Here is a 114,025-nt window from a genome sequence, read left to right as displayed (position 1 = left end):
CCTAGGGATGTGGACACACAGACAGACAGATACAGCAGATGAACCTGGACACACACACCTGATGACATGGACTTAAAATCAGTGACATGCCTGGACATAGACACAGCCAGACGCACTTGGACAGGTACCCACTGAGAACCACACAGAAATAAACAGGTGTCCGGAGTCACCCAGCTCCCAGACACACACAGACAACACACTGTCAGAGGTGGACACAAAATCAGATTGAGGCACCTAGGGACACACAAAGGTGCAGCTCCTGGGAGCGGGACACACACACAGACACAGCCTCATGTACAGACACACAGACACACCCACAAAGACAGACATACCACACCTGCCTCTGTAGCAAAACCCAGACATCCCTCGAGCTCATCTGTTCCTCTGTCCCATCCTCTAATCTAATCGCTCATCCACCCACTCATCCATCCATGATCCACTTACCCCTCCCCCTCTCACTTCCACTGATGATGCTCCTTGCAGGCCCACCCTGTGCCAGAAGGAGACAAAGCCAGTCTCCCAGGGGCTCAACCTCTGCCTTCTCACTCCTAGCATCTGGGGGCAGGAGGCATCACCCAGTCTTCTCCCTCTGATCTTCCACCTTTTGTGCTTCTTATCCTCCACGAGTCCTGAGCAGGAAGGGTCTCTGGGGAGACAGGGGCCTGTAAGCCTCCCCAACCCTTCTTCCTGAATGGAACTTCCTGAAAGCTCCATATCTATTGATGGATTGGGGCTTACAAAATTGGCCCCAGTTTCCATTCCTGTGTGACACAGCCCAGGGAATAAACCCGTGTTGTTTCAGCAGATATTTGAGTCAAATGGACCCTGCCTGGGATCTTAGTGAACAAACACAACGATTTTGGGTCCTGACGACCCATAAAATAGTCCCACGGGTGAACCTTGTAATTGCCCCATTTTATAGGTTGTTGTAGAAAGTGTCCCCTGCGGCTGACGAGAGCTCCAAGGAGGAAGAGGGGCAAGTGAATATCAGTCAAGAAGCCAGGGTCTGAGATACCACTATGGAGCCACGGGCAGGTATTTTGGGTCTCCAGGTATTTTAGGTTTCCTCCTTTGCAAAATGGGGGCAAGAATTCCTCCCTCTACGGCCTGGCATAAGACTCAACCAATATGACTAGGGTTGGGCACCTAGTACCTGGTGAGCATTAGATAAATGGGATGTCTGAGTTTTGGAGCAAAAATGCCATGTGTCCCAGAACCTGGCCAGAGGGACAGGAACCCCAAAGAGAGACAGGAGGCCTGGGGACAGTCAGACTCTACAGAAGGAAGGCTGTAGGTTAAATGTTTCTATAAGAGCCAGCCTTGCCCCAAAGAAATGGATGAACTTTGCCTTTGTTCATTCTTTTCCATTTGAAAATGACATGTTCTTCTCCATGTGGTACTCATCTTTCTTTATTGTCCCCACCTGGGAGCTCCATGGAGGGCAGGAATGCACTGGGATCTTATTAGGATGCCCATTATGTTGTTCCGGGGGCCTGGCTTAGGGCTTGGCACAGGCCCAGATCTGTTCCTAACTCAGACAGCCACCTCCTGTTCCTTCAGTTCAGTTCAGTTCAGTCGCTCAGTCGTGTCTGACTCTTTGCAACCCCATGAATCACAGTACGCCATGCGAGATGGACTGTGAAGAAAGCTGATCGCTGAAGAATTGATGCTTTTGAACTGTGGTGTTGGAGAAGACTCTTGAGAGTCCCTTGGACTGCGAGGGGATCCAACCAGTCCATTCTAAAGGAGATCAGTCCTGGGTGTTCATTGGAAGGACTGATGCTAAAGCTAAAACTCCAATACTTTGTCCACCTCATGCGACGAGTTGACTCACTGGAAAAGGCTCTGATGCTGGGAGGGATTGGGGGCGGGAGGAGAAGGGGAAGACAGAGAATAAGATGGCTGGATGACATCACCGACTCCTCTTCCTTCCTCTCCCCAATTCTGTAGAACTGTGACCACCTACGTGATGCAGGGCCTTGAGCAATCCCAGGACAGTTGGGGTCAGAACTGACTTCTGAGAAGTGGTAAATAAAGACCAGAACCCAGGCTGGGCCCAAAGACCTGAATTCCAGGCTTATTGACCAGGGGGCCTTTGCCTCACTCTGGGACTCCATTTTTGCATCTGTTCAGAAGGCCTGGGAAATGCTGCCTTGTCTTATCTCACTGGGCAAGTCAAAAATTCAAAAGCATTTTACTGAGGGGGAAACTAAGGTCCAGGGAGCATAGTTATGGGCTCAAGGTCCTGGACAGTGCAGGAAGGGGTCCTTAATCATCCCTTGCAGGGGAAGTGCAGGGCAGGGCACAGTTGAGGTCATCTTGACTGTATGATCCTGGGTAAATTACTTGAAATTATCTCCAAGCCTCAATTTCCTCATCTCTGAAATGGGTATAATAAGAGTCACCATTATTGGGAATTAAAGATAGCATCTGTGCAATGGGGGGGCACCTAAAACTTTTTTATGATGATGTCTTCAAGAGCCAGGACTCCAGGACTTCCCTGGTTGGTCCAGTGGTTAAGAATCTGCCTGCCAGTGCAGGGGACAGGGTTTTTATCTTCCCTGATCTGGGAAGATCCCACATGTTGAGGGGCAACTAAGCGGAGCCCACACATAGAGACCATGCTCTGCAACGAGAGAAGCCATTGCAGTAAGCCTGCACACCTCAGTGAAGAGCAGCCTCTGCTCCCCTTAACTAGAGAAAGCCCATGAGCAACGAGGACCCAGTGCAGCCAAAAATAAATAAAACAGAGAGTCAGGATTCCCCTTTCCCCACAGAAGGAAGATTCTGACGCGTGTAGGTGAAGCAGGTTGCAAACAACGTGGACTATCTGGTGAGGGTTACTTAGAAGAGCTTCCAGTTCCCAGGGTTACTGACTGAGGCCTGAACTCCCCCTTTCAAGGGATCAGTCCTTCATTCCATAACGATTTCCAGGTCTCAAGGTGGAGACAAAGGTGAATTTTCAGAACTTCAAAATAACCCATTATCGGCCAGATGTCTCATTTAAAGCTCACAATATGATTTTTGTCCTTTATTAAATGAGAAAACGGGGGCTCAGAAAGATGAAGTGACTTGCTTGAGATCCCAGTCAGTAAGTGGGGACGTGAAACCTGGGCTTGGTTCAAAAGCCTCTGCTGGCTTTTCCAGGGTTCAGAGGTCAGTCCCATCCCACCCTTCCACCCTCCACTCCCACCCACCTAGGAGTGGGGCCTCAGGGGCCTGGGTCATGTTTAGTCCTAAAGCTCTTGGCAAGTGAGACCTCTAAGGGCTGTGGTCCATGATTGTGACCCATGGTGTCTGGCATATTGTAGACGTTCAATAAATGTCTATGGCGTGGGGGTGGGAGTGGGGATGGGTGGTGTTGGGGATGAATCAAAGGAAGAAGGAAAGAAGGGAAGAAATTAAGGTTCAGAGAGGTTGGGGCAATTGCCTGAGGTCACACAGCTCAGTCAGGCTCCGAAGCCCTGGCTGAACTCAGCTCTTCCCTAAGGACCAGGGACCCCTAGACCAGAGATCCTCTTGGCTGGCTGAGTTGGGAGTGGAGGGAGGGCTGGGAAGTAGTGGGTGGGACCGCGATAGGACATGGTCTCAGCTTTTCTACCAGCCGGTGAGTAATGATGGATGAGCAGCGTCTAGCTTAAAGCCCAGAGCAGGCAGGGCCAGACTCCCCTGAGGTGGGAGGGGCTGAGGTAGGGACATCAGGACAGGGGCCTTGGGGAAAATGTCAAGGGGGCAGGCATGACCTTTTCAGCCCTTTGAGAGGGAGTGGGTTGGTGGCTCTCTAAGACAGAACTTGTGTGTCCCAGGCCATGGGGAACAGAGAGCAGGACACCCGACTGGGGAAGGCCCTCAATGTGTCCATTTCGCAGATGGAAAAACTGACCTGGCCATGGTATCCTCAGCTCCATCCTTACAACATGTCCCCCACTCCCCACGGTCCCTGGCCCCCAGCATAGGGTCTTGGCCCCAACTCTGCCACTTAAGTTCTGGAGACCGTGGACCCTTTAGTTCATTTCTCTGAAACTGCAGTTTCTGTGAAAGCAGGAATTACCATCAAGACCTCAGGGGGCTGATGGGAGGATGGGAGGAGGTGTGGAGCCAAGGGTAGCCTTCTGAGAAGTGATCTGAGTTTGTCCCACTCCTGCCGAAAAGTCGAGGCCCTGGAGGTCCGGCCCATCTTAGCCTCCAATTGCATCTCCCACATTTGCACCCTCCAGCCCCACCAGAACCCCCCCAAATGCACCCTGAAGTTATCTACCTCCAGGCCTGGACTCAAGTTGTGCCATCTGAGTTGCCATCCCTCTTCACCTATCAGCTTCACCAGGCTTTCCATGCTCCCGAGCAGGATTTCTTTCCTTCATGCCCAGCACTCACAGGACACAACTACAGTCTGCCTTGTATAAGGACCCATGTGTGTGTGTCTGTCTCCCACTGCCCACCAGACTCCTGGTGGCTGGTCAATAGATGTTTGTTGAATGAACAAGTGACCTGCCACAGAGAGAGACAGAAGGGGGTACAGGGGGGCCATTGTTCAAGCCTGAGGCAGTCTCTGACGGTTAGCTTAGAGCCTTGGTTGTCAGCACCTGTGGTGCTGGTTGCCTGGGGCAAGGACATGATTCTGGGGCATCTTTCAGTTTTTGTTGCCTCCACCAGAGACAAGAGGTCTGGGCCCAACTTACTCTCCAATATCTCCTACGATCCTAGGAGCAGACAGACCCACTGCTGAGCCTCAGAGAGTGCAGATAACTTTCTCAAGATCACACAGCAAGTTAGGGCAGAGTCAGGGTAGGGCCTCCAAACCCTATAGAACAAAAAGTCTTGGCCTGTACCTCTCCTCTCAATTTTGAAAAGGCAGAAAGTTGCTTTTATTTAACTTGGCAATTGAACATCAGTTGAAACCGAGAATGGGGTGAAACTTGAGACTTGCGTGATGGAATCAGGGTGAGTTGGTGTGGCAGGGGCTGACACAAGGTCCAAGAGTGCCAGGCTCCAGCCCTCTCTCCCTCCCTTTATTGGCTGTGTGACCTCAAGCATTAATCTCTTATAAAATGGGACAACCCCTCCCCTCCCCCGCCACAGCCTGCTGGACTCAGAGGAGGAGGCCCAAAGTAGTGACAGCCCCTCCCAAGGAGAGTAAACCGATCCTATTATTGTCACCATTATGTGGTTGCAGTTCTTAACTCTCCAGACACCCCAGGGAATGGAGGGTTTTAGGATTTTTGGAGAGTTGAGCCCTGTTCATTTCAGGCAGCAAGACTTGCTTTACTCATGGGAAAACCCACCTCAGACCCTTACTTACAACTAGTGATCACTTAACTGACATACAATCCTAACAAAGATGTAACACCCTTACTGTGCAGCAGCCCCTAAAGGTTAGACACTTAGACATTAGGACTGGGGAGAAGAAACACTAGAGGTGGGAAGTGCTGAGAGAGAGGGGACGTCAGAAAAGCTGTACAAGTAGACGAGAGAGCTCTGACGTTGGTAAGGTCTGGGGGCATCTGGAACTGGGTTAATAGTCCAGCCTCACGGGGCCATCATCATCATGACAGTGACCCAGAGGCGGCCTATGAGTAAAAGGAACTTTGTGATCTGCCCATGGAGCCCTTGAGACACTTTTCACTCCCTCCCTGCTTCTTTTCACAGCACTGACGTCCAGCTAGAAGGACACAGATGTATGTGAGAGCTCCACAGACCTGGGTTCAGAGCCAGCTCTGCCAGTTATTGGGTTGGCAAAAAAAAAAATTCGTTCAGGTTTTCTATAAGATGTTATGGGAAAACTCAAAGAAATTTTTGGGCAAACAAATACTTTCCTCTGTGATCTTGGCTAAGTCATAGCACTTCCAAGCCCTAGTTTCCTCATCTGTAAAATGGGTATGATAATAATCATGCCTACGTCTTCTCAGGCTTTCTGTGAGGATTAACACCATGCCTAGTAGAGAATAAACACTCAGAAATGGGTGACTGACTATTTGATAATGAAGAAAATGAGTGATGCGTCTACAACGTTGGTGAACTTCCAAACCGTCACACTCAGGGAAAGAAGCCAATCACAGACGTCTACAAAGAGTATGATTCCATTTATATGAGATGTACAGGACAGACAAGTCCTTAGAAAGGGAAGGTAGGAGAGTAGTTGTCGGGGACTGAAGGGAGGAGTGGGGATGGAACAGTGTATAATAATGGGTACAGGGTTCCTTGGGGGGGGTGGAGGAAATGTTCTAGAATTAGATTGTGGTGATGGTTGCACAAATATGTGACTATGCTAAAAACCGTTGGATTGAACATTATAAATGGATGAATTTTCTGGGGAGTAAATTATGTCTCAACAACATGGTTTTTTAATATGGCAGTAGAGTGACTTCCCTGGTGGTCTAGTGGCTAAGACTTCACATTCCCAATGCAGGGGGCCCAGGGTTTGATCCCTGGTTGGGGAACTAGATCTCACATGCTGCAATTATGATCTAGTGCAGCCAAATAAATAAATAAATAAAATGGCAGTGGATTTAAAAAAAAATAAAGTAAGAATAAAACTCTGGAAGCCTTTGCAAATATTGTCCCATTTTCAAATTAAACCTAACAGAAATACTTGCACTTGTGCCCAAAGGGCTTGTACAGGGAGGGTCTTTATAGCATTATTTGTTATGGTGAAAACTGGCCACAACCTAAGTGCCCAGCAAAAGGGGATGGATAAATATACAGTGGAAGTGAGAAATAGATTTAAGGGACTAGATCTGATAGATAGAGTGCCTGATGAACTCTGGATGGAGGTTTGTGACATTGTACAGGAGACAGGGACCAAGACCATCCCCATGGAAAAGAAATGCAAAAAAGCAAAATGGCTATTTGAGGAGGCCTTACAAATAGCTGTGAAAAGAAGAGAAGTGAAAAGCAAAGGAGAAAAGGAAAGATACAAGCATCTGAATGCAGAGTTCCAAAGAATAGCAAGGAGAGATAAGAAAGCCTTCCTCAGTGATCAATGCAAAGAAATAGAGGAAAACAACAGAATAGGAAAAACAAGAGATCTCTTCAAGAAAATTAGAGATTCCAAGGGAACATTTAAATAAAGGACAGAAATGGTATGGACCTAACAGAAGCAGAAGATATTAAGAAGAGGTGGCAAGAATACACAGACAAACTGTACAAAAAAGATCTTCACGACCAAGATAGTCACGATAACGTGATCACTGACCTAGAGCCAGACATCTTGGAATGTGAAGTCAAGTGGGCCTTAGAAAGCATCACTACGAACAAAGCTAGTGGAGGTGATGGAATTCCAGTTGAGCTATTTCAAATCTTGAAAGATGATGCTGTGAAAGTGCTGCACTCAATATGCCAGCAAATTTGGAAAACTCAGCAGCGGCCACAGGACTGGAAAAGATCAGTCTTCATTCCAATTCCAAAGTAAGGCAACGCTAAAGAATGCTCAAACTAGCGCACAATTGCACAAGTAAAGTCATGCTCAAAATTCTCCAAGCCAGGCTTCAGCAATATGTGAACCATGAACTCCCAGATGTTCAACCAGGTTTTAGAAAAGGCAGAGGCACCAGAGATCAAATTGCCAACATCTGCTGGATCATGGAGAAAGCAAGAGAGTTCCAGAAAAACATCTATTTCTGCTTCATTGACTATGCCAAAGCCTTTGACTGTGTGGATCACAATAAACTGTGGAACATTCTGAAAGAGATAGGAATACCAGACCACCTGACCTGCCTCTTGAGAGTATACAGGTCAGGAAGCAACAGTCAGAACTGTACATGGAACAACAGACTGGTTCCAAATAGGAAAAGGAGTACGTCAAGGCTGTATATTGTCACCCTGCTTATTTAACTTCTATGCAGAGTACATCATGAGGAACGCTGGGCTGGAAGAAGCACAAGCTGGAATCAAGATTTCTGGGAGAAATATCAATAACCTCAGATATGCAGATGATACCACCCTTATGGCAGAAAGTGAAGAGGAACTCAAAAGCCTCTTGATGAAAGTGAAAGAGGAGAGTGAAAAGGTTGGCTTGAAGCTCAACATTCAGAAAACAAAGACCATGGCATCTGGTCCCATCACTTCATGGGAAATAGATGGGGAAACAGTGGAGACAGTGTCAGACTTTATTTTTTTGGGCTCCAAAATCACTGCAGATGCTGATTGCAGCCATGCAATTAAAAGACGCTTACTCCTTGGAAGGAAAGTTATGATCAGCCTAGATAGCATATTAAAAAGCAGAGACATTACTTTGCCAACCAAGGTCCGTCTAGTCAAGGCTATGGTTTTTCCCATGGTCATGTATGGATGTGAGAGTTGGACTATGAAGAAGGCTGATCGCCGAAGAATTGATGCTTTTGAACTGTGGTGCTGGAGAAGACTCTTGAGAGTCCCTTGGACTGCAAGGAGATCCAACCAGTCCATTCTAAAGGAGATCAATCCTGGGTGTTCCTTGGAGGGACTGATGCTAAAGCTGAAACTGTAATACTTTGGCCACCTCATGCGACAAGTTGACTCACTGGAAAAGACTCTGATGCTGGGAAAGGTTGGGGGCGGGAGGAGAAGGGGACGACGGAGAATGAGATGGCTGGATGGCATCACCGACTCTGTGGACATGAGTTTGAGTGTACTCCGGGAGTTGGTGATGGACAGGGAGGCCTGGCGTGCTGTGATTCATGGGGTCGCAGAGAGTCGGACACGACTGAGCGACTGAACTGAACTGAACTGAAATAAGCCATGCTTAGGAATATTATACAACCAGAAGAGGTAGTCCTCTGTGTATGAACATGAAAACAATTCCAAGTCACAACGTTGAGCAAAGAAAGCAAATTGCAGGACATTACCTAGGGTGTGATTCCACAAGACTATTCATTTCCTATGAAAATAATAAGTAAATACATGTAAAATATGTAAACAGAAGTACACAGGAGAAGGTTTGGAAAATTTCTCTGTAAATTGCTGACGGTGATGGGAGGAGTATTAGGACCATAATTAAGGAGCGGTGAAGTGAAGTCGCTCAGTCATGTCCGACTCTTTGCGACCCCATGGACTGTAGCCCACCAGGCTCCTCCAACCATGGGATTCTCCAGGCAAGAGTACTAGGGTGGGTTGCCATTTCCTTCTCCAGGGGATCTTCCCAACCCAGGGATCGAACCTGGGTCTCCCGCATTGTAGGCAGACGCTTTACCATCTGAGCCACCAGGTAGTGGTGATTAAAGGCTTCCCAGGTGGCTCAGTGGCAAAGAATCTGCCTGCAGTGCAGGAGATGAGGGTTTGATCCCTGGGTCAGGAAGATCCCCTGGATAAGGAAATGGCAACCCGCTCTAGTATTCTTGCCTGGAAAATCCCATGGGCAGAAGAGCCTGGCAGGCTGCAGTCTAATTGATTCGCAAAAGAATCAAATACGATTTAGTGACTAAACAACAAGTGGTGATTAAAGGTGATTTCAGTATTCCCTGGAAGGTGATAAAATTTTTAAGTGGAGAAGTATTTTTATGTATCACTTTGGTAATTAAAGATTAACTTTTCAAGAGGAAAAGAATAACCTGTTTACATTTAGAATTGAGTTTTTATAAAAATGGGAATACTCCAAAAGAAATTCTAGTAGGTAGAAAAAAATATAGACTAAGAAAGAAAACAGAAACTTGAAAAAAAAAAAAATCCACAATCAGCCCATTAAAAAAACAACAACAACTTTTGTCAATATTGGCACAATCTTACAAAACCAAATCCATGAGCACAACATATGAGTAAAGAAGAAACACACAAATGTTCCCACATCTGAAATTCGGAATTTTGAAAAGGGTACACTGAGTTTCTGTTTACTTCCCAATCCTATTTATGTCTTTAAATGCTTCTGGAGCACTTAATCCCAGTGAAATCTAAGAAAGTGCTTGAAAAATCCTTTCCTGTGTTAAAAGGAGGGTCAGAGAGGTAAAGTGACTTGCCCAGCGTGACCCAGCTCAGAAGGGGCAGAGCAAGTGCTCCAAAGTGCGTACTTGGAATCCATATGGCTGGAACTTCATGCCAGGGGAGTTCAGCCTTGGTGTGGGAGCCTGGCTAAGCCACCATGGCCATCTGGGGCTGCAGAGGCCTGGGAGATGAACCACTGGATTCTGTAGCATTACCCTGCTTCACCCCACTTGGACTGAGTCATTGGATGTGTCTGCCTGACACACCCTGTTCAGTCAATAGGAGTCAAACACACTTTCTTTCATGGAAATAAATGACTCTCTAGGGCTGAGCTTGTCCGGCTAAATTGAACACTTGTGTGGCTTGAACTAACCACTTGTTTCTCCCGCCTACTTGATGAGCCACTCAAGTGATTGTCTGAACCCAGTGCTTGTAGGTCTGAAGCAGCCCTCAGCTTGACCCAGTCAGTCTGAAACCCAGCTTTCATATCTGAGGGGAGTCTGCCAGCACCATGTCCCATCGTCACGGAAGATGGAAGCTTTGGCCATGTTTCTACAAAGACAGAGCTCAGTGTCTAGGATAATAAATCCCTAGGCTATAGGCCTCTGCAGTTGGAGTCCTCTTGGTAGATACAGCTTGTTTGCTTGTGGGGAAACTCCCCTTTTCTATGGGCTTGATGGGGCTATCAATCAAATGGCCCTGCCCAGCTCTAGTTAAGTGCGGGCCTGGGACCCAAACTCAGCCAATCAGAAGCTCTTCTGGGACTTGGCATCTTCCAACTCTGATACAAGTTCTAAATGATGGTTAAAGTTCGCTGGTTCATTCCTAAAACTACTTCACGCTTTGTCTTTTCTGAAGCTCGTTTTTTTAGTTTTTGTTTGACTTTTTAAAGTCAGATTTATTGAGTTGCAATTTATACATGCATTCCATTTCACCTTTTTGAGTATACAGTTCAACGAGCTGACAAACATGTACTATCCTGTTACTTCATCACAACCGTGATTTAGAACGTCTCCAACAGCCTCCAAATTTCCCTCCTGCCCTTTTCCTGGCAATTCTCTCCCCACTTCCTCTGTGCCTGGCAACTGGTAACTGATTACTGGTCCTATTTTTTGTCTTTTCTGGATGTCATGTAAGTGAAATCAGACAACAGATACCCTTTTGAGTCTGGCTTCTCCCATTTAACACAGTGCATTTGGGGTTCATCCATCCAATTGTTGCAAGTGCCGGCCATCGGCCATTCCTCCCTTTGCGTTGCTGAGTAGTAAGTATTCCACTGAATGAACACATCACAGTTTATTTCTGTGTTAACCAGTTGAAGGACATTTGAGTTGCTCTGGGTGACTATGGATAGAGCTGCTATAAACACAGAGCTACAGTTCTTTGTGTGGACATATATTTTCACTTCTTTTGTGTAAATACCTGTAAGCCATCCCCATGTCCTTCCAATTGATTTTTTTTTTTTTTTGGTACACTGTAAAGCTGCCCTGAGTCTATGTCTATTCATATAACCAAAGACTGAAACGGACATTTCTCTTATTAAATTCTCCAAACAACTCTAAGGGATTTAGGGATTATTGTCCTCTTTTTACTGGGGAAATCGAGGCTCAGAGAGCCTAAATAACCTGCGTTGGACCACAGAGCAAGGATTTGAATCCAAATCGAAGTCCTAAAGGGAGTCATAGCTGCCTTTCTAAATCCCTGGTCACCTTGGTTGGAGAACAGCTTCATAATGAGGGTTCTAACTCATATTGATTGGCTGACAGTTGGTAGAATAAATGCTTCACCCCTTTACTCCGACCTCAGTTTGCCCACTGGAGAAATGACAAGATTGGACCAACAATGAATTTCTGATGCTCTAGATTCCCTGGTTTCAACACACTGTGACTATTAATAAGATAGAGCTGTCTGATAAACCATTCTTGGGAAATGGAGCTGGTGGGGGAGGGGAGCCCAGCACATCCCCCCCCCACACACACACACACAGCAGCCCCCATAGATGGCTTCCTGAACTTGCACCCTGCCTGGCTGACCCCCAGCAGAGCAATTTGTACTCTCTGCTTTCCTGGCCTGAGGAAAAAAAATACCCCTGTCACATTGGATTAGCATCACCCCTCTCGCTGAGAATCTTCTCCTGGGTGCAGCCCCCTCTCTTTGTCAATATTTTCAGAATGTTCAGGTTTCTAAACAAGACCTGACAGGTTGAGGTTTTTTTTTTTTTTTAAGGATAAAACGAATCACCTTGAACACAGTCTGAAGGCTCAAATTAGATTAACCCTGTCCTTTCCCAAGTGGCAGTTGGGCTTTTGACCTTGCTAGGGGATGGAGAGGTGAGAAGAGGGAAGAGGGTGATGCCTCGACCCATCTTCTTCCCAGATCCTCATCCTCCCTGGGTGGTACCCAGGCCTCTCTGGAAACCCAGAGGCAGAGTGATGGAGGGCTTCCAGGTGCAACAGCCACATGCTGTTAACTGGGAGCATGCCTGGTGAGCTAAAGGGGTGGCAGGGAGGCCAGCGTAGTGGGAGTGAAGTGAGCAGGAAGGGAACAAAAGCGGTGGATGGAAAGCACAGGTCCACACACAGGTCATGCACGTAACTTCGTGTTAATGTAACTTCGTGTTAATGTAACTTCATCTCAATTTTCTCACCCAAATAATGGAAGAGTGAGAGTTCCAGTCTTCCAGACTTGAGAATGAAGGCGCTATTGCATGGGACAGCGTAGGGCACAGCGGGAGCCACACAAACCTTGGCTGTTTTAATGACTCGTTATTTTTAGGGGCTTCAAGTGCCATCTGTTTCCGCAGGTCAGCTCTGGGGTGTGGGTGAGAGGGGGATGCTAGCATCTTGTGCACCCACTGTGTGCCGGCCCTGTAGGGAGAAGCCTTACGCATGTACTTGCTCTTCACTGGTTTGTTTGCAGCCCCATCTGGCCCTACAAAGACCCTAAGTTGTCCTTCTCTTCCATAATTCTCTGTCTGCATGATGAATGACTCCATCCCCCCAGTTGCCAGATGAGAAGAGTGAGGTTGTGAGAGGGCAGCAAGGTTCACTGAGCACCCACGGTCACTGGGTGGACATTCCGGAGCTGGGATGGACCCTGGAGCTGTTGGGTGGCTTCACACTTGATCTGCCCCTTCCCTGTGGATCCCAGCTCCATCTTCTGATGCATCCCTCCAGCTGAACATAGTGGACCACCTCCACATGGTGTGCCTTCTCAGCTGCCATCCAGCAGGCCTGGAAAAGGTGCATCTTTCTAGACCAGCAGCTCCAAGACCCACTGGGACTGCATTGCTGGAGCTTGGGCAGAGCATCTGCTGCGCTGCCCCAAGGAGGCAGAGGTCAGCAGGACTTTGGCCTTCATCAATCCTCCCTCCCAGGTTCCCAGGGAGCAGCAAACACTAGCTCAGCCACCTCCAACTAAAGCCACCTTTTATTAAAGCCTTTCAGAGCCACACAGCCCCCCTCCGCCTTTTACAGATGGGGAAACTGATGCATTTGCCCAGGACCAGGTCTGCCCAGCTCTAAAACCCATGCTTTTGGCAAATTATCTTTCCCCTGACAAAAGGGCCAATTCTCATGTGGGGAGCTCAGAGAAGAGGCTGGTGTCAGAGTCCAGGTGGGAGAGGATGGAAGCCCAGGCGAGGGGGGAGGTGGTGGGGCCCTGTTTGCTCCTCCGTGCCTTTGTCTTCTGTTCTTTGTGCTTGTCTATCCCTCACGTCTTCCTCCCAGGGCCGCACGTCCTGATGATGGCTGCTACTGATACATCAGCATGTGTGTGGCCATCATTTGCTCAGTGCTCACTGTGTGTGTGGACCTGTGCTTTCCATCCCCCGCTCCATTCCCTTCCTGCTCACTCAGCTCTCACCATGCTGGCCTCCCTGCCACCCCTTTAGCTCACCAGGCATGCTCCCAGCTAAGAGTTTTTGCACTGGCTGTTCCCTCTGCCTGACATGGTCTTCCCTGATGTGGTGACCTGGGCACAATGTGGGTGCCTAAGAAGGGTGTGCTACGTCTGAATGGTAGGCTTGTTGGAAACTCAGTGAAGGAAGGGGTAAAGGTTTGACCCCTACACATTGGTTGCTGTAAAAACTTGGAGCTTGCTTAACTCCCTTCTGTCTCAATTTCCTCCTTAGTTCCTAAGAGATGGACAGCGTCACTGGGGACTCTGATTCTTCACAGCTTTTGGGGAGAGAGGTCGCGTCCCAAGAAACAAACCACTTTAGCTTTGTCATTATATAATTCGGGATCCTGAGGTCAAGAGAGGGTCATGTTGTTTTGAGACCCATAAAGCATTAGAGACAAAGCTGTGGGTTTTTTTTTTTTTAAGAGATTTCCTATTGGATAATTTATTTATTGAACATTTATTGAGGGCCTACTATGGGGTGAATCATGAATAAGACACAGTTCCTGCCATCAAGGAACTCTCAGGTGAGTGGGAGAAATAGGCTACAAGACACTCACTATGTAAACATTACTTCCCATATACTGTGTTCAGGATTGTGGTGGAGGGCCTGAGAGAACCCAGATGGGAGAGAGACTCACTCCGTGTGATAGATCAGGGCAGGCTTGATGGAAGAGGTAACACAATCTGGGTTTTGCAGTATGAGTAGGAGGTTGTCGGGCAGATACCATGAAGAGGAGCATTTGGTGCATATAGGGGCAAAGTCATAGGGGTGAGAAAGAGTGTGGAGAATTCATGGGAATGGAATGTCAAATCGTGTGGCTGGAGTTTAGGGGTGCCTGGAGGGAATGTTAAGGCTGGAAAGCATGGTGGACCCCAGACCACAGCCAGCCTTCAATTCCAGGCTCAGCTTACCCCATAGGGAGTCATGGGAAAGCTTTTAAACCATGGAGTGGTGTGGTTAGGGCTGAGTTTGGGGAAGATAATGATGTAATCATTAACCATGGAATTTTAGAGCTTAAATTGAGGATTGCCATAATCTCTGGACCTTATTTTAAAGATGAACAAATTGAGGTCATAATATGTTGCCCATAGCTGGCCAGAGGGAGACGCGTTTCCCCCACCAGTCTGTGTAGTTGAGCTGACCCCGAGACTGGGGCACTGGGGTGTGTTTGCGTGTCCTGTGAGGTAAGCTGCTCCTGGTAGGACGAGGTTCCAGCCTTCTGTGACGTCTCTCTCTCCATTTCTCTTCTTTGGTCCTGCCCTTCCGAGTCTCCGGAGACAATGGTGCATGTGGGAGCCCCCTTCTTACAAGTTCCTTCTCTGCTTGTGTGACCCTAACCATGTCCCTTCCCCTTGGGAGCTTCAGTTTTTCCATCTTTTTTTTTTTAATTTATTTTTTTTTTATTTTACAATATTATATTGGTTGGTTTTGCCATACATTGACATGAATTCGCCCCAGGTGTACATGAGTTCCCCCTCCTGAACCCCCCTCTCACCTCCCTCCTCCCTTTATCCTCCCTCTGGGTCATCCCTGCACACCGGCCCCGAGTATCCTGTAACATGCATTGACCCTGAACTGCTGATTCGTTTCACATATGACAACATACATGTTTCAATGTCATTCTCTCAAATCATCCCACCCTCACCCTCTCCCACAAAGTCCCAAAGACTGTTCGATACAACTGTGTCTCTTTTGCTGTCTCGTATACAGGGTTATATTTCCATCTTTCTAAATTCCATATATATGTGTTAGTATACTGTATTGGTGCGTTTCTTTCTGTCTTACTTCACTCTCCATCTGGTTAATGGGTGTGATAAACTAAGAGATGGTGCTCACTTCGGCGGCACATACATGAAAATTAAAATGATATAGAGAAGAATATCATGGCTCCTGCACAAGGATGAAGCACAAATTTGTGATGCATTCCATATTTTTAGAAATAGAAAACAAGCTTACGATTACCAGCGGGGAATGGTGGGGGGGTGGTGGATAAACTGGGAGATTGGGATTGGCATATATACACGATTATATATAAAATAGATAACTAATAGGAACCTACTGTGTGGCACAGGGAACCTACTCAGTACTCTGTAATGACCTATATGGGAAAAAAATCTTAAAAAGAGTGGATTGATGTATTTCTGTAACTGATTCACTTTGCTATACAGCAGAAACTAACATAACATTGTAAATCAACTATACTCCAACAAAAATTAATTTTAAAAAATAAATGAAGCGATGGCTGGTGCTGACTATCAAACATTCTGGGACCTCCTCCAACCCTCACTTCCTAAGGAGGAAGGAGGCCAGTCATGACCAGGTTTCCTGACCATGGCAAAAAGTGTGAGGCAGAAAGCTGCTGTTAGTTGGAAAAACTAGGGAAAGCTGGGAAAAACAACTTCTTAAAATAATTTGCATGATTAGTCCAAATGTGGCTCTGGGTTACATAGAGCCAACTGGATTCTCAGTTTTCTCATTCGGGTCCCTAATACTTCTTTTTTGTTTTAATGAAAAAATTATTTATTTATTTACTTTTGGCTGCACTGGGTCTTTGTTGCTGTGCAAGGGCTTTCTCCAGTTGTGGCAAGCAGGGGCTACTCTCTAGTTGCAGTGTGAGAGCTTCTCATTGTGGTGTTTTCTCTTGTTGCAAAGCACAGGCTCTAGAACATGGGCTTAGTAGTTGTGGGGCATGGGCTTAGTTGCTTCACGGTATGTGGGATCTTCCTGGACCAGGGATCAAATCGGTGTTTCCTGCATTGCAATTGTTAAGAAGGATTCTTAACCACTGGACCACCAGGGAAGCCCTGGTAATTTTATTGTGATAAAAGTTACATAACATAAAACATACTATTTTAACCATATTTAACTGTACAGTTCAGAGGCACTGGTGCATTCACTTTATTCTGCTCCTCTTAATGTGAACTGAGACCTCAACAGCTGTGCAAGTGAAAGTGGTAAAAACAATCCACCGATGGACTTCTCATAATATTGAGGGACAGCCCTGGAGAAGTACAGAAGCCCCTCTTCTAGTTCCCTGAGACCTTACCTGGCTGAGTACAGCTGGTAGCAGGGATGTCAGGTCTGCTTGCTGGCTTGGCAAGTCAAAGCATTAATGGCTCCAGGACCTGTTGGGTGCATGGGAGGGGCAGGACTGAGTCATTGATCTAGTCCCTTAAGACCCTTGAACATGACCTCACTGGCACAGCCTCTGCAAAACTCAAGATTGGCACTTGGTGAGATGGGCACGTGGCCTTGGAACTCTGCCAGTTTTAGCTGGAAGAAGCATACTATGTTAGAGGCAGGATTATCTTAAAAGCTCAATTCTACCCTCTGGCTTCTTGAGAAAGACCCAGAAACCACTCAGGCAGAAAATAGAGGTGCAGTCATTTGGTCAACACACCTAGATTTGGGTCCACCTTTGTGTCAGACCCTGTGGGAGACAGAGAAATGAGGCAGGCTTATTTCCTTTCTGTGGTTTTAGCAGAACATCTGGATTCCCCCCCCCCTTGCTGCTGCTTGTTCACTCTCCAAAATTTGTAAAATACAGAAAAGCCAAAAGAAGAAAGTAAAAGTCATTTCAAACATTACCTCCAGAGAGAACTGGTAACATTTTGCTATATTTCTTTCAGGCTGGCTATACCATAATTAAGCATATGTGTATATATGTGTGTGCTCAGTCATTCAGTCATGTCTGACTCTTTGCAACTGCTTGAACTGTAGCCCACCAGGCTCTTCTGTCTGTGGAATTTCTCAGGCAAGAATACTGGAATGGGTTGCCATTCCCTCCCTCAGGGGATCTTCCTGAACCAGGGACCAAAACTGAGTCTCCTGTGTTTTAGGCAAATTCTTTACCTACATGTATATAAATGTATGTGAGTATGCATTTAACTTCTCTTTTGGGGCTTAACTTCTAAAAATGGAATTACTTTTCATCATCCAACAAATGTTTATTGAGTACCTACTTTGTGCCAACATGTGCCAGCCAGTGGGATACACAGGAGGACAAAACATATGTGGTTCCTAAAGTCATGACAGTTGCTGATAAGCACTACTCTCACACCTGCCTTTTTTCCCTGTATGTCTGACATGTTTCAGGTCACATTTATTTCTACAACAGAATTTCATAAAATAGGTGGAGCCCACTTTATCAAACCCCTATTGTTGCACATAAAATTTTTTCTCCATGTTTTCACTGTTGCAAACAGTGGTCATCACTGCAGACCTTTGTTATGATCCATTTAGACATTTATTTCAAGTATTTTGATGTACCTTCCTGTATTGCAGGGGCAGGAAGGGTGAAGGCTGCGTCTCCTAGACTCCCTTGCAGCTAAACTTTGGAGACCTATTTGCTCATATCCATTGGATGCACATGTGTGAGGCTCCAGAATCACTGCAGATGGTGACTCCAGTCATGAACTTAAAAGATGCTTGCTCCTTGGAAGAAAAGTTATGACCAACCTAGACAGCATATTCAAAAGCAGAGATGTTAATTACTTTGCCAACAAAGGTCTGTCTAGTCAAGCTATGGTTTTTCCAGTAGTCATGTATGGATGTGAGAGCTGGACTATAAAGAAAGCTGAGTGCCGAAGAAATGATGCTTTTGAACTGTGGTGTTGGAGAAGACACTTGAGAGTCCCTTGGACTGCAAGGAGATCCAATCAGTCCATCCTAAAGGAAATCATCCTGAATATTCATTGGAAGGACTGATGCTGAAGCTGAAACTCCAATACTTTGGCCACCTGATGTGAACAGCTGACTCATCTGAAAAGACCCTGATGCTGGGAAAGATTGAAGGCAGGAGGAGAAGGTGATGACAGAGGATGAGATGGCTGGATGGCATCACCAACTCAATGGACATGGATTTAAGTAAACTCAGGGAACTGGCAGTGGACAAGGCGGGCTGGTGTGCTTCAGTCCATGGGGTTGCAAAGAGTCGGACATGACTGAGGGACTGAACTGAACTGTGTGAGATTTTAAAGGCAAAACAATGTCTCGGTTATCTTCCTGCTTTGGCTGTTTACTGCTGGTTGTGAAGGCGTTAAGATTTTCTACAGCCGTGGTCTTAGTGTTGTCACTAGCTCATGGTGTCGAGAGGTGGTAAGGGGGCATCAGCACATCTGATCCCTAAATTAAAACTGAAATGACAATTTTTTTCAATTAAAAAAATTTTGGCCATGCCACACGGCTTGTGGGATCTTAGTTCCCTGATCAGAGATTGAACCTGTGCCCCATGCAGTGGAAGTATAGAGTCTTAACCACTAGATGGCCAGGAAATTCCCTGCAGTGACAAATTTCTAAAGACAACAATTACGAAGCTTCTAGGATGTGGTAGAGGCAGCAGCTCCTACAGGTCATCAGTACAGTGGTGATTTATGAGAGTCACTCCTGGAAGCACAGCCCACTCAATAGGTCATTCAATAATTTTGAAAGAGCCCAACTTCCCTTATTAAGTCTTCACTTGAAGTAGAAAATGTGGTTTCTGTTTCTTGCAACTGAACTCTGAATCATGCAAACTACTCTTTTGAGTCTGTTGGCAGTGATTGCCTTAGCATAAATTTCTAAGCATAGACTCAAGGACCCATTTTTTATTTAAATAGTTTTACTGAGATATAATTAATATACAATAAAACTCATCCATTTAAAGTGCAGTTTCATGGCTTTTAATATATTCAGAGTAGTGCATCCATCATCACAATCTAATAGCCGAATATTTTTTCGCCCAAAAAGAAGCTCCATACCCATTAGCAGTTATTCTTTACCCTTCTTCTCATCCTAGGCAACCACTAACCTACTTTCTGTCTCTATGGATTTGCCTATTTTGGACATTTCCTACAAATAGGATCATACAATATGTGATCTTTTTCAGTGGCCTCTTTGATTTAGCATTATAATTTCAAGGTTTGTCCATGTTGTAGCATATGCAGCATCAAAATTCTGTTGTTTTTTATTGCCAGGTCATATTCCATCAGTGGAGATACCATTTATCAGTTGATGGACAGTGGGGTTGTTTCTAGTTTTAAGTTATTGTGAAGAATGCAGCTGTGAACATTTGTGTGCATGTTTTTGTGTGGATATATGTTTCAATTCCCTGGAAGAGAAAATGGAAACCCACTCCAGTATTCTTGCCTGGAGAACCCCATGGACAGAGAAGCCTGATGGGCTACAGTCCAAAGGGCCATAAGAATCAGACACAACTGAGTGACTGAGCACATGTTTTAATTTTTCTTGGGTATAGACTTAGAAGTGGAATTGCTGAATTACACAGCAACTCTTGTTTAGCTTTTTGAGAGACTGCCAAAATTGTAACACTATTTTATATTCCCATTAGCAACGTCTGAATTTCTATTTTCTCCACATTCTCCCCAGCACTTAATATTGTCTCTTTGTTTATTATAAACACTCTAGTGGCTATCATGGTTTTGATTTACATCTCCCTAGTGACTAATGCAGAATAGGAAAAACAAGAGATCTTTTCAAGAAAATTAGAGATATCAAGGGAACATTTCATGCAAAGATGGGCTCGATAAAGGACATAAATGGTATGGACCTAAAAGAAGCAGAAGATATTAAGAAGAGGTGGCAAGAATACACAGAAGAACTGTATAAAAAAGATCTTCACAACGAAGATAATCACGATGGCGTGATCACTCACCTGGAACCAGACATCTTGGAATGTGAAGTCAAGTGGGCTTTAGAGAGCATCACGACGAACAAAGCTAGTGGAGGTGATGGAATTCCAGTTGAGCTATTTCAAATCCTGAAAGATGATGCTGTGAAAGTGCAAAAATTTGGAAAACTCAGCAATGGCCACAGGACTGGAAAAGGTCAGTCTTCATTCCAATCCCAAAGAAAGGCAATGCCAAAGAATGCTCAAACTACCGCACAATTGCACTCATCTCACACGCTAGTAAAGTCATGCTCAAAATTCTCCAAGCTAGGCTTCAGCAATATGTGAACCGTGAACTTCCAGATGTTCAAGCAGGTTTTAGAAAAGGCAGAGGCACCAGAGATCAAATTGCCAACATCCGCTGGATCATGGAGAAAGCAAGAGAGTTCCAGAAAAACATCTATTTCTGCTTCATTGACTATGCCAAAGCCTTTGACTGTGTGGATCACAATAAACTGTGGAACATTCTGAAAGAGATAGGAATCCCAGACCACCTGACCTGCCTCTTGAGAAACCTGTATGCAGGTCAGGAAGCCACAGTTAGAACTGGACATGGAACAACAGACTGGTTCCAAATAGGAAAAGAAGTATGTTAAGGCTGTATACTGTCACCCTGCTTATTTAACTTCTATGCAGAGTACATCATGAGGAACGCTGGGCTGGAAGAAGCACAAGCTGGAATCAAGATTGCTGGGAGAAATATCAATAACCTCAGATATGCAGATGACACCACCCTTATGGCAGAAAGTGAAGAGGAACTCAAAGGCCTTTTGATGAAAGTGAAAGAGGAGAGTGAAAAAGTTGGCTTGAAGCTCAACATTCAGAAAACGAAGATCATGGCATCTGGTCCCATCACTTCATGGGAAATAGATGGGGAAACAATGGAAACAGTGTCAGACTTTATTTTTTGGGGCTCCAAAATCACTGTGGATGCTGATTGCAGCCATGAAATTAAAAGACGCTTACTCCTTGGAAGGAAAGTTATGACCAGCCTAGATAGCATATTAAAAAGCAGAGACATTACTTTGCCAACCAAGGTCCGTCTAGTCAAGGCTGTGGTTTTTCCCGTGGTCATGTATGGATGAGAGAGTTGGACTGTGAAGAAAGCTGATGGCCGAAGAATTGATGCTTTTGAACTGTGGTGCTGGAGAAGACTCTTGAGAGTCCCTTGGACTGCAAGGAGATCCAACCAGTCCATTCTAAAGGAGATCAATCCTGGGTGTTCATTGGAAGGACTGATGCTAAAGCTGAAACTGCAATACTTTGGCCACCTCATGGGACGAGTTGACTCACTGGAAAAGACTCTGATGCTGGGAAGGATTGGGGGTGGGAGGAGAAGGGGACGACAGAGAATGAGATGGCTGGATGGCATCACCGACTCTGTGGACATGAGTTTGAGTGAACTCCGGGAGTTGGTGATAGACAGGGAGGCCTGGCGTGCTGTGGTTCATGGGGTCGCGGAGAGTCGGACACGACTGAGCGACTGAACTGAACTGAACTGAGTGACTAATGCGGAGAAGGCAATGGCAAGCCACTCCAGTCCTCTTGCCTGGAAAATCCCATGGATGGAGTAGCCTGGTAGACTGCAGTCCATGGGGTCACTCAGTCGGACACAACTGAAGTGACTTAGCAGCAGCAGCAGTGACTAATGCTGCTAAACAGCTTTTTATATGCTTATTGGTCACCTGTATATCTTCTTTGGAGAAATGTCTATTCAGATCCTCCTGTGTTGGCAGGTGGGTTCTTTACCACTAGCACTACCTGGGAAACCCATTCAGATCCTTACCCCATTAAAAATTTTTTTCATTGTTTATATAGTTGTTAAGATTATTTATATATTCTAGATACAAATCCCTTATACTACATGTGATTTGCAGATATGTTCTCCCATTATTGGGTTGTCTTTTTGATGAAATTGCAGCACAAAAGTTTGGTTTTGTTTATCTGTTACATTTCTGGCTTGCTTTGCACGGGCTTTCTCTAGTTGTGGCTCCTCTTCACTGAAGCCCAGGCTTCTCATTGCTGCGGCTTCTCTTGTTGCAGAGCACAGGCTCTAGGGCATGCAGGCTTTCGTAGTTGTGGTGCACGGGCTTAGTCGCTCCAAGGCATATGGAATATTCCCAGACTGGGATCAAACTCTTGTTCCCTGTGTTAGCAGGCAGGTTCTTATCCACTGCGCCACTGGGGAAGTCCCCGCAGCACAAAATTTTTAATTGTGATGAAGCCTTATTTACCTTTTTTAATTTTTATTTTTTTGCCATTTGTGATCTTGGCGTTATATCTAAAAAGGCTTTGCCTAGCTCAAGGTCATGAAGGTTTATGCCAGTATTTTCTCCTAACAGCTTTATAGTTTTAACTGTTATGTTTGAATATATGATCCATTTTGAGTTAATTTTTATGTATGGTGTGCATGTGGATATCCAGTTGTCCAGCATCATTTTTTGAAGGATTTCTTTCCCCACTGAATTGTCTTGGCATCCTTGCTGAAACTCAATTGACCATAAATGTAAGAGCTTATTTCTTGACTTTCAGCTCTCTTCTCTTGATCTATCTCTCTGTTCTTAATGCCAGAAAACATTGTCTTGATTACTGTAGATTTGTAGTTAGTTTTGAAATTGGCAAGTGTGAATCCTCCAACTTAGTTCTTCTTTCTAAAGACTGTTTTCAGTATTTGGTGTCCCTTGCAATTTCGTATGAAATTCAGTATCATCTTATCATCTTCTGCTAAATAAAAAAAGGCCAGCTGGAATTTTGATAGAGATTGCACTAAATCCATGGATCAGTTTGGAGGGTATTGCCATTTTAACAATATTAAGTGTTCTGGCCCATAAACATTGGCCGTTTACTTAGATCTTCTTTCATTTCTTTCAACAATGCTTTGTAGTTTTCAGTATACAACTCTTGTACATCTTCTGTTAAATGTACTCCTAAATATTTAGTTCTTTTGATACTCTTGTAACGTAGTTGTTTTCCTAATTTCATTTCATATTGTTCATTGCTAAGGTATAAAAATATAATAGATCTTTTGGTAATGATCTTGTATACTGCAACCTTGCTAGTCTCATTAGTTCTAATAATTTTCTAGCTAGTTCCTTTAGGATTTTCTCTATATAAAATTAGGTCTTCTACAAATAGGTATAGTTTACTTTTTTCCAATCTGATGTCTTTTATTTTATTTTCTTAACCGGTTGCTCTGGTTGGCATCTCCAGTACAATGTTGAGTAGAAATAGGAAGGACAGATGTCATTTTCTTGTTTCTGATCTTAGAGGGAAAACATCTGGTCTTCTGCCAGTAAGTATTATGTTCAGTTCAGTTCAGTTCAGTTCAGTCGCTCAGTCGTGACCGACTCTTTGCAACCCCATGAATCACAGCACGCCAGGCCTCTCTGTCCATCACCAACTCCCGGAGTTCACTCAAACTCATGTCTATCAAGTCAGTGATGCCATCCAGCCATCTCATTCTCTGTCGTCCCCATCTCCTCCCGCCCCCAATCCCTCCCAGCATCAGAGCCTTTTCCAGTGAGTAGCTGTGAGTTTTTCATAGATGCCCTTTATCAGGATAAGGGCTCACCATTTTTTAAGACTTTCATTTTGTTATATGAATCATGTCCCTTTTACATGCCAATCATTTTCCTTCAGCTACTCTCTTGGCTACAACATTCCAATGACAACCTGGGTCACTATGAAAGTGTAGCCTCTAGGAATGACCAAAACTCTCCAAGTGATGAGTGATCATCAGAGAGAGAGGGAAAGAGACAGACTGAATGAATCAACTCCCTCGATCTAGGCACAACACTCCTACGCATGCAGTTTAACGTAGAACTGGTTCTCTGGTGACTGTAACTTACTGTGGATTTCTTTATGAACTTCAGCTAAATTAGTGGCTCTCAACCCTGTCAGTCCAGAGACACTCCTCCCTTAATAGATTTTTATTGAAGTAAAACATTGTTATGTGTCAACCTGGCTGATCCACAGTATCTAAGTATTTAACCAAACATTCTAGATGTTTCTGTGAGGATATTTTTTAGAAGAGATTGACAGTTAAATCAATAGACCTTGGACAAAGCAGATTATTCTCCATAACATGAGTGAATCTTGTTTAATCAATTGAAGCCTTTAATAGAAAACAACTGCCCTTCCCCAAGAAAGAGAATTATAATTCTACCAGCAGATGGCCTTTGGACATGAATTACAACATTGGTTCTTCTCTGGGTCTGCAGTCTGCCAGCCTCCCCTGCTGACAAAGGACTTGCCACCCTCCACAATTGTATTAATCAATTCCTTAAAATACTACCCCAAATTATATGCATACAAACATACATACATATATATATATATATATATATTTATATATCCTATTGGTTCTCTTTCTCTGGAAAACTCTTAATACAAGCGTATACACAGAAAGTGGACATAAAGGCTTGCTTAATTTTCACAAACTGAACATGACAGATGAAAAAACAGGACACAATCATCGTCCTCCCTGTGCTTCCATCCAATCACTGACTCCCCAGAGGTAACCATTACCCTGACTTTTAATAGCCTAGATTAATCCATACTAATATACATGGTATACTGACTTCTAACAGCGTCAGATAGGGCTGGTTTGAGGACTTTATAGAAACAGCCTTTGCTCAGAACAATCCCTTTTGTGTCAGGCTTCTCTCATCCAGTGTTTAGTTAAGATTCATCTGCATTGTTGCCTGTTCTTGGAAAGAGCTTGTTTTTGCTCTGGAGGATTCCATTGTGTGGCTCACCTCAGTTTATGTATCCATCCAGCTCTGATGGATATTCCATTGTTTCTAGTTTGGGATTATTAGGAATGTGTCATTAGCAACATTCTTACACATGTTTATCAGTGAAAACTTGTAACAATTCTAGTCGGCTATAAACCCAAAACTATAATTGCCAAAGCCCCTTTTTCATAGCAAATATCTTATGCTTCCTTGCATTTTGTTTTCCAAAATGAAATTCATGAAGGATAATCTACAGAAACATGTATATGTCAATAGAATGCCTAGTCTGTAATATAAAGGAGGTATAAAAGAGAAGTCATTTACAATAAAATTATGTGTAACTCCATATGTTCTTGGGAATAACCACCCAAAAAGACATAATAACCCATATCTACTCATAATGAATAAGTTTGGATTCCAGAGACATTACTGATCCGACGCCATGATACATAAGAAGTGCAGGAAAATGACAGGGCAGGAGGCGCAGGTGAAAATTAAAATCAAAACAGTTGTTAGAGCAAGACACAACAGACCCAACTCATTTGTGTAAGATAAGAGAAAGAGACATAACCTTCACTGGAGTAAGGAGAACACACCAAGACAGGTAGAGGGAAGGAAGGTGAGCATTTGAGTGTGAAAGTGTTAGTCACTCAGTCGTGTCCGACTCTGCGACGCCGTGGACTATAGCCCACCAGGATCCTCTCTCCATGGAATTCTCTAGGCAAGAATACTGGAGTGGGTTGCCATTCCCTTCTCCAGGGGATCTTTCCAACCCAGGGATCGAACCTGAGTCTCCTACGTTACAGGCAGATTCTTTACCGTCTGAGCCACAAGGGAAGCCGAGTGTCATGATAAATAATTTCCATTTTATGGCCACCTGATGTGAAGAGCTGACTCATTTGAAAAGACCCTGATGCTGGGAAGGATTGAGGGTGGGAGGAGAAGGGGACGACAGAGGATGAGGTGGTTGGATGGCATCATCGACTCAATGGACATGAGTTTGAGTAAACTCCGGGAGTTGGTGACGGACAGGGAGGCCTGGCGTGCCGCAGTCCATAGGGTCGCAAACAGTCAGACACGACTGAGCTACTGAACTGAACTGACTGATGGCACAGGACAGGGGAATGGTGTGGCCACACAGGAAACACACCTTCTTTAGAATCTCATTCCTCAGAAGGTGCATTCTGCCTTCAGGACTTTAAAAGAAAAAAGTCCTTTGCTACAGCATCCCTCATTAGGGATTAGCAGGTGGATCACAAAAGGAAGTTTTCCAATCAATGCTGTCAAGAAACCACGTGGCGCTTCCATGAAGACAGTCTCCGAGTAAGACTGCAAAATGATCGGTAACCTCCAAGTAAATCATCTCAGTGTTAAATTTTCACAACATAAATTCAAAGCAACCATCCTTAAAAGAACTCAGATTTCGTGCATCTCTAATTTATTAATATTTGTCTCTAAACCTGTAAAAAAAAAAGGATTATGTGTACATTTTGGATTATGAGTTACGTATCTCTTCTATTAAATATTTACAGTTGGTTTCACTTTTTTTTGCAGTAACTTCATCCATGCCTTGGAACCTTTTCCTCTTAATATGTCATCAGTGATGGCCTCATACATTGACCAGACAGACTGAAGAAAGAGAAAATTATTCAATAATTGAATTAATGTCCTTATTCCATTTATGCTTTCCTGTCAATAACAACCTTCTCCTAAGTTATCGAGTTTTTCATGTGACAGCTCATGAAAAGCTTTCAGTATTGTAATGCACTAAAGCTTGACCTATTTGTCTTGAGTTTTCATTGGATGGGCACCTGAAATTTGTGAAGGATGCAGGGCAATTGCCAACAGGGTGAGCCTGTTTCATGCATAATGAGATGCCCAGAATCCCTGGTCCTTGTCCATAAATGTCACTTGGGCCCCCAGTTGTGTGTGGCAGCCCAAAATGACCCTATGAGTATGTAAAATGCCCCCCTAGAGAACTACTGACTTAAATCAACTTCATCTCAATTTTGTCTTCATCCCAAACGCATTTGTTGGCAATTGGGTTCAAGTATAGGAGCTGGTATTCACTCTTATTGTATTCCATCTTCATATAGTCAGCCCATTGTTCCTGTTGATCAAAGTCTTTGGACATCCTGGTTCTGATACCCAGCATCTGGTTGCGCCCCCTCCCCCCAGACACCCCGGGCCATCTTTCCACCTTAAAATGATGGATAGACAGTCGAACAGGATGGAGCTGGGACAGAACCCTGTGACAGTCCATTTTAGACTTTTGCTCAGGCCAGCAGGGAGCTGACATCTGATATTTTCTGGCTGCAGGTTATTTGTTGGTCTCATAGGATGCAGCCCACATTGCATCAGCTTGTTCTTAAGTAGAATGCTTAAATGCTGGAACTTCATAAGAGCAGGAAGAGCCCAAGTGAGAACAGAAAACTGACTTGCCCAAGGTCACTTGGCAAATGATAGTTCAAGCTGGGGTACAGCCGGTTGCCCCAGAACTGACCCACTCCAGGCTCCAGGAGATTTACATTCCTCTGATGGCTACTCAGAAGCCCAGGGTGGACCGTGCGCTGCTCTGAGCTGGCCTAAAAAGGGGTGGAATCCAGGGGCCTCTCCCAGCCAAGGGCAAAGTGTCCACAAGTCTATTTTGGCATCTGGCTTGTCTCTGGAGAATGGGCAGGGAGCCAGCACTCCATGGAGAGTGTGGGATGAGCACTCATGAGATTAGAGACACCAGCAGCTGCCTTCTCAGACATCTAGGACAGAATGGTGGACAGGGCCATGTGACAGGTGGCCCAAGCAGCATCGCCATCCTTCAGCCCTCTGTTTCCCTTTCTGTAAAGTGAAAGCTATCTCTCCTCCCTTGCTCACCTCCCAGGGGTATTGTAAAGAGCCAGCAAGGAGGACCTTCTAGAACATTCCAAAGACATTCTCTTTTACTCTGGGTGAGATGAGAGACAATGAAGGCATTTGCGCAGACAAAACAAGTGATCTGACTTAGGTTTTAACAGGGTGCTCTGGATTCTATGTGTGGGAGGAGTGGCTGCATGAGAGGACTGCTTCAGTCATCCAGGTGAGCAATGATGTTGGTAGTTGGGCAGGTGGTGATATCTGTGGATATATCTCTATTTTTGGCTGTGCCATGCAGCTTGCAGGGTCATAGTTCCCCCAACCAGGGATTGAACCTATTTCCCTGCGATGGAAGCACAGGGTACTAACCACTGAAGAGCCAGAGAAGTCCTTATTTGGATGCATCTTGAAGTAGTGCCAATAAGATTTGCTAACAGGTTGACAGACAAGCATCAAAGATGATTCCAAGCGGAACTTCCCTGGCAGTCCCGTGGTTAAGACTGCATTTCCACTGCAGAGGGCATGGGTTCAATCCCTGGTTGGGGATCTAGGATCTTGCATGCCATGTGGGGCAGTCAAAAAGAAAAAGAAAATTATTACAAGGATTTTGACCTAAGGAAGGAGGAAGCTGTTATTGTCTACAATGGGATGGCTTTGGGAGGAGCTGGACTGGTAGCCTAGAGCAGAAGTTTGGTTTGGGACCTGGGAAGTTTGAATTGCCTCAAGTGGAAACATCAAGTTGATCGTCATTAAATAAATAACCCCTGCTGTCTCTCCCAGAGAAGCACTTGACTCTGACGGCATGCACTTGAATTTGTGATGATATCTTCATCAAAAATTGGCATCTGGGACTTCCCTGGTGGTCCAGTGGTTAGGGTTATGTGCTTCCACTGTAGGGGGCACAGGTTCAATCCCTGGTCGGGGAACTAAGATCCTACATGGGACACTGTGCTTTCAAAAAAAAAAAAAAAATCAGTGTCTGTATCTGGAATATCCATTCCTCCTCCCCTGCTTGTTTTCATTCTTTACTTGGCTCCCAGATACACAGGCCTCATCTCCCTCCTGTCTCTCTCTGTGCCTCTGGTCCAGCCCCGCTAGATGGTATCTGCTTTCTTTTTGAAATGTCCAGCGTGAGTTCTAAATACTTGAGGGTGGCCTGTATCTAATATCATGGGCTTCCTTGGTGTTCAGATGGTAAAGAATCTGCCTGCAATGTGGGAAACCTGGATTTGATCCCTGGGTCAGGAAGATCTCCCGGAGAAGGAAATGGCAACCCACTCCAATATTCTTGCCTGGGAAATCCCACAGACAGAGCAGCCTGGTGGGCTATAGTCCATGGGCTCACAAAAGAGTTGGACACAACTGAGTGACTAACACTTAACACATCCCAACCATACCCTCTCTGGTGTGTGAACATCCACTCGGTTGTCTTCACGTGATACGGTAACAGTTGCTGCGGCTGTTGTTGTCTAGTCCTTAAGTCGTGTCTGACTCTTCTGCAAACCCATGGACTGTAGCCCTCCAGGTTCCTCTGTTCATGGAATTTCCCAGACAAGAATACTGGAGTGAGTTACCATTTCCTCCGCCAGGGGATCTTCCCGACCCAGGGATCGAATCTGTATCTCCTGTATTGGCAGGGGGATTCTTTACCGCTGGGGAAAGCCCCAGGGTAACAGACAGACACTTTATTTAAGTAGGTCGTGCATGCGAAAGAGCTCTGGAACCCATTCCTGCTGCTAAAAGGTGACAGGTTGTTAGTGAGCTGCTGAGTCTGAGTCTGTCTCCTCATCCGTAAAGTGAGCAGAAGGTCCTTTCTGGGTAGGAAGGAAGAATTAATCAGAGTGAGGTTTAGAACCGTGTCTTCCTGCCACTGACTCAGAGTCCAACGGGCTCTTGAGTTGGGTTTCTGAGATTTAGCCTCAACCCATCAGTTGCACTGGAAGCAACCCCTCAAGACCAGATAGTTCTAGCTGCCAGACTCCAAGAAATCCAGAACTTATAACTGGCCAATGGCTTTCCTATGTCACCCAGCAACACAGGCTAGAACTGGCACCCCGGCTCTCCCCACCTACCCCTACCACATGCACACACCCTCGGGGTCGCTTCACCTACAGTAAAGCACTCCATCCTCCCAGTCAAAGAAAGATCCCCTCCAGCTGCTCCACATCCCGCCTTGCCCAGGAGTCTCCTTCTCTCCTCCTCGCTCCCTCCTGGGACACGCTCCCTGTCTGTCCTGCTGCTCATCTCTTTGGCCTTGCTCAGGCCCCCATGAACTAGACTTTCAGGAAAGGGTCTGGACCTTGGGTCTCCCACAGGTCTCTGAACCTAAGTACAAACTTATTATAGAGCCTTGGCTGTGTGCCAAGTGAGTATAATATCCAAGCTTCTTAGCAACTCCAAGACATGGACATTATTCTTAGTCCCATTTTAAAGATGGGTAAACTGAGGCCCAACAAAGTTAGAAGGCAGAGCTAGGATTTGCAAAAGCAGCCATCAGGGCCTTCACCAGCATGCTATACTTTCCCAGAGATCTCAGCCTGCTCAAGCCCTATGGTCACTGCTACAGGCAGCTCCCTTGGCCCTCACAACTACTGGTCTCTGGCCTAAGAGAACCAGGCTCTTGAGGATGGCCTCCAAGGAAGATGCGTTGAGGCTGAAAAGCAGGAAATGCCAAAGTGGAGCCTGGCCAGGCCAGGGTCGCCCCCTGGTAACTCCTGCCCCAGCTGAGGTTTGGCTATGCCAGGGACTGGGCTGAGCCCTGAAGCTAAGGAGGAGCCTCCCCCAGGGAAGTCCAAGCACTGAAAAACAAGCCTCCTCCCTCTCTGCCAGCTCAGCTTGTCCAGCCCTGCTGGGGGCCTGGTGGCAAGGCCGCCCTCCCCAGAGCTGAGGCTGTGCTTGGCAGGACGTTCAGAAGCCCCAAGAGTGTGAGGCTCCCAGCCCTGCCTTGAGCTCTGGCTTCCTCTTCTGAAAACAGACTCCTGTTGTCTCCCTAGACATGTCTTGGCCCTTCATTTTCCCCAGGGCCAAGGGACAGGGAGAGGAGATCCCAAATGCCTACACGGACTCCTAAGATGCCCATTTATCCCCAGGGGAGACTGAGGCAGTGAGCGTGGATGTGACTTACCCAAGGTCAGTGAGCCAGCAAAGTAGACATGTGTTGGACTCTCAAGCCCAGCTCTCCACCCAGCCCAGGGCCTCCCCAAGGAGGTAGGAAGAGCCTGGGAGGGGGCAGCTTGTGTGTGAAATCCCCAAAGGGAAGGGCATCAGTAGCTCCCCAAGGACCTGCCAAAAGCTCCCATGATGCCAAGGGCCACAATTTCCCGGTCATGAGAGAGTTAAGACAGGGCCCCCCGGGACTGAAACCACTTCCTTAGAAAAGAACAAAGCAACATGAAATGAAACCCCAAACCAGAAAACCCCACAATGAGCAGTTGGATCCACCCCCAATCCTGACCTTTGAGCTACAAACTTAGATGATAAATCCAGGAGTGGCTTGATGTCTTCATTCATTCATTTACCAAACAGTTGTTCGACCACCTACTGTATTCCAAACCCTATGGTGGGCGTTTGGGATTCAGTGACGAGCAAACCAGCCCCAGTTCTCCTGGAGGCAGACAAGAAAAGAGGCAGTTACCAAAAGGCACATATGTGGTCAGCTCTGTGATGGGTCAGAAACAGGAGACTCTGAGTCAGTGCCCAGAGAAGTCACCAAACCTTACCTGGGGGAAGAACATGGTCAGGGAAGGCTTCCAGCAGGAGGTGACATTGGAGCTGGGCTTTGAAGGATGTGTAGGAGTTCACTGGGCAGGCATAGGAAAACAGCAGGTGCAAAGGACTGGAGGAGCAGAAGAGTGCAGCTTCTTTAAAGAACAGCCAGAAGGCCAGTCATCCTAAAGTAAGGCTTGGGGAACCCATGCAAATCCCTGATGCTTTTGTCTCTGAGTACCCTAAGACCTGCTCTGACCCAAACAAGGGACAAGAGGATACTGTAGGTATGCCAGGGACAGAACCAAGGACACTAAGCAGAGATGGGAAGTTGAAAGCTGGAAAGTTTCTTCCAGGCTCTTCCAACTCCCTCCCAGACACAAGAAATGGGCCTTCCGGCAGCCTGAGGCAGCCCAGGACAGAAACCCAGGTACAGGCTGTGGAAATGAGCGTGGACCAGAAGTTGGTGTGCAGGAAGCAGAAAAGGGATCTGAGGATGTGGGCAGAGCATATCCTGAGAGTTTCTGAGCCACCATCCCAGCCTCTGGGCCAGTCCCTGTGGGCACCTTGTCATCTACAAAATGCTCCTGCTCTGTCCACCCCTCTGCACGTGCTGTGTGCGTTCAATCAACCAACAGTCATCGAGTTCCCATGACACAACCACTGTGTGCTAGGCTCTGGCAACAGGGGTGACTGGAACAGCCCTGCATGGTCCCTGCCCTGTTGGAGGTTAGAGCCTGGCTGGGGACACAAATGCCAGTTTGTCAGTGAAGAGATGTGGACCTTGAAGGGAGAGAGTATTACTCTCTGAGAATAGAGGAACTTGACCTAAACCAAGGGTATCAAGGAGGGCTTCCTGGAGGAAGGGATGTCTAAGGAGGATCTAGAGGAGGAAGGGACACAATAGAGGCAGTGGGATCAGAGCCTTTCCTCCTGGGAGATGGGTCTTGTTCAGGACACTTGAATAAGCCAGTTCCCTGGGCTGAGTCTCAGTTTCCTCATTGGTACAATGGTGCAGAGGAGGCTTGAATTTCCAGCTCTGATCCCTGGCTCAAAACATTCACTGAGCAGTGGGCACAGCAGCTTTCTCAGGACTCTCAAGGACCTCTTACTCTGTGACCCGCCGCCTTCCTCCTTGAGCCCTCTGTGACCTCTTGTGCTTATCAGCCCGACTGCTGAATTCTGCCACATATGACGCTTAGGGTTGTGAAACAACTGCCCAATTCCCCCGAAGGCTGCCAGTTCAGACTCCCTGGGCTCAGACCCCAGACAGCTGTTCCTGCTTGCCCAGGAAATGTCAGCCCCCAAGGGGATGCTGACCTGGGGTCATTGCTTCAAGGGCTCTTTCAGAAACAGCTCCATTTCTGGAGAAAGCCTGACCTCAGGGATAGCAAACCTGGGTCCTGGACTCAGAGTTGACAGTGCCCTGGACAGCCTGTGACTGTATAGTCGTTACATCTTATCCTTTTAGGGCTTTTAAACTTTCACTGTGTATTCATGAATTTCACAAATATTTACTGTGTACCTACTATGTGCCAGGCACTGTTCTAGGCATTTAGAAAGACAGCAGTAGACGAAAACCAAGCAGGGAAAGAAAAACAAAACCCTTGCCTTTGTGAAGTTCACATTCTGTAAATGAGTTGACAAAACAATGCACCACAGTGTCGAGTGGTAACAGGTGCTTTGCAGAAAAATGCTAAAAGGATCAGATCAGATCAGATCAGTCGCTCAGTCGTGTCCAATTCTCCGTGACCCCATGAATCACAGCACGCCAGGCCTCCCTGTCCATCACCAACTCCCGGAGTTCACTCAAACTCATGTTCACAGAGTCGGTGATGCCATCCAGCCATCTCATTCTCCGTCGTCCCCTTCTCCTCCCGCCCCCAACCTTTCCCAGCATCCGAGTCTTTTCCAGTGAGTCAACTCATCGCATGAGGTGGCCAAAGTATTGGAGTTTCAGCTTTAGCATCAGTCCCTCTAATGAACATCCAGGACTGATCTCCTTTAGAATGGACTGGTTGGATCTCCTTGCAGTCCAAGGGACTCTCAAGAGTCTTCTCCAACACCACAGTTCAAAAGCATCGATTCTTCGGCGATCAGCCTTCTTCACAGTTCAACTCTTACAACCATACATGACCACGGGAAAAACCATTGCCTTGACTAGACGGACCTTGGTTGGCAAAGTAATGTCTCTGCTTTTTAATATACTATCAAGGTTGGTCATAACTTTCCTTCCAAGGAGCAAGCATCTTTTAATTTCATGACTGCAATCAGCATCTGCAGCGTAAGAAGTGGTGCAGGGATACACAGAACTGTACAAAAAAGATCTTCACGACCAAGATAGTCACGATAACGTGATCACTGATCTAGAGCCAGACATCTTGGAATGTGAAGTCAAGTGGGCCTTAGAAAGCATCACCACGAACAAAGCTAGTGGAGATGATGGAATTCCAGTTGAGCTATTTCAAGTCTTGAAAGATGATGCTGTGAAAGTGCTGCACTCAATATGCCAGCAGATTTGGAAAACTCAGCGCTGGCCACAGGACTGGAAGAGGTCAGTCTTCATTCCAATCCCAAAGAAAGGCAATGCCAAAGAATGCTCAAACTACCGCACCATTGCACTCATCTCACACGCTAGTAAAGTCATGCTCAAAATTCTCCAAGCCAGGCTTCAGCAGTATATAAACCGTGAACTCCCAGATGTTCAAGCAGGTTTTAGAAAAGGCAGAGGCACCAGAGATCAAATTGCCAACATCCGCTGGATCATGGAGAAAGCAAGAGAGTTTCAGAAAAACATCTATTTCTGCTTCATTGACTATGCCAAAGCCTTTGACTGTGTGGATCACAATAAACTGTGGAACATTCTGAAAGAGATGGGAATACCAGACCACCTGACCTGCCTCTTGAGAAACCTGTATGCAGGTCAGGAAGCAACAGTTAGAACTGGACATGGAACAACAGACTGGTTCCAAATAGGAAAAGAAGTACGTCAAGGTTGTATATTGTCACCTTGCTTATTTAACTTCTATGCAGAGTACATCATGAGGAACGCTGGGCTGGAGGAGGCACAAGCTGGAATCAAGATTGCTGGAAGAAATATCAATAACCTCAGATATGCAGATGACACCACCCTTATGGCAGAAAGTGAAGGCAAAAGCCTCTTGATGAAAGTGAAAGAGGAGAGTGAAAAGGTTGGCTTGAAGCTCAACATTCAGAAAGCAAAGATCATGGCATCTGGTCCCATCACTTCATGGGAAATAGATGGGGAAACAGTGGAAACAGTGTCAGACTTTATTTTTTTGGGCTCCAAAATCACTGCAGACGCTGATTGCAGCCATGAAATTAAAAGACGCTTGCTAAAAGGATAGAAGCTACTAAATAAGACAAGGAGGTCAAGGAAGAATTCCCGGGGGAGGCAAGAATGAATAAAGCAAGAGTGGGAACTGTGGCTATCTGGAGACAGGGTACCAGTCAGAGGAGAAGGCGCGTGCCAAGCCCCTAAGGCAGGGGTGAATCAGGAAGAGCAAGAGGTGGTGTGACGGGAGTCCAGTGATGGAGACGGAGAGTGTTACACGTCAGAGTTGCGTTTGGGAGTGCGCTGTCAGGGTGAGAGTGTGCGTGTGTCTATGTGACAGGGAGACAGAGAGACAGACAGAGTCAGACAAAGAGAAACCTAGAGGCTCACATCCCTGTCTTTCTTTCACCTCCCCCTTCTCATCTTGACATTTCAAGATTACTGGGGTGGGGAGGAAGACAGATGATTAAATGATTTAAATGTGCAAGTAAAATAACAACTCAGTGAGCACATTATGCAAATCTATGCAATTAACATCACAAATGAGGTGAAGCCACTGGGGCCAGAGGAACTAATTTCTCTGGGGGCTCCAGCTCCATTCGTGCCCCTCCCCGCCAGCCAGAAACCTCTCAGGGTGGAAGGGAGGTGCTCATAAGACTGAGCTCACAGGCTTGTAGGCTACAGGTTTGTAGACTGAGGGTCTTTACCTTCATTACTTCCTGCATCCTTCCTGCACCTATCAGAGGCAGGAACAGTTATTGCTCTCTTTTGTAAAAGAAAAAAGTAAGGTCTGGAGAGGAGGAGGAGATTAGCACCCAGGTCTCTTGGGGTTAAACTTTCTGTTGAAAGTTTTCCATTTCATCCCTTGGGGAGGTTTGAGCTTCTGGGAGGGGCAGCAGCTTTCTCAGGGCTTTAAGGATGGCTAACTTTCAGTACAGGACCAGTTATTAAATGTTTCAGGCTTTGTGGGCCATAGTTGATTGTGCCTTTGCAGGGTTAAAGCACGCGAAGGAGATATGTAAATAAATCGGTATGGCTATGCGATAATAAAACTTTATTTACAAAAAACAGACAGTGGGCCAACCCCACAGATGTCCTTTGCAGTTGCTTTAAGAGATGTGATTTAATCAGAGCTCCCCTGCAGCAGGGCAGCTAGCCACTGAGGTCTGTGGTACCCTAGGCAAGTCCCTGATCTCCCTGAACCCATCTCTCCATCTGAATAAGGACGGGATATTCTGGGAAAGGTTCTGGGTGAGGTTCAGTGAGTGGGATGAGACCCACACCATGGGGGAGGGCTCAGGATGTTGGGTGGGGCAACTCCTAGCAGGGCCAGTATTCCCGTACTATCTCAGCATCACAAACCACCCAAAATTTTGTGGTCGAAGACAAGCATTTTATGATACTTCCTGGTTCTGTGGGCCAGGAATTTGGATGTGGCACAAATAGGGACAGTTTGTCCTGATCCATGTTGTCAACTGGAAGTGCTTGGAGGGTGATTCAGTGGCTGGAGGCTGGAATCACATGGAAGCAACCTCACTAACAGGTCCAGAGACTGATGCCAACTGTCAACTAGGAGCTCAGTGAGGTGGTCACCAAAACCCCTACATAGGGCCCCTCCTGGTGGTCCCTTTCTATGTGGATAGTTTGGGGCTGCCTTATAGCCTGGTGGCTGCATTCCCGGATGTTAGCAAGACAGTGATAAGGAAAGGATGTGGTTAAACCGGACTAGGTCGTATTTTGCAGAAGCAGAATAGCAGGCAATAAGAGAAAGTGTAGGAACTTCCTTGGCAATCCAATGGTTAAAGCTTCGCCTTCCAATGCAGAGGGTGTCGGTTCGATCCCTGGTCAGGGAGATAAGATCCCACATGCCTCATGGCCAAAAAAACCGAAACAAAGCATAAAGCAGAAACAATATTGTAATAAATCCAATAAGGACTTTAAAAATGGTCCACTTTAAAAAAAAAATCTTAGCAAAGAAAAGAGAGAGAGAGAGAAAGTGTAATATGCCCTGGATAAACTCAAGAACCAGAGTGTGAATTTCAGAACCCCTCTGTGTTCTCTTTACTGATGATTGAGAGAAAGGTAAACTGTAGCCTCCTATATGTTTTCATGTGGAAACAAAGAATAGGTTTCAGTAGTTAGTGTTAGTTGTTGAGTCGTGTCCGACTCTTTATAACCCCAAGGACTGTAGCCCACCAGGCTCCTCTGTCCATGGGATTTCCCAAGCCCATGAATGTCCATTCATTTTCCAAGAATGCTGGAGTGGGTTGCCACTTCCTTCTCCAGGGGATCTTCCCAACCCAGAGATCAAACCCGATCTTCTGGAAAAAAAAAAAAAAAAAAGAATGCAGGAACAAACAACTGTGATCAGGTGAAAGAAATAACTTCAGCAAAGATAAAAAATCAATCATAGGGTTTCCCCGGTGACTCACTGGTAAAGATTCTGCCTGCCAGTGCAGGAGACATGGGTTCTATCCCTGATCCAGGAAGATTCCACATGCCTTAGAGTAGCTAAGCCCGTTGGCCACAACTATTGAGCCTGTGCTCTAAAGACCAGACGCCACAACTACTGAGCCCACGAGCCCACCCTCTGCAACAAGAGAAGCCACCACAAGGAGAAGCCTGCACATCGCAACTAGAAAAAAGCCCAGGCAGCAATAAAAACCCCGTTCCATTCCGTCGCTCAGTCGTGTCCGACTCTTTGCGACCCCGTGGACTGTAGCCTACTAGGCTTCTCCCTCCATGGGATTCTCCAGGCAAGAATACTGGAGTGGGTTACCGTTTCCTTCTCCAGGTGAATCTTCCCGACTCAGGGATCGAACCCGGGTCTTCCCATTGGAGGCAGACGCTTTAACCTCTGAGCCACCAGGGAAGCCCAAAGACTCAGCACAGCCCAAAATAAATAAATAAAATTATTTTTAAAAAAATCAATCACAAAGTCTCCTGGTTCTGTTTCAAAGGTAGAGATCAGCTTGAAGCACATTTTTGAGTTATTTTGCAGGCTCCAACCCTCCTTGAGCACTCATCCACCAGACTAACTGGAGCCTAAGGAATGATGATACTGACTTTTGCTGACCCTGGTGACTTCATTCAACTAACTGCCTGGATTTTGTCAGCCTAGAGTAAGCTTTGCATCATTCTAATGCTAAAATCTCCAGCCCAAGGGTGGGGATTACCACCATTTTTTGAACATGCAGCGTGTGTTTGAGCATGTTGTCATACCGCGCAAGCAGGTCTCAAACTCCACCTCTGTGTGAAAGGTCACACTTGCCCTTTCATGAATATGCTTGCACCCATAGCTTAAAACTTCCCTAATTTGCTGTTTGGGAGATCGTACTTTGAGAGCTAACTCCTTGTCCCCTTACTTGTCACAAGTAATAAATGCTTCTGCTTTAATTGAAGGATTTCCTTCCCTTGTAGCTCAGTCAGTAAAGAATCTGCCTGCAGTGCAGGAGACCCGGGTTCGATCCCTGAGTTGGGAAGATCCTCTGGAGAAGGAAATGGCAACACACTCCAGTATCCTTGCCTGGAAAATCTCATGGACAGAGGAGCCTGGTGGGCTGAAGTCCATGGGTCACAAAGAGTCGGGCATGACTAAGCGACTAACACTTACTTACTGACTTACTTTAATTGAAAGTATTTGGTGTGTTCATTGGCGAAGCAGCCTAAGCGATGGACCCATTGCATCCATTAACAATGGCTGCCCTGGGGTTTTGTGGCAGAGCACAGGCTCTAGACCACAAAGGCTCAGTATCTGTGGCACTCACTGACTTCTCTAGTTGTGGTCCATGGGCTTAGTTGCTTCTCGGCATAAGGGATCTTAGTTCCCCGACCAGGGATCAAACCTGCTTCCCCTGCATCGGAAGGCAGATTCTTAACCACTGGACTACCAGGGAAGTCCCTAGATTTGCATTTTTTCTGATCTGTGCTCAATTGAAGAGTCAGGGTCACGTGGTAAGAAAAGCAAGTGAGATGGTAGGGGCTGTCACAGCCGCCTTTGGGAAATGCAGTCTGTCCAACACACATGTTGTAAGGGCCCCCAAGTGGGGTCTAGGCCTGGGATCTCCTGGGTCAAGGTGGCGTCAGCACTGTCACTGGAAGCCCACACTGGTCAAATACCTTCCTCAGACCCCATCATGCCCTTTCTGGTCAAATCCGGCTCATGCTCACTCCTGGATCTCCTTGCAGAGCTAATCCTGGGGCTCTTCCTGCAGTGGGAACATATTAACAGAGTTGCTAAGCCTTTTTCCTACAAACAATGAAGGAAACAAGAACAAAACCCCCACCCACACAACAGCCCTGGTGACCCCAGCTTTGCAGGATGGTTAGCCAAGCAGATGGGGAAATGTTGAGACAAAACCAGCTGTGAAATCCTTCCTTGAGCCACAGGACGTGGTTATGTGTTGAGGGTTGGAGGTTGGAGCTGGGATATCCTGGCCTGGGCCCAGAGAATAGGGCCCCTCGGAAAGCAGATGGTAGAAATAGGGCCCCTGTAAGAGGTCAAGGGTACCCCAGGGAACAGGGTCATGAGCAGATTTCAGAGAAAGAATCAATGAGATCAGGGCTGCTGAGATTCAGCAGGGAGATGTGAGAGGCAGGCCAGCCTTCAGGTAGATTAGCGCTGGCTCCCTGATCCAGATGATTCCAGACTCCTACCTCCTCACCATCTGATACTTTCCCCAGCAATTAGAGGAGAATCCAGGGCTTACAGAAGGGAGTGACTTTCCTGGAGTCTCCCGTGACCGAACTGGGACCTGAATCTGAGGCCCCATCTCCTTCCATGGAGGTGGCCCAGCAGAGGCTTCCTGGGGTTCAGAATCCCTTGTAAATAATTAATAATGACCTCCTACACATGGCCCTCCAAGGCTGAGAATTACACACATTTCCTTCAACCCTATGACAGCCCTGAAGGCTATGGACTCTTAACTGGTATCCTCACAATCAAGAGGAGGAAATAACTTACAGGGAATAAATGATTGAGTGGGATGAAACCCTAAATGCTCATATGCACATTTCGGGGAGGGAAGTGACCCTCTATGAGAGCACTGGGGATGCTGGGATATTCCCAGCCCTTGCTCAGACTCATTGAAGCTTCCTGTCTCAGGTCGTTGGCAGCTGGAAATCCCAAAAGCCCCAGCCAGATGTGGCTATGTCCACAGAGGTTCACAGGGTTGGGGGGTGTGTGAAAGCAGGTGGTGCTTACAGGCGTCTCATCCCCAGTTGTCCTATTCCAGCTTCCTGGCCATTAGAACCAGGGTAATTGCTCCCATTTGAAGAGATGGGCAAACTGAGTTCCAGAGGAGAAACCAGGTCACCCCTTTTCTGAGGGAGTTGAGGGTGGGGAGCAGAAATTGCAGCTGGACCCTAGCTGACCTCCTGCCCACGGCTCCTTCCCCAGGATGAATAGGATGCGTGGGAATGATAGAGGAATGGGGACAAGCCAGCAGCTCCTTCCCTGCAGACTTCAGCTGGGCAGACAGTCCCCATGACTCATCCCCACATCCCAGTGGCCTTAAGGCTCCTCTGGCCTCCACCTCCCTGCCCCAGCCTTGCTCTCCAACAGCGAGGGGGCACCAGACCTGCCCATCCCCACCCCTTGTTCTTAGGGAGGCATTGTTCTTCACTGAAATACAACAGATGGGTAGGGTGACCGTGTAATTTATTGGCCAAATGGGAACACTTTGGAGAGCTATTAACAATTATGTGGGGACAGTAGGAACTAATTGAGGCTGTCCCAGGCAAATGTCTGGCTACCCGACAGTTGGATCATTACTTAACTCAACGTATTAGAAGCATAAATGTCAGACACGGAGGCATCAGCCACAAGCTAGGGCAGAAGGCTTCTGGAGCAGGTGCATTTTTGAGAACTCTTCAAGTCATGGGGCATCCCTAAGGGAATTCAAATCTACATGGAGAGGTTCAGAGCCCATATTCTGAAGCGAGACTTCCTGGGTTCACACCCTGGTTTTACCAGTTAGGGGCCGTGTGAGCTCTTATGTATTATCTAACCTCTCTGACCCTGTGCTATTGTTCAGTTGTTAAGTCGTGTCCAACTCTTGCGACCTCATGGACTGCAGCACACCATCACCATCTCCCTGAGCTTGCTCAAACTCATGTCCATTGAGTTAGTGATGCCATTCAACCATCTCGTCCTCTGCCGCCCCCTTCTCCTCTTGACCTCAATCTTTCCCAGCATCAGGGTCCTTACCAATGAGTCAGTTCTTTGCATCAGGTGGCCAAAGTATTGGAGCTTCAGCTTCAGCATCAGTCCTTCCAATGAATATTTAGGGTTGATTTCCTCAATTTTCTCTTTTATAAAATTGATGTACCTGCCAAGGACTGTTGTGATGATGAAGTAACTCAGGCAAATCACCTGCAACAAATCTGGCACAGAATAGATGTTCAGTAAATAAAAGGTCACTGTCATTTTGTATTAGTTTTTATTATTAGTAACAAACAATGTCAGGTACTGAGAGGGGCAGACCTCCAGGCCTCAGATAGGGCCCTCTGGTTATACACAGTCCCAAGGGAATGAAGGTAAGATTAAGGGAATGAGTGCTCAGCATGAAAGATAAACTGAGGACAGAGAGGTTCAGAGACGTAGGAGAGCCTTTCTGATTTGGTTGGGATCATCCAGGTGGGCTTCCTGGAAGAGGTTGCCTCTGGACAGGGTGATAATCCAAGCTTTTTAGAAGATTAAGATCATAGTTCCTATTTCTTAAAAAAAAAAGAAAAGATTAATTTAAAAACATACATTCACCCCAATGTGCATAGTAGCATTATTTACAATTGGCAAGCTAGGAAAGCAATGTAAGTGTCCATTAACAGGTGAATGGAGAAAGAAAATGTGGTATATATATGTACATGCATATACATACATGCAAATGTGTATATCTTATGGAATACTGCTAAGTCATTTCAGTCGTGTCCGACTCTGTGTGACCCCATAGACGGAAGCCCACCAGGCTACCCCGTCCCTGGGATTCTCCAGGCAAGAACACTGGAGTGGGTTGCCATTTCCTTCTCCAATGTGTGAAAGTGGAAAGTGAAAAGTGAAAGTGAAGTCGCTCAGTCGTGTCCGACCCTTAGCGACCCCACGGACTGCAGCCTACCAGGCTCCTCCATCCATGGGATTTTCTAGGCAATAGTACTGGAGTGGCTTGCCATTGCCTTCTCCGGAGGAGAAGTAGTATGGAATACTACTCGGCCATTAAAAATGAAATCTTGCCATTTGCAACATCATGGATTGACTTGGAAGGTATTATGCTAAGTGAATTAAGTCAGACAGAGGATAAATACCGTATGACATTACTTACAAGTGGAATCTAAAAAGTACAACCAAATATAACAAAAAAAGAAATAGACTCTGATACAGAGAATGAGCAGTTACCAGTGAGGAGAGAGAAGTGGGGAGAGGCAAGATAAGGGTAGGAGATTAACAGGTATAAACTGCAGTGTAAAATAAATAAGCTACAAAGATACACTATACAGCACAGGGAACATAGCCAATATTTTATAATAACTATAAATGGAGCATAATCTTTAAAAATTGTGAACTGCTATGTTGTATACCTGAAACGTATAATATTGTAAATCAACTATACCTCAATAAAAATGTTTTTAAAAGAAAGAAAAAGTCATAGCTGTTGTTTCTAAAGAACTTATGATGTCCCTTTTCTCAGTATAAACATCAAAAAAGAAAGTTAATTTGAAGTTCTGCTTTCTATCTTCACAACAGCTTCCCTGCTCTTTTTGAGATGTCAAGTATCAAATTTCTTTCCCTTGAAAGTTTCTTTTGGGGTCCTCAAGCTTCCATCTCATCTCCTTATTGTTTCCTCTGGGTTGCAAGAAATACAAGGCCCTAGAGCTTGCTGAAGCATGAGAAGAGCCAGGAGGTGGAACCAGTTGCAAACAGGGCAGCCCAGCCTCAGGGGTGGGGCTTGGGGTTGGGGACTGGATTGGGAGCTGTGTGCTTTGCTGACTCTGGGTTTCTTGAGGCTGGCTCTGGGCCCATCAGCTTTGGCCTCCGCCTCCCTCCCCAGGACTACTTCTCTGCTTTCTGTGGACACAGCTGGACACAGGTGCCCTCTGAACTCAAGTTTACACATGCTCAGTTCAGAAACTGCCTAGCATCTCTGATTCCCAAATCCAAATCCTGGGAAAGGAATCTTATGGGTGAGTTTGTGTCACATGTATATCTTTTCAGCCAATCAGTTTATGACTGAGGGGCTGCACCACAGTATAAACTGAGAACTAAAGGGTGGGATGCTGGACATTCACCCTGAAGAAAAGGGAGAAGGCTTTTCCAGGAGGAGGGCACAGCAAGGTCAAAGGCTTTTAGAGGTGAGGAATTGGAGGCTTTGCAGGGACAGTCCTAGTGGCTAAATTTGTGGCAGCCCTTCTGTGACTGTTTAAAGGGCAGCTCCCATAGGAGTGGCCCAGACATAGCCTGGAGAGGGAAATCGCAAGTGAATCAGCAGCAGAACCAAAGCTCAAACCTATTTTCTTCTCCCAGCCCAGGCTTGAATGTCTGAGGCTTAGGAGGGAGTCCGGGTAGAGGAGCAGGGAGAATGAAATCAAGAACTAACAGGCTTCACAGGAGTGATAATGACATTTTAACTTGAAAATTGCAAGGAGACAGAGCTGTGGAGGCGTATGCAAATTTCCATGCAGATGAGATGCAAATGAGGCCACTTGCTCCTGCCTGGCGCACCTGGATGTGACTCAGTGACAAATCCTAATGGCATCGCATGGTTGTGTGATTGATTATCAAGGCCAGCTGGGATGACAACTGCACTCTCCTCCTGGGAGTTGAGGGAGATGAGACTGTTTCTAGAGCGCCCTCTGATGGGAGACCCTGAGGGATGGCCTTTTGCAGTTCAGGGATGACAATTTGGGGACGCATCAGTGGTAAAAGAATCTACCTGCTAAGACAGCAGACACAGGAGACGTGGGTTCAATCTCTGAGTCCAGAAGAGCTCTTGGAGTAAGAAATGGCAACCCACATCAGTATTCTTGTCTGGAAAATTCCATGGACGGAGGAGCCTGGCGGGCTACAGTTCATGAGGACGCAAAGAGTCAGATGACTAAGCAGGAGCACCAAACACTAGTATCTCCATCACATACTCATCCATGGCAGACATCATTAATCAATCATAAAATTCCTTTTAACTGAGAGAACCAGGTGCTCTAGGCAGCCCCTGCTAATCAATCAAAGTTGGTATTCATTCATCTAATAAACTTTGTTGATTTTCTTCCCTCTGCCTAGGGTACACTGAGCAGGCAGGTTCAGTTCCTGTTCTTTTGAAACTCACAAGTTTAGTGGGGGATATGAGCATTAATAAAATATTGCAAAACAGCAATTGAGATTAGTGATATGAAAAAGAACTGCATGGTCTGCATAAAGGGGGATTTTTGACTCCTTAAGAGTACCCAGGAAAGTCTGACCCTGTTGCTGATATCTGAAGGATAAAGAAGGCTTAGCTAATTGAAAAGATAGGGGAAGAACATTCCAGGCCTTGAGACAAGAAACAGATTGTAAGCAGAAATTGTCAGTGCTACATCCAAATTTCCTATGATCATTGTTTCTTTCTCTGAATTCCTCCTTTGGCTTCTGTCTGCTTTTTTGTTTGTTTGATTGTAAAGGAAAAAAAAAATTTATTGAGATATAGTTCACATACAATTCACCCATTTAAAGTATACAAATCAATAGTTTTTAGTATATTCACAGATACGTGCAACCATTATCATAGTCAATTTCAGAACATTTTTATGACCTCAAAAAAGCCCCAAAATCTTTGCTCTTTAAGGATTCATATCCTCTCATCCCACACTCCCAATCCTAAGCAACCACTAAATCTACTTTCTGTTTCTATAGATTTGCCAGTTCTGGACCCATTAAACAATAATTCTTTATTCTTCCCTCCTCCCAGCCCCTGATAAACTCTAACCTACTTTATGTCTCTGTCAATTTGCCTACTCTAGGTATTTCATGAAATCATGCAATATTGGTTCTTATTTTTCTGATTTGTTCCATTTAGCAAAATGTTTTCAAAGATCATCCATACTACAGCATGTATCAGAACATTCTTTTTACAGATGGATACTATTCCATTGTATATATATACCACATTTTGATGGGCATTTGGATCATTTCCACCTTTTGGCTATTATGAATGATGCTGCTGTGACCATTGGTGTTCAAGTACCTGTTTGAGTCCCTGTTTTCAGTTCTTTTGGATAGATACCTAGGAGTGGAATTGCTGAGTCATTCTATGTTTACCTTTTTGAGGAACCACCAAATGTTTTCCACAGGGGCTGCACCCTTTTGCATTCCCACCAGCAATGTACAAGTGTTCCAATTTCTCTACATCCTCACCAATATTCATTTTCTGCTTTTCCAATTATATTCATCTTAGTAGTGTGAGGTGGTATCTGTTTGTGGTTTTGACTTGCACTTCCCTAATGACTAATTATGTTGAGCATCTTTTTATGTACTTGCTAGCTATTTATATATCTTCCTTGGGGCAATGTCTCATTCAAATTCTTTACCCATTTTAAATTGGGTTACTTGTCTTTTTCTTGCTGAGTTGTAAGAGTGTTTTATATATTCTGGATACAAAACCTTCATCATATATAAGATTTGCAAATATTTTCTCCCATTCTTTAGGTTGTCTTTTCTTTTTTTTGATAATATGCTTTGAGGTACAGTTTTTTATTTTCATGAAATCCAATTTATCAACTTTCACTTCTGCTGCTCATGGTTTTGGTGTCATAGCTAAGAACTCATTGTCAAATCCAAGCTCATGAAGATCTACCCTCGTGTTTTCTCCTAAGAGTTTTATAGCTTTATCCCTTACAGTCTAGGTTGTTGATCCATTTTGAGTTAATTTTTGTATATGCTGTGAAGCTTATACAAATGAAGAGGTTCAATTTCATTCTTTTACAAGAAGAAAGTCTGTTGTTCCAGCACCATTTGTTTAAGAGCTCATTCTTTCCCCATTGAATGGACTTGGCAGCCTTGTTGAAAATCAGTTGACTGTAGATGTATGGGTTTACGTTGATTCCCTCTGTCTCGATGTCCAAACTTATGGTAGTACCACACTGTTTTGATTACTGTAGGTTTATAGTAAGTTTTAAAATTGGAAACTGAGAGTCCCCCTAGCTTGTTCTTCTTTTTCAAGTTGTTTTGTCTACTTGGGGGCCACTTGCTATTTTACATGAATTTGAGGATCAGTTTTTCTGTTTCTGCCCAAAAAAAGGCTGTTGGAATTTTGATAGGGATTATGTTGAATCTGCAGATCCCTTTGGATAGTATTGACATTTTAACAATGTTAAGCCTTTCTACTCGTGAATATGATGTCTTTCATCTCCTTGGCTAAATTTATTCCTAAGTATTTTATTCTTTTAGATGCTTTTGGAAATGAAATTGCTTTCTTAATTTCCTTTTCAGATTGCTCATCGCTGGTGTGTAAAAACACAGATCTTTGTGTGTTGATCTTGTAACCCACAACTTTGCTAAATTTGTTTATTAGCTCTAGTAACTTTCTTGTGGATTATCTGGTATTTCCTACATGCCATTTGTGAATAAAAGCAATTTTACTCATCTCTTTTCAGTTTGGAAGACTTTTTTTGTTCTTTTGGAGATTTAATTGCTCTTTTTATGGTCAAATTGAATTCCTTTTATTTGTTTCTCTTATCTAATTTTCTTGTCCAGAACTTCCAGTACGATATTGAATAGCAGTGGTGAAAACAGGCATCCTGTTTTGCTCCTGACCTTAGGGAGAGAGCTTTCAGTCTTTCACCACTGAGTTTGATCTTAGTTGTTGGGTTTTCATGAATTCCATTTATCATGTTGAATAAGTTCCCTTTTATTTTCGGAGTAGTATTTTTTCTTTTTGTTCTTGTTTTTATTTTATTTTATTTTTTTAATCATGAAAGGCTGTTGGATTTTGTCAAATGTCTTTTCTGAGACAATTGAGATGATCATGCTTTTTCTCCCTATATTCTGTTGATGTGGTATATTGTATTGATTGATTTTCTTTTAACTACCTTTGCATTCCTGGGGTAAATCCCACTTGATCACACTGTATAATTCTTTTAATGTGCTATTTTCTTTGGTTTGCTAGTATCTTGTTGAGGATTTTTATATCTATATTCAAAAGGTAATATTGATCTGTAATTTTCTTTTCCTGTGATATATTTATCTGGCTTTGGCATCAACATAATGCTTGCTTCAAAGAATAAGTTCGGAAGTGACTTCGTTCCTTTTTATGGCTGAATAATATCTCATGGTATGAATATACTACATTTTGTTTATCCATTTGTTGGTTGACCAATATTTGAATTGCTTCTACCTTTTAGCAATGATGAATAATTCTGCTCTAAACCTTCATATAGACATTTTTGTGTGGACATATGATTTCATTTCTTTTGGGTGTATAGTTCCTAGGAAGGAAATTGCTGGGTCATATGATAACTTGATGTTTAACTATTTAAAGATCTTTCCCAGAAGCATCTGCATTATTTTACATTTCCCACCAGCAATGTATGAAGGTTCCAATTTCTCCACATCCAGCCAACATTACTGGACTTTTAAATTCTAGCCAGCCTAGTAAATGTAAAATGATATCTCATTGTGGTTTTGATTTGCATCTCCTCGATGACTATCAACGTTGAGATTTTTTTTCATGTCCTTATTGAAACTTTGTGTACCTTATCTAGAGAAATACCTATTCAGATCCTTTACCCATTTTTCTAATATTTTTATTTTTATTTATTTGGCTTCACCAGGTCATAGCTGTGGCGTGTGGGATCTAGTGCCCTGACCATGGATCAGACCCCAGGCCCCCTGCACTGGGAGCTCAGTGTTAGCCAGCGGGCCGCCAGGGAAGTCTCTCCTTTACCTATTTTTCAGTGGAACTTTAAAAATTTTATAATTTAGTGGTGAGAACTTGCTATGTATTGTAAGACAGAATATTATCTTCTATGGACCCACACTTACAACCCTCCAAGTAAGCACTGCTTTAGGGTTCTGGGCCCTGCTTTGTGCAGCAGGCTTTTGCAGAGGCCTGCAGTGGGAAAATACCCTCCAGCAATCTCCATGTGATTAGGCAGAGGCTGAGGCTAGATCTGAAGTAGTACCTTGGCTTGTTTCCCTTCTCCGCCCTATTTCCCCTTTCCATGATTTCATGATCTGCTCTTCAGCAAATCACCGGTATCTTAGTCCCTGTTGCCAGGTCTGCTTCCAGGGGAACTTGAAAGAGCTTGGAACAGCTCAGGAACTAAGAGGAAGGTAGTGTTGTTGGAACTCAGAGAGCATGGAGATAGGGAAGTGAGGTGAGGCTAGAGTGATGGGCAGAGGCCTGACCACACAGAACTTTGTAGATCACAGCGATGGGCGGAGTGGGGGTTACCTGGAGTGCCACGGGATGCCACTAGGCTGTGTTAAGTGGGGACTAGCATTAGTTTACATTTTGCAAAGGTCCCTCTAACTTCTGTGCGGAGGGCAGATCAAAGGGCCCAAGAGGCCTCAGGAGGACCACTGAGGATACTGTTTCAACTGTCCAAGGGAAAGAAGACGAAGGCTGGGATGAGGATGGGAGGATGGAAAGAGAAAGAAGTAGATTAGAGAGAGCTGAGGAGTGTGGATCTGGGGGCTCTGGGGCAGTTCAAGGACAACTTGCAGTTTCCAGCCAGGGTGCCTGAATGGATGGTACTCAGAGAAGGAGGCAGACTTGGGAGGGTTCCACAGGCCAGATGACACCCCCTTGCCATCTCTGGTCTTGGCCAATCCCCCATTTCACAGATGGAGACAATGAGGCCTGAGGAAGCGCAGTGGTTCACCCAAATCCCCGTCATGCCCCAGACTGCAGGGGATGGGATCCAGGGGTCCTGTCACCGGGCCAGAGGACTTGTTTATTCTCCAGGGCCCCACTGGTTCTGGCCTCAGAGAGCTATTTTGCAGCTGGGAGAGGGTGGGGTTTTGGGCATGATGGGTTTGTCCTGGGCTGAAAGCCAGTTCGCAGCTCACAGAGAACAGAACATTGCTGTACCCGGAGGGCAGCCTGTGCCTGTGCCTGTCTTGGTCTGATGTGGGTAACTTGAAGACCTGAGGGTGTGGGGTGCCCACCTCAGAGTGGCTCACATCTGCTCTCCGGGAGTGGGCGTGCACCAGAGCTTAATCCAGATTCTGTGGTTCCCCTTCTCTGGTCCTTCTTTTCCTTGCTGTGTGACCTTGGGCCAGTCACCTCTTTTCTCCAGTCTTCGGTCTTCTCATCTGTAAAATGGAAACAGTGGGATAATCACAGTCATGTCACTGGCAGACTTGGGGTTCCCCCTCAGCTCCATTTTCTTCCCGCCGAAACAATCTGCAAACTTTCTTAAGAGATCCAAGAGAGAGACATTGCCCCTCCTCGGACTCAGAACAGAACTTGGGGATTAGTAGGAGAAGGCAATGGCAACCCACTCCAGTACTCTAGCCTGGAAAATCCCATGGATGGAGGAGCCTGGTAGGCTGCAGTCCATGGGGTCGCTAGGAGTCAGACATGACTGAGTGACTTCACTTTCATGCACTGGAGAAGGAAATGGCAACCCACTCCAGTGTTCTTGCCTGGAGAATCCCAGGGACAGGGGAGCCTGGTGGACTGCCGTCTATGGGGTCACACAGAGTTGGACAAGACTGAAGCGACTTAGCAGCAGCAGGGAATCTTTTGGGGTGGAGGGACACACCATGCCTCCTCCACAGGCAGATCAGGGCAAAGTCAATCAATCAGCTCTCTTTGGCTTTCAGGAGACAGCTGGGGATCCAGAATACTAATCAAGGAATCCACATGATTCAAAGAGCAAAAGACTCTGGGAATCCGTTGACGCACCCCTGGAGGAATTTCTTCCCTGATTTGTTGGGTGATGAAATCAGGGGCTGGGCTGGCTTGGAGCCAGAGTATAACACTACACATCACTTAATGAGCACTTAGTAAGGAGCCTTTCTAAGGACCTTCCACATAGTAACTCATTTAATACTCACAGCAAGCCTCTGAGGTCTGGTGATTCTCATTTTAAGGATGAGGACATCAAAGCACAGAAAGGTGGCATAATCTGGCCAAAGACTCACAGCTTGTGATTTATGGAGCCTGAGCAGGAACCCGGTCCATCCATGTGACTGACCACCAAGCCACGCTGCCTTGGATGCTTTTGGAGACCAGAGAAAGTGTTGCCTAAAGGGCCTAGTCCCACCCAGCCAAAGCCCCTGGCTGCATGGCAGTGTCCAGGCACAGCAGGACTGCTGAAGAGACAAAGCCCATGGTCACTGCAGAATTAGCAACCAGCCCAGCTTGTCTGAAGCATCAGTGCTGTGTCAAGTCCCAGTTCTGCCACTTGCGATGTGACACTGGGCAAGGCGTCGCCAAACCTCTCTGAGTCTCAGTTTCCTCCTTAGTAAAATAGGGTGAAATCAGTATCGGCTTCGTAGGGTTGTTTTGAAAAATTCAACAAGGCCGGCAAAGCTTTTAAGCAGCTTAGCATCAAGCCAGGCACAAAGAAAATGCAGAATAAAAGCCATTAATATTATTATTAATTATTTTTAAAATTTTTATTTATTTTTTAGCTGTGCTGGGGTCTTTGTCGCTGCATGCAGGATTTTCTCTAGTTGTGGCCCTTGGGTTTCTCATTGTGGTGGCTTCTCTTGTTGCTGAGCATGGGCTCTAGGGACACACCGACTTCAGTAGTTGTAGCACAAGGGTTCAGTAGTTGCCGCTCCTGGGCTCTAGAGCACAGGCTCAATAGTTGTGGTGCCTGGTTTAGCTGCTTCTTGGTACATGGGATCTTCCCAGACCAGGGGTCGAACCTGTGTCTCTTGCATTGGCTGGCAGATTCTTTACTACCAAGCCACGGAAAGTCCTATTATTATTAATTACTATATTTCATTTCTGCACCCCCTTCTCTCCTTTGGGCTGCTGTGAATAAACAAGTTGTTGGGGTTCAGTTCTTTTTGGAGACAGAGGGATGGACGAGATGGCTTTGGAGACCCTCCCTCCCAAGGATTCCTGGATTATCCATACCCCTCCTCAGCCCCCCTCAGCCCTAGCAGTAGCTGTAGCCTCTCAGAACTCAGTTTTCTTCCTTACACCCCAGGTACCCTGGCTCCCTGCCTGTGGTCCCCACTGGCTGGATACTGTTGCTATGGCAACAGCATTTTAAGAGTCTTCAGCCCCCCTCTCAGGCAACAGGCATGGATGGAGATAGGCAATCAAATGCCTCCTGCATCCTCAGGCCTGTCTGGACAGAAAGCAGGAGATTGGAATGAGAGATCAGAACTGGCTTGAGGCTGGGGTAGGGGGGCTGGCTCAGGTCTCAGCCCCAAATGTTTCCCAACAGCACCCACACTTCACTGTGTTGCCTGAGCAGTTGGTTACAAGTGCAAGTTCCAGCCACCCCACCCCAAGGGTCTGGTTTTGATGATCTGGGGTGGGATCCCCTAGGAAATTGCCTTTGATCAGCTCTGCTTGTGGTTCTCAGGCAGAGAGGCCTCAGACCACTCTTGATGGAATCTTGAGTCCCGGAAGATGCCCGAAGACATTTTAGGCATTGAGGTTCGTGTGGCTCTCTCTACTGAGACGGCTCTTGAGAAACACTGTTTGTTCTCCGGTCCTGCCTCCCCTCTCCTTCTAGAGCCTCATCTTGTGGGGGGACGTGTGCCCCGCCCTCATCCCAGAGCCAGGAAACTTCCAAGGCTAAGCTACCAGGGGCCACCTTGGTGAGGCATCCTGGGACAGACAGGTGCATGCTCTTGGGATAATGACATTCAGGGGAGGGCGCCAGCCGGGGTCACTCCGGGCAGTGTGAAAGGCTCGCTTTCTTCTGGATGCTCTGATCTCAGAGCCTCTTGGGTCTCTTCCCACTGTCTCCTCGCACCACCTGCTGGCTGGGGACGTGGCTCCCTACCACAGTGATGGCACTGGACACCAGAGGCTGTGCCTCTTGGGGGTGGGGCGAGCAGATGGTAGGGTCTGAGGACCTGTGCTGGGGAGGGGAAGAAGAGAGATCCAGGAGAAGGAAGGGGTCCTCTCTAGGGTTCCTTGAACTTCAGACTGATGCTCACGTTGGAGGAGCCAAGAGACACAGACGCGGCAGACAGTCTACCTCCACACCCCTCTGTGTGCACTAACTGGCCTCCAGCGGGTGATTCTCTTCGCTTGAGGCCAGCGGTGCCAGCAAATAGATTACACGCGATAATTCCCTTGACAGCACACCCTTTATTCCCTTCCCAGACTCACTCCCCCTGCTCCTTTGCCAGTAGTTCCTGGGATCAAAGCCAAAGAAATGTACACTCGAATTCTTGCGTAGGGTCTATTTCCTTGTAGGCCCCTAAGATAAGAAACCACTCCTCAATCTCCCCACCCTGGGTTCCATCATGAGGGCAGCTCTGCCCCTCGTGTTCCAAGGGGAAGCTGGCACACCCAAGAACTCCAGGTTGGCGTCTGGCCCACCTAGGTCAGAGACCTCTGGAAAGGTCTGTACCATCAGCTCTTTCCACGAGGTTCTGGGGTTTTGGAGCCAATCCCACACTCCCCCACATCCTGCCCTGCCCTGCCCTGCCTTGCCCTGCGCTCTCACTCTTCTGAATGTGAGAGTCGGGCTCCCCAGAGCTACCTGGGGCCAGGAGCAGGCGCTAGGTTCTCATCCTCCAAGCACGGGCCAAACTCAGTAGCCACGTTCTGAGGGATCGTCCCGTGCTCCCAATATGTGGCTGGGCTCCACCCCAGGTACCCACCCCCCCACGCCCTCGGGAGCCTGGTGTGATTGACGGGAACTCCCAGCTAGAGGGAAGCAGGGGGACTCGTGTGGGGTGAGTCCTCCAGAGATGTCTGTGAGCCTGTCCCCTCCGAGGAGAAGCTGTCCCCGGCAGGCTGGGGGATCTGAGTCTGCCTGGGGAGTCGCTGCCAGGAGAAGAGGGTGGTGAGGAAACGCTCAGGAGCGGGGTCCAAGGGCCCATGGGTGCTTCTGCCTTCATCAGCCTCAACAGCCTGGCCAGCTTCCTGGGTTGGAGGGGCCGCTTGGAAATTTCTGTTCTGTCCGCGCCTGGGGGCCCAAGGAGGCCAACGGGATTTGGGCGAACGATCTGAACCCAGTGAGTCCTGGAGGGGCAGGTCCCATCTGCCCTTGGAAGTGACGTCCCCATTCAGGCCCTGGTCCTTGGTGGCTGCCCCCCTGAGTTCCGGGCATGCGGGGCGGGCCGGGGAACCCGCCGGGCACGGACAGTGGGCCAGCGCCTTCTTCAGGAGCATCTGGATGTCCTCGTGTCTTGCCTGGGCCTCCTCCCACAGCTCCCGGCCCAGGCCCTCCCTGCTTAGCGAAGCCACCTGCAGCCCCATGGCTGTGAGCTTCTCAGCAGGAAACTCGGACACCAGGCGCTGCAGGTAGCGGTGGAGACGGCGCTGGTCCCCAGGGCTGGTCCTCTGGGCCTTGCCCAGCCTGAGCTGGGCCATCAGGTCCTGACAGTCCATGTGGAACCAGGTCATCTGGGAGACAAGAAAAGAGGCAGGTGGGGGCTCCGTGAAGATAGGGATGTACCTCCTCTGGGCAGAGAGGAGGCTTCAAGAATGAATCTAACTAGAGAGAATTAATAAAAATGCCCAATCCATGTTAGCCTCCCCCCACCAGCATGGCTGTGGTTCTCTCTGCTGCTGCTGCTGCTGCTAACACTATTCCTCTTTCTTCCCCAAGGACCCACCGGAAACAATCCCCATCACCCTTGAGATCTTTAGGCAGTCTTCCAGATGTAGGGACCATTAAGGACTCAACCCTCTCTAGGGCTCAGATTCCCCCTCTGTAAAGTGGAGGTTGTGGTAGATAATCATGAAAATTGGGGAGCTGAAAAATGTGGATTCTCGGATGGCATAAATCCCTTACAAGTGGTGCTGAGGGCGGAGACTGGCTAATATTGATTGAACCACCGACCTTCTGCCAGCCTCTGTGCATCTTATGTAGGATCTCACTGAACCAGTGGCCCATTTTACAGAGGAGGAAACTGAGGCTCAAAGACATGAAGTCACTTGCCTCAGGTTAGGGAGAAGCTGGGATTTGAACTCAACTGTCCTGCCTCAAGAGGGTATCTTGCAAGCATCTCCTTGCACAGGAGAAACTGGCCCAGGTGGGCCCACACCCTTGCAGTTCCACAGGGAGACTGTCAGCCAGACCTGGCCTGGAAGCCCCCTCACTCCAGTCAGGCCCCCTTTGGGGATTCTGCCTGTCCCCATGTCACCCACAAAATGTCTGCAGGCCACAAAGGAGCCAACACATTTCCAGCAGCTCGTGAAAAACATAATCTTTCTCTCCGTTAATTTAGAAGCCGACAGCGAGTCGTTAGGCGGTGGGGACTGGAGAGCCATTTTCTCCGAGGAAACCATCCTTCCGCGGATTAAAGGAACTTGTCTGTAGATGAATGGCTTCATATTCACGGAAGCACACTGAGCTCATGGCTGGGAAAGGGCTCCATAAATCTCCCTTAGCGGTACAATCGTGTTATTATTATTTAGTGCCAAAGCTGCCGCCCGCACGCTCTCCATCTGGGGCTGAGCCCAGCACTGAGCCATCCGGCTGTCTGTCTGTCTGGGACCAGATATTCCAGGCCAAGCCAGACAAGAGGTGGACAGCACCTCAGAAACCAACTTACCCCACTGCTTATTGTGTGGATTAAAATTCAAAGCCAGAGAGGAGAACGGGGCCTACCCAGGCTAAACACTGAGAGACAGGCCAGGTGGCAATGAAGGTTAAGGCCATCCCCTCCTGTCTTGTACGACCTCCGACAGACTCTGGCCTCCTGCAGGCCCCCCATCCCCCTTCCCTCCTCCAGACTTCTCACTCTTCCTTCATTCACACGACCAATTACTGAGCCTCCTCTGCGTGCTGACCCTGCCCTGGGCACCCTGATAGAACCAGGACCCAGTGAGACCCGGTCCCTGCTGGGGGAGCCCAGCTCACAGTGACAGATAAGGGAGAGGCGAGCAGGTGATGGAGCCACAGGATAAGCTCAGGTGACAAAGAGCCCCATGAAGTCATCAGCACAGGGTGGAGAGAGAGAACGGGGCGGGTGGGGCAGGGCCTGGGGGCTCAGGCAGGGCCTCTGTGAGGAAGGGACATATGAGCTGAGAGTTACCAAAGGCAAGAAGCCAGCCCGTCAAGGGGAAAAGTTTTCCAGCCTGAGAGAACAGCCAGTGTGCAAAGGCCTCAGTGCTGGAGCTAGTTTGCTTTCTCCAGAGAAGGCTGATGGGGCTGAAACTGGCTAAATATAGTAAACAAGGGAGAGAAGCTTCCAGGTACCCTTAACCCACGAGGCATTACCGCTCTTCCTCCTGTTGCCCCAACTCTGCAACAGAGATGTGGGACGAGACCAAGGTTCTCGGCCTGGTTCTCACCCCATGAAGTTGCCTGCAAAGGTCTACATATGGAGGGAAAGTCTATGACTTTGATCGGATTCTCAGAAATCCCCAGGCTCCAAAAAGCAATGACAAACCTAGACAGCATATTAAAAAGCAGAGACATCACTTTGCCGACAAAGGTCCATATAGTCAAAGCTATGATTTTTCCAGTAGTCTTGTATGGATGTAAGAGTCGGACCATAAAGAAGGCTGAACGCTGAAGAATTGATGCTTTTGAACTGTTGTGCTGGAGAAGACTCTTGAGAGTCCCTTGGATAGTAAGGAAATCAAACTAGTCAATGTTAAAGAAAATTCAACCCTGAATATTCACTGGAAGGACTGATGCCGAAGCTGAAGCTCCAATACTTTGACCACCTGATGCAAAGAGCCAATTGACTGGAAAAGACCCTGATGCTGGGAAAGATCGAGGGCAGGAGGACAAGGGGATGAAAGAGGGTGAGATGGTTGGCTGGCATCACCGACTTGATGGATATGAGTTTGAGCAAACTCTGGGAGATGGTGAAGGACAGGGAAGCCTGGCATGCTGCAGTCCATGAGGTCACAAAGAGTCTGACATGACTGAGCGACTGAACGACAACCTGCCCCTAAACCCATCACTTAAGAAGCAGATGTTTTCCGAGGGCCCTTTGAGAGTTCGTGTCCCTGGGAGGCTCCTGTGTAGTGGGACAAACCGGGTTCAGAGATCAGCTGGACCTGGTTTAGGAGGGTAACTTCATCTTGCACACCTTGCTTCCCTTTCAGAAAATGCAGCTAATTCTCTTTCCTCCTCAAGGGACTATGGAATGAAGAGAGCCTAGTGCTGTGTCTGGTCCACTCCCTGCCCCACCCTTCCTCCCAGGTGATGGGGGGCAGGGGTGGGAAATTTATGCCGGAAGGCTCACCTTCTTGCAGAAGTGGTGCAGGTGGAGCAGTGTCTCCAGGTCTGTGCGTTGCCGCTCGGCCGCCATGTAGAAGTGGGTCAACTTCGCCTGGAAGGCCCGCTGGGTGAAGGCAAAGGCTGCCAGCTCCGGGAGCTCGGTCCCTCCTGCCTCCCCAGCCCTGGCTGCTGCTGCCAGCTGGGCCGCCTGCTTGCACAGCTCCAGGCCGCGGCGGTACTGGGCCTGAGCGGGGAGGGGAGGGTGTCCACTCAGCTTCAGCCTCTCTACCAAGATATGAGACTTCCTGAGTCTCAGTTTCCTCATCTATAAAATGGGAACCTGGGGTTCACTTTGCCCACTGAGACTCTACTTACTTAGTGTCACCTTCTTCTGGAAAAATTCCCTGACCCCAGAGTCTGAGTTAGAGGCTTATCATCTATGTCACCACGGTGTTCCCTTTCTGACCATTTCCCTGTTGCCCCTCCAATCCACCCTCCAAAAAAAAAAAAAGAAAACTGGCCTGGAAGTTCCCTGAGGGTTAAAACAGGGGCTGAATTGCCCTGGGCCCCAAGACCCAGCACATTGAGAAGACAGACTTCCCCCACCTTCCAGGCTGATTCAGTAGGGCTAGAGTAGGACTCTGGAATCTGTATTTTAAGAAATCCGTCAGGGATTCTGAGACTGGTCATCTTTGGACTTGGTAGTCAGGGAAGTCTTCCTGGAGGAGACAATATCTAAGCCAAACCCTCTGTGATCCAAGCTGCTTCCTTCACTGTCTCGAGCAGCTTTCTGGTACTTTCCCACCTCCGCACCTTTTCCCAGCAGTGCCACCCCACCCCTGCTCTGGTCCTCTCCATCTGCTCCCATCCTGTCCCCCAGTCTCAGGAACACACCGCAGCCTGAAGGAAGAAGTCCTCGAACTCTGCGTGGGCTTTCTCCACTGTCTCCAAGCTTCCGTCCTTGGGGGTCAGCACTTGCAGGCACTGGCTTCCTTCCTGCTCCATCCAGTGGCTGACCTGCAGCAGGGAGGGAGGTTTGGATGTGAGGGACTGCTGAGGAAACATCCCTTGGCCAGCCTCCCACTTTTGTGAGAGGCTGAGGTCTTGTCCTCAGTCATTTGGGGGCCCACTGACCTGGCCTGAAAACCACATCCCCCAATTCTGGAGACATGAGGATTCAATGAGGGACAGATTGGGTAAAATGGCTCTCGATCCCACGAGTCCTCTTTGTATTCTGGGGTGTCTTAAAGAGCACATACTCACATACTTTATCCTCACAAAGCCCCACGTGGCCACTAATTTTATGCCCCATTTAACAGATGAGGAAACCTAGGCTCTGAATAGTTAAGTACCTTGTCTAGATCACACCACTAGTAAGTGCTGGAGCCAGTATTGGAACCCAGGCCGTCTGGCTCCGGGCACCCTGTGCTCCACGACCCTGAGCATGCAGGGATGTGGTGGCTCTAGGCACTGGCAGTTGGACAGGATGGTGCCTGGTGTGGGTTCCAGGATCAGACCACCAGGTGTGCAACAAGGGCAGGTGACATAACGTCTCCCAGACTCCATTTCCTCATCAGTGGGTAGGAAAAATCCTAACATCTTCCCTATGTCGCTGGTAAGGGATGAGGCTGAAAAGTGATGGTAGCAAAGGCTCCAGCCCAGGGTTTGGGACAAAGCTGGTATTTAAGAAATGCAACTTTTGGGGGGCTCCCTGATGGCTCACCTGTAAAGAACCTGCCTGCCAATGCAGGAGACACAGGTTTGATCCCTGGTTGGGGAAGATCCCACGTGCTTCGGAGCAACTAAGCCTGGGCACTACCACTAAAGAGGCTGTGCTTTAGAGCCTGGGAGCTGCAACTACTGGTAAACCCAGAGCCAGCCACAGGAGAAGCCACCGTCACGAGACACCTGTGCATCATAACTAGAGAGGAGCTCCCACTCGCCGCAACTAGAGAAAAACCCGTGCAGCAATGAAGACCTAGCACAGCCAGAAATAAAGAAGCACACAAAATTATACACATATAAAAAAAATGTAGCGTCTCGAGTTATGTCCTCAGTCACCAAACACACTTACAAAGTGCATGTCATGTGCTCCAAGAACTGCTACCTGGCTCTCCAAGAGCCAACCCGGTATCTTCATATCGGAGCAAAGCACCTGGCTGGGGCGGGGCCTGGAGAGGCAGAAGCCCCACCTCCACCCTCGGGTCCCTGGGCCAGCCTCCTCCTTCCCCTCTCTCACCTGGTGGATGGCAGCTTCCAGGCGGCCCAGACGGACACGGAGCTCCAGCCTTCTCAGGAGGTGGTTGGACACAGTGACCAGGACGTGCAGCTGCTCATCCACAAGGCTGTACAGGGCAGTGGCTTCGGCCAGATGGCTCCTGGGAGGCCACGGAGGGTGAGAGAAAACCCAAGATGTTGATCCCTTGCCCCTCACTGCCTGCACTCCTGCCCAGCATAGGCCTGCCTCCCTGACTCCCTCCAACTCTGTGACCTTGGCCTGGGTGCTTCAGCTGCTGACTTGCCGTGTGACCTTGGGCAGGTCCCCACACCTCTCTGGGCCTCAGCCTCGGCCTTCCTTGGGACTGGGAGGACCTGAGGCCAGAGCAGGAAACCAAATGGCCCTCTCTTTCCCTGGGAAGGTGGGAACCGAGCGGGACAGATCTGGCTTCATACCCCAGGCCTGCTACCTTCTAGTAAGAGGAGCTTATGCAAATTCCTCACCCCGTCTGTAACAAGTAGGGATAACAGAACCCACTTCACAAGGTGGTTGCACCCTCCTCTGCCCTGGCGATCCTTTAGAAGAAAAGGTAAAAGAGGAGACATTTTCCTGGAGGGAGCCTCATCTGACCGCAGCTTCCCACAGGTCACTGCCCTTCCAGGGAATGGGTGAGCGCCCCGGGTGAGTGAACAGGATGGAAAACGCCAGGCTGTCTGGCCAAGGGATGGAGGAAGTCGCGGGCAGGCAGGAGCTGCGGAACCAACACGCAAAGTGGCTCACATGGGACCACAGCGCCCCCTTGTGGAGCTGCTGGTGGCCAGCGGTCTGGACGGGCCTATGGCGAACCAAAGGGGCCGCAGAGCCCCCAACCAGACAGGCAGAGGCAGTGCCAGCCCCACCAGGCCATGTGAGGGGCAGGGAGATGACTCCATCTCCAGGACTAGGGCCCACTGCTGCCCAGCGCTCTCATCTGCATGAATCTGTCTGTGGGCACAGCTCAGGGTGGTGTGTTCAAGATTCTGGGCCAGGCTGCCTGGGTTCAAGTCCTGGCTGTGTGACCTTGGTCAAGTCACTTATCCTCTCTCCGAGCTTCAGGCTCTTCCACTGTAAAATGAGGATGGTACTAGGATCCACTTTGTGGGTGGGAATTAAACAGGTTAACATTCTTGAGGCCCTTAGAACAATGCTGTGTTCATACTAAGTGCTATTTGGGGTTGGTTAAATAAACAAAACGTTCCTGGAAGCTTACGCAAACTTTGTAATTGTGCTCATTCTAACAGAGATAAAATTCTTACAATTGCTGCCTGATTTAATTTCGGATTTGCACCCCACCCCATCCCTAAATTTAAGAAAATTGTTGGTACTTTCTAGGAATGTGCGTTGTTTGCTCTGTGGTTCTGAGACCTTAACACACCGTGAAGTTCTCTCAGGCCCCTGCCAGGGAAGACAGGGAAGTTCAGGGGTTAGTGCTCACATGGGCTGGCTCTTACTTCCCTTCGCTCAGCCTCAGCATCCATCAGCCAAATAGGAGGATGCGGGCCTCATGTAATCTTATGAGGAATAAGAGACAAGCTCTTGAAGGCGCTCAGCCCAGGGTTTAGGTCAGAGATAGTGCTTGGTTGATGATGGTCAGCGGAAGCAGGGAAGCTTGTCCTCCAATGTCTGGGCTTAGGAGGGCCACAGAGAAGGGACTTGCCAAGGTACAAGCCTCAGCTCGGGGTATGGGCACTGCAAACACCCCATCCTGGACATCCTCAGAGTCCACCCTATGTACATGTCCCCTCAGCAAAGTGGCCCCAGCTCTGAGTCCTAGCCCAGGGAACAGGATGGGGTAGGGGAGGAAAAGCCTGGTCCCCGTACCTGACGTCCGGGTTGAAGTTCAGCCTGCTGCCCTCCTGTCTCAGCCTGGCCAGGGTGGCTCCACCTTCCCGCTGGAGGCTCATCAGGCCTGGGTCCCTTAGCACGGCCTCCATCAGCTCCTTGGACTTGCTCAGACACCTGGAGGCCTCCTGCCAGGGTAGGGAAGTAGCCTGAGGCTCAATTCCCACTCTCCTTCTATAACCTTCCAGGGCTCCCCACACCCTGATCCTGCCTGACTCCCCTAGTTGGGCATTCAAGGTCTTACGGAAAGTTCATCCTATCTCTAAAACATCTCCTCAAACCAAGCTTCCTCTCATCACCATGGCAACCTCACTGGTCCAAGCACCATCATCTCTTACTGGGACACCCATTCCAGGCTCTGCTGATTTCCCCACAGCACCCTGGCTCCCCCTGCAGTCTGTTCTCTGTATGGCAACCAGATAGATCTCAAAGGGCCCATCTATCTGATCATCCCCACTGCTGCATAGAACTCGCCAGCAGCTTCCCTTCCCATTGAGAATCAAATCCCAACCCAGCTTCTCCCTGATACAGTTGTGGTCCCAGAAGGTCTCCTCCTTTTCCCTTACTTTGTTCCACACTGGCCTCCTTGCTCAAATATACCAAGCACAGCCCCACCTCAGGGCCTTTGAACGTGATTGCCCTTCATCTGGAGCACAGTCCCATTCCTGTTTCCAGGGTTCCACCTCATCCTTCAAGGCTTAGCTTCAACACCCTCCTTCCCCATTATTCTCAATCTTACTTTCACATCCTTTAGCATCACTTGTAATGACATGTCCATTTCTGTTTACTTTTTTTTTTTAATGACCTCTCACACTGCACCATGAGCCCCATGAAGGCAGGGACAAGTCGATCTGCCCCAGGCTGGGTCTCCAGGGTGTGACACATAGTAACTGTCCAATAAATATCAGTTGAATGAATGAATGAAAACAAAACCCCTTCACTGAGCCCTTGGTCCATGGAATCGGCGGTGTGTTGTTTTCCCACTTCTGGCCCCTGGCTCACCTGAACCCCTCCAGGGGGCTCACCCTTCTCGAACTCCTTGATGGAAGCCTTTAGCAGGCAGGAGGCCTGGCGAAGGTCAGCAAGGAAAGGATCCAGCTTCTACAGGACAAGAGGCCCAGAGTGGGGGTGTCAGCCTGCTAAGAGGGCGCCGCTCCCCTCCACCCACCAGGAGGACATGCAGGCTGGTGGTTCTCAAACGTTAGTTGCATCAGAATCGCCTGGAAAGCCAGTTAAAATCCAGGCTGCAGGACTTCCCTGGTGGGTCAGTGGTTAAGTCTTCGCCTTCCAATGCAGGGGATGCAGGTCTCCTTGGTCGGGGATCTAAGATTCTATGTGCCTCTTGGCCAAAAAACCAAAACGTAAAATAGAAGAAATACTGTAACAAATTCAATGAAGAATCATAAAATGGTCCACATCAAGAGAATTACTTTTTAAAAAATCCAGGCTGTTGAGCCCTCCTCCCGAGTTTCTGGTTTAGTTTCTCTGGGGTGGGTCATGAGACTGTGCATTTCTAACAGGTTCCCAGGTGAGGCTGATGCTGCTGGTCCAGGGACCACAGTTTGAGAACCAGTCATGCTGGAAATGAGAGGGAAAAAGACAGAGGACAGATCTGACCTACTCCCAGGCCACTGGGGATAGGGTGGGGGAGGGAACGGTAGGAGGGGTGAGATGGCAAGGTTGGAGGACATCCTCTCTGGGTCCCGCGTCAGCCTGGTTTTACCAATTGCTAGCTGTTAGGCCTTGGGCAAGTTTCTTAACCTCTCTGTGCCTCCACTTCCTCTATAAAATGGGAGCACAATAGTTCCTGCCTTAGAGGCTTGTGTGAAGACTAAATGGGTTTATTTGTGCCAGGCATTTAGAATAGCATCCTTAATCATCTTCATTATCAGCTTTATGAAAGTGAAAATGTTAATCGCTCAGTCATGTACAACTCTTTGCGACCCCATGAACTGTAGCCCACCAGGCTCCTCTCTCTTTGGGATTCTCCAGGCAAGAATACTGAAGTGGGCTGCCATTCCCTTTTCCAGGGGATCTTCCTGACCCAGGGATCGAACACAGGTCTCCTGCATTGCAGGCAGATTCTTTACCATCTGAGCAACCAGGGAAGCATCAACAGGCTGGGTCTATAGGTAAGATTCTATTTAAAGGGAAGTCATTAAAGCAAAAATATAGTTTAAAAGCCCCTGGAGGAACTGGAGATCTCTGTAGAGGGGAACTGGGTGCCTGTGGGACGAGTAGGGTAAGAGATTTTTCAGTTTATACCCTTCTGTACTAGATGATGGAGAAGGCAATGGCAAGCCACTCCAGTACTCTTGCCTGGAAAATCCCATGGACGGAGGAGCCTGGTAGGCTGTAGTCCATGGGTCGCTACGAGTCAGACATGACTGAGCGACTTCACTTTCACTTTTCACTTTCACACATTGGAGAAGGAAATGGCAACCCACTCCAGTGTTCTTGCCTGGAGAATCCCAGGGACGGGGGAGCCTGGTGGGCTGCCGTCTATGGGGTCACACAGAGTCGGACACGACTGAAGTGACTTAGCAGCAGCAGCAGCAGTACTAGTTGAATTTTGAACGTATGGTCTGTTTGAAAATAGATCCAATTAAAAAGAAGAGCAAACAAGCAAACGGCCACATGAGACTAGAGACCGGTGGTTCTCAGTGGGGATGGTCTCCCATGCCAGGGGACACCTGGTGATGTCTGGAGACATTTTTGGTTGTCATCGTTTGGAGGATGCTATTGTCAGAGCGGTAGGGTCCAGGGATGGTACTAATCATGTAACAGTGCACAAACAGCTTGCCCCCAAATGAGCTATCTGGCTCCAAATAGGAATAGTGCTGAAGCCGAGCTACCCTGGTCTAAAGAAAGCCCAGGGCCGGCTTTTGGCACTGGCCCTCGAGTGGTTTAAGCCCATAAGCACCTGTGTGCTGCTGCAGAAGTCGTGCCCATCCTGTGTGTCCTAGTGCTAAACCGCACATGAGATGCCCCCTTGCAGGGTTGGGGTGAGTAGGGACTGCGGTCACATGGGAAAGCAGCAGACCCCTGGCAGTTTCCTTCCTTCCTCTCTCTTACAGGAGGGAGCACACCTGCCTCCCCCACCAGACCCCGAGTTCCCCGAGATTTGTGCGTCCACAAAGCAGATGCCTGTAAATGTGTTTGCGGTAACACTCACATCTCTCTTAGCACGTGCCACTCTTTTTTCTAAGCTCTTTACCCACCTTAACCCAAGTCTCACACTAGCCCAAGAGGAGGTACTCTTCTTAACCCCCATTCTGTCACTGAGGAAGAGTGCTCAGAGAAGGTCTGTAACTTCCCCAAGGTCACACAGCAGAGCTGGGGTTGGGAGCCAGGCCGTCTGGCCCCAGAGCCTGAGCTCTTCTTCACTCCACTCTGCACCCTCATGATCAGTGTTTGTTGAATGACTGTTTCTGAACTAGGTAAGCTCAGGTGGATCTATGGAACAGGATCGAGAATGGAGAAAGAGAAGGGATGAGGGTGTGGGGTGAAGGCTGTGATGATAGACACCTGGAAGAATTGCACCCACTCGCTGTGGCAGTAGGGGAAGGGGCCTTCCAGGGCCGTAGGGAGCTGGCTGGGGTCCACGTGGTGGCTCAGGGCCTTCAGTGAGGTCAGCACTTCTACCTGCAGACCAAAAAAAAAAAAAAAAAGGTCATTCTCACCAGGGAATGGTCAGACCATGGTCCTGCATGTCTGAGAAGGTCCTGCCCAGATCCATGTCCCAGCATTTCTCCACCTCCCATGGGTAAGGCTGTCCCTGGCTTTAACAGTTGCTTTCTGGGCAAAGAATTTTCTCTGGAAACTCTGATAAATAAAAACTGAGAGCAAGACCCTAGGTAAGGAATAGCAAACAATAGCTATTATTTGCTCATACTGCCACTCTCCTAGCCTGTGATCAAGGCAGACATCATTAACCAATCACGGCATTCCTTCCCTTTGAGCTGGGCTCTTTCCAGCACAGTTGTCCAGGCAATCACACAAACCGATTAAAGCTGGCCCTTGTCATGCAACTTCTCTGCAGTCCTTGTACCGTTTTCTGGAGACCCATGAAGACGTTCTTGGGGATGCTGAGAAAGGTCACCAAATCCTAATGGTACCCACTAAGACGTGAAGCAGGGACTAGCTGACTGCTTCTCCCAGGTAGTGAAGCTTGAGGCTTATGGTACAAACAGCTCCAGATACCTTAGCTTGAGATGGGGCAAATTCTGTGGGGTTCTGGAGCCCATTTTTCATCCCTGGCTTTTCAGGTATGCTCCAGAGACCAGCAGCCCCAGCAGCACTTTAGGAACATGCTAGACTGCAGAATCCCAGGCCCAACCCAGAACCACTTAGCCAGTACTTTGGTGAGTCCCCAAGAAATTTGCAGGCACCCCTGATAGCTGAGTGGTAAAGAATCTGCCTGCCAATGTAGGGCACACAGGTTTGATTCCCGGGTCGGGAAGATCCCCTGGAGGAGGAAATGGCAACCCACTCCAGTATTCTTGTTTGGAGAATTCCATGGGTAGAGGAGCCTGACAGGCTACAGTCCATGGGGACCCAAAGAATCAGAAGTGACTGAGCATGCCCGCATGCCATGGGGGCTGGGCGGGAGAGTTGTAGCACCCAGGCCTCGTATCTAATTGACCTGCACTCTGTTATTCCAGGGCCACCATTCTTCACCCCAGCTCAGCTGAAGCCCAACTCCTCTGCACCTCAACCAACGCTGCCTGCCCCTTACCTGCATGTCAGGTAATGCCTCCAGCTGGAGAGCTGCCTCCTTCTCCCCCAGGAAGAGCATGGCGCGGATGGAGGCTGGGACCAGCGCCTGTCAGAGAGAACCATTTCAGAGCTGATCTGCCTAGGCCCTCACTGAGCCTCCCCTCTAAGATGGAGGCAAATAGGCCACTGGGATGGGGGTAAGGGTTCCGCATGGCTGGGACCCACGTGGAAGGGAGGGCTGGGATCCTTATTTGGAGGATGAGTCAAATGATTTATTGGGAGTCATCGGAAGTCAAAGGAACAGCAGGTTCAAGCTGGGTTGCAAACTTTCTGGGTGCCCCGCCCCCTCTGGGCCTCAGTTTCCCCATCCATAAAGGGAGAAGTAGGAGGAGATGGGGTGGAGGTCAGACCACAAGGTGAGCTTATCCCAAACTTCCATTTATGCTGCTGCCTGTACTGGTGAATTATGAATCCCTTCCCTGTCCCATTCTCAGTTGGTGAGATTTATGTGAGCTAAACCTAAGCCAATCAGTGTTCCACAGTCCCCTGACCACAGACGTTGGCTGATGGATGGATACCTGAGCCAATGGAGGCTAAGAAGACCCTCAGAAAAGCTTTTGCTGGCACTTCTAGGAAAAGAATAGAATTGCTCTTTTCTATTGGACTTAAAATGACAGACAATATGAAATTAGAGATGTTGGGGACCACACTGCCACAAAGAGTGGGACCTGGCTGATAATGGCACTCTCCCAGAGGAATGGATCCAGAAATGGGGAGAGAAACCAGATCCTGGTGACAATATCTGAGCCCCCAAATCAAGTCATACTTGAAGTTGGATTTAATTTCCAGACTGAGTCACATCAACCAATGAATGACCTTTGTCTTTAAGTATGTTTGAGTTAGGGTTTCTTTCTCTGCAAGGTATGTGGGATCTTAGTTCCCCGAGCAGGAAATGAACCCAAGCTCCCTGCAGTGGAAGTACAGAGTCTTACCCACTGGACCGCCAGGGAAATCCCCTCTGCTGGGGTTTCTATTATCTGCAACTAAGGTTCCCTGCCTGGGGTGCCAGTCCTATCTTTGAGCATCCCCAGGATCTGTGAATATCCAAAGGCTCCCAGTGCTTCTAAAACTTGGTAGGCTGAGGCTGTCCACTTCCACTCACCTGGGTGGCCTGCAGGGCACTGACCAGACCAGGATGTGGGGGCTGTTTCCTAGCATCAATCACAACTGCCAGCCCCTTAGTTTTATCTTCAGGCCTGTGGGTGGTAAACAGAATTGGCAGTCTTAATGGTTGAATCAGGGCCCTTGAAGGGGAAGGACCCAGTGGAAGGTGAGGGAAACTGGCTGCTAGAAACCTGGATACTACTGAACTCTTCGTCCTACAAGACAAATTTCCAGTGCCTCCCCAAGCCCCCAACACACACCACTTCCAGGGAGCCCTCCATGATTCTTCTCCAGGCAGAGTTTATTGCTCCATCTTCAGGACTCCTACAGTACCTCACATAGCCCTCTCAGACACCCTAATAATCATAAACTATATGCTACTATCCCAGTTGCAGTAGGTGAGTCACCCAACCTTCATTCACCCCTTTTGTTGGGGGAGAAGGCTCATTTTGTTCAAGAATCCAACTTTCCTATAACCACATCCCTTACTCCCCCAGGGGCTGGATTCTGATTGGTTGAGGCCAACAGCCGACCCAATTCCCCTGGCCAATGATCAATTTAGATAGGGACCATGTGACATTTTCTGGCCAATGAGATGTGAGGAGATGTTTGTTGGGGACTTCTGGGGAGGACATTTTCTCCTTTAAAGTGTTCTTACAAAGAGACCTAAGGCAGAGACAAAGACTGATACATTTCCTTATCAGATAAGGCATTTTGAGTTGGAGTTTGTTACTTGCAGCCCAAATATCCTCACCAGTCCACAGTGCACTTTTCAGTGATTACCTTGGGATTTTCCAAACAGGCTCAATTGTCAGAACTTGTTAAAATAATGATGCTTCACCTCCACCCCTGCTCTGTCCCCCAAGAAATGTGTCCAGTGGGTAGGGGGTGGAGCCTGGCAGTCTGTGGTTCCAAGTACCCCGGTCTTCAATCAGACTGGGAAAGTAACCTGCAACTGCCTTCAAGCCTTACAACCACCCAAGTCACAGACCAAAGCCAGAGGTGGCCAGTGTGGGAGATGGAGCTGTGGCAGTCACCTGGGCACATTGTTTCACCTCTCTGGGAGTCAATTTCCCAGCTGTAAATGGGGCTAATGATAGTGTAGGCTTCCAGGGGCTGTGGTGAGGACTGATGGATTCATTCCAGTAAAATACTAAGGGACCGTGCAGAGAAACAGGGATGTCAGTGTCTGCTGTGATCACTGTCCTGAGAGGGGAAACTGAGGTGCTGGGCGGTGACATAGCACACAGTGAGGGGAGGCTCTCCGAGGCGAGGCCAGGGCTCTGACTTCATGTCCTCACCTGCTTCTGGCTGTGCCCATACTGGGAAGGAAGTTCGTTTCCACCCCTGCCTCCGCTGCCAGCCTGGACACCCATAGAGGTCAAGGCCCAATATAGGAGGATCAGGGTCCCCAGCATGGCCCAGCGTGAAGCCTGGCTCAGGGCAGGTGCCCAGCAATGGCGGTTCACAAGAGGAGTGGAGAGGCAAGCCCAGCATATGAGAAACCCATGTGCATTTCTAAAGGAAATCCCCAGGTGCAATCCTAAAGGAAATCAGTCTTGAATATTCACTAGAAGCTCCAGTGCTCTGGTCACCTGATGCGAAGAGCCGACTCATTAGAAAAGACCTTGATACTGGGAAGGGTTGAAGGCAGGAGGAGAAGGGGATGACAGAGGATGAGATGGTTGGATGGCATCACCAACTCAATGGATATGAATTTGAGCAAATTCTGGGAGATGGTGAAGGACAGGGAAGCCTGGCGTGCTGCAGTCCATGGGGTCGAAAAGAGTCAGACACGACTGAGCGACTGAAAACAAATGCACAGTTCACACTGCACCTCACTCCCCACTTCGTGACCATGCTTGATGCCCACAGCCCACTTGGTCATCTCCCTTTTTCAGGGGGCGTTTCAGAGAGGGAAAGTTATCACTCCTAGGTCACACAGCAGCTTGGTTTCCATCTCCCCTTCAGACCCGAAAAACCACTCCTCTTTGGAGAAAGGGTAGAAAAATCTCAGTGGCCAGCAGGTGGCAGTGTTGGCTTCCATGGGTGGAGTTGGAGGAGGAGGTTCCAAAGGGTCCCATGAGTCCCTCTCCCACCCACCCCAGCCTGGGCGCTACAACTCAGAGGAAAGATGGTGTCTCCTCCCCAGTCAGTCCAACCTGAAGTCTTATGGGAGGTGGAGGGAAGGGGCCTGGTCACTCATCACTCACTCATTCTTTTGCTCTCTCACTTATTCATTCCTTCACCCATTCACCCTTTACTTCATTTGTTCAACAAATATTCATAATTCAGATCAGTTCAGTTCAGTCTCTCAGTCGTGTCTGACTTTGCGACCCCATGGACTGCAGCACACCAGGCTTCCCTGTCCATCACCAACTCAATTATCACCTCCTCACGGAAGCCTTCCCTGATTTCTCAGTTGAAACTAACTGCCTCTCCCACTTCATTTTACAACAGAGGCTCTCAAAATGTGTTTGCAGCCCACCCACATCAGTATCACCAGGAAACTTGTTAGAAATACACATCGTCAGGTCTTATGCAGACCGACTGAACCAGAAACTCTGGAGGTGGGGCCCAACCATCTGTTTTAACAGCCCTCCAGATGGTTCTGATGCTTGTTGAGTTTGAGAACCACTGATCTATGATATCCCTGTTTTCTTCACCACACTAACACTCCTGAGAGCTGCTGGTCCGTGGCTGGTTCCTTGCACACCATCCATCTCCCCCGCCAGCCTGGGAACGCCCCAATGGCAGGGACTATCCTGCTTTTTTGGTCTGTCCTGCTTTCTTCCCAGCATCTGGCTCAGGACCGAGAGGATGTGCTGTCTCTTCATATGGTACCTGGTGCTGGGCTCTGGGCTGAGAGGCCGAGGGGGCATGGGGTGGTCAGACTGGCCCAGCCCCTTACCTGGGGATGGTGCACAGGTAAGAAAACAGCTTGGTGACCTCCGAGGCTGTGCACCATGGCGCCTCCCAGGGGCCCTTGGTGGTCGACACCAGAAGCAGGGGCCTCCCCGCCCTGTCCCGACCGCCTGGAAGAGAAAACACACACATGAGCAGTGAGCACTTTGGTGGGTGGAGCCCCTTCTACAGGAACCTACTCTGTGGCCTCTAGGCTTTGCCTGTACTGGTCCCTCTGTCTGGAATGCCCTTTCTCTTCTCCCTCTGAACTCCTATTCATCCCTCAAGACCCAGTTCAAAAGCTACTTCTTCAGAAAAGTCATCCCCAAAAGCATCCTCCCTGTGGAGGCCGCCTCACCCTCCTCTGGGCACCCTTGCCCTGGGCACCTTGGGCAGAATAGAGCTCACGGAATGAGCTTTGGGGTCACACAGACAGGAACTGAAGTCCCAGTTCTGCACTGACTTGTTCTGTGTCCTTAGACGAGTCAGTGTGTCTCTGAGCCTCAGTTTCCTCATCTGTTAAATGGGGAAAATACAATACTGAGCAAATTAGGTTATTTCAAAGACTAAATGAAACCGTTCCTGAGAAACATTTAACACGGAGCAAGGGCCTCATAAACAGCAGCTGTTGTAATAGCCATTATCTCTGTCCTCATCTCAGCCCCCATGTGATGAGTGTGCATTCCACAGCTGACAGCTCACTATTTACTCCTTTTTTTGGCCATACCACGCGGCATGCAGGATCTTCCCTGACCAGGGATTGAACCAGTGCCCCCTGCACACAGAGTTTGGACTGCAAGGGAAGTCCCACTATTTATTCTTGCAGACATCTAACCAGGAGTTCTCCAAGACTACTTCCTGTTCCAGGAATCCAGACAGTGTGCCCCATGCTCCCCACAAGGGTCAAGAGTCTGAGGCCCAGGGGGTCAGCACAGTCTGTCTACACTGCGGGGAAGGGAAAGTATAGCCGGGGAAAGAGGCCCTGGCCACTGGAAACTGGGCTTGTCCTGCACCCTGGGCTCACAGCCCTGACCCCCAGAGTCACCTCACTCAAGGCCACCCTTCAGTGAGCACTGCTGACTCTGTGCAGGTACAACCCTCCACAGTGTGGAAGTGTGGGAGACTCTTTGTAGTTCATGAAGCCTTCAACAAACTTAAACACCTTCGCAAGTGTTGCCTTACGCACGGGTACAACCATCTAGAACACAGAAGGATTGTGAGACTTTGAGACCAATTAACATGGGGACAGGGCTTCCTAGATGGTGCTAGTGGTAAAGAACCCACCTACCAATGCAGGAAACATAAGAGACGCAGGTTCAATCCCTAGGTCGGGAAGATCCCTTGGAGGACATGGCAACCCACTCCAGTATTCTTGCCTGGAGAATTCTATGGACAGAGGGGCCTGGCGGGCTGCAGTCCAGGGGGTCACAAAGAGTCAGACGTGACGGAAGCGACTTAGCACAGATACGGGAACAAACAGCCTGAGCTTCAACAAAGATGACCAAGAAGACAGACAATGTCCTCCAGGAGTTTAAAAATGACAGAGCAGGGACTGCCCTGGTGATCCAATGGTTAAGAATCCGTCTTCCAATGCAGGGGACATGGGCTGTATCCCTGGTTGGGGAACTAAGATCCCACATGCCACAGGCAACTAAGCCCCAGCACTGCAACTACTGAGCCCACGTGCTGCAGCTAGAGAGTAGCCCACGTGCCACAGCAAAGAACCCACATGCCAGAACTAAGACTCGAGGCAGCCAAATAAATAAATAAATATTTTTAAAAAGGAAAACAAAACAAAATGACAGATCGGTGTCCCCCGAGACATGTCCGCAGAAATTTAGATGTCTATGAAATAAAACAGACTTGCAGGACAGTCAGTTCCCAGAAAGCACTGTGGTTTCTCTTGTCTGGAGAACTCTGCACATGCTGTTCTCTCTGCCTGGAACACCATCCCCACCATTTTACACAGATAACACCTACTCATACTACTGAACTGAGTTTCACATTACTTCCTTCAGGAGGTCTTGCCTGACCTCTCCTCTACCCCAAGCACTCCAGGGGCCTCATCTCTGCTCCCAAAGCCCCCTGTAATGCCACAGAGTCACATTTTACAGTGAATTATAATAATCTACTGTCATAACCTGTTGAATTTACTCCCAGAATATGCTTCCTGAGAGCAGGGTTGGTTCTCTGCTGAAGCCTCAGTGCTAAGCCCAGGGTCTGACACACAGTAGGTGCTCAATAAATCTTTATGGCAAAGATGAATAAATGTTAAACAAGAGTGATAACACTCTCAGTACTGGATGACGTTGACACCCCAATCAGACCCCCCTTATCAGGTCAGAGCACTCATCCCCCAGAGGGTGTAGTTACGGGCTGTAAATTGGCCCAGAGATGTCCCCTTGTCTGAAGAATTGCCCTCCGCTGAACTGGGTCACAGGTTCACTTGCAACCTCATCCCAGGATCAGCCTGCAGCTGATGACTCACAGATCCAGGTATGCAACAGGTCAGCCCCTGAACCTTAAGATAGAACAATCTCTGTGATGTAATTCATGCTCCAGAGCTGCCCCACCCCTAGAGAATCAGGTCACATCCTGGCTTAGCTTCTCCCCTGCCCTGCCCTGCCTCCCTCACTCCCCTTCCCCTGAAAGCAACCTTCAGGAAAATAAATCACTACCCCAAGGATCCCTGTCTTAAGCTTTGCTTCTTGCTTCTAGGGAACCTGACTTAAGACATTCACCTTAATGGCCTCACTGGAAGTAAGACAGATGGATGGATGGACGGAGGCAGGAATGGACAGATGGATGAATGAATACCTAGAGATTGCTTTAACCTCCTTCATTGGAAAGATGAAGAATCTGAGTCCCAGGGAGGCCTGGTCCAGAACACAGGCATCTAGGGCCTTCCTGCCTTCCCCACACCCACCAACATCTGAGGATTCTCAGCCACCCCTATCCCCACCCCCACAGCTCCCTCCCCTTCACCTCCATGCGCCCCTGCAGCCCCTGAGGACCTGGCAGGCACGCTATCCTGGAATGGAAGATCTCCACGCTCAGGGCCCCAATCCTGGGCTCAAGCCCTGTGGAGTCCTTGTCCAAAGTGGGGCTTTTTTCTGGAGGGCCTGCAGAAGCTTCTGGGAAGTCAGCCTTTTCCTCGGTCACTGGGTCTGAGTCAGCGTCTAGGCCAGATGTTTCGGTCTGAGTTGTTCCAGCTGCGGATAAACAACAAAGAATATTGCAGAAGATGGATTTTCCCAGGGAAAATGTTTTCTCACGTTCTGCCTAACGATAAGTGCTGACAAGATCGATCTCCTTCTATGTGGCAGGCATTGTGCTCAGCTCCTTACTACTGGTGTCTTTCAACCTCAAAACAACTCGAGGAGGCAGATGAGATCCTCGCTGCACAGAGAGGGAGACCTGGCCTTACAGAGGTTAAGTCATTGATCATGGTCACCCAGACAGTTTATGGCCAAGCTGCGGTATAGACTCAGGCTGTCTCAACACAACCACAGAATCTTGCTCAATTACAGGCTCAAGAGACCTTAAGCTTCTTGACATGCCACCCCATGCTCTAAACCCCTGAGATGGACCCAGCCCAAGTGAATCTCATCCCTGACACCCTACACCACCTTGTCACCTGATCACATCCGGAGAACAGTTGACCTCTCCAGCTGAGCATGCGGGCATCTTACCTTTCCCTAAGCACTTGGCCCGGTTGGGTTTGGATGAGTAGAGTGAACACAAGACTTTCCAGGGCCCGTCATGCTGGAGCGAGGCTTTCTCTGGGGCTGCAGGGACTTGCCTCTGCCCCTTTAAGAATGAGAATTTGAGCCCAGGAGTGGGCGATCCGGAAGAGGAAGTGTTTCGACCGGGGTTGCTCACAGGCTTGGCAAGTCTCCCATTGCCCTGTTTGGTCCTCTCTTCCATCTTGGTTTCGGAGGCTGGAGCAGCAAGAGGAGAAGCTGGGCAGAGCCGGGGAGAGGATGCTTGTTTTGGTCCTGGCTTGAGCTGGACCATGTTCTCTGAGTTTCCCAGAATGCCCTGTGTCTTGGAGGCGGGTGGCTCTTCTGAGGCACCTGTCCCAAGGCCAGACGCATGATGCGGTGGCTTTACAAAGATGCTGAGGGATGGCTCTTGGGGCTGATGTTCTGAGCCTTGGGTAGGAACTTTATTAGCCTTTCTCCTCAAGCCCCAAACAGAGGGTTTCTCCCCCAAGCTTTCAGGCTTCTCACAAGCCCATTTTTCCAAGGAAGGCTCTCCATTGGCCCCGGACAGAGGCAGCATTCTTTGAGATAAAGGGATTTCCTTGGTTCCAGATAGCTCCTCCGCTGCCCCCAAAGGACACCTATTGGGTGTCGCCACCTCCTTACTGGGAGACTCTTCTCTGCTATCTTGGGAAAAGTCCAGAAGAGCCACATACTCTCCGTCCAGGTCCTGGCTGGCCACACTGTCCAGCCTGAAGCCCACCTCCCCAGGTCCAGCTTGCTCCACCTTGATGAGGCCTGGGTACTTGTTTCTGGGTGTCCTGCCCTTGCCCAAACTCCGGACAAGCAGCACCTGGCTGTCTGGGCACCTGGCCTGGTGCAGCTCTTGAGAGCTGCTCAAATCCAGTGCCTCTAACTGAAGGGACTCCCAGGCTGGGGAGAGGATATTCACTGCTGGGGATCTGTCATCCACAAACTCTGGGCTGGTTATCTTGGTCCAAGGCACAGGAGCCATGCCATCTTCTGAAGCTACCAGGCAGTTGTGTAGGGGACTGCCCTCAGAGTCACCGTTGATGGCTTCCAGCCAGGTTTGGGTGAAAAGTCTAGGATAGGATGACTCAGGGACAGGCTTTGTGTCCACAGTGCGGAGGTCCGCAGAGAGGCACTTGATCGTGAGGCAGACGGACTGCTCCTCCCGGGGCTCGACTTGGAGGTAGAAGTCACCTTGGCGCAGTAAGAGGGGATTGAAGGGTGCCAGGTGGACCACAATCTCATCCCGCAGGCACAGCGGCCAGCCCTCGTGCAGGAAGAGGCGGTGTGAGTAGGGGGCCTGCAAAGAGGAGGGGACAGCATCAGAGAATCGGGCTCTGAAAGCCCTGCCAATGGGTTTCTTCCTTCCCTCTCCCAGAAGGAACGTTGAACAGGTCGAGGACTCACGTGAGGCAAGAAAGGTGCCTAGGACACAGCATCCAAGGAGGCCCCACTCTCAGCATCCTGCAAGTCACGCAGCCTCGAGAGGGAGCGCCTCCTTAAACATTGGGCCCTCCATGCCTCTTGCTCCCCCTAGTCCTGGCCCTGGCCTTGAAAATATCAATACTTGCTCACCTACCAGGCCAAAGGAGAAAAGCTCTAAGCACCAGTTAGCAAGAGACTTTTTCATGAGGATTGTCCTGCCGGCTGCCTTCTCCTCTCCAACCATCAAAACTCCTGTCAACCCAGTTCGAGTAGAACACTCCACTTTAGGGCCAGGGAGACATGGGTTCCAAGGTCTGAATTGCTAACTTGTGCAAATGACATAATTTCTTTGAGCTTCAGCTTCCCTATTTGCAAACAGGATTAATGATACATATTGGTATTATTAGGACTTTCCCATGTGGTAAAGAATCTGCCTGCCAATGCAGGAGATGCAGGTTCAATTCCTGGCTCAGGAAGATCCCATGGAGGATGAAATGGCAATCCACTCAGGCACTCTTGCCTGGAAAAATCTCATGGATGGAGGAGCTTGGCTGGCTGCGATCCAGGGGGTCACAAAGAATCAGACACAACTGAGTGACTGAGCTCAGATACCAATACACACATTGGTATTATTGGGTTGGTATGAGGATTAAGTGAGATCATAAATACAGGTATGTTTTTTAAAAAACAATGCAATGCATAAAATATAAGTAGATGTTCGTGCATGCTCCGTCACTTAGTTGGCGCTGTGCGGGCCCAGTGTTCAACAGGGACACCAAGAGGCATCACCAGAAACAACAGCTCCACCAAACTGAAAACAGGTCTTTCTCTTCCTGACTTTTGGAAAAGAGTCCGATTCCTGCAGATCGAGTAAGCCCCCGTAAGCTCATGGAATTTGGATGAGTGTATGGGAGACCTGCAGAGAGTGACACTGAACTTCCTGCAAATCAAGCAGGTGTTTCCTGGAATTATGAATCGGGGGAATGATGAGATCTGACCATACCTGTACCTGCCTTGTTGATAAGCCAGTTCATTTCAGTTACACTGCAGATTTGGCTGTCCCCAAGAAACTTTCTATCCATAAACCACAAGTCTGTGCGTTATTTCTCCCTCTTCATATAGCCCTCTGCTGTTTACAGCATCTTTCCCCCTCCCTCCACTTCTCAGTGAATGAGATGAAACAGCCGAGTGGTATTTTGCAAATAGCAAATCACCATAGAAATGACTGTTATGACCATCTTATTTGACTCAGTAATTCAGGAGGGCAGGCAGTTCGGGAACTATCATTCCCACTTTACAGATGAGAAAACCAAGGCTCAGAGAGATGGTTTAAAAAAAAGAAAAATGCCTCATCATCACACAGCTGAAAAGCAGCAAAAGGAGGACTTGTGCTCACATTTAGAATCAGCCATGAGTTTGTCTCCAGTCTCCCTAGACATCACTGATTGTGGCTGTCTGTCTGGGTGCCGGTGGTTATAAAGGCAGACTGTGAGGCCGGAGCATTCTTATTTCATAGGGAGAAAGGAGACACTGGTAAAGTAACAGCCAGCAGCTACTGAGCAATTTCCTCATGCCAGGTTCTGTGCTAAGCTGTGTGTATCATCTCAGTGAGGTACATACATCCTGTGTTATTATTCCTGCTTTCCTCATAAGGAAACTGAAGTTCAGAGAGGGGACATGGATCCCCCAACTTCACAGTGATGGAGACTGGATTTGAACCTGGGGCACCTGACCCCTGGGGGCATACATTAATTCCATGCCACTACTCCCTGCTCTGAGGTGACACAAATTCACATATAATTGTAATTAAAGTTGTCCATAATTTAAACTATAAAAAATCTAACTATTGTGATCTTTGCCCCCAGAAGAAATGGGGAAAGGAACAGTGCAAATGCAGTTTTAATGGCCAAATAAAAGAAACAGGTAGATGTATAGCTTGTTAGGGAGAAGAAATAAAGATGGGGAGCCATTGTGTGCGTGATCAGTGGCTCAGTCGTCTCCGACTTTTTGCAACCCATGGATTGTAGCTCACTAGGCTCCTCTGCCGGAGAAGGCAATGGCAAGCCACTCCAGTACTCTTGCCTAGAAAATCCCATGGATGGAGGAGCCTGGTAGGCTGCAGTCCGTGGGGTCGCTAAAGGTCGGACACGACTGAGCGACTTCACTTTCACTTTTCACTTTCACACATTGGAGAAGGAAATGGCAACCCACTCCAGTGTTCTTGCCTGGAGAGTCCCAGGGACGGGGGAGCCTGGTGGGCTTCCGTCTATGGGGTCACACAGAGTCGGACACAACTGAAGTGACTTAGCAGCAGCAGCAGCAGGCTCCTCTGCCCATGGGATTTTTCAGCAAGAATACTGGAGTGGGTTGCCTTTTCCTCCTCCAAGAGAGCTTCCCGACCCAGGGATTGAACCTGTGTCTCTTACATTGGCAGGCAGATTCTTTACTACTGAGCCACGAGGGAAGGATGGGGAGGATATAGCTTAAATAATGTCAACATGGATATTGACATTGGCTGCAATGTTTCAGCGAGACTCTTTCTTCTCATCCAAGAACAGTGAATGTGTATGGAGCTATTTCTATGTGCCAGGCACCGTGCTAAGCACCTAGAATGAAATGACCTATTTCCTTCTAGTTCCAACCATCTCTTATTCTAATCAATCAATGTAATACACCACATTAACAAACTGAAAAATAAAAATCATATGATTATCTCAATAGATGCACAGAAAGCCTTTGACAAAATTCAACATGCATTTATGATAAAAACCCTCCAGAAGGTGGGAATAGAAGGAACATACCTCAACATAATAAAAACTATATATGACAAACCCACAGCAAACACTATCCTCAATGCTGAAAAACTGAAAGCATTTCCCCTAAAGTCAGGAACAAGACAAGGGTGCCCACTCTCACCACTACTATTCAACATAGTTCTGGAAGTTTTGGCCACAGCAATCAGAGCAGAAAAAGACATAAAAGGAATCCAAATTGGAAAAGGAGGTAAAACTTTCACTGTTCGCCAATGACATGATCCTCTACACAGAAAACCCTAAAGACTCTACCAGAAAACTACTAGAGCTAATCAATGAATACAGTAAAGTTGCAGGATATAAAATCAACACACAGAAATCCTTTGCATTCTTATACACTAATATTGAGAAAATAGAAAGAAATTAAGGAAACTATTCCATTCACTGTTGCAACAAAAAGAATAAAATACTTAGGAATATATCTACCTAAAGAAACAAAAGACCTGTACATAGAAAACTATAAAACACTGGTGAAAGTAATCAAAGAGGACACTAATAGATGGAGAAATATACCGTGTTAGTAGATTGGAAGAATAAATATTGTGAAAATGAGTATACTACCCAAAGTAATTTATACATTCAATGCAATCCCTATCAAGCTAAGCCTGAACTTTAGCTGCTGCATTCAGTTTTTTTCTATCACTGAAATGATGCACATAATTCCTCCATTTATTTCTGTTCCTGATATGCCAGGTCCCTGACAGATATGAGCAACTCAGGAAAGGCTGCTGCTACTGCTGCTAAGTCACTTCAGTTGTGTCCGACTCTGTGAGACCCCATAGACAGCAGCCAACCAGGCTCCGCCGTCCCTGGGATTCTCCAGGCAAGAACACTGGAGTGGGTTGCCATTTCCTTCTCCAATGCGTGAAAGTGAAAAGAGAAAGTGAAGTCGCTCAGTCGTGTCCGACCCTGAGCAACCCCACGGACTGCAGCCTACCAGGCTCCTTCCGTCCATGGGATTTTCTAGGCAAGAGTACTAGAGTGGCTTGCCATTGCCTTCTCCGCAGGAAAGGCTAGTAGGACCTAAGATGCTCTTAGCAATTCTTGAGGCTGGAGCAGTTAGGGGTGGGCATTGAATAACAGAAGGGCAGAGGAGAATCAGCAACTCTGAAGGATGTGGGTAGGTTCCATAAGTAGGCATCTGAAGCTTTGGTCTCCAAAGGCCTCTCCCCACCCTTTTCTTAAAACAATCTCCACCCTCTGAGCACAGAGGGAGGCATAGGATTCAAGTCTGCAAAGTCCTCATATCCATTCCTCTGGCTGCAATAATTGGTCCAAGGATAGACACAGGATCCAAACCTGGCCAATCCTGGTACCTCATTCCCCTTGCCTCAATGATTGGTCCAAGCACGTATGCAAGACTGAAGCCCAGCCAATCAGGATCCTCCTTGTGATTTTCTATCTGCAACTGATGGGGAAGAGTTCATTTTCTTCTTCAGAGTAGGATCTGATGCTGGTGCTGCCCTGGGCTCCACCCTTGAAGAAACACCTAGCATGTAAGAATAATCCTAACAAGCAGTAGAAGCAGAGACAAGAGACAGAGTCCTGAAGGGGTCTGATTAGTGCATCACCTCGGACTCATGTTGGGATCACCTTGTCCTGACCTAAGTAAGGATCTGTCATTTGCAGCCAATGAGTTCTATCTAAAACATTTTTCTTTCCACTTTGCCTCAGGAAAGGGTTCCCTGACATCTGGGTTTGAAGGAGTCTCATTGACTTTCCAGGTGGCTCAGTGGTAAAGAATCTTCCTGCCAATGCAGGAGGCGTGGGTTCGATTCCTAGGTTGGGAACATCCCCTGGAGGAGGAAATGACAACCCACTCCAGTATTCTTGACTGGAGAACCCCATGGATAGAGGAGCCTGGCAGGCTACAGTCCATGGGGTCACAAAGAGTCAGACAAGCACTAGTATCTCTGTTGCATCCTTAAACATGGAAGACATAATTAACCAGTCATAGAATTCCTTCTTACTGAGCCAACCAGGTTGCTCTAGGCAGTCCCTATTAATCGATCAAAGTTGGTATTCGTTCATTCATCATCCAGGGAGGAAAGCAAGAGTTCTGATGCCACAAGGGCTCCAGGGAAGGTCTGGGACATTCTCTAAGCTTTCCCACTTTGGTCAAGATAGCCAGATGATGTCCACAGTATCAATTCCTGGGGGCCAGAGAACCCACATGGATGCTTTACCCAGGCCTCCCTCCTTGTTATTTAAAGTGCAAATGTGATTGACTCCTAGATGTCAGGGGTAAAGGCCCAAGGGACCTTCCTGTCCATCTATGGGGCTGGGGTCTTCTGGGGGGCAAGCAATTAACACCTGAAAACCATCCCACATCCTTAGTTCATGCTCTTCAACAAGACACACACCAGCCCATTGCCTTCTCTGCACACCTCTAGCCCTTCTGGGAGAGCTCCTACCCTGACCCCGCGTCCCTGTCAACTTACACAGGCTGCCTCACGCACTTGTTCACACAGGCGCTTGGCAGGGATGAGGAAATCCAGAAGGAAGTTCAGTCCATCACCCTGGAAGTCAGAATCCAGGAGACGGAACACCTGACCCAGGATGGTAGGTGCTGTTGCCTCAAAAGGGGGATAGAGGCCCGCCAGGGCATGCTGGATGGCTGCGTCCAGGGATGGGGGGTCCTGTGGGGGACAGGAGAAGAGGATTAAAAGCAATAGCAGCAACAATAATAAGAGTAGCGGCCACTTCCCAGGACCTTCCAGGCCCCATATGACTAAGGTCCTTGCCAACTCTGACTTCCTCTGCTACCCCTTCCCACTCGCACACCCCCTCCAGCCACACTGCTTTCTTTCCTGTTCTTCAAACACTAGGCACAATCTCACCTCAGGGCCTTTGTACTTGCTGTTGCCTCTGCCTAGAATGCTCCTCCTTAAGACATCCTGATTCCCTCACCTCCTGCAGCTCTTTGCTTGGTTGTCATCTGCTGGTCCAAAGTAGAGTAGAAGAACAAGGGAAGGCATTCAGGTCAGGGCCAGAAGAAAAGCGGTGGTCAGCAATCCCAAATCTGGCCACTTGGCTGACCTGCAGTTTGAAGGTGAGCCACCAGCAAAGCCCAACCTGGATCAGGCAAGCCCCAGCCATATGCAGACACATGAGTGATAATAAGTGGTTGCTGTTTTATACTACTTGTTTGGGGTGGTTTGTTACACAGCTATAACTAACTGATACAAGTTGGTATAATTGATACAAGCGCCCATGTTCATATATGGAGGATGCCTTCCCTAGGTGTTCCTTGGAAACAGACCATCAACACACACCCTCCTAAGCCTACTCCTTCCCCACATCCCTGCCTTAGTGATTGGCCCCCTCATCCAGTCAGACTCCTAAACCAGAAATCTGCTCATCATCTTGCCCTTTCCTCCTGCCTCTCCTGCCCACAAGCAACTGTCAACTGTATCCTACAGTCTTCTCATCTCCAACAGCTCACCAACCCACTCCCTCTGCTTGGTTCCCCTGCCTTGCCTTGATCCAGGTCCCCATCATTTCTTCTACTGAATCACATCGTCACTGGTTTCCCATCTTTAGTCTCCCTCCCAGCCATTTCTCCAACAGGACCCCAGAGTGATCTTTCTCAAATGCAAACCTGGGGGATTTTCCTGGTGGTCCAGTGGCTAAGATTCCACACTCCCAATGCAAGGGGCCTGGGTCTGATCCTTGATAGGAGAACTAGATCCTACATGCCACAGCTAACAATCTTGCTTCCCAGGTAGCTCAAACAGTAAAGAATCTGCCTGTAATGTGGGAGACCTGGGCTGGATCCCTGGGTCAGGAAGATCCCCTGGAGAAGGGCAAGGCAACCTACTCTAGTATTCTTGCCTGCAGAATTCCATGGACAGAGGAGCCTGGGGGGTTACAGTCCATGGGGTCGTAAAGAGCTGGACACCTCTGAGCGACCACCACCACCACCAATGATCTCTCATGCCACAGTGATGATTGAAGATCCCATGTGCCATGACTAAGTCCCAGCACAGCCAAATAAATAATTTTTTTTTTAATGCAAACCTGGCCTTGTAAGTCTCCTGCTCAAAACCTGCTCACAGACTTCTCACTGCCTTCAGAAAGCAACCAGCCTGGCCTCCAGCCTCACTATTCTCCCCAGGCTTCTGCCACAAGGACACACGCACTCTCTTCCTCACTTCCAGGCTTTACACATGCTGTTCCTTCCTCCAGGGATGCCGCCCACCTCCATGACCACTAAACTAACTCCTTCTCATCTGCAGCATCCCAGCCAGTCTTCATCTCTTCCAGACTTTCTCTGACCTACCACTCCCATCCCAGCTGGGTCAAGTGTCCCCTTTTCTGGGCAAATGCCACACTGATTTTGTCTCCTTCAGTGGTCCCCAGGCTCCCTGAGGACAGGAGTGGTATGCAGAATAATGCCCCCCCCAAATGCCCACATTCTAATCTGTGGAACCTGTCACAATGTCCCCTTACATGGCAAAGAGGAACTAAAATTGCAGATGGAATAAAAGTTGCTAATCAGCTGGCTTTAAAATAGGGAGATTATTCTGGATTATTCAAGTGGGTCCAATCCAGTAAAAGTGTCCTCAAATGTAGAGAATGCAGAAGAGGCAAAAGTCGGAAGGAAATGTGACTGTGGAAGAAGCGTCCAAGAGAGAAGATGCTGCTGACTTTGAAAATGGAGGCAGAGCCAAGGAATGTGGGCGGCTCCAAGAAGCTGGGAAAGGCAAACAGATTCTCACTGAGAGTCTCCAGAAAAGAATGCAGCCCATCAACACCTTGATGTGAGCACAAAAAGCTGGACCTGCTGATCTACAGAGATGCAAGATAACAAATTCATGTTGCTGTAAGCTACTAGACTTGTGGTCATTTATTTCAGGAGCAACAGAAACTAACACAGCCAGCAGTGGCTCCTATTCATCTAGGGTCTTTGTTCCTGGCATAAAACAGGTGCTCAGTAAATGTGGAGGGATGAATAAAGTGTCCCTCTCACAGCTTTTCCACCTGTAAAATGGGCAAGAGGGACAAGGCCAGAGGTTCCCAACCAGGTATGGTAATAGGATCCATGAGTTGTGATTTTCAGCTCTTAAAAAGCCTGATGAAAGCCCTTCTGGTTGCCCCAGATTGGCTGCCCGTGATGAGTCCATCTATTGCTGAGGGATGTAAAGGAAGATGAGAATAAATAAGACTGCAACATAAAGAGGGCCTATCTAGGGCAGAAAAATCATTTTTCTAAATGAGGTCCCTGGAGATAGGGAAATAAAATAGAGAGACTTTGAGAAAGAGGAAGAGTGCATTTCTCCATCCCAGAAAGATTCCAATGTTAGGAGGCTATAAAGCCAGGGATGTTAGCCCAGGACATTTAGACAAGTGTCAGTGTCACTGCTGGGTCCCCAGCACCCACAGAGCTGAGTACAAGGGAGGCCCTCTACTGCTGTCTGTAGAACGAATGAATGAATGTCTACAGCCTCCATTCTGAAGGAAAGAGGGTCCTGGCATGACATCAGTAAGCTCAGAGGGGACAAACACTCACATATGGCAGTGCGCAAGCCCAGGAGGGGCTATTCTCACACTAACATGGGGATGGGGTTTGATTTCGAAGAACAGGGAAAAGCTCATCTGGCCTGGTGACCTCTCTCAGTTCCTCCCCTGGCCAACACCCAGTAATCGCAATACCACCTCTATTTCCCAGCCATCTAATACTGAGGCCAGCAGTGGGGACAGGAAGTTGGGGGACCCTGTCTGACACCCATGAACACACAGACACCCTAAGTTAGGCCACCACCCATCCCTCCCCCCTCCTAGGTCCTACCCTACTGTGGCTGCCTGAAGTAGGCACTTCCCTTGCTGGGCCTCGCTCCTCATGGGCACATGGAGTTGGACTAGCTATGTTTTGTTTTGTTTTTGGAAATTTAATCATTTATTGTCACCTTCATGAATGTTAGCATATCTGAATACCTTTTAATACCGTTTGTACTATCATCGTTTACTACTTTTCTTCAAATCCACTCAATTTTTTTTTAATCTCTTGGTCACGCTTCAGGATTCTAGTTCCCAGACAAGGGAAGGAACACATACTCCCTGCCATGGAAGCGTAAAGGCTTCACCACTGGACTGCCAGGGAAGTCCCTCCGCTTATTACTTCTTGAAAACATACATACATAATTGCATCTTTTAAAAAAATTCATTTATTTATTATTTTCAGCTGTGCTGGGCCTTCGTTGGTTTGTGGCTTCAGTACTTGAGGTGTGCAGGATCAGTAGTGGTGGCGCATGGGCTGAGTGGCTCCGTGGCATGTGGGATCTTCCTGGATCAGGGATTGAACCTGGCCCCATAATTGCATCTTAAATGGAGACTCTATGTCACCATACTGGTTATGAGACTGCAGCCAGTTGCTTGAATTCAAATTCTAGCTCTGCCATTTATTGGTCATGTGACCTGGCAAGTTACTTAACTCTCTTTGCTTCAATTTCCTCATCTTTAAAGCTGGAGACTGTCATCCTACCTGCCTTAAAAAGCTGAGACAGGTTGAGTGAGAGAGTACACGGAGATTCTCTGCCGAAGTCTAGCACTTAGTAAGTGCTTTAAACAACAGCCATCAGTGCTTTTTTTGTAGTCAGGTTACAATTATTATATCACTACTTTAAATGGAAAAATCAATATAAATTGGCCGAACTAGAATGTAACTCCAAAAATAAATCAAAGATGCACTGGGTAGTTTTTATATTACTTTTTTAATGGGAGGGATTGGGGGCAGGAGGAGAAGGGGACGACAGAGGATGAGATGGCTGGATGGCATCACCCACTCGATGGACATGAGTTTGGGTAAACTCCGGGAGTTGGTGATGGACAGGGAGGCCTGGCATGCTGCAATTCATGGGGTCGCAAAGAGTAGGACACAACTGAGCCACTGAACTGAACTGAAACTTTTTTAAAATGTATTTAAATATGTATTTATTTATATTTATTCATAAGTATATTCACATGTATTATTATAATAGCTATATATATATGTATATCTCATGTAACTGCGTGCTCAGTTGCTTCCGTCATGTCCAGTTCTTTGTGACCTATGGACTGCAGCCCACCAGGCTCCTCTGTCCATGTGATTATCCAGGCAAGACTACTGGAGTGGGTTGCCATGCCCTCCTCCAGGGAATCTTCTCAACCCAGGGGTTGAGACCTCAAACCTGCTTCTCCTGCATTGCAGGTAGATTCTTTACAACTGAACCATTGGAGAAGCCCCTCTGTAAGTGTATATTTATGCAAATAATTTAATATAACCATAAAATAATTACACATTTACTATATAAAATCTATTTTTACTATTCAATTTCCATAAAAATAAACTATTTTTAAAAGAAAGAGTAATGGATTTGCAAAGCAACTATACTTCAGTAAAATTTAATTGAAAAAAACAAAAGGTGATGGATAAACAGCAAAGTCCTGCTGTATAGCACAGAGACCTACATTCAATAGCCTATGGTAGGACTTCCCTGGTGGTCCAGTGGTTAAGAATCCACCTGCCAACCCAGAAGACATGCGTTCAATCCCTGGTCCAGGAAGATCCCACATGCCATGAGGCAATTAAGCCCCTGCACTTCAACAGCTGAGCCCGCATGTGGCAACTACTGAAGCCCACGTATCCTAGAGCCCGTAGCCACCACAGTGAGAGGCTGCAACCAAACGGTAGCCCCTTCCCTGCTTGCACGACTAGAGAGAGGCTGTGCGCAGCAACAAAGACCCAACACAACCAAAAACGGAAACAGTAAACAAACTCCCAAGAAAGCAGTGTTTGCTTCAAAAAACACCCTCTGGTAAATCATGATGGAAAATGATGTAAAAGTCTGTATATATGTATAACTGAATCACCCTGCTGTACAGCAGAAATTAACATAACATTGTAAGTCAACTATATTTAAAAAAATATTGAAAACAAACAGTAAACAATGAAAAGAAATACTGCTGTTAAATTCTAGGGACATTTGGTGACCTCCTAAAGGTCAGGACACCTCTCTTTCTTCCCAAAGGAGATCACCACACCCTAGAAAGGTGTTACAGACATCTTTTCACAGAGGGAGGCTTACTCCCTGGGTGCTCAGAAGATCAGAGGAGAGTTTGAAAGAGACAGACTCTAACCACATGATTCCATGTTATTTAGTTTCAGTCTGGGACCACCTGTGTCTCTACTACAGTCTGCATCCCAATGTCTGGGGGGAGAAAATGATGAGCCTCAGTTCCCCATCTGTAAATAGGGATTCTAGTCCCCTGCCCGTCTTGCTCAGATGACTATTCTGGACTTAGAAGGAGATAAGGGATATAGGAGTCGTAAGAAAAGTAGAAGTTGTTGCTGTTGTTATTGTTATTAATTGCTATTTATTTTTCCTAATCCTGCCGAACAAAACTCAAGTCCTGGCCTCTGTGTGAAGACATCTGGTCCCTTCCCGAATCCACAAGGGTCACCCTCATACTAACAACAGTTTCCAGGCACCTGCTGTGAACCACACTCTCTTCTCACATTGCTTGGCTACACACAACCATCCTAGGGGCAAAATAGGAACATCCCATTTTGCAGATAAAGAAACTGTGGCTGATCTGGCCCAAGATCACAGAAAAGGGGAGAAAAAGCCAGGATTCAACCCAGGTCTGGGAGGGTCAAGTCCACCCTCTGCCTCATCCCTGGGAGTCTGCCTTGGGGCCCCCAACAGCCATCAGACTTGGGGGTGCCCTTCCCAGCTGTCTGTCTTGCCCTATTTCGAGTGGGGCCTAAAGACGCTGTTTACCTCCCACGGTCACAGGCTTGTAGCCTGGGACGCCTTGGCTTTCACACACTGGCTCAGCTGGCTGCACACTCTAACCATATAAGGAGCAGCCAGTAAAAAGGAAGAATGTTCCAAGTTAACATGACTCTTGAGCTCTTGGCCAGAGCATTACCTGCTACAGGCCTGAACCCCAGGGGCTCATAAGCTGTCCAAGTATTGGGGGAAGCACACGGTGACGGGGCCCAGGCGGCTGCAGAGAGGAAAGCTGGCCACTCTCCACTCAAAATCAACCGAGCAGCCCAGCCTGTGACCACAGGAACCCAAACACCGTCGGCCAGACGTGGGCCCCTCAAAATAATTTCCGTGAAACTTAATCAACGTGTTTCCATTCTTCCCCGGTGAGCATAGCCTGGCTGCGCCTTTAACTGCTCCTCGACAGAATCTGAGGCAGGAGACAGCCTGAAGCTGAGAAAGAAGAGGGTGTCACAGCCCAGAGCCCGTCTGTAGCCCTCCAGCCCCCTCCCCTGTGACCCAGTGCCAGAGATGAAAACACCAATGGGGCTGGCAGGATCGGCCTGCAAGGCTGGTACCTGTACGATGCTCACAGACCTTCTAGAATGACCCACGGTACCTTGCATGATGCCAAAGGACAGAGAAGTGTCTGTTCCCAGCACTCTTGTCTGGGCACAAGAGGAGCGGGGAGTAAATTTCTGATCAATGTCTTTGCAAAGAGCCTCTATTATTATTGTAATCTTAAATCTTGTCTTTATCAAGTAAAATAAGCAAATAGAAAGTGCACGGGCTTCCCTAGTGGCTCTGATGGTAAAGAATCTGCCCACGGTGAAGGAGATCTGAGTTCGATTCCTCAGTTGGGAAGATCCCCTGGAGAAGGGAATGGCAAGCCACTCCAGTATGCTTGCCTGGAGAATTCCACGGACAGAGGAGCGTGCTGGGTCGCAAAGAGTCGGAAACGACTGAACGACTAACACAACATAAAGGGCACAGGTTGACGCATTTTTAGCTCTGTCCATACCCCTGGAACCACTACCTGATTGAAAAGTCAAGATTTCCACACCCCTCCCCACAAGAAAGAGGCCCCCACCCAGACCACTCTCCCATTCCAGCGGTAAGTACTCTTGTGACTATTGGAATTTTTTTTAAAGAAAAATTCCCATGCAGTGTGATCTCCATTGTGTAAAAATGTGTGTAAGCTGAGAGGCCATGAAATAAAGTGTTAAGTGTAGTTACCCCTGAGGGCTGTGAGGGGCAGGGGCTTGTAAGTCGCAGTTTTAATTTTCCTCCTCAGTCACTGGATTTTCCGAACACTCTGTAACCAGCCTGTAGAGATTTTATAATTGGGGAGTGGGGATATAAAAGTGTGATTGTGTGTGTGTGTTTAAGTCTGGTTCCCTTTTTAAATGGTCTCACCAGATGTGGTTAGCTGGGCCTTTTGAGAGGTGGGCTGAACTCTTAAAGGTTCAGCTTTATCCATTTGCTCCAACAGGTACAGATTTTAGCATCACCTAGTATTGACACCTCCAAGCTTGGGAAAAGAGAGGATGGAGGAAAGCTGAGGTAAGCAGTATCCTCAGGCTACGACCTTCAACCCCTACTCTCCTCTGTGGCAGAAATGCCAAGGGAAGATGAGATTCCACCGTTGACTCACTGAGTCTTCTTGGCTTCAGTTTCCCCATCTGTAAAATGGGGGCATTGGGCTTATCTATCTCAAAGGCCATTCCAAGTGGGGCCTTTCTAGAATTCAAGATATAATCAGGTCCAGGAAGGATTGGAGCTGGGATGTGGTTCCCCAATGGGATCAGTTAGTTAACAGGTAGTGAGAAAGTTTACAAAGGTCTGTTTCATCCATCTTCCTACTCAGGTCCAGGGAAGGTCTAAACCAGCAGCCACAGATGCAAATGCCTACGGAGGCCTGAGAGTTGACATGGAAGACGGAATTGGTCTCTCTGTGAGAAAATAACCCCTCTAGCCCTTTGGCGAGTGACCCCTTATGTTGGGCCTCAGAATCAGGGAAGCAGTAGGGAGCTGTGGCTCCTGGGGCACATACCCCGTTTCATCAGCTCCAGCCCAGTGCTGCCTTTGCCCAGCATTGCCAGATCCACTGACATTTTAGTAAGACCTCCCCATATTTTAAAGTTTGGCCAAACCAAATACATCTGTGAGCCTGATGCAGCCTGGTGGGTATCAAGCTGTGACCACCAGGCTCAGCTACCTGGGACCCTCCCCTTGAACTCCTCCAGGCAGGCAAATCTAACCAGTGTTCTGTTGCTTCTGTATGCCAGGAAGTTATTGCTCACATCCATCTAAAGCTTCTCCTGCTTTGAATCCTTTTTAGTTTTGTGTGGGTGGAAGTATGAGTGAGAACTGGCTCCTTATTAAAAAAAAAAAAAACTTTCAGAAACTGGAAAAACAACTCAGATGCAGTGAACTAAAAAGCAAGTGGGAGTCAGCAGACCCATGTTCAAGTCTAGCTTTGTTGTGTATCATCTGTGTGATCTTCAGCAATTTGCTTTACCTCTCTGGGCCTTAGCTCTATGTTTGTTCCTTTCCCTCCTGGCCCTTTTGCCTCTGCCCTGGGGTTCATCTCCCACCCAAACCACATAAGGTTAATAACGATTATAACTAGGCTTCTTCCTACTGAGCAAGGCTTCTGTGGCATGTCTTATGCTAAAAAATTTCCATACATTCTTTGATCTTATCTTCTCAACAATTCTATGGGATGGGTATATTTATTCCCATTTTATAGACTAAGAAACTGAGCCCAAGTCAATAGCAGAGCCAACATATGAACCTGCCCACATAACTACCAGTTCTTCTGCTTCTAACTACCAGTTCTTCTGCTTCTTCCCCAGGCTCCCTGCCACCTAGATAGGCTCCCCTTTGGCCACAATGGTCTTTCTAACACACAGATCCAACTGTAACCTTCCACTGCTCAACTATCTTGAGAGGCTCCCCATTACCTGAGCAGCTCAGCCTGGCATTCAGTTCAGTTCAGTTCAGTTCAGTCGCTCAGTCGTGCCCGACTCTCCGCGACCCCATGAATCACAGCACGCCAGGCCTCCCTGTCCATCACCAACTCCCGGAGTTCACTCAAACTCATGTCCACAGAGTCGGTGATGCCATCCAGCCATCTCATTCTCGGTCGTCCCCTTCTCCTCCCGCCCCCAACCCTTCCCAGCATCAGAGTCTTTTCCAGTGAGTCAACTCGTCGCATGAGGTGGCCAAAGTATTGCAGTTTCAGCTTTAGCATAAGTCCTTCCAATGAACACCCAGGATCGACCTCCCTTAGAATGGACTGGTTGGATCTCCTTGCGGTACAAGGGACTCTCAAGAGTCTTCTCCAGCACCACAGTTCAAAAGCATCAATTCTTCGGTGATCAGCTTTCTTCACAGTCCAACTCTCACATCCATATATGACCACGGGAAAAACCATAGCCTTGACTAGGCGGACCTTGGTTGGCAAAGTAATGTCTCTGCTTTTTAATATATTATCAAGGTTGATCATAACTTTCCTTCCAAGGAGTAAGCGTCTTTTAATTTCATGGCTGCAATCAGCATCTGTCTGCAGTGATTTTGGAGCCCAAAAAAATAAAGTCTGACACTGTTTCCACTGTTTTTCCATCTATTTCCCATGAAGTGATCGGACCAGATGCCATGATCTTTGTTTTCTGAATGTTGAGCTTCAAGCCAACCTTTTCACTCTCCTCTTTTACTTTCATCAAGAGGCTTTTTAGTTCCTCTTCACTTTCTGCCATAAGGGTAGTGTCATCTGCATATCTGAGATTATTGATATTTCTCCCAGCAATCTTGATTCCAACTTCTGCTTCTTCCAGCCCAGCGTTCCTCATGATGTACTCTGCATATAAGTTAAATGAGCAAGGTGACAATATACAGCCTTGACGCACTCCCTTTCCTATTTGGAACCAGTCTATTGTTCCATGTAAAGTTCTGACTGTTGCTTCCTGACCTGCATACAGGTTTCTCAAGCCTGGCATTAGTGGCCCATTAATCTCCCCAGAATCCCCTTCCTATGTCTAATACACAATACACCCTAGCTCAGGGCTTCCCAATGATCCATGTATCTCATTCATGAGTTTTTCTTACTGTTCACCTAAACTAATTTATTGTTTCTTTAATATCCATTATTTATGGGGTTGGCCAAAAAGTTTGTCTGGGTTTGCCCAAACATTTTGGCTAGCCCAATACTTCCTATTCATCTTTCTGTCAATTCATTCTCAACTTGAATTTATTTGTATTTATTATCATGTGTTCCTGCTGTTTAAATCACTTCCTAACACTCACTAAGATGAAAAGCTGTAAAATGAGAAATGTTCATCTGTGTGCCATCGATGTCTCCCCTTCCAGGACCCTTTGTGGGGTCCCCACTTTGGGAAGCACATCCTGAACTCCCACGAGCTCCTCCCCAGACTGGGTGAGCTCTTCCCCACCCTTCAGAGCCCTGCTCCACCTGCATCTTTTTATTTTTATTTTTTTGGCCGCTTGTGGAAATCTTAGTTCCTTGACCAACGATTGAACCCAGGGCACTGAAAGCCCTGAGAACTAACCACTGGACCACCAAAGAACTCCCTCAACCCGTATCTTTAATTTTTTCATGATATGTGTACTTCCAGGTAAAGTGATGGACTCTACTGCCCATCATTCAGCACAGAATTCCCAGGGAGTGGTCTGCCTTCCCCAATGACTGAAAGCCCCCACCCAGGCAGGGGCCAGGGCTGACTCATCTCTAGGCCCTGATCCTTACACAGGGCCTGGCACACAGTAGGTGCTTTGGAGGACCACCTACCATTGCAAAGATAGGTACTTCGCAATGTTGAATGAATTGAATTGGACTCAACCAGCATTTTTCAAAGCATGGGATGGGATCACAGGTGGCCCATGGGATGATTTGGGGAGGACATGAACTTGATGTGAAATCACAGTAAGAAAGTTATTCTAATTCTCTCCCAGTCCTGTTTATGAGACCAAAGAGAAAGCTCATTGCCAATATATCTGGAACACCTCTCAGACACTTAGCTACTACCTCTTTTAAGAGAAAGAAAATAGTCCTGGGCTTAGAATCATCCACATCCAACTTGATCCAGCCACCACTTTCTAATGTATATTCAATTTCATTGCATTTATTTTTACAGCTACTTTCTATTAATGACAATGAATACCGATTTTTCATGGGCATAAGATTTCCTATTTAAATACATTTTAAACTTACAAATTACTTGATTTCAGGAAAGTATTAAGTAAACAATAAGTAGTAAATTTTATAATTTCTTTATACCTTATCCAGTAAGTAGTTATGCAAAAATTATTATAAGGATATGGAAATTTCAGAAATGTGGGACTAGATAAGCCGTAAGCCCTTGTCATAAGATGCTTTGACCTTGGGCTGCCCAGAACACTAAATAGCCATTAATCAAATCACCCCACAAACATTACAGCTGTGATGGGTGCCACAAAGTAGAGATACATAGCATGCTAGAGTGAAAGGCAGAGGAATCAGGGAAGACTTTCCTGAGGAGGTGACATTGGGTGGAGATTCACAAGATGAATAGGAATTCATTTAGAGGAAGGTGTTCCACCTAGCGGGAGCAGTATGTGCAAAGGCCCTGTGGCAGAAGAGAGCATGAAACATGAAACCTCGGAACCAAAGTCAGAGCGGCTGGAGTACTCTGACTCCAGAAAAGATGGGCAAGTGGCAACCTTTAATATTTAAAGACAGAGATAAGAGGAAAATCCATCCCTCACTCCCATTCAGGAAAGAATTGTTCACCCTTTGAGGGAGCCACTCAGAGCCTTGATCTGAGGGGTCTGAGGCTCAGCAGAGCATCTGGATTCTAAAACGAATAACTGTGTTAAGTCTGAAACGAGAAAAAATGGCTCTGGAGTGGCCAAGACCACCCAGTTGCAGGTTCAGAATTCAGGTTGTCCTAATTGCCACTTCCTGATAAGAGTGACCTTGGGCAGTCACTTAAGTTCCCAGAGCTTTGGGTCTCCATCTGTGGGGTGGAGATACAGCAGGTTTACTGTTAGAGGAGGTGTGAGTTATATGATCTCCCGTATGTAAATTGCCCAGCTCAGAGCCTTGCCTGTGGTGAGAGGTGAATAGCCATTAACTTATGATGACTATTGTCAAACAGCTCCAAGAGCAACACGTGTGTACACCTGCCCTGTGGTGTGTGGATTTAGGAGTCTGGTTTTACAGTCTGTCGGTGGTGTATATGCAGGTGATTATGCTCATATTCTAGCAATCTGGGGAAGCAGGCATACAAGGCTCGGGTTGGAGAGGGCATGTGTGTTCAGCAGTGTGAGAGTGTTTGGATGCTCTGTGTGTGTGTGAGCCTGTCTGTATAGGAGTCTGCGTGTGCACAAATTCAACTGACGCAGTTTCACCCTCGTCCATCACTGTCAGGGATTAAAGTTGTGGCCTGTCCCCAGAGCCCTTTTCCAAATCCCCACCACTTCTGTGAACCGGCCTGGGGCTCCTGGCTGAAACTGGGCTGAGATCCCTTGAAAACAAGCTTTTCTTTCATTCTGTTTCCAGACATTGGCACAAACACACACAGCACCCCAACCTGCTCAAGGTGCCAGCTCAGAAAGACATGGCATGGGGGTATAACCCTCCCTCCTTTCTATCCCACTCCCCTAGGCCTACCTCCCCATTCAATTCACATGGGAGCACTTCCTCTTGGACCAATGAGCAGACCTGACTTTGCTTCTCTGAGTCGAAAGCAGCAACCCCACGCCAAGTCTGGGTGAACAAGTCCCTCCTCTCCCCTCGGTACACTAACCCACCTTGCCCTGTGGCGCCCGACTGGGCTGACAGGGGACTTGAACCCTTTCCCCAACCAAACACTGTGACAACAATGCACATATCTGACCCTCAGCCTCAGGTCTGAAAGGTAACACCACCCCAAGTTTGTCCAAGGTTCAGAGCTAGGTTTCAGCTCTGATCTGTGCAATGGGATGGTGCAGTATCAGAGTTTACCAAACATCCAATCTTAATGCACCCACTTCACTCAAGGACAGAAGCAGGCCCAGAGAGGAGGGAGGAAGCCATCGCCAGAGATGGGTTCCGGCACCCTCCAACCCACCCCTGCTGGTGGGGGCAATTAAGCAGACCCTGGCCAGGAACTGAAGGTGGTCTCAACGTAAAAGGAGTCTGCCTTGGACACCCCCTCTAGGGCTGTGCCCATTAACAGGGGACAGAGCAAGGTGGTCCAGGCCTTGGCAGGCGTTACCATGGTGACGGGGTACAAGTGGTGGCGACGGCTGCTCCTCTCCCGGGTGACTCTCAGAGGGTCCGGTCCGCGAGTCGGTGCCTCCGTCTGTCGGATGCAGCCTCAGACCCTCCGCCTAGCCCTGGAGCGGGCGGAGCGGGCTGGCCCCGGGGCGCCGACCCCGCCTCATCCGCGAGGGGAGCCGGGGATTCGGGCAGAGAGACAGAGGGGTGCAGGAGAGACGCACGGTGATTGAGACTGGAGACAGAGACAGAAGGGGAGAGCCGCGGGCGGAGAGGGCCGGGCCACCACCGAGGGCGGCCGCAGGGGCGGGGCGGGCGGGGCGGGCGGGGCGGGGCTGCTCCCCGCTTGGGACCCGGCGGCCGCCGGCGGCCCCTCGGAGCCGGCGCCTCGCCCCCGCCCCGCCCGCCGCCGCCTGTGATGAGAACCAGACGCCCCCCTCCCGGCCGGGCCGCGGGCTGCCAAGGGGAATTTGATCTGGCCCTGTTCCGCACTCCTCCCGCCCAGCTCCTGCCTCAGTCATCGTGCACCCCGCCCACCCCAGGAAGCGCCCATTGTACACACCGACAGAACGAGGCCCTGGCGCAGTCCTGATGCTCAGGGAAGTGAACCTCTTCCTCGCCCACTTGCCAGCTGGGGGATTCCAGCAAGTCAGGAACTCTGGTAAATCAGTTTCCTCATCTGTAAGATAGGGATGATGATGGTGGTAGTGATGATAATGGTGACAATGGTTACGACAGTACCTGCCTCTTAGATTTGGTGTTAAGAAGTAAGCATATGTCCCAACACCTTTCCCCTGTGAAGCCCACCCATGCTTCACAAGGACCACCCAACTCAAGGCTTAGAGGAGATGGCGGTTGTGTGTGAGTTCTAGTCTTATTTCTCTCAAACAGTGACCTGTTGTGTGACTGTGGCCAAACCACTGTTCTCAGCTATGCTTCAGTTCTGGAAGGAGACTGGGAAACTAGATGATAGCTAGTTATTCCTGTTGGGTGACTCTGGGATTCATCCATTCCTTTATCAAACATTGTACCATGCACTGAGCCATAACAAGACAAAGCCCCTGTCCTCGGGTAATGTACAATCTAGTGCGAAAGATAGGCGAAAAATACAAAAAAGTAATACCTGAGTGTGTGAACTGCTAAGAAGGAAACAGACAAATGTTAATGCTGGTCACAGTAGGGGGATCAGCCTAGAGCTGGTGGTTTAGGAAGGGGAGAGAAGCCTAGATCTGAAAGAGGGGAAGAAATTAGGTGAAGACTGGGGATGGAGTGGGAGAATCAGAGTTCCAGGCAAAAGGAACAGCATGTACAAAGGCCCTGAGGTAATACTAAGCTTAAAGAAGTTGGGACTAAGCAAAGAACTGAAAACCGACAAGTATAGTAGTAAGGGTTTAAGTTCAAAGTCCAAGCTCATTCACAGCCCATCTCCCAACCCACATAGGTCAACCAGTCTTTTTGCAGAAAGTACCCAAGCTAGGAGCCATCTCATCTTGTCTGTATAACTTTTACAAGGCCCTTTACATCCCTGGACCTCTGATTGTTCATTGTTAATTCGGGACTAAGAATCCCCTATTTCTAATAGCTCCAACCTGGGGAATCTCTTGATGGTATGTATTCAGCAATCAAATCCTCTCCAAACTGCAGGAGCCCGTCTGGATGGTTTTGGTATCATTACTCCAGACTCGAGCTTTGGAGAGAACAGACTTGTTGATGTCAGGTAGCAGGATTTTGCTGGAAGTTGAGGGGGTTGTAGGTTGTAGGTTCTAGAGTTCCAGCTTTGCAGGGAAACAGAATTGACATGACATCTAGTGTTTGGGATTTGCAGGCAACAGAGACTGATTGTGAGTTAGGCAAAAATAATGAAGGATTAGTGGATTATGGGGTGCTCACAGAATCAGTGAGAAGGCTAGGGTCCATCCTCTGAAACATACAAGGTAAGTGGGATGGTCCTGGCAGGAATGAGTTGTAAACTCTTGATGACCAATGGAGTTACATCAAGACAGACAAACTTCCGAGTGTCAGGTGGAAAGTGTGTAAGAATTACGATGTAAATTCTATTATTGTCCTCATTTTACAGGTGAAAAAAACCTGAGATAATGAGAGGTCATGCAGTTTGCTCAAAGTTGGATAGGAGTTAACTGTGGAAACCAAAATTGGACGTGCTCAATTGTGTCCAATTCTTTGTGACCCCATGGACTGTAGACCACCAGGCTGCTCTGTCCATGGGATTTTCCAGGCAAGAATACTGGAATAAGTAGCCATTTCCTACTACAGGGGATCTTCCTGACCCAGGGATCAAAACTGTGTCTCTTGCATCTCCTGCATTGGTATGTGGATTCTTTACCACTGCCCTACATGGGAAGCCAAAATTGTACAAGGCTGTCCATTTCTAGAAATAATGGTATAAACTACCTCCCTTTTGCTACCACAATGAATCCCAAGCTGTGTATCTCTCCTTGACAGTTTCAAAGACTTAAAAGAGAGATTCTCACTGGGCCACATGCCCAAGGTCCCACCAACCCTGAACATCTCAGATCAACTGGTCACCCAAAAGAAAATTAAGTTGCATACAAAGGGTGGAAAGGGATCTGAAATGGCATATAAACCACAAGTGTGCTCTTTATAAAGTTCATTGCTTGGCTCCATTGACATCCTCGGCAACTTTATTCCTATCCTATATTCTTCCAAAAACACTTTCTACTTTATGGTTCAATTCCACATGCAACCAAACATGTACACACACATACCCGTACAGCCTTGGCCTCATGTTATGTGTGACCTCAAGCAAGTTCATCTTCCTGTGCCTCAGTTCTATCCTCTGTAAGCCAGAGAGAATAATATTTACTTCCTCATAGAGCTATGGTGGGGATTAAATAAGTTAATGAGTGTAAGGTGCTTTGCACTGTGTCTGGTACATGGCAGAATTAATATATTTCAACACTAAAATGGTGTTGTTTATGTTAGGGACGAATGGTTGTGAAATCAACCTCTAAATACACGGGCTTAAATGCTGCATTGGATTTGGTTCATCTCCCAGGATCTTTCCAGAGGATTTTCCAAGAACTGTTCAAGCATTCATTTCCTCTCTTTTTGGTAAATGAATAACTGAATCTTGCTCCAATTACTCCACTAAATTTGGAGAAATAACAAAATCCATCACTGGTCTTACATACAGTGGAGTAGAGTAAACCGGGAAGGGATGTGCAAATGGGATCTGCTCTGATGTGCTGTGCAGCCTTGCACAGATTGAGACCACAGTATCCACAGCATCAAGCACAGGTTATAATCTTCTCCTCATGAGACTTTTGTGAGAATCCAATGAGATAATGCAGCGAGACTTCACACAGTGCCTGGCATGTAATAGGTCTCCAGCAAATGGCAGCTCTATCTGTGGTTATGAGATTCCCAGGGCCAGGTGCCAGGACATCTCATCAGGGAACAGTCTCACTTGGGGAAAGAGAAAGTTGCATAATTTTTTTTAAAGTCATGGGATTCAGAATTTATTTATTCAGTAAATATTTATTTGTTCCTACTATCAGCAGAAGTACTTGGCACATGTGCATACACTCAGCCCCTTCCTACCCACTGTAGACATCATGAATCAATCTTGGAACTTCCTGCTGAACTTAGAAGCAGCCTCAGAATCCTCTTCAACACAGATCCCAGGTAACTGCTTTCCATCAATATGAGCTGGCATTAGAGATGAAGCTTATTTGCCACCTGTGGTCCCTCATATATAAGGAAGATTGACACTGCAGAAGACACAGACTCTGGATGCAGAAGGCCTGGGTTTGAATCTTGCCCCCATACATCTTTATGAAAATGAATAGGGGACTTACCTGTACAGTGGATAAGAATCCACCTGCCAATGCAGAGGACACGGGTTCGATCCCTGGTCTGGGAAGATTCCACATGCCACAGAGCAACTAAGCTCATGCGCTACAACTACTGAGCCCGTGCTCTAGAGCCTGCAAGCTGCAGCTCCTGAATCCCACGCACCCTAGAGTCCCTGCTCCACAACAAGAGAAGCCACCACAATGAGAAGCCCACAACCAAGAGTAGCCCCCGCTCGCCACAAATAGAGAAAGCCTAAGGGCAGCAATGAAGACCCAGCACAGCCAGAAAATTTTTTAATAATCAATTAATTAGAAATTAAGTTTAAAATTATTTAAAAAATAAAATGAGTATGTATTGAGGCACTGTATCAGCCATGGAGTGTGCCCCTTACATCTCCCTTCAAGCAAGAGCCTGTTGAGCCCTGGATGACTCAGGACACCGCTTGTGGTCAAGGCCACATGCTTCCTGGGCAGCCCCTGGCTAAGCACACTGTGCACAAGGGTTCACCCCTTCTGCCTGATGTGGGACTCTTCTCTAAACAGTTTCCATGCCAGAGCTCGCCACTGGGCTGGTTGAGACTTCCTCAGTGTTGGACCAGAAATTCTTTCTGCCCAGTTCTCCTTTCCTCCTCCTTTCCTTTTGGAGTTGTCGGACCTGCAGCACAGTCCTTGTCTCTCCCGGCTCCCTCTTCCCTTTATCCTTACAGGCATCACCCCCAGTGAATCTCTTGCACTTCTAACTCTGTCTTTTGTTTCTGTTTCTCAGAGGCTGCAGCTAACACAGCACTGAACTGTAAAAGTCTGGGTTGAAAGGGAGTGGTTTGCTCCTCTTCTTTGCTGGTGTCTATAGTGGGTGGCACAGAAAGGCTTGTGAGTGCTAGGAGCCAAGAGTGACTCAGAACAGGGAGACTGAAGGGCGCATAGAACATCACCCCTGGCCTCTCCCGGATGAAATTGACCTGACCATCAAAGACTCTTGATTGTAAATGACAGAAGTTCAACTCAACCTGGCTTAAGTGCAAAAAGGGACTTTAGAGTCTTAAAAGCGAGAACTGGTGCCAGAGCTCTGTCATCATTCTTCAGGTGGTTTCTCTCCCATGGCCAGGGAAGAAGGTCTCCAGGCACTTCAGGGTTACATGGTCTCAGCTCAGCAGTCCTAGTACAATGACAACATTTTTTCCCCTGCTTTTATATCCTAACTCTAAGGAAGACCCTGATTGGCCTTGCTTAGGTCACATGTCTATTCCTGAACCAATCACTATGGCCAGAGTAAAAAGGCTATTCTGATTGGCCAGAACAGATTCTATGCTCATCCCTCGGTGGGAATACATGAAGACAGGTCTACCAGGACTGCATGGAGTGGGGAGAACTCAAAGAAACCAGAAGGAGGGAGATGGAAACACAGGTTACGTCAACAAAAGCTTTGATGATCATTGCCCACTTCATAAACACTAGGAAGAAAAAAGACATTGTTTTCTCCCTCAATGACCTTCTCTTCTTACAGGGGGGAAATATGATGTTTAACTGAACTCTCTGATACCAGGTCTTGGGATCAGAGCGGAGGACTCCTGTGGACACACAGGTACCCCAGACACTGTCCCACATTCTCCTAGGATGCCCTCAATCTGGTGGCAGGGACAGGGAAAGAAATCTATGAGAACAAAATGTCTCAGCGGCCCTGAGACTTAAAACTTCACTTGTTTAATTGTCCTAATTTACAACAGGGAGATCCACCCAGAGAGGGGTTGACTCACGCAGTGTCACACTGCCCAGCCAGGACAACTACCAGGTCTGCTCTTAAAACTGCTTCATGGGGACTTTCCTGGTGGTCTGGTGGTTAAGAATCTGCCTGCAATGCTGGGGATGCAGGTTCAATCCCTGGTCAGGGAGCTCAGATCCACATGCCACGGAACAACTAAGTCTGCAAGCCACAACTGAGAACCCGTGCACCACAACAAAAGATCCTGCATGTCGCAACCAAGACCTGAAGCAGCCAAATCAATCAGCCCATCAATCAATATTAAAAAAAAAACAAACCTGCTTCATGGTAGGGGAACCCACGATATATGAGTAGGGGCCCTGGGTTCAAGTTCCTGCCTTTCCACTACCCCCTGCAGGGTCATGAGGGTTTGTCTAAATTCTCTGAACCTCAGTTTTCTCAGCTGTATGATGGAACCGATAACCTGCTTTGGCTCCCTCCTCTGACTGCTGTGAGGCAACACCTATGTGCATTTGTCATGTCCTGCAGGGGATAGTGGTTCTGAGATGCACTGATTGATCACCCGCTCTATTCCAGGGACAATGTGTGTGCTGGGGTGGCAGGGTGAACACAACAGACAGTCCCTGCCCTTGTGTAGCTCATAGTATGGTAAGAGATCACATCTTATTAATGAATGCACCATACATGTGTGGGCACAGTTGTTCAAAGGAAACAAGAGTCCATATCAAAGGAACCCAGTGGATTCTAGGTCTGGGAGGACTGCCCTGACGGCTTAGGCTGAGATCTGACAAGAGAGGAAGGATGAACTAGTGAAAGAAGTCAGGGAAGAGCGTAACAGTCAGCGGGAACAGCACATGCAAAAGTCCTGTGGCAGGAGAGTGGATTAGAGACAGAGTGAAGGGGGCAGGGACACGACCAGAAGTGGGAGAGGTGGGCAAGGTTCTGCAGGTCACAGAGAATGGGAATTGTCTCCTTAGAGCCAGGAAAAGCCATGGAAGGAATTACAGAGGGAGTAATGTGATCAGATTGTTTTTCAAGATGCTCCTAGCTACAGGATGGAGGCTACAGCAAAAAGAAGGCAGGGGTTGCAGGGAGACCCACCAGCAAGGAGGCTCCAGAGAGCTGGAGAAGAGTCTAGCTCCAAGGGCAGTGGAAACCAGCAGCCAAGGTCCCAGGGGAACCTGGGGTTGGAGACCCTAAGGCGGGGACACTAAGAACCTTCCTGCTTCCCTCAGTCCATCCCTTAGCCCCCTGCCCCCACTCTCCCTCCTAGTCCAGCCCTCCCTCTCTTGTTATTGTAGGACTGACTCCACAGATGACTCATCTAGGAGTTGGGTTTCTTGTTCCAGCCGTCTCCCCTTCCCCAGCTACTTGGAGCTTCTTGGAGCCTGCAGACCTCACCCATCACCATCTGGGGAGGCAGCCAAGAGCCCGCCAGCTGCAGGGAGGTCCAAGGAGGAAGGAGCTGGGCCTCTGCCAGCCTCAGGCACGACCCACGTCTTCCTGCCTCTGTGGTTTTGCTCATCCTCTTGCCCTCACCAGGGGATCCCCTTTCTGCAAGTCCTGTTCATCCTCCCAGGACCACCTCCTCTGGGGAGCACTGCCCAGCGGCCCCAGGTGATCCTCCCCCTTCTGCTCAGCAGCACCTGTCTTTTCACTCAACCCTCAGGAGCTCACTCTCTGGCGAAAGAAGCAGAAGAGTACTATATTGGAACTGTGGACGAAAATATGCTAGGAGCCTACAGGAGAGAACTAGAGGTGGGGTCCAGGAGGTTTCCTAGAGGAGGGACACGGGCCTGGGCTATGAAGGAAGAATAGGAGTTCAATGTAGGGAGAAAGTTGAGAAGGTACTCCAGGTCAAGAAAATGGGGTGTGCAGGGGCTGATTGCAGGTCATTTCTTTAATGTGAGAGAGGGGCCCTGTGCATACAGAAGTTTGTGAAATGAATAAATGAATGTTTGAGAAGAACACTGAGAAATTTTCAGTGTGGCTGCAAACTAGCAGCATATGGACCAAACCAGACAGCCAGAAAGTTTCTTTGAAAAAAACACAACAACTGAATTTGTTGTCAATGTCTAAAAAGAAGGCGGCTTTACATAAACTTCTGAAGCTGGCCAGCAACCTCTCCCTTCATCAAGGCATGGGGTAGCCAGCTCTCCGGAGTCCCCACCTGGTTCACTTGTTCATGCTCTTTCCTGGACCCTGGGGATGACTGAGTTTGCACTCACGATCCAGATGACACTCTTTTCAAGGCTCTAGATTGTGAGTTGCTCACAAGGCCAGGTGTGTAACAGGTGCTTAGTTAATGTTCATTGGCTAGGTGGATGGATAGCGTGGTGATTCTAAAACATGCCCACAAATTTCTTAACACTTCTCCCTTCCCAAAGTGGAGCCCCCTTCAGCGTGTGCTGGATCTAGACTCACCTGGAAAGAATCAAATGGAGAGGAAGTTATTTGTGTGACTTCTGAGACTAGGTCATAAAAGACATTGTAGCTTCCACCTTGACATCCATAGGTAGAGAGGGAGATTTCATTCAGAAAGTGAGTAGAGATCAGATCTGAACCAAAAAAGCTTGTAATGCAGGGGTACCATGGTCATTTCTGGGCTTCCCAGGTGACACTAGTAGTAAAGAACCAGAACCCGCCTGCCAACACAGGAGACCTGGGTTTGATCCCTGGCTTGGGAAGATCCCCTGGAGGAGGGCATGGCAATCCACTCCTGTATTTTGCCTGGAGAATTCCATGGACAGAGGAGCCTGGCAGGCTACAGTCCATAGAGTCGCAAAGAGTCGGACATGACTGAAGCGACTTAGCACACACATGGTCACCTCTGAGTTTTAGGCGTGTCCACAGGCAGTCAGGTAGGAGAGGACGGAGTGGAAGAGCCTTAGGTCTAATGGGTAAGTAAGAGGCTGTGTCAAGCACTCTAGGGAGATTAGGTGCCCTGCGTCTCCAATCCAGCGTCCTCAAAGAGCAGTCCCAGCCCAGTCCTTCACACCCTGAGGTCCTGGCTCCATCATTCCTCAACCCCAGCTGGCCCTCTGAGCTATGGAGGAGGTCAAGACTTCAGCATTTCTCAGAGGCCAAGTCATCCTCCTCACTCAAGAGTCTTCTTTGTGTGGAGGAAGCAGTTTATGCCTTGCCCAGTGTGGGGCTGAGGGGAGGAGGGTCAGTGGCCTTGGGGAACCAGAGATGGGGGGTGAGGAGCTGCGATTCTTTGTGGAGAGCCCACTGGTCCCTGGGCGTGACGGGGAGCCACAGCCACCAACCAAATATGTGGTTGGGACAACCCTAAAGTCCAGTCTACCGAGGTTGTTTGAAATGGCCCAGCACTTCTAGGGAAATATCTATACAGATGGAACTAAGTTTTAATGCAGATCAGACTGCCCTGAAGTGCCATATCTCATCCATCAATTAGGCGAAAGTTCAAAAGCTTGACAACACATGCTAATAGCCTTGGAGCCTCTTACACATCATTGGTGGTAATCATTTTTTTTTTATATATGTTTCTTTCCTTTATTTAAAAAAAAAAACAACATTTGGGGTGTGGTGTGTAGACACACCTTCCATGGCTTCGGGGAGGACACAGGCTCCAGACGGAAGCATGGGGGTGGGATGGGGGCTACACCCTCCAGCACCTTGGGTAGAGTACTTGCTGGGGGCTGGGAGTGGGGCTACAGGGTGGGCAGGCGGGCCAGCGTGGACGTGGCCACCATGGCTGGCCTGCAACATCACCTTTCCCAGGCAGACCCGGTCTGCCGCCCGCGTCCATAGCTGTAGGGGCAGGGAGGGGCATCCAGGGAGGCTGGACACAGATGGTCCTTTACTGGGCCCAGGGGCAGGGCCTGGGCCTGGCAGGAAGCCGGCCTGCAGGACCTTGGGAGGGCTTGAGCCCTCATCCTCGGGCAGGTTGGGGGGCCTGAGCCTCCCCAGTGAACAGAGCAGAGGCACACAAGCCTCCCATGCCAACTAGGGCCCCGCATGTACTCTCCTACCAGTAATATCTAGAAGAATGACATAGGCTGTACCCTCTGACTCAGGATTCTTCAAGGGTTTATTTAAAGACATAATTACACAAATATTTAAAAATATCCATACAAGATTTTTCATTGTTATTTGTAATAACAAAATGAACTTTGTTTCTATATAACGAATGTTTGGGGCCTCCCAGGTGGCACAGCGGTAATGAATCCACCTGCCAATGCATAAGGACCCAGGGTTCAATCTGGGTTCAGGAAGATGCCCTAGAGTAGGAAATGGCAACCCGCTTCAGTATTCTCACCTAGAAAATTCCATGGACAGAGAATCCTGACAGGCTACAGTCCATGGGGTCGCAAAGAGTCAGACACAACTGGGCACACGTGCACAGACATGCAATGATTTGTTATGCTGCCATAAAAGCTAGGAGGAAGAATTCGATGAACCTGTGTGGAGTGATTTAAAACATATATTGTTAAACAAAATGTAGAGGATTGTGCATAGTATGCTACCTTTCATGTAAGAAAATTTTTAAATTATTTATTTCTACGTATACTTATTTATTTGATTATGCAAAAGAAACTAAGGAAGGATAAATCAGAAACTTATTAAAAAACAGTTACTCATAAGGAACTGGCGGTAATGCAGTAGAGAAGAAAAAGATGGGAATAAGATTTCTCTGAGTATATTTTTATACAGTTTTGACTTTTAACCATGTAAACATTTTACATTTTCAAAAATAAAATAAAAGATGAAAACCTAAATCCTAAACTTGAAAACAAAGGGGGAAAAAATGAGCTTAATTGCATGTCAAGTTTATACTATAACCACACAAAGAAAACAATTAATTTAAGTACGTTTGGCTTTAGGACTCTGACTCCTAGCCTCTTAATAGGATATATTCTAAGAGCAAAGAAAACCACAAAGAAGTCTTGAACTTAGACTAACCATACTTGGCAAAGGTATTGGTGCTGTAATTCTGAGACTACTATTTCTGTTGTCTGATTGAAGAAATGAATAAATACATTAATGACTTGGGAACCTGGGTTCTCACTATGGGAAATGAAAATTAAAAACATAGCACAGAAGAAGGATCTGTGGCTATGAGTTTAGTTGGAGACATCAGTATGAGCTCATGCTTCACACACATACACACACATATATTCCCTAGCTCTGCCCATTGAGTAGGCTATGGAACCATAACAACCCCATAGCAAGTAGCACATCTAGTACCCAGATCTTGGTCCCTAAATACCATTCCCCAATAAAAGAGACTCACATCCTTAGAGAAATGGCTGATTCCTGGATTGTTCAGAGAAAGCGTGAGGTGAACCTGAAATGTCGCATGTCAGGAAGCAAGAAAGCCCTCAAAGAATGGTGAAGTCAAGTGAAAGGAGCCAACTTAAAGGGACTTCAACTAGCCAGAGTTCAGACAATTTGATCAAAAGAAGAACGGTTCGGGTTTCTCACTATTGGAATGAGAAGTTACAGGCCAGCAAGTGACTAGAATGATCCAGGTGGTAATAGTTTACAGTTGGAGGCAATATGAACTCATACTTAGCTTAATATAGGTACAGATATAGATAGTTGGTCGGAGAAGGCAATGGCAACCCACTCCAGTACTCTTGCCTAGAAAATCCCATGGACAGAGGAGCCTGGTGGGCTACAGTCCATGGGGTCGCTACTAGTCGGACAAGACTGAGCGACTTCACTTTCACTTTTCACTTTCACACATTGGAGAAGGAAATGGCAACCCACTCCAGTGTTCTTGCCTGGAGAATCCCAGGGATGGCAGAGCTTGGTGGGCTGCCATCTATGGGGTCGCACAGAGTCGGACACGACTGAAGTGATTTAGCAGCAGCAGCATAGGTAGTTGGTAGGTTGATAGATACAGATAGAAATCTTTATGGATATGTGTATACATAGAAGTTAGCCTAATATACACATGTATTTCTTTGCTCCATCAGCAGAGAGGCTTTGAAGCAAAAACACCCCAGCAGCAATGAGCACACCTCACATCCACATCTTGGTTTCTAATACCATTCTCCAATAAAAGAACCAGGGCTCTTTGGAGAAATGGATTCTTCCAGGACTGGGATAGGAATACACAAGATAAGCCTGGATCATGTTGCAGTGCCAGCAAGTAAGTGAAAGTGAAAGTTATTCGCACAGTCATGTCCAACTCTTTGCGAGTCCATGGACTGCAGTCTGTCCTACTCCTCTGTCCGTGGAATTCTCCAGGCAAGAGTACTGGAGTGGGTTGCCATTTTTTCCCCCATGGGATCTTCCCGATCTGGGTATCAAACCTGGGTCTTCCACATTTCAGGCAGATTCTTTACCAACTAAGCCACTAGGGGAGCCCCAACAAGTAAGGAAGCACCAAAAATAAATAATTTTTTTTTTTTAGTGTGGCAGGTAAAGAAGCACTAAAATAAAAATCCACAATGATGGCAGCATGTCAAAGGGACACAGACTCCAACTGAAAGAGCTTTTAAAGACCAAAGCTGGAATAATTTGCGCAAGAAAATAAAGCATTATGTTTATATAAATAAATAAGTGGGAGAGAATAGATAAATATTCTTGCAGAATAATTCCACATAATTTATGTAGATACGTCACCTTCAAGGGGACAGAGCATAGTTTCTCACTAAAGTGCCCCTGGAGAAGGAAATGGCAACCCACTCCAGTATTCTTGCCTGGAAAATTCCATGGACAGAGGAGCCTGGTGGGCTACAATCCATGGAGTCGCAAAGGGACAGACACGACTGTGTGACTAACTCAGTTTCTCACCAAAGTGTGGGCTGCACATAATGATTTTGTTTCAAAGAGCTCAGTATGGAAAGGGAAAAAACAGAGTAACTTTACATGGAGAAACCTGGAAAACACTGCCTCAGCTGGGTGATCAAGGTCAACATCAACAGTGATAAACCCTCTTGGTAGTAAATGCTCTTGATGTGTACAAGGATAAGATAATGAAGTTAAGTTACAGACTGTCTGAGGCACACTGCACTCTACCCCCACTTACTTTGCAAAGATGCCCAGAGAGTCCAATAGCCTTCCCCAAGGCCACACAGCATGTCCATGGCAGAATCAGGATTCAAACCCACTATCCTGACTGTTAGCCCAGGGATCTACCCCTAAATTCCAGAGTGCTAGAAATGGGAGGCACCTAAAAGGTCTGTTTACAGTATTATCAGAGCTGCTACCATAGAACACTCATTTCATAGAGAAAGTAAGTGGGGCTTGAAGGGTGGGTGGAATTTCTTCCACATCACCTTGGAATGGCAGAGTTGCAAAAAAATAGGAAATGGGCTTCCCCAAGTCATATATGCCCTCAACAGCCGCAGCTTTAGCTTCATTGATCTTCATCCCTGAAATTCTCAGCACTAAAATGTTTCTATCCCCCAAATTCTAGCTCCTTCTCCCTCTTTTCTCATGAGAATGGCCCCTTCCCCTCTGTGGCCCCACTTCAAGGCTCTAGGGCCACCCAAGGACACCCAAGGACTTCTTGGGGTGAAAAGGCCTGAGCAGCGAGAAAAAACTGGGCAGATGGTGCTGTGGCCATGGGGCTGGGGTCACACTGCGGCCTTTCCCCACCAGCCAGCCAAGAACTAAGCTCCTAATGAAAGGGCTAAATTGTGCTGTGCAGCTGTGCTTGTCCCCACTGGCCCCCCCTTTCAATCTTCAGCCCTGATAGGGCATGGGGAAGTTGCGGGGGGGAGGTTGCTTTCTTACTGCATGTGCTCCACCCCCCAGCCCCAGGGGATCCCCCAGGACTGTCCTCCAGGGGCCACCAAGTGCCACTTTCCCCTTCTGGTTTCTTTTCAAGTCAGAAACTCAGGTCTGCACAGTGAGCAGGGGGCCTAGCCATGGTGTCTAGCTGTTGGCACATCAGAATGACCCAGAGGGGTACATTATATGCAGACACTCTCTTCTTCTCCGGAATCAGAACCTCCAAGGCTAGGCCTGGAAATTGTATATTTTCATAAACACAGCTGGTTGTAAGACACCTGGTTACACAGATTGAGGAAAACTTGGGTCCACAGGGAGCTGTGGACTTGCTCACAGTCACAGAGCAATTTTTATGGCTAGACCCAAGCCAACTCATTCATTCATTAAGTCATAAAAGCATTCACTCAGCACTGACTCTATCAGGGAATATGTTAAGGATTTACCAGAAAGAAAGTTTGCTAACAAGATGCTCACAATAAGCAAATGAGCAATAAACAGGTCCTTCAAAAGCACAGTGATAAATCTGAACACTGAGACATCCAAGATACTTCAGGAGCCCTGCAAAGGCTACTTAACCAGGCAATGGGGCAGTAATCAGGAAAGGCTGCCTGAAGGAGGCGATAACCCAAGCAGACTCTTCAAGGAAGAGTCTATGGAATATCAACTTAGCAGAGGAAGGCCCTCCAGGAAGGTAGATCAGCTCGAGCAAAGGCTTGGAGGTGATAAACAGCATGATGTGTAGTAGCATTAGTCACTCAGTCGTGTCTGACTCTTTGTGACCCCATGGACTGTAGCCCACCAGGCTCTTCTGTCCATGGAATTCTCCAGGCAAGAATACTGGAATGGTTGCCATTTCTTTCTCCAATTATGTGTATGGGCAGTAAAAACCAGCTCAGTGTTGCGGAAGCCCAAAATCTGAGGCGGGAGGAAGTAGAAATTCCACTCACTGGTTTTATCTGTTGAGTGCTTCCTGTATGCTGGGCCTTTTTCAGGTGCTGGGTTTGGGCATAGATAACAAAGGAAACAAAATTCCTGCCTTCCTGGGCCTCACATTCTAGAAGGAAGGAGGGAAAAACACAAACTGGTAACAGACACATAACATGCATGAGGTGGTAAATCCTGAGAAGGAATAGAAAGCAAGGTGAAGGGCTAGGGGTTCCTAGTTCGTGAGGGGCAGATAAGAAGCCCTCTTGAAGAAAAACAGTCATTAGTGGGGATTTAAAAGAAGCAAGGCAGTGAGTCATAAAGAATCTGAGTGGAACGTGTTCTGGGAAGAGGGAATAGCAAGTGCAAAGGTCCTGAGGCTCAAGTGAGATGGAGAAAGGCTGGCAGGGACCAAGTCAAGGAGGAACTTATGCAGCATGCTAAGAATTTTGTTTTTCTTCTATGTGTAAAAGTGTAAATCAGCAAAAGATTTAAGCAAACAAAGGAGCTTAAATGCAGATTTTTAAAAAACATTTATTTTTGGCCGTGTTGGGTCTTCACTGCTGCTTGTTGGCTTTCTCTAGTTTCCAAGAGCTAGGGCTACTCTCCAGCTGTGGTGTGCAGGCTTCTCACTGAGCTGATTTCTCGTTGCAGAGCACGGGTTCTAGGCATATAGAGTCAGTATGTGGGAGCAGCACTTGGGCTCTAGAACGCATACGGAGTTCAGACTGCAGGCTCAGCAGTTGTGGGGCACAGGCTAAGTTACCCCACAGCTTGTGGTATCTTGCCCAAACAGGGTTCGAACCTGTGTCTCCTGCATTGGCAGGCAGCTTCTCAACCACTGGACCACCAGGGAAGTCCCTAATGTAGATTTGAAAGGTCCTCCTGACTGCCATTTAGGAGGCTGCTATGGTGGTCCAGGTGAGAGGAGATGGCGGCCTGGAGTCCAGGGTGGAGTGAGGGTGATAGTGGGGAGGAGGAGGAGGGAAAAAAATGCTAAACTTACTCTCCAGAAGCAACATCCACAAGGCTGGATTGGTTGCTATTGTTGGGAGAGAAATGAGCCATTCAGGAGGGCATCAGGTTACAGGTGGGAGACAGAGCCATCTCTTAGAGGCATCCTTGGACCTGGATGCACAGGACTGGGGGAAAGTACACTTAGTTTTTAACTCCTGAGCCTGGGGTTCCTGTGGGATGCCCCTGTCTAAGGGGATGACGATCTGGGGCTCCAGAGAGATCCGAGATGGGGTCTGAGATGAGGTCGGGGTGGGGGGAGTTGGTAGCATAATAAGGGGCTGCAGAGAGGCTGGACCCATTGGTCATTTGAGCTGGTTCACGATCATTGAGAGGGACTCTACATAAAAACACAGGAGACTCAAGTTTGATCCCTGAGTCAGGAAGATGCCCTGGAGAAGGAAATGGGAACCCACTCCAGTATTCTTGTCTGGAAAATCCCATGGACAGAGGAGCCTGGCGGGCTACAGTCCATGGGATCACAAAGAGTTGGACACAACTGAGCGACTAACACTTTTAACACTGTTCAGCTCATAACATCACTTTATGAAACCTAGTGAGAGAGACAGACAATAAACAAGCATATGCTGCCTTAGGAGATGAGGTGTGTGAGGGAGAGAGACTCACAGGACTAGAGGATGAGAGGTCAAAGCTGTGGGGTCTCACAAGGAGGAGGAAAGGTTCCTGGGGCTGAGTGGGGAGGGGTGGCCTGGGGGCAGGAAGTGAGAGTCTGGGCCCAGGAGACAATCGGGCCTTTGAGGAGGTTTGGCTGAAGAAGGGGTGGAGGATGATAGCTCGAGGGAGGCCTGGGATCAAAGGGAAGTTTTATCTAATCTTTATGAGGAAGAATTTTGTGAGCTGAGAAGACTCAAAAAAAAATTCAAGAAGAGGGCAAACCCCAGGTGGAGAGCTGAGCCTTTTCTGGGAGCTTGGGGGAAGGATTGGTCGAAGAGGTGGTGTATATGCATAAGCCTGGGGGCCGGGAGGACCAGAGGGGAAGGAGGAGGCCTATTGGTGGAGCTGAGGGGTGGTGTGAGGAGGAGGCTGAGAGCTTGGCTGAGGGACACGGCAAGCTTGAAGGTGGGGTCTCCACAGTCCTCTCTGTTCACAGGCCTCCCTCCCAATCCCCCACCAAGCCCTGTAGCCTCTGTCCTTCTCATTTCCGCCTTGTCTCCCCCAGGACCCTCCTATGACACTCCCTCCCACCACTGTTCATCAATGGATGCTGTGTTCTCTCCAGTGCACCCCCCACCCCCCACGTGTCCACTGTCACAAGGACCTCACAGCCCAGGGTCAGTCAAGCTAGGGTCTGCATCTGGCCGCAGGGAAGATGGCCCCCACATCTATGACAATTTTGAAATTCTTAAGAAGCTGTGTTTTGGGGTTTTTTAAAATCTTTTTATGAGAAGCTGTGCGTTGTCTTTTCATGTGATTGGACTCCGCCCCACCTTTTGAAAACCCTCCAGTGACGCCCCATTGTTCAGAGGACAGAATCCAAACACGCCAGGGTGACCTCCAAGGAGGATCCTGCATGGTTTGGCTTCTGCAGTACTTTTAAAAACCTTTTTCTTGTTTTGAAATAATTTGCAGGAGAGTGGCAAAGACAATATAAAGAATTTTAACATATCCTTCACCAAGGTTCCCCTAATGTTACCATCTTACATCACCATAGTACTTTTATCAAAACTAAGAGATGAAGGGACTTCCCTGGCTGTCCAGTGGTTAAGATTCTGTGCGTCCACTGCAGGGGGTGCAGGTTTGATCCCTAATCAGGAAACTAAGATCCCACATGCCATGTGTGCAGTCAAAAATTTAAAAAGAAAACAACGAAACTAAGAAATTAATGTTGGGAACTCCCCTGGTTGCCCAGTGGCTAAGACTCTGTGCTCCTAATGCAGGGGGCCCAGGTTCAATCCCTGGTCAGGGAACTGGATCCCACATGCTGCAACTAAGAGCTCTCATGCTGCAGCTAAGACCTGGTATAGCCAAATAAATAAATACTTTAAAAAAATGTTTTAAAAAAGAGAAATTAATGCTGGTACAATGATGTGCTACCTTTGTAGTAAATAAAATGCTTATAGATTTTCTTCATTTTTATAGTGGACTATCCCAGGGATGGGGGAGCCTGGTGGGCGGCTGTCTATGGGGTTGCACAGAGTCGGACACGACTGAAGCCACTTAGCAGCAGCATCAGGATACCATAATTACAAAGGCATGTATGTGCAGTTTGAAGAATAATGATGATGTCGTTGAGCCCACCAGTCCATTTAAGAAATAGAACTTTACCATTACCTTGAAGATCTCTGGGTGCCCCTCCCTGACCAATCTCCCTATCTCAATGATTATACTCACAGATATGGAGGTGACCGAGGGATGATTCAGAGAGTTTAAAGTCATTGAAAAAAGAACTGATGACTTAACACTTTTCAAGGGAAGGAGGCATCCCACACCACTCACATGAGAAAGACATCTGGGTGGTTAGAAGACAGAAGCAAGGATGTGGGGAGTTTAAGAGCCTTTACTAGAGTTTCCGGTAGTCATGTATGGACGTGAGAGTTGGACTATAAAGAAAACTGAGTGCCAAAGAACTGATGCTTTTGAACTGTGGTGCTGGAGAAGACTCTTGAGAGTCTCTTGGCCTGCAAGGAGATCCAACCAGTCCATTCTAAAGGAAATCAGTCCCAAATATTCATTGAAAGGACTGATGCTGAAGCTGAAATTCCAATACTTTGGCCACCTGATGTGAAGAACCAACTCATTTGAAAAGACCCTGATTCTGGGAAAGATTGAAGGCAGGAGGAGAAGGGGACAACAGAGGATGAGATGGTTGGATGGCATCACTGATTCAATGGACATGAGTTTGAGCAAGCTCCAAGAGATGGTGAAGGACAGAGGAGCCCAGCGTGCTGCAGTCCATGGGGTCATAAAGGGTCAGACTTGGCAACTGAACCACAAACAACAACCATGACTGTAGGGTTGGTTTTTAGTTGCCAGGTTAGCTGACCCTGGGATGATTTAAGGCAGAGAAGTATTGGTTTGGTGTGTGAAAATTAGATAAAGTATTGGATTGGCCAAAAAGTTTGTCCAGGTTTCTCTATAGCATCTTTTTTAAAAGTTCATTTATGCTTGGCTGCACCACACAGCATGCGGGATTCTAGTTCTCTGACCAGGGATTGAACCCACACCACTTGCAGTGGAAACCAGTAATCTTAACCACTGGACCACCAGGGATATCCTTTTCTATAGCAATTTATGGAAAACCCCCAATAAATTTTTTGGCCAACCCCAATACGCTGAAACTCCAATACTTTGGCCACCTCATGCGACGAGTTGACTCACTGGAAAAGACTCTGATACTAGGAGGGATTGGGGGTAGGAGGAGACAGGGACGACAGAGAATGAGATGGCTGGATGGCATCACCGACTCGATGGACATGAGTTTGAGTGAACTCCTGGAGTTGGTGATGGACAGGGAGGCCTGGCGTGCTGTGATTCATGGGGTCGCAGAGAGTCAGACACGACTGAGCGACTGAACTGAACTGAATAGGTAGTAGTGGGTATGGTCTCTAGATTCGCTGCTTTGCACATAAAAGGCATACTCCTGATGGAATCCTTGGCGATCTCTAAGAATTGGTTACCCTGCAGTGCCATATCTCTTGGGCCAGCAAGATTTTCAAGATGTCAAAACACCACAAGATACAGAAAATTAAAAATATGATTAATAAACACATCCCATGATCAGGCTCTTCACCCCAGAAAACCCAATCCCTTGTTTTAATCTATAGTTTTAAACCTTATTTACAGTTTGCTAAACAAAATTTTCTTTTACTTTGTCTGCTTTCAAACTTTGTAAAAATGGAGTCATACTGAATACATTCCTTGTGATTTTCTCCTCCACCCCCTCCCAAACCTTCTGCTTTTGAGATTCATTTGTGTGAACACAGGCAGCAGAAGTTCATTTGCCCTCACTGGTGTATAGTGCTGCATTATCTGCATATTACTGTGTACATTGCACAGCACATATCACGCAGCATACAGTGCATATTGCACAATGTATCTGTGTTCTACTGTGCACGGATCCTTGTGTTTTCTCCAGGTTTTTGTGGTTGTCGTTCTTCTGCTGTGAACAATGTTTCCTTGAGTATTCCTGAAGAAACTGCTGATACACAGATGTGCTTCTTTTGGATAAACCTAGCAGGGAGCTTCCCAGGTAGACCAATGGTAAAGAATCCACCTGCCAATGCAAGAGACACAGGTTTGACCCATGGGTCAGGAAGATCCCCTGGAGGAGGGCATGGCAACCCATTCCAGTATTCTCGCCTGGATGGGCAAAGGAGCCTGGCGGGCTTCAGTCCACAGGGTCCCAGAGTCTGACAAAACTGAGCAATGACAACAAGCAGTGGGAAGGCATGTACAAATATGCCCACATCAAAGCCCAGACTCTTCAGCATTACTGTGGATAATAGAAAACTGTTTTTCAAAGTTTACATGCCTGCTAGCTCCCATCAGGCCCTCATCATCTCTTGGTGCCATCTGATTTTCAAAATTTTGCCAACCCAGTGGGTATGTAAAGATATATCTTTGAATCCTTTAAAAAATATGTATATTTGCTTATTTATTGGCCGTGCTGGGTCTTCGTTGTTGCTTTCAGGCTTTTGTCTAGTTGTGGCGAGCAGGGGCTACTCTCTAGTTACAGTGTACAGGCCTCTCCTTGCGGCGGCTTCTCTTGTTGCAGAACACGGGCTCTAGAGCGTGGCCCAGTAGCTGTGGTGCACAGGCTTAGTTGTCCTGTGAATGTGGAACCTTCCCAGACTTGTGTCCCCAGCATCTTAACCACTGGACCACCAGGGAAGTCTTCTCATTGGGTTTTAACCTCTACTTTTTTGATTGATAATGAGGCATCGATCCTCACCATTGGCTTTTCTTTTTGTAAAGGAATTGCCTGACTTAAGCTTCAATCGCCCAGACTCCCACTTCAAAAAGGGATGCCTTGAATAAACACATTGGTGGCCACAGGACTAGGTAAAAACCAGGTCCCCCTGCCCCAGCTGAGATTCCTTTGTTTTAGAGATCCTGGTTGATTTCAATAACTGACCTTTTACTATTTGGTTTTTGTTGTTTTCTCTTCCTGTGCTTTAAAATTCCCGCTCTTAGGTTTCAAATTTGCCAGTAAAGAGAGAGCCTGAGAAACCCTAAGTCCCTCCTTGACCCCAATTAGCACAGAAAGTCAGTTCCTCACCCTCTTGCTGCTGCTGCTAAGTCACTTCTGTCGTGTCCGACTCTGTGTGACCCCATAGATGGCAGCCCACCAGGCTCCCCCTGTCCCTGGGATTCTCCAGGCAAGAACACTGGAGTCGGTTGCCATTTCCTTCTCCAATGGCTGAAAGTGAAAAGTGAAAGTGAAGTCGCTCAGTTGTGTCCGACTCCTAGCGACCCCATGGACTGCAGCCTACCAGGCTCCTCCATCCATGGGATTTTCCAGGCAAGAGTACTGGAGCAGGGTGCCATTGCCTTCTCCAACTTTCTCTACTCAAAATTTTGCTGTGTGGCCCCTGGGGTGTTGTATAATTTCCGGGTCCTGTAGGTAATAAACTTTTATCTTTTTCA

The 114,025-nt window shown here is 47.6% G+C and overlaps 1 protein-coding gene and 1 non-coding gene across 2 annotated transcripts; one reads left to right on the top strand and one right to left on the bottom strand.

The window, feature by feature from the left end:
* The first annotated feature begins 15,623 nt into the window (after positions 1 to 15,623).
* LOC129535485 (U6 spliceosomal RNA) lies at positions 15,624 to 15,730 on the top strand. The gene has a single exon (XR_008681662.2). It is a non-coding gene; the product is annotated as a U6 spliceosomal RNA (small nuclear RNA).
* Positions 15,731 to 52,168: 36,438 nt separating this feature from the next.
* On the bottom strand, positions 52,169 to 93,467 carry KIAA1755 (KIAA1755 ortholog). The gene is made up of 14 exons (XM_055437216.2): positions 93,213 to 93,467; positions 79,642 to 79,839; positions 72,921 to 74,262; positions 72,243 to 72,440; positions 69,236 to 69,359; positions 66,323 to 66,416; positions 65,180 to 65,266; positions 63,970 to 64,086; positions 61,444 to 61,542; positions 60,421 to 60,569; positions 58,582 to 58,720; positions 57,237 to 57,359; positions 56,368 to 56,586; positions 52,169 to 53,566 (listed from the first exon to the last, which is right to left on the bottom strand). Exons 1-14 carry the CDS (start codon positions 93,213 to 93,215, stop codon positions 52,865 to 52,867), a joined length of 3,594 nt encoding a protein of 1,197 aa, XP_055293191.2. The 5' UTR covers positions 93,216 to 93,467; the 3' UTR covers positions 52,169 to 52,864.
* Positions 93,468 to 114,025: the final 20,558 nt, after the last annotated feature.

This window comes from Moschus berezovskii, chromosome 15 (genome assembly GCF_049115385.1).
Source record: "Moschus berezovskii isolate FMDL1 chromosome 15, NW_MosBer_1.0, whole genome shotgun sequence".
Taxonomy (NCBI): Eukaryota; Metazoa; Chordata; class Mammalia; order Artiodactyla; family Moschidae; genus Moschus; species Moschus berezovskii.
The sequence above is the reverse complement of the archived record's forward strand: the minus strand, read 5'-3'. Positions and strand labels throughout refer to the sequence as shown.

What these genes read in the sequence shown, in the direction of transcription:
- KIAA1755 (XM_055437216.2), bottom strand. An exon ending in TACCTGTGCACCATCCCCAG is followed by an intron (nt 66,417 to 69,235) that starts GTAAGGGGCTGG and finishes TACCACCCACAG; the next exon opens with GCCTGAAGATAAAACTAAGG. An exon ending in TGGAAGCTGCCATCCACCAG is followed by an intron (nt 57,360 to 58,581) that starts GTGAGAGAGGGG and finishes TCCCTGCTGCAG; the next exon opens with GTCAGCCACTGGATGGAGCA.